Raw genomic sequence first — 118,515 nt, 5'->3', positions numbered from 1 at the left:
ATGAACTAGGATACTGCTCTTCTTGACAGTTCTGTCCCAGTCCTCTTGGTTGTTCTCTGATGTGGCCTCTTGAACAAATCCTAGAATTAGAATTTGCTCCACCCTTGAGTGGCTCCTGCTTCTCTGTGGGAAAGGTACCTGTTCCATCCTGACCCACATCCTTTGCTTTTGCCCACAGGCTGTGGTTGTGGAGTCCTGCACTTTCACACTTTCAGCTGCATCTGAAGAACACACCAATGTGAAAGGGCAAGACAAAGGACTGAAATCTGACCCAGAAGAGCCTATCACTGCCATGATTGCCCCCATTCCTTCTAGTCAGCTCTCACTTTTGAACTCCAAATGGCAGAGACTCTACAGTCTCCCTATAGCATTTTAACTTCTCTCTTCGAATCCATTTTTTATGGAACCTGCAGAACTGTCTTTTTAGAAGACGGATTAGATCACCACGCCAGTCTCCCTCAAACACTCAATAATTCCCAACCAGCTAAATTATGCCCGAATACCTGAAGCATGCCCTTTGAGATGCAGCCCTGCCCAGAGGCGAGGCACATAAGGGCTGAGGCCAGTGCTGACGAGAGTCCCAGTTATGACACTTTTTACTTCTGAGGCCTTGGGTAAATCACTTAAACCTTTCTAAGCTTCAGTTTCCTGTGATGCGAATTCTGATAAAAATAGCACCTCCTGGAGTTGCCTTCAAGATAAAAAAGGTGACGTAATCAAGCACTGACTTCATGCCTGGTACCCAACAAATGGTAGCTCTTGTTTTCTTCTACTACATCATTCAACACACAGTTGCTCATCATTTCCTCAACACAAGTTTTCGTTTTTAGTGCCCTGGAGTCGAATCCAACAGCAGAGGGAATCCCGCCTGGTCTTTTTGCGCCATCCTGTCACCTTCTGGTGCTCTATCAGACGATGCTCTGCTGCTGTTCCTAGGATTTTCAAGGCCAATTTTTTCAGAAATGTGTGGCCAGGTCCTTCTTCCTAGTCTGTCTTAGTCTAGAAGCTCCGCTGAACCCTGCCCACCATGGGTGACCCTGCTGGCATTTGAAATACCAGTGGTGTAAGTTTTAGCATCACAGCAACATCCAGCCACCACAGTGCGACAACTGACAGATGGGTGGTGTGGTCCCCTAACGAACTCCGGGAACGCCCGCGGTGTGGGAGCCTGGAATCTCAACCACTAGACCCCCAGGACAAGTAGGGCTTCAGTTTTTAGCCTCCTTCCCTTGTTTTGTTGTTCCAAATGCCTAGAATGCCCTTCCACCATATTATCTCTCAGAATCTTTGGTTCCAATCTTACTAGAGAGCCAATAAACTTAGCAGAGGGACTTGAGAACTACCTGCGTTCAAAAATCTAGTTCTGCCATTTTCTCCCTGTGTGACTTTGTTACCTAATCTTTCTGTCTGTTTCCTCATTTATAAAATGGGAATAATAATAGTGTCTACCTTATAGGGTTCTTGTAAGATTTAAACCAGTGTATATCTCTAAAGAATTTAGAACAGTGCCTGGCACAAAGTAAAAGCTAGATAAACGCTATGGACTGTTACTAGTGCTTGCTGTTTGCTATCTGTACCAGGCCGGGAGCTTCTGGAGTGGGGACCGTCTCATCTCTGAAGATAGTGCCCAGAACCAAATAAGCAGGGCAATAAATCTGAAGAAAAATTTAATGTAAGTGAAAACCGAGAAAATAAGTTTCTATGCGGACGCTGGGAGAGAGGGTGGGAAAGTTGAGAGATCCCGGAGGGCGGAGGGCTGGGACAAGTGTGCGCTGAACCGGAGCGCCAGCGGCCAATAGGCGCGGCTTCCCTTTCCCGGCCCGCGGCTGCGATCAGGTGGCGTCAGGAGGCGGGAGGAGGGCAGGAGGCGGGGGTGCGGTCGCCGCCGGGACCCAGTGTGGAGCACCAGCCTCCGAGCGCGCACCTTGCTCGCGGCTCCCCGCACCCGCGTCCCCGCCGCGCTTTCGGGTAAGTTCAGCCTCCCCGCGCGTGCCCGCCCTGCGCCGGGGAGTGCCGGCGCGCCTCGGCCAGGTCCCCGCGAGCGCAGCGCGGGCCCCGGGCAGCTGCGCGGGTGCACGGCCCGAGGGGCCTCCGCGGGCAGAGAGGCCGCCTCCCGCATTTCGGAATCGAGGAACTGAGGCCTAGGGGAGCAAAAGGGCAGAGCTCTTGAAGAGTCACCCAGCTATGGTGAGGGCGGGGCACTAGCTGACACCCAGCTCTCCGGGAGCCCCCGCCCCTTCTCTTTCCATCACAGCTAGCAACGTTGGGATCCACTTGGCCATCTTGGCCTCCTCAATCCTAAAGGTCTTGAGAACAGAAAAAGAGCAGGGAGTCGGAATGGTCCGCTGGGTCCCTGGTGTCTGGGGCGGGGTGGGGGGGGGGGCGGGTGCCGGCTCCGAGCTCGGTTCTGAGGACTTGGAACCCCACCCATCCTTGAGAGCACGTTCTCCTCTTCACGTTGGCAGCTAATTTTATTTCACTTACTTTTTTTTAAGAAATAGAGGAATAGTCAATTTAAATATTGGGCGTTGGGAGTCCGGGAAGTTCACTTTTCCTTGAAAAGACTCACCTTTTTCTTTGATTGCAACAGAGTCGCGTTCACCAGGCATGAATCATTCCCCTGGCGTTTGAGTCAACAGGAATCTGAGTACTTGCTTGCAAGTGACCATATGTAGGTGTAGGGACCTGAAATTGGCCACCCCAAGATATGTCTCTTTGGCATCAGGATTATTTGAGGCTGATTGCTTTTGATAAACTGGGACAGGGAAGGAGGCTCTGAGGAATGGAACTTGCCCTTCGTTAGGACACATTTACATTTGTAAGGTAAATCTCTATCTGTAAAAGGTGCCTCCCTCTCTGTACCACGAAGAAGAAAGGAGGTGACCTTCTCTCTAGAAACTCTTAATCAATACCAAAGGCAAGGACTTAAATCTGCATTTTATTGTGCTTCTCTGGTAACCTCCTGTAACTAACCTCCCTCCACCTCCCAACGTTCGCATTTCTTTAAGGATTAAGCATCTTTCCTTAGGCTAGGAACTGATTGCTGCGCTCACCTGTGACTGCCCAGCTCCAGACAATTGACTTGCCTCCTGCTACGACGACCACCGAGATAGCAGACCCACTACCTGCTGTGTCCATCAAGCACTGTGCCAACAGAGCAATCTTGTGACTATTGTGGGAGGGACATTTCATCATATGCGAAGCACCCTGTTTGGGGGTATATAACCACTCTGTGCACCCCACTTCTTCGGTGCCCTTTCTTCCTTCGGGAAGAAAGGCCCCGGGCCATGGTTCCTCATAAAGCTTTGTTTAATTTTCTCTTGCTATTCTGTCTCATGTGAATTTAATTCCTTCTCCAGCCAGAGGAACCCCCATTTGGGAAGAGGAAATGTCTTCCTCCCCTACATAGGAAACTGGTTCCCACTGGATCTAGGAGGTTCTGGAGACCCCTCTGGCTGCTGATAAGAAGTTACACCTCTGGAGCTAAATTCTTTCCAAGAGTTTGTGTTCTACGTGGATAGCAAGTCTCTACCCTAAGGGAGGGTTGCATTTGCAACTTTTTAAAAATCAACATCATAAAAAATGTAACTCATTAAAATGTTATTCTGTAGAGATATCTCCATTGGCTTTCATGAAGGCAGCGAACTTCAGACTGCTGAGAAAAGGAATTCAAAGATGTAAAAAAAACCAGAACCTTGTTTCCAGAGCCCTGTGGTTGTATAGAGAAATCTGTTGAGAAAAGTATAGGATATGATGTAGAAACTCTAATTCCTTTCAGAAAAGGATGTTTAAAGTTCTATTGTTAGCTCATTTGGCCTCTACTGTGGAGTAATTCTTTACTTCGTAAAACTTAAATCAGTAATAATTGTTAATAATTTACAAATTATGCTGGATCGACACATACTGAGCATCAGCTTTGATGATGTGTGGGCTGGGCACTTGGGTAAGGCAGGAGCATGGGGCTTAAATTCATACCTCTGGAGTGTCACTGCCTAGATTCAGCAGGGGGACCCTCACTTTCTTGAACATTATTGTACCTCTCTGTGCCCCAACTATTTCATATGCGGAGTTGAGATGTTATTAATGATGCCTAGCTCCCTAAATTATTGTGAGGCTTATGTTAAATCATTCATTCTAGAAGGTTTTTTTAGTACCTTTTATGCCCCAGTTAACAAACGTGATAAAAATCTCTAGCCTGGAGTCCACCTTCTAGTGCTTTTTGATACTATCTGGCACATAGTAAGAACTCAAAATGCTAGCTGATGTTATTTCTTTTAATGCCAGTGACAGCCCTTCTCTCCCCCTTTTTATGGATGAGGAAACTGAGGCTCAAAGAAATTGTGTCTATCTTTAAAAAGCAAAACCAGAGCTAGTAATACCTTGTGTCCACTGTATATGTGGAGGGATGTAGTGTTAGGCCCTGTAACTGGACAGTCCACTGCCCTAGGCTACAGAGAGCCTGAGAAAATCTGGGCTAAATATTTCCAGGGGCTAACAGTGTAATTTCCTGTTGAACTTTGCTCTGAGGCTATCGTTGAATTTTTAGAATATTTTGTTCCCAGGATGGGTGGGAGCCACTTGCATTTCTAAAGCAACCCAGGAGATACGCAAGCATGTTGAAATAATGTCTACTTAATGGAAAGTATGCCTGAGTTCCCAATCGGGGCTGCATCGAAGAATTGCCCGTTTCACCTCTGGCCCCTGACGAGGACTGGACTGAACAGGCAGTAGGCTTGGAGCTTTGTAAAATGTAAATAGAGGTCTCACAGTCAAAGACAAAGAATCAAATTGAAACCAGCTAAAATTCTGTTAGGGAGTGGGGGCAATTTCCTGTGTTTTGTTGTTTGTTCCCTATGATGGTAGTCTGTTCTGGTTAGCAGAATTCAGCAATCAACATAGTTCTACTGGGTTTTAAATGAGTCAAAAATTGGCTTTCCAGGAAACATATTTGTAAACCACTTGTGTACAGACTTTCTTCTCTCCTGTTTTGAGCCCATCACAGGTCTGGCACAGCCCTGTGCACCGAGGAGATGTATGTTTAGCAGCGGAGGGAGGGGGCTGGTATTAGAGGTTAGAGGCACATCCTTTCCCGGGACAGTTTCTCTTTGAATGTTGACTTCTCTTTTCTGGATTAAAGATTAAGTGTTGGTCTGAGATTGTTGTGTTCTGAATCACAGACTTTACCATTTGGTAATTTTTTTCTTTTTGTAGGTTAGTGTGATCTAAACTCAAGGCAAAGGTGAAAGACCATGGCATCTATCTGGGTAAGTAAAAATCAAGCCTTCATAACACAAGGACTTATCTGAGTCAAATCAAAATATCAAGAAAAACTTTTTGAAAGTTGATCAAAAAGTTCATCAGAAAAAATTGACATGCTAAAACAGCTAGAGGATGTCTAAAAATAATACAAAATAAAAATCGAAAAGTACATAGTTAAAATAGTTTGTGATGACACCAAAGCAGAGAGGTCAGTAACAGAGAATAAATTCAGTATATGATTTGGGAATTTTTTATATGATAAAGATGACATTTAACATCAGAGAAGAAAAGTTGGCTTAGTCTATAAATAATGTTAGGAAAACTTCTGGCCATTTGGGAAAAAGTGTAAATCTGTATTCCTTTTCCCTTCTTAATTAAAATAAATTTCAGGGGGCCAGCCCCGTGGCCAAGTGATTAGCTTCGCACGCTCCTCTTTGGCGAACCAGGGTTTTGCTGGTTCAGATCCTGGGCGAGGACATGACACCACTCGTCAGGCCACGTTGAGGTGGCGTCCCACATGCCACAACTAGAAGGACCCACAACTAAAATATAGAACTATATACTCAGGGGATTTGCGGAGACAAAACAGGAAAAAAAAATTTTAAAAAAAGATTGACAACAGTTATTAGCTCAGATGCCAATCTTTAAAAAAAATAAAAAATTTCAGACAAATAAAAGCTGACATGAAAGAGATGAAACATGGATGAATTTAAAAAATAATCTTGGAGTGGGGAAGGTGCTTACAGCCGTGACACAAACCAAAAGCCTTAAAGAAAAACAGTGATCTACTTAACTACATATAAATTTATAATTTATGGCAGCAAACAATACTATTAGTAGAGTCAGAAGACAACCCACAGGGGAAAAAAATTTACAGCACATCAGACCAAAGGTTTATTTCCGTAACATACAAATAACTTGAATAAATCAATAAGAATAATGAACTTGATGGAAAAATTTGAAAGGGATGTGAATAGGACATGAAAAGAATTATAAATGTCCAACAGACATATAAAAAGATGCCACACCCCACTGAGAATTAAAGAAATGTAAATAACACAATAAGAAGCCATTTTCTACTTAAGAAATTGGTAAAGATGAAAAAAATGTAGTAAGACCGGTGTTGCAGAGGATGTGTGAGGCAGGTGCTCTCATCCCCTGTTCATAGGAGAATAAACATTTTTGGATCATATTTTGGCAATATCTATCAGTGTTTAAATGCCCACCGACTTTAACCCAGTAATTCCACTTCTGGGCATTTAACGTATAAATATACTTGCATAAGGTTGAAAAAATATGGACCCAAGGACATTCATTTGTGTTAATGAAAATATACAGACAGCATAAATGGCCATCCATTGGGTGTGAAATTAGTAAATTACTTGTTTGTAACTTATAGCCATTTTTATGTGATCATTAAGAAGAATGGGGATAAAGTGGATCAGCTCTGTATGTACTGACATAAGAATATGTCCAAAGATGTATTAATCAATGAAAAAAATCAGGTTACAGAGTAGAATGTACTGAGTATTTAAAAGAAAGAAAAAAGAAAAGAAAAATATATACATAAAGACTGTATTACATGAAAACTTTCTGGAAAGGTGGAACTGGGAGCAAGGGCACTTTTATTTTTCAATGCATCGCCTTCTATGCTCTGATTTTTTTTTTAAATAATGAACATATATTATATTCCACTTCTGGGTAAATACCCAAAGGAATTGAAAGCAGGATCTCGAAGAGATACTTGCACTCCCATGTTCATAGCAGCATTATTCACAATAGCCAAGAGGTGGAAGCAACCCACATGTCCATGGACAGATGAAGGGATAAACAAAATGTGGTCTCTAGATACAAGGGAATATTGTTCAATCTTAGAAAGGAAGGAAATTCTGACATATATCACAACATAGATGAACCTTGAGGATATTATGCTCAGTCATATAAGCCAGTAATAAAAGAGAAAATACTACGTGGTTCCATTTATATGAGGTATTTAAAGTAGTCAGATTTGTAAAGACAGGAAATAGAATTGCAGTTGCCAGGGGCTGGGGCTGGGGCTGGGGACGGGGGTGGGGGAGGCGGATTTGTTGCTTAATTGGATGTAGAGTTTCAGTTCTGCAGGATGAAAAAGTTCTGCAGATCTGTTTCACAACAGTGTGGATATTACCACTACTTAACTGTACACTTAAAAATGGTTAATGTGGTAAATTTTGTTACGCTTTTTTAACCACAATTTAAAAAACCCTCCGATTTCTGTAAATATTCTTACCACTAAGTTTTATCTGTTCTCTTTTTCCCTCTTACACACAAAAGCACATACACAGGCAAACACAAGTGAGTGATCAAATCCGTGCTTCTCTACAAAACTGTAAATCAGTTTGTGGTTGCCAGTGTGTGATGAGTTTATGGAGTGATGAGAGAGACGTCAGCAATTTCAGTACATTACCCTTGAAGATGAAAGAAGAGCTGGTTTCCTAGGTGTGTATGTTCTAGCGAGGAAGGAGCGTTGCAACCTGGAGCTGTTTCAGATGACAAGCGATCTATGCTGCTTTGCTATTTCCTTTGTTTGGACATTTTGAATGTTTCTGTTCTGGCAGGTGTTATATACTCGGAAAAGGGCCTGTGATCTTATCAGTTTGTACTCTTTGGACTCAGGGTCCCTTGTCCTATTTTGCCTTTAGGCCCATAGCAAGCTCTCAGGCAACCCACAACTTAGAATGTCTTGGAACATGACGTTTTATTGAGGAACCATAGCAGTATCTTTCCGTAGTGCCTTCTACCATGCTGACACTCTCATGCAAATATTCTGAGCTTTTCCTTCTTGGTCAAGTCCTAACTTAACTTTTACAGAATAATAATATATACAGTTACTATTTGTTTGAACCCTCAAGTTAGTATTTTTTTTATTGAGGTCATAATAGTTTATAACATTGTGTACGTTATTCTTAGTGAGTCACCGGGTATATACCCCTTTACCCCTTATGTCCACCCCCCAATCCCCATCCCCTCTGGTAACCAGGAATCTGTTCTCTTTGTCCATGTGTTTATCTTCCACATATGAGTGAAATCATGTGGTGTTTGTCTTTGTCTGGCTTATTTTGCTTAACATATACCCTCAAGGTCCATCCACGTTGTTTCAAATGGGGTGATTTTGTCTTTTTTATGGCTGAGTAGTATTCATAGAATACTACATATACATAGAATATATATATATGTATATGTGTGTATATATATATATACACACACACCATATCTTCTTTATCCATTCATCAGTCCTTGGGCCCTTGGGTTGCTTCCATGTCTTGGCTATTGTGAATAATGCTGCAGTGAACATAGGGGTGCATAAGTTTCTGTGAATTGTTGATTTCAATTTCTTGGGATAAATACTCAGTAGTGGCATAGCTGGGTCATATGGTATTTCTACTTTTAATTTTTTAATAAATCTCCATACTGTTTTCCATAGTGGCTCCACCAGTTTGCATTCCCACCAGCAGTGTATGAACGTTCCCTTTCTCCACAACCTTGCCAACACTTGTTATTTTTTGTCTTGGTAATTATAGCCACTCTAATGGGTGTAAGGTGATAGCTCATTGTAGTTTTGATTTGCGTTTCCCTAATGATAAGTGATGTGAATATCTTTTCATGTGCCTATTGGCCGTCTGTATATCTTCTTTGGAAAAATGTCTGTTCATATCCTCTGCCCATTTTTTGATCGGGTTGTTTGTTTTTTTTTTGTTGTTGAGTTGTGTGAGTTCTTTATATATTTTGGAGATTAACCCCTTGTCAGATATATGATTTGAAAATATTTTCTCCTAGTTGCTGTGTTGTCTTTTCATTTTGTTCCTGGTTTCCTTTGCCTCGCAGAAGCTCTTTAGTCTGATGAAGTCTCATTTGTTTATTTTTTGTTTCATTTCCCTTGCCCGAGTAGACATGGTTTTCAAAAAGATGTTTCTAAGGCCACTGTGAAAGAATGTGCTGCCTATATTTTCTTCTAGGAATTTTATGGTTTCATCTCTTACCTTCAAGACTTTAATCCATTTTGAGTTAATTTTTGTGTATGGTGAAAGATAAAGGTCTATTTTTATTCTTTTGCATATGGCTGTCCAGTTTTCCCAACCCCATTTATTGAAGAGACTTTCCTTTCTCCATTGTATGTTCTTGACTCATTTGTTGAAGATTAACTGTCTGTAGATGTGGGGTTTTATTTCTGGGCTTTCACTTCTGTTCCATTCATCTGTGTGCCCGTTTTTGTACCAGTACCATGTTGTTTTGATTACTATAGCTTTGTAGTATATTTTGAAGTCAGGAATTGTGGTGCCTCCAGCTTTGTTCTTTTTTCTCAGGATTGCTTTAGCCATTCGGGATCTTTTGTTGCCCCATATGAATTTTAGGATTCTTTGTTCTATTTCCATGAAGAATGTCATTGGGATTCTGATTGGGATTGCATTGAATCTGTAGATTGCTTTGGGTAGTATGGACATTTTAACTATGTTTATTCTTCTGATCCATGTGCATGGAATATCTTTCCATTTCTTTATGTCATCATCGATTTCTTTCAGTAATGTCTTATAGTTTTCATTGTATAGGTTGTTTACCTCCTTGGTTAAATTTATTCCTAGATATTTTATTCTTTTTGTTGCGATTGTAAATGGGATTATATTCTTGAGTTCTCTTTCTGTTAGTTTATTATTAGAAATGCAAATGATTTTTGTAAGTTGATTTTGTACCCTGTTGCTTTGCTGTAGTTGTTGATTATTTTTAATAGTTTTCTGATGTATTCTTTAGGGTTTTCTGTATATAGAATCATGTCATCTGCAAACAGCGAGAGTTTCACTTCTTCCTTGCCAATTTAGATACCTTTTATTTCTTTTTCTTGCTTGGTTGCTCTGGCCAAAGCCTCCAGTACTATGTTGAATAAGAGTGGTGAGAGTAGGCACCCTCGTCTTGTTCCTGTTCTCAGAGGGATGGCTTCCAATTTTTCCCTGTTAAGTATGATGTTGGCTGTGAGTTTGTCATATATGGCCTTTATAATGTTGAGGTATTTTCCTTCTATTTGCATTTATTGAGAGTCTTTATCATAAATGGATGTTGGATCTTGTCAAATGCCTTCTCTGCATCTATTGAGATGATCATGTGGTTTCTATTCTGCATTTTGTTAATGTGTATCACATTGATTGATTTGCGGATGTCGAACCATCCCTGTATTCCTGGTATAAATCCCACTTGATCATAGTATAGGGTCCTTTCAATGTATTACTGTATTCTGTTTGCCAATATTTTGTTGAAGATTTTTGCATCTGTGTTCATCAGCAATATTAGCCTGTAATTTTCCTTCTTTGTGTTGTCCTTGTCTAGCTTTAGGATTAGAGTGATGTTGGCCTCATGGAATACTTCCTAACTCATTCTATACAATTAAAGCTATAAGACACTACTGAAAGGAATCAGCTTTTATCTGGGAAAGTTCTTATTTCTCCATTGTATCTGAAGGATAGTATCCAAGGCTGAATAGAATATTCTTGGCTGAAAGTTTGGTTTTTCAGGATTTTGAATATATCTTTCCCCTCTCTCCTAGCCTGTAAGGTTTCTGCTGAGAGTCCAACCACAGTGACAGTGCTCCTTTTTATAACTCTAATTGGTTACAAAGTAGGCTTTTGAATATGACCTTGAGCAAATTACTTAGTCTCTTGCCACCTCAGTTACCTCATCTGCAAAATGAGTATAGTAATAGTACCTACATCATTAGTGCTTGTAACCAATAAACCAGTTCATGTAAAATGCATTAAAAGTACCTGGCATGTATTGAGCACTCAGTAAATGTTAGTTGTAATCACTATCATTTCAATATATTAGTTTGTTTCTAAAGACATATTCCTTGCTAATTAATATCCCTGCAACTGTTTTAGTAAAGGATCTTCTGCCTTTTTCCTGGGCCTGATTTTATTATAAATCAACAGCATCCCCCTCCCCATTGGAATGATTCTCTCTGAGTCACCTGAAACAGATGGGTATCTGCAAAAAGATTCTTTCTGACCACTCTTACTTTCAATATTTTCTTGTGTGTATGTATACACAAGCTGTTTTAGGTTCACAGCACAATTGAGGTTGGTATAGGTTCCCATATACCCCCTGCCCTGACACATGTGTAGCCTCTTTCATTATCAACATCCCTCACCAGAGTGGTACATTTGTTACATTTGATGAACCTACATTGACACATCATAATCACTTATATTTATATATATTTTGGATACTTATATATATTTAAAGATGTATAATGCTCTGTTCCCACTCAAGTGGGTATACTGCAATACAATTCCACAGGTTTAAGGGCTCAGCCCTCGTTTCAGACTCCAGCTGCAAGGGTCAGAGCCACCTGCTCTTCTGACCAATGGGCTATAAATTTGGGAGTTTCCGTGACCCTCTCAGGTTCAGTAATTCTCTAGAACAACTCACAGAATTCACTGAAGGTGCTGTATTTACAGTTACAGTTTTATTATAAAGCCTACACATAGTGCAAGCTCTGGAAGAGCCCTGGACGCAGAGCTAACATGCCCTCTCCACATGGAGTCAGAGTGCTTTGCCCTTCCTGCACATCAGTGTGTTCACCAGTCACGGAGCTCCTCTGAACCTCAGTGTCTAGAGTTGTTACTGGGGTTTCATTACACAGGCATGATTGATTACATCACTGGCCACATGACTGAACTCAGTCTCCAGTCCTGTTCCCCTCCCAAAGTGCCAACCCTCCATCATGTTGCTGGTCTTCTTAGTGATCAGTCCTGATCCTACAGCTAAGGAGGGGCCCACCATGAGTCACCTTATTTGCGTAATAAAGACACACCTATCACTCAGAAAATTCCTACAGTTTTTGAAGCTCTGTGCCTGGAACCCAGAAGAAAGACCAGATATACTGTTTATTATACCACACATATATAACTCACATCAAGCCTGTATAGTTTCTAAAACATCATATTCCTTTATTTTTTACCAAGATGGTATCAACACTATGGCACTGGTTATCTTATGCTGATCAGAAGCTCTGAGTGGAAGTTCCATCTTTAATAACAAGTAACACTGGGGAAAATGAGTTAATGTTTTGTAATAAATTCAGATTGACAGGCAGAGTCACTCAAAATGTGGGGTCCATGGAGAAGAAATAATGAAAGGGATTCTTGATGGTGGAAAGGTTGGAGAAGGGCTTATGTAGGGTGGAAACTTCCCAGTAGGAAAAGCTAATACATGATAATGTGTTTATGGTGAGAATTAGAGAGCACAGCTTCCCTTCCCCACCTGACCCTTCCTCTCTTTCCTGGGGTGCAGTTTGACACATGAAGACACAGCATTCCCATTTGTGCTGTGTCACCCAGAAGAATGACACCAGTCATAGGTCTGTCAAGAAAGGTGCAATGTGCTAATGTGAGAGAGAATTTGGGAAAGATGTGCCTTTCAAATGTCGTCCCATGGATAACACTAGCCCTGGGCATTTGGATGCTATTTGTCCTGGGTATGGGAGTTTGTGAGAGCCCTGTCAAGTGTCATATTTCTTGCTTTGGTGAGGACATCCCATTAGTGTATTTATGCTTCCTGACCATGCAAATTTAAAACACACATGGGGAGAATGCCTGTTTAACATGCATGTGGATGTGCTGACGTTTTCTCTGGTTTCTCTCCTGTCCACTGCATCTCAGGGCTAGAAGATCTGGCTTCATAACTATTTTCATTGAAATGGAGTATTCACATCCCAAGCAGAACAGGCATCACGTCCGATTAAGTTCTGTTCAACAAGACTGCCACTTCCTGTCTGGTGTGTGTTTTAAACCATGTTCCCTGAAGCTTCTTTAGGTAAATATTGGCACTTAGTTACACAAATGGTCCTCTGCAGGAAGTTACAGAAAAACAGGTTAGACCTGGATTCTAAATCAAAACATTAGAGCTTTGTTTCAGGACAAAGCCTGGAAAGAAATACTGTGTAATCTGAGTGAAAAGAGAATGGCTTCCTGGGAATGAATGGAATGAGCATTACAGAGCAGCTCTTTGCCACTTCCTGACTCAAGTTCAACCACAAAGGAAGCAGAGACCCTCTTTCTTAATTAATTAGAATAAAAACTACAACTTGCCAGTCTAATGAATAGCCATTTAAGAAGCCTGGTAAATCAGAAGCCAAGAGGAAGAGAAAAAGTTTTAGATGGAGAGCAAGGAATGTGAAGGGGAAAATATATGACTTGATTCTCTTGAAAGTGTATTTTTTGTTGGATGCAAAGCAGTTAGAAAAAATAAGTATTCTAAAGTATGAGCAATAAGATTAGTGCAGAGGTCTCAACGTGAATTAAAAGAGAATAAATCAGAAGAGCAGAAAATTCTCAAGTCTGCCTCTTCTTCCTTTATCAGATCTTTGCTCCTTTCGTTTTCACCTATTTGTGTTTGATTAAATACCTCACCAGGTTCTGGAGGTGTGCTGAAATGGGAGTAGTGGCAGCCCCATGTGAACAGGATTTACAAAAGGTGAAGAATGCATTTGTCAGATTTTTGAGATATGGTGTAGAGCTCTGAAAAGCCTGGTAGTGGCATTTGAGAATTATCAAAGAAGGCAAGACCCAGAACCAGAAAGCATTTTTATCCACTTATTCAACAAATATTTACTAAGCATCTCTTATGTGCCAGATACTGTTTTAGGCTCCGGGGATACAGCAGAGAAAGAGAAATAAAAAAGCATGGACCTTACATGCCTCCAATTTTGTTAGGAAAGACAGCTAGTAAACAAAGAAATAAATGTATCATATAGAAAGCCAGTTTTAAGTACTCTGGAGAAAAGCGGAGATAGACAATGAGAGTGATGGGCAGTGTTATTTTCTGCTCAGCTTGTGAGCAGAAGTCAACCTGGAGGGAGGCATACGCTGGGAGAAAAGCTTGGGGAAGACCATCCAGGCAGAGGAAACAGCAGGTGTGAAGCTCTAGGGCAGAAGGGCTAGGTATACTTGAAGAGCAATGAGAAACTCCCATGAAGTGATAGGAGGGGGACAAGGAGATTGGGGGAAGCATTACAGTTCTCTTTGTTGTGACTTCAGGATCCTCCAAGGGCCACAAAGAATCCTGATAGTCCCAATAGCCTTTGCATGAACTATTCAAGGAGTTTTCATTATCTAGGTTTATTTTACATCAGGAAGCATTCTTAAGTTTGTAGCAACTTATTGTTAGGATTGTCACTTCCCAAGCATACTCATACAAAACCCATAAAATAATGCATTTTGCCTTTGTGTCATGTGGGTGTTAATGATGTTGGCCGTCAATGCCCCCATCTTCCTCTATTTTATATGTGAAACACCTGCCACAGCATGGCTTGATGAGTGGTGTGTGGATCTGCACCCAGGATCCAAATCAGTGAAGCCCAGACCGCTGGAGCGGAGTGCGCAAACTTAACCGCTATGCCACCAGGCTGGCCCCTGGAACTAGCCTTGAAGAACCTGGAATAGCCCACGATGCTGAAAGTGGTCACTGAAATATTCCTAACATCTCCCAAATCTCCCAGGATACAATAGTCACTTTGATTTCTGAACTATTGATATTTGAAGGAATCAACTTCATCAGGCAGCCCATTATCTGGTGAAGACTTTGGAGACATTCCACACCTTGGGACGTCATTGTCTTGTTTCCATCTGCTTCTGGAAACTCATTCACAGTTATTTCTTAACCTCCTATCTGGAGACTAAACTCTGGGCTAGAAGCTGGTTATATGTAGTGAGTAAAACAAAAGGTCTCTGCCCTCTGGAACTTTATTTTAGAGGAGGTAGAGTCACAGGTATAAACAGTGAGAGATATTACCGAATGCTGAGTGCCCTAAAGGGGTAAATGTTGCTGAGATGGAGACTAACAACAGAGGACTCACTCGGATCAAGTGGCCAGGACAGGCCTGTCAGAGAAGATGATCTTTAAGCAGAGGACTGAAGGTCTAAAAACATTCCAGATAGAGAGAACAGCATGAACAAAGGCACTAAGATGAGAAAGAATTCAACATATATCAGCCCGACTCAGAGAACCAAAGTCTGATGGGCAAAAGGGAGAGTGGCTTCAGGTGAGGGTGACAAGGGAGGTTGGGTCAAACCGTACAGGGCCGTTGTGACCAATGCAAGGAGTTTGGTCTTTATTCAATGTCCACTGGGAGGTCAGAGAAGGATGTTCAGTAGAAATGCCTTGAGCTGATTTATGATTTAGATCTTTCACAGATCCCTTGGCTGTTATGTGGGAAATGGTTGGAGGTAGACAGTAGAGGGAAGAGAGGAGGGAAACTACTGCATATGTCCACATCCAGGGGATCAATGATGGTAACTTGGCTGACAGCAGGGGTAAAGAAGATGGGGAGAAGGGCACATGAGATTATATTTTTGAGATTGTCTCAACAGGCTTTGCTGATGGATTGGATTTGGAGGGAAAGAGAGATAAAGGAGTCAAAGGAGACTCCCAGGTTTCTGGTGGTTGGTGGTGCCATTTAGAGGGAGGGGGCAGATTGAGGAAGAAGAGCAAGTTGGGGATGAGCCCAGAGACTGGAGTCGGATTATGTGGGTTCAAATCCTGGCTGTGCCGTAGACAAGTTGTGTGACCTTGGGCAAGGCTGTGCCTCTCTGTGCCTCAGTCTTCTCCCCCATAAAATAGGGGTCATTGTGTACCAACCTCATAGAGTGGTTGTGTAGATATATGTAAAGCACAAGTAGGCACCATATAAGTGTTACATGGGGGAAGAAATCAGCTTGGGAGGAAATAATGAGTTCATATGTAAGATACAAAAACAGATACATCAAGTAGACATTGAATATACTAGACCAATGTTCAAAATAGAAGTCTGGGCTGGAGATATAAATGTGGGAGTTGTCTGCATACAGCAGAAGGAGTGGAGGAAATAACCTACAGCAGGATTAGAAGGAAAGAAAAGAAAAGGAGACTTTCCATTTAAGAAGTACCTACTGTGTAGAGGTCAGGCAAAGGGGAGGAGCCAACAAAGAAGAATAAATGTAAGGGGGGTTGGGGTAGCAGGAAGAATCCCCAGGGATGAGGCCCGGGAGCCAAAAGAGGGCAGGAGTATAGCTGGGTTAGACATGAGTGACACATGCTTCTGAGGGGTCAGGGTTCCTCCTTATCATAATCTGTGTTTCATGAAGAAAACAGCACAAATTGCTTGTTTGTCCCTTTCTTCCCCAATTTCTGAATCACATGCATCTTTCTGCTGCAGCCCAACAACCTTCTCTGTTACCACCTTCCAAAGCACTTTCTCTGACACTCACTTGATGAAATCACTGTATTTAAAAAAGAAAAACTGGCAAGTACAGCTATTTTCTCATATGAGTGAGCACAAGAAATGCAAGCATCTCCTTTGGACCTTTTGGACGCATTGCAAATAAAGCCATTGTGTCAGCCTCCCCTTTATCAGGCATCCCTGAGGTGGCCAATCCCTGCTTTCCCCACCCTCTGCTTCTCTTTGCTGCCCTGGGCTGAAAAAGCATGCCTGCTGTGGGGATGGGGAGCCTTCTGTTTGCCCAGTGATCACTGCTAGCCTGTGGGAGGAGACAACGCCCCTAGTATTTGCCCTGCGCCCCTAGTATTTGCCCTGCGGGACCAGAGTGGTCACCAATCCTCTTCTCTGGCATCTGACCTGCTGTATGAGTTTCCTGGGGCTGCTGTAACAAAGAAGCACAAACCAGGTGGTTTAAAACAAGATAAATTTATTCTTTCACAGTTCTGGAGGCTAGAAGTCCAAAATAAAGATGTTGGCAGGGCCATTCCCCCCTGAAACCTGGAGGAGAGTCCTTCCTTGCCTCTAGTGGTTGACGGGCAACCTTTGGTGTTCCTTGGCTTGCAGCTGCACAACTCCAAGCTCTGCCTTCATCATCACGTCACTTTCTCCCTGTATGTCTCTGGATTCACCTGGCTGTCTTCTAAAGACAACAGTTGTTACCACCCAAGAGAGGTTGTCTGCCCGCTGCAAGACGTACCAGTAGTTCAGAGGCAAGGTGGTAGGAGAGAAAGGACTTTATTACAGCTTGCTAGCAAGGGGGTAGATGGCCAACTAATGTCTGAAAGAACCGTCTTACAGAACAAAGACTAGAGGCCAGGTATATAGGGGGCTGGTCTCTGGGTGGGGGAAACATCTGGTCTCCGGGTGGGGGCAGACATCAGGTCTCTGTTCCTCATAGTCCTTTGTTTTACTGGATATGCATTAAAGACTGAACCATCACCGCATACCCTGATCTTTCAGTTGTCATTGATGATGGCTATCAGCATAGACCCTCTGCCTGTGGGTCAATCACATTCCTAAAGAAACTCAAAAGAACAAACTTATCAACTTATAGGAGCTGGGAGGGGCCATAAAATCTACAGAGCATGTCTGGGTTAGTTAATCAGAGGTCATTCAAAGTTACAATATGGGTTCTGTTCTACAATATGGCTTCCCTCATGTCAATCTTGTGTTCAGCAGGTTATCACACTCATACTGGAGTAGGTATGACATCGTCTTAACTAATTGTACATGCGATAACTTTATATCCAAATAAGGTCACATTCTGAAGTACTGTGGGTTAGGACTTCAGCATAACTTTTTTTGAAGGGACACAATTCAACCCATAACACTTGCCTCTTTTGACCATATTTCATTTCAGGGCCTTTTATGGTAAGCCCTCTTTGGTTTTGAAAACCATGTTTTGCTTGAAAAATTGAGCTAGGAGTCTTGCATTTTCCAAGTTTTGATTGCTTTATTTTTTTTAGTCTTCTCCATTTTTCCTTTTATCATAAACCTTCATGACCCAGCAGACTGTTTTGACATTGAGCGGAGAGATCATTTCTCTCTGGCTCTTTGAGAGTTCCTGAGTCCTGGAGGTTTATATGAGGCTTTGCTTTGAAAGCTTAATTTTTGGAGACTGCCTTGACGGGACTTGACGAAGAGACGAGTGATTTGGCTTTGCTTCACCTTCCAAATGTACCTGCAGCAGCTGCTATTCTTGCTCTGGAGCATTTGGATTTAAATGTGTTTCTTGTCAACAAGATTGGCACCTTGTGTTTTTCCTCTTTCATTCATTCTTCTGAATAAATGTTTAACTTCTTGCAAACCCCGTACACTTTGCATGAAAAAATAGGTACAACTGACTTTTCTCGAGTCAAGGACAGACTGGCCTCTCTCAGGGGTAATAGCAGGCAGCTCCCTAGGCCCAGCTTGGCCACACCACTGGCTTCAGGGCGTCCTGTGCTATGACTGACCTCCACAGGATAGTTTTAGAAGATCAGGGAAAATGATGTTGACATGAAGAAGCTGGTTCAAATGAGATGCAGCCTAGCCTAGTAATTAGGAGCAAAGACTGATGAGATTGCCCACTTGCTGGTTTTGTGAATTTGGGCAAGTTGCTTAAGCATCAGTTTCATCATCATCTGTGAAGAGAATGTACTACATATGCCTTAGAAGTTTGCTGTGAGGCTTAAATGAACTAATGCAGGAAACATGCTTAGCATAGCTCTTGGCACAGTAAATAGCAGCAATTGTTACTGAAGGAAAGAGCTCCTGTTATTTCCCCCTTTATTTAGACATTCCTTGCTTTAATTTATTTTCCAACTGGTTTCAGTATCATTTTACCTTTGGGAGCATCTGAAGGTCAAGTTTGAGAACAAAGAAAGCAACTAAATGTGTTTAAGGGATGTGGATGGAAATCTGATCAAACATTTTTTTGAAAAGAAAAAAAAAGACTGCCAAGTATTCATGCGATGTCCTCTGCTAGCACTGACACTTTGTTAGGGTCATAGGGTTAGTGGAAATAAACCAAGTCAAGTATTGATTAGTAACTTAAATGTCAGGGAATTAAGCCTGCAGTGAAGCAGGCGATGCAAGCAGTTTAGTTTGGCTGTAAAAATGCCAACATTCCTGAAACAATGAGCTCATCATCAAATTCTTCTTCCACACCCATCAAAGAATCTATGACTTGTTTGTTCATTTTTTGTTTTGGTTTTCTGGACAGCTAAGAATGGGCAGCTAAGTGGTTCTCAAACTTTAACATGCATTAGAATCATGTGGAGGGCTTGTTAAATAAAACAGAGACCCTGAGTTGTTGATTCAGTAAGCCAGGGCTAGGGCCTGAGAATTTGCATTGCTAATAAGTTCCCTGGTGATGCTGATGCTGCTGATTCAGGAACCACACTTTGAGAACCACTAATATGGAATCCCTGAGGCATTATGGTGTGGTATAGAGCACAGGGCATTTTAGTCACAAAGAAGGGGTTTCAAATTCTGGAGCTGTCTGTAGTAGCAGAGTTATGTTAAGCAAATAATCTCTCCGAGATCAAGTTTCTTCCATTTTTAAACAAAAATAATAAAATCCACCTTGTTAAGTTCCTTGTAAGCGTTAAAAAAGATGTCTGTAGGGGCTGGCCCCGTGGCCGAGTGGTTAAGTTCGCGCACTCCGCTGCAGGCGGCCCAGTGTTTCGTTAGTTCGAATCCTGGGCGCGGACATGGCACTGCTCATCAGACCACGCTGAGGCAGCGTCCCACATGCCACAACTAGAAGGATCCACAACGAAGAATATACAACTATGTACTGGGGGGCTTTGGGGAGAAAAAGGAAAAAATAAAATCTTAAAAAATAATAATAATAAAAGATGTCTGTAAATAAGTGAACGTTGTTCACTGCCTGGCATTGTTAGTTTAAAAGATTCTATTTATTTATTTTACTCTAAGAATTTTTTCTTTTTGGTAAATTGTGTAAATATTTCTGAATGTTCTGGGCAACCAAGTCTATCTAATGGATAATACTGCTCACTTAAGTAAGTGAAACAATTTGAAAGATTTCACTAAGGTTTCACTTCAGATTTCCTGTGCCACTTTTCAAGTTGGGGGTGTGTGTGTGTGTGTGTGTGTGTGTGTGTAGTTTTTTTCTTTTAATTAAACGAGTTTTCCTCTCCATTAAACTCTTACTAGGTAGCAAGTTGCGTAATGGATTTGGAATTTCACCCTTCTCTAATTTTGCAGATTGGAATTTCAGCATATTTTGATGTGTAGGTGGTAGAGGGCAGTGAAAAAGTCACAGCTAGATTGGAAACCCTGGGTTTTCATAATTCACGAACTGTTAGAAGCTGACAATTTTTGTCTTCTTGTATTCAGAAGCAACCTTGTAAATATCTGGGATGTAAATGCCACAGAATCACCTGGAGAGCTTCTTAAACGTGTAGCGTCTACCTTAACATCTCATTTCTAAAGAGTATGATTCAGTATGTCTACGGCAGGGCCTGGGCACATGCATTTTAGAGAATCACCCAAGTGGTACAGTGGTACATTTCAAGAAAGACTAGGAAGGGGCCTGAATGGTCATGACTGCATTCAAATTCAGATTCTGTCGCTTAACTAGCTACGAGGCCTTGAGCAAATCCTCCAACCTTCTTACATCTTGGTGTCCTGCATGTGAAATGTGTCACTGTTACTCATTCATCAGGGCTGTCATGCAGGTTACAGTTAACATATATAAAGTACCCAGCACAGTGCTGGGCATGAAGCACTCAAATGCTCTCAGATTGTGGTGGTTCCTCTAACATGCCACACATGGAAGGCGGACACCTAAGCTAGACGCTAAAGGTCACAGATGGATAGAACTGAAATGAAGCCAGTTGGCTCTGAATCCATAAAATATTTATTAAACCTTGGACAAAGAGAATTCTCCAAAGATTATGTTGAAGTGACTGATGTCTTACAGGTGCCTTTAGATCAGGCACATTCACATCTAGTTTCTAATTCATTATAATTACTTTAGAATCAAAACTCTTTATTTTGGATGCTTTAAGATTAAATGATGTTTGATTGTACTGAAACAATTTGTTCAATCTAATCTATTGAATCAATGGACTATCATTTTTTTACTGTCCCAGAACATTAATTTTCCATTCACTTTAATGCGACAAGATAATGCCTTTGCATGAAAGTGTTGAACACTTTAGGAGAGTCTAAAAGAAGCCATAGTAACACAAGATAATGGAGCCAATATTATTCAGTAACAGGATAGTAAAATCAGTTTAGAAAGAAAACATTATTATTGTAAAGACAGACTCATTCAGAGAGTTAGGAAATAGCATATACTGTAAGTACATGTTTACTTGAATTTTTCTCAACATCTTTGTGGCTATTCTATAGTATCTTAAGCAATTTTCAGATATTTTCTTCTTTCTGTAGGATGGTCCTTCCCAGCTTCCTGTTATGTTCTAATTTGTGTGTTTAAAATTAGTATCATGGCATTTTTCATTTCCACACTATTCCTGAAGATTTATGTCATTGAAGCCTTCAGAAGGGAATTTAACCAGCCACAATTGCACATCCATTAAACAAAGCTTAAGACCAGACAGTCCTAATGGGGTTTTCATTTATGGATCCTTTAGTGTAGGGTTCCCCAAGGACAAGAGTAACATTAATTAAAACATCTTGAGTCTGTAAACCACAATTACTGCTGTGTGAGATGCAGTGAAGAGCTTTGGATTCTCACTTGACAACAAAGAGAATGTAGGAAATTCTCTCCTCTTGCTTTCATGCAGATGCCACTTTAAGGTAAATGTTTTTCAGAGTGACCAGGATTAATGCAGTTCATTGCTCTAGAGAACGAATGTTTTGTATTTCTGATTTGTTACACAAGAGGGAAAAACAAGAGACCTTGTTATATATGTGGTAGTTGTCATATTTCCTGCATGTCTAGGGATGGACTATTCTCTTGAACCACTCCTGAAGTGATAGGAAGGTGTGCAAAGTATGGGTTTGTTCTGTGGTTCCAATATGCATATGGGAACATGCATATGTAGGATAAACAAAGATATCATTTTGAGCGAGTAGAACTTTCAAATATTTCCTTCTAGGTTGGACACCGGGGGACAGTGAGAGATTATCCAGGCTTCAACCCATCAGTGGATGCTGAAGTGATTCGTAAGGCAATCAGAGGAATTGGTGAGTAATCCTTTATGATTCCTTTCTTAACGTTGAAGCAAATCAGGAAAATTACAATCTAAAAGTACACAGCGGGGTCGGCCCTGTGGCCAAGTGGTTAACTTCAGCACATTCCTTTTCGGCAGCCTGGGTTCAGTTCCTGGGCACAGACCTACACCACTCGTTGGCAGCCATGCTGTGGTGGCAACCCACATACAAAATAGAGGAAGATTGGCACAGATGTTAGCTCAGGGCAAATCCTCTTCAAGCAAAAAAAGTGGAAGATTGGCATAGATGTTAGCTCAGGGCAAATCTTCCTCAGCAAAATAAAATAAAAGTGCTAGGTTCAGTTTGCCCAATTTGGCTTACTCAATTAGAGAAATTGTAAGGGACTTTTAAAAATTGTGAAATAGTGAGGAAGGGTATAGGGAACTCAGTTTTATTAAATCTTAATATTAGCCATGTTAACTTAATATGAAACACTACCATCACCATCACTACTACCAACAATAATAATAGTCATAATAATAAATCATTGTATGTATGGTCCATATCAGTTCTTCCTGGATCTCATTCCCATCCCATTCCCTAGAAATAAATACCATCGTAAATTAAAGTTTATTCCTATGAAACTTTTGATTCTGTAACTACATCTGTATGACATATTGTTTTGCATGGTCTTAAACAGTATAAAATGGAATCATACTGTGTACATTCTTCTGCAACTTGTTTTTATCCCTTAACATTATGTTTTTGAGATTTATCCATGTTGATATGTTTAGCTCTGGTTCATTAATTTTAACTGCACAGTAGGCTATTGAATTACTGTATCATCAAATGGGAATATTGATGGAACATAAAATTGCCTACAATTATTTTCTGCTGCAATGTAAAAATGCTGCACTGAATATTCCTGCTTAAGTCTCCTTGTGCACCTTTCCAAGCATTTCTCTAGAATGTAACAATTGGAATCTCTAGGTTGAAGGGGATGTTTACCTTCAAATTAACTAGAAATATTGCCAAACTAGCATTCCTTATATATTGCTCCATATTCTCATCAATCCTTGCTACGGTCGTACTATTCAGTTTTTCCAGTTGAGTGGGTCTAAGATTGTGTCTTGCTCTGTTTTCATTTCCTCCCTTTTCCCTATCCCCTATTACTGATACAGTTAAGCGTCCTTTCTTGTTTATTTACTTCCTCTTCCATCAATTAGTTCTTCATATCTTTTGTCCATTTTTCAGTTGACTTGTCTTCTTCATGACTGACAAGATTTTTTTTCTATGTGTTGGAAATTTATTTATGTGAATAAATGAGTTATATATGAATTATTAATATAAATTAACATATTTATATTAATAAAATTCTAGAGCTTCAGGCAGGTCAAATTGATGCAACAGAAAGACAACAAATATGAAAAAAAGTTATCAGAATGGCTCAGAGAAAAACACAAGTACAGTCTTCAATTAACTGTCAATACAGTATATTCTGTGCTGCCTTAGGCACTTTAGGGGACAATTTTTAAACAGAAATTGCAATGTTCCTTCACTTGATGGTAGTGGTGATTTTTCAGAACATACAATGTTTTTACATAAGTGATTATATTTAAACCAGCAAAATATAAATTCATTGTCAGCCTCCAGCGTGACATATGATACTTAACCACCTCTCCTGCCACCTCTTCAGAGCATCCTCTGGACTGTAACTTTCTCTACATTGCTTAACTGTTCAATATGCTCTCATCTGCAATTCATCATCCAGAAATTCATGTTGGTGATTCCCCCTTCTATTTACTTCACAGAATTGTGTTTATGACATGCTCTTCTTTCCTTTAACTATTTTTGTCTTGTGTCTCTCAAGGGATGGGAATCAAAGCCGTGAGTAAATCCTTCCCAATTCAATTCAGTGTCTTTGCACTCTGGCATACATCCTCGCTGCTGCTGGCCAGTATGTATGGAACTGTCTACAGGATGGTTTTACGACCACCAACATCTCCTTTTTGAATAGCATCTACACAAATTTGAGAAGACAAGCTTTTTGTTCCATAGAACCACTTATGTTCTTCTCCTGGTGGGCTCTGGGGACATCTTGGTGAGAGGAGGATCCTCTCCTGAGACTGAGACATTGGTGGGGGCCGCTGTTCTGAGCTGGCCCAGGCGTGCTGACACGGACACCGGTGGGGGCCACCGAGGTGTGCCCCCCAGGCGGTCAGCCCAGGGGTCTCAATTTTTTTTAATAAATTCTGGATACAAAACTTTTTTTTTTAATTACAAGCCATCAAAATATTTTCTTCTGGTTGGTGGTTTTCTTTTAACATTGATTATAGTAATTTTTTTGCGAAGAAGTTTTAGATTTTAGTGAAATCAGGTTTACCAATTTTTTTTTTATGATTTATACTTATTATGTCTTTTCTATAATGAGCTCATAAAGATATTCTCTTGTGGGGCCTATCCCCTGGCCTAGTGGTTAAACTTCCACGTGCTCCACTTAGGCAGCTTCAGTTCACAGATTTGGATCCCAGGTGTGGACCTACTCCCGCTCATCAGCCATGTTGTGGAGGCATCCCACATACAAAATAGAGGAAGATTGGCATGGATGTTAGCTCAGGGCTAATCTTCCTCAAGCAGAAAAAAGAGGAGGATTGGCAACAGATGTTAGTTCAGGGTGAATCTTCCTCATAAAAACACACACACACACACACAAAAGAAAGATATTCTCCTGTGTTTTCTCCCCCAAGTTTTGCACTCTGATTTTTCACATTGAGATCTTTAATCTGCGTGGGATTAATGTTTGTGCATGGTATTTAAAAATATCTAATTTTATTTTATCTCATGTGGCTGGTTAGTAGTCCCAGCACAATTTATCGAAGAATTCACCCTTTCTGCACTGATTTGTTATGTCACCTCTGTCTTATAAGTTGCCCTGTTTTTCTGCTCTCTGCTACATTCCATTGGCCTCTCCTTTTCTCAATACTACATTGTCATAATTGCTATTATAATTTTATAATGACACAGTGTCTAGTAGGACAAGAGCTTTTCTTGACTCTTTGCTTCTGCTGTGATTTTAGGGTCAGTTTGTCAAGTTCCATGAAATATACTATTAGGGTTTTATATCAGTGTAATATTATCTTGTTTCTGCCTGTTTGGGGTTTTTTTCCCCTCCATTTTTAAATGAAAGTTATTTCTTCATTTATCTCTTTGATTTCTCCATGTATACTTAGCGTACACTGTTCACTTGAGTACACTGTTCCATGAGGTTAATGTCAAATTGAATGAATTAATGGTCTTTAAATTCTATTGCTTGTCTTTGTTAACATTGTGTTTCTTCAGGAATTTTTGCATTTTGGTTTACAGGCGCACTTTGAGAAGGAAGTTTTTGTTTGTGAGCCCCACTCCTGCCATGTTGTCAGCCCAGAGCCAGGTGTCATAATGGTATTTGCATTAGAGATGCGTCAGATCCAGTCTCTGAACCACGAGGCAGCTTAGTTTAGTTCCTGGTCTTGAGCATGTGCACAAATAGATGAGAAACTGCCTAGCATACAAACTGCATGTAACTGCAGGTAGTTATGTCTGGAGTCTAGGGCCATGGGGTATAGAGATGCAGAGAATGGGCAGAACATTAGAACAGAGACATGAGGCAGGAGCTAGATCTTAATGAGGTGGTATATGAGCTAAGGGGCTTAAATGTCATCGTAAAAGTTACAGAGAGCCATTAGGATTTCAACCAAGAGATTGACATGATCACATTGCATTTTAAAAGTATTTACTTAGACTGTAATATACACTATGAATTATAGGGGAGGTTAAGTTAGGAAGCTTTTGAAGTTTCTATGTAAAAAATGATGAGGGCTCAGTGGCAGAGGGCATGCAGAGAAGGTAAATTCAAGAGATGCAGATAGTTGTTAAAATATAAGGAGTAAGGAAAAGAAAGGAGTATAGGATGACTCCCAGGGTTTTTGCTTTGATGACTATATCCATGGTGGTATCGCTGATGAGGGAACATAGAATGAAAGACAAGTTAGAGAGGAGCTAGAATGAGTTCAACCTGGAGCATGCTGCGTTTGAGATACTTGTGCAGTTGGAGGTGTCTAGTCGTGCAACAACACAGATGCCATTACAGGTGCAAGTGATAACCAGACTCACAGGGCACAACTGGGCTGTAATTGAATTCTGTGTTTACTTAACTATGTAGAAGAATGAATACAAGATCAGACATCACAGTGGGGCAACATCTTTCGTTGGGAGGCCTAGCAGCTAACCAAGTACACAGATTCTTTTGCCCCATCAATGATATAGACTATGTACCATTGCCACAGGCATGTGTAGCCAAGGTGTGTAGGGTTGATCTATACCCAGAGAAGTTGAGCCGTGAGTTCCACTTGATCTTATATACCATTCTAGTCATGCAGGCCCAAGGTGTGCAAGCCGACTCACAGCTCCCCAACCCAGGTATAGTTCTCTACTGCAAAGGAGGCTGACACAACCTCCCACATTATCTTAATACTATAATAACCAAGGAAATAGTGACCTTGAGGTTATTCTCAGGCAGGCCAGCATCAGCCCTTTACTTACAACAGGTGGTTAAGTATATGGGTCTGGAATGCCTAAGAGACATATGGACCAAAGAGAATACATGTTTTGGAGTCAGAGATCTGGGTTCAAGACACTAAGGGTTAGTATCTTCATCTTTAGGACAGCTTAATCAGGGCCCCTGTGCATATTCACTATGACTGAATAAAAGTTGCCTTACATGGCAGGTTCTCAATACATGTCGGCTCCTTTTTTTCTAGAGGATAAAAGATTTTGATATCAAGTGTGGAGATTAGAAAAGGATAAAAGGTGACAAGACAATAACTGAACCTCATGAGGTGAGAAAACCTAGTTCAAACGCAATGCATTCCTTTTGCTACTTCTCCTGTCATATACAGATAGGAATATTTTGGCAATGATTGTTTTCTTCCCTCAAAACTATCCAAAGAAAGTTAATTTTTTTCCCCAAACCTAAGCAAATGAAGAAATGAAGATTTCAACCTGGTGAGAACCTGGAAATTAAAAATTAAGATGCCTTCCTCTCTACATTTGTTTCAGACTATTAATCATTTTTTCTTTTGTTCATGATACATATTAAGCATCTTTGGGTTGAGAATGAGTAAAATTATTTTTGTTTCCTTTAGGAACCGACGAGAAAACACTCATCAGCGTTCTGACTGAGCGGTCGAACGCACAGCGGCAGCTGATTGTTAAGGAATATCAGGCGGCCTATGGAAAGGTACGATTTGATTAACGTAACAGGCACTAAAGTGCTAACCACTAATGGACCAGCCATGCTCCCAGGTGATTGCGCCCACAAATCTTCTGCTTCAAGCCAAGTAGAGGAAGTGCCCTGTGCATCCGGTCAACAGCCTGCAATATAAGTCTTGGTTTTGCCCTTAACGGGCTGAATGGCCTTGGGCATGTTATTGGATCTTTCTGGGCCTCAATTTCTTCACCTCTTGCTGCCTTAGATCACTGGTTCTAAACCAGCAGTGATTTTGCTCCCTAGGGGACACTTGGCAATGTCTTGAGACATTTTGATTATCACAAGTGGTGGGAGAGAGAAAGATACTTCGGGCAACTGGTGGGTAGAGGTCGGGAATGCTGCTAAACTCCTACAATGCACAAGACAGTTCCCACAACAAAGAATTATCTGAGCAATTATTTGATAAGCCCCATCTTAGATGATCTTTAACTTCTCTCTCGATTTTAAAATGTTTATGTAATTATAGGTTTAATTCATTAAGCAAATGAAAACTTCCTAATCACCTGAAACTGACTATACAAAGACAAGTTAGCCTTGGTCTTTGCCGCACAGTTTATTTGTTCACCGCGTATTGTTGAGTACCGCTCTGTGTCAGGGAGTATCCTAGACGTTAGAGACACGCTGGTATAAAAAGCAGATCCTCTCTTCTTCATGGAGGTAATATTCTACTAGAAAAGGAATAAATAAGTAAATAAAATAAATTCAGATATTGGTAAGTGCTGTGAAAAAATTACAGTGGGATGGTATGATAGAGACCCACTGGTGAATGGCACTTTTAGATCAGATGGTGAAGAAATGTCAGTGAGGGGTTGTTACTTTACTGTCAACTAAGACTAAACAATACTAAGGATTCTCCTCTGCTTGACCTGGCGGAAGAGCATTTCAGCCAGAAGGTGCAGCAAATGCAAAAGCCCTGAGGCAGAAGCAAGCTAGTAATATTTAAGAAACAGAAAGAGTTCCAATATGGCAGGAATGTAGAGAGTAAAGGGGAACGGAGGAAAGAGATGAGGTTAGAGACAGGTTTAGAACATGCTGGGCCTTGGGCTCTTGGTACAGAGTTTAGATTTTATTCTAAAAACAATAGGGAATCATTGGAGGTTTATAAGCTAGGTGAATAATCTAATCTAATATATATATATATATTTGTTTTTTATTTGAGGAAGATTAGCTCTGAGCTAATGCCTGTACCTACCTTCCTCTATTTTATATGTGGGACACCTGCCACAGCATGGCTTGATGAGCGGTGCGTAGGTCTGCACCCGGGATGCGAACCAGCGAACCCTGGACCACTGAAGTGAAGCACGCAAACTTAACCTCTGCACCACCAGACCAGCCTTCTAATTTATATTTTTAAAAGATTATTTTAGCAACTGTGGCTAAGAAACTGTGGAGGGGAAAGAGTGGAAACAGAGACCAGTCAGACTATTGGGTCCAGGTGAGAATTGAGAGTGTCTAGTAACCATCCAAAGATAGCTCAGGCATCACCCCGCGATGGCCAAGCCCTCAGGCTCCATTACGACACACTTCTCTCTGTGTTCCCTCTATCAGATACTTAACATATTATATTGAAATTTTATCTTTGAATATTTTTATTTTTCCTATTAGGACATAATGTCCTAAGGGTAAGGATTGTGTCTAACTCACCTTTAAGTGCCTAGCACAGAGCAGGTGCCAAGTAAACATTTGTCAAATTAAATGAATTGCCAGGCTTCTAGGCAAGGCAACATGCACATGTATAGGGGGCATGAATGATCTCCTGGCCTTTCAGGATTTCCAAAATCTGGAATAAGGTGGAGGGTGGAGGTGGAGGGTAACAACCATTTCTCCCAATGTGATAGAATGAGAACAGGTGAAGTAAGATTCAGTTGGAAAGTCTTGGGTTGAGGACAGATGGTAGTGGAATTTAGCATTTAGAGAGGAAACACCTGTAGCAATTACACAGCACTAGTGACACTTGGCTCCATCTCATTTGTTTCAGCAGGAGCATAACCCCGCTGGGCCCCCCAGCGGCATGGTAGATGTTGGTCTATGTTCACATTGTCATAGGAGTCTGGGAGGCTGCCAGCCTCTCTTTCAGAGCTGAAAATAATCAAGAGCAGGGAAAATAATTATTCAATAACATTTCTTTGAATGCTGAAAATAGAAACCATGGGACCTGCCCTCAAGCAGGGGAGGTGGACTGTGCTTATGTAATGTGTGAAAACAGTGCCAAAGGCCAGTAACAATAAGTAAGGTCCACCCAATTGCCACATTCAGGGTTCCCCCTGCTGTTGTTGCCAGAACACTGCTTGTGACGCCTCCTAGTCTTACCAGAGGCAAATGACCAACCACTACCTTCCCTTCCCTTTTCTCTCCAGAGCTCTCTGGCAGTCACTGAGAAGTAAGGCAGGAAAAGAACACCTGCCAGTGAAGCTGGGTGTGAATTATAGGGGCTCCACCTCCTCTTCCCTCACCCCAACCGAAGCACTGAGAGCATCAAGGCCCCAGGAAAAGGATGTTAATACTCAGTTCCTGTCTATGGCACTTGTGTAACCCCCTCCATTGGTTTTCCTTCAGAAAACCTTCTATAAAACAGAACATTTTGGAAGCAATCAAAAATGCATATTCATATCCATAGAAATATTCTCACTGTTTCTGTTTGTTCCCTGTGGATGGACGTGTTTTCATTTGAATCGATACATATGTTCATCTTTCACTAGGTGGCTTTAGAGAACGAGAAAGGAAAAATATTTCACATTTTCTTTTGGGGTGTTTTATTTTAGGCACTGAAAGATGACTTGAAGGGTGATCTCTCTGGCAACTTTGAGTATCTCATGGTGGCCCTCGTGACTCCCCCGGCTGTGTTTGATGCGAAGCAGCTGAAGAAATCCATGAAGGTATGAGCCCAAGATAAGTCATGTCTGCCCAGGATTTGACTACATCATCAAAAATAGTGACTTTCTTCCAGGGCACACTTGAGATATGGGTGTAAATATGATAGATTTGGATGGCATTTTGATTCTGTGTTCTCCAGTCGTTAGAACAACGCTGAAATGGGGAGCACTTGTGGAACCTTGAGCCCACATGTTCCTAGGCTGAAAGGATATTGTCATAGCCTAATTTTGCTTGTTTAATTTTTGACCTGAGCTATCAAATTCTCTATTTTGTGTGGCGCAGTGGTTAAGTTTGCACATTGCACTTCTAGGCAGCCTGGGGTTCGCCTGTTCGGATCCCAGGTATGGACATGGCACCGCTTGGCAAAAGCCGTGTTGTGGTGGGTGTCCCATATATAAAGCAGAGGAAGATGGGTACGGATGTTAGCTCAGGGCCAGTCTTCCTCAGCAAAAAGAGGAGGATTGGCAGTAGTTAGCTCAGGGCTAATCTTCCTCAAGAAAAAAAAAATTCTCTATTTTGTTGTCGCTGAACGTAAATAGCACCATCATCAACCCCATTGCTTAGGCCAAAACTAGTATTATCTTTGATCCCTCACTTTCCCTTCCTCTTCAGTGTTCCCAAATCTATCTGCAAGTCCATTAGCTCTACTCCAAAATCTTTCAAAAATGTGTGCACGTCCCTCAGAATCCATTGCTACCGTTCTAGTTCAACCACCATCATCTCTTGACTGGACTGAAATCCATTCACCACAGAATAGCCAAAATGATTTCTATAAAGTTGTTTTTAGAATCAGATTATACTGTTCACCTGCATAAATCTTCAATGACTTTGAATACTTAAAATCCAATCTCCTTACCATGGGCTTCATCACCCAATACATTCTGGCTCCTGTCTATCTCTGTGACTTTTTTTTTTTTTTTTGAGGAAGATCAGCCCTAAGCTAACATCTGCTGCCAATCCTCTTTTTTGCTGAGGAAGACTGGCCCTGAGCTAACATCCGTGCCCATCTTCCTCTACTTGTGAGATGCCTACCACAGCATGGGTTGCCAAGTGGTGTCATGTCTGCACCCGGGATCTGAACCAGCAAATCCCAGGCCGCTGAAGCAGAATGTGCGCACTTAACCGCTGCGCCACCAGGCTGGCCCCTATCTCTGTGACTTTTTAAAATTCTATCTATATCAGTCAGGATTCCCCAGAGAAGCAGAACCAGTAAACAGGAGATATATACTAAGAGATTTATTGCAAAAAATTGGTTACATGGTTATGGGGCTGCCTAGGCAAATCCAAAATCTGTAGGCAGGCTGTCAGGAAGTGCAGGCTGGAACTCTTGGCATGAGCTGAAAATGCTGCCCACATGTGGAATTTCTCCTTCAGAGATGCCTCAGCTCTGCTTTCAAGGCCACCCAGAATATCTAGAATAATCTCCCTTACTTAAAGTCATTTGATAATGGACTTTAATTATATCTACAAAATACCTTCACAGCAACACCTAGATTAGTGTTTGATTGAATAACTGAGAACTGTAACCTGGCCAAATTGACACATAAGACTGACTATCACACCCTCTCCTCCCCCCTTCTCCCATCTCAATTCAATGATGTAGTTATACTGGCTTTCTCTCTGCTCCTGGAACATTCTAAGCTTATTCCTATCTTGAGGTCTTTATGTACATGATGTTCCTTCCACCTCGCATGCTTTTCCTCCAAATATTTTCTATTAATTCACTCAGTTTTATTTTCTTAATTGCACCTGTTACTGTCTAAAATTATCTTGTGTTTTTTGTCCACTTGTTTATTATTTTTTCCATCCAATTAAAAGACAAACTTCCATCCTAGCAGGAAACCTCATCAGTCTTAGTCTGCATCTTCTGTTCCTAGAGAAAATACTGGAATGAAGTAGGTGCTCAACATATTTGTTGATTGGGAGGGGGGAAAGGAAGGAATGTGCGTCTTGAGGCATAAGCCAAATTCTGCCTTTCCGTAAGGGGTATGAGTTATTTTCTTTTCTGTGGCAGAGATGTGGGCACCCAAGAAGCAGATGGCAAGATGAAATTAGATGTCCAAGAGATTTATTGGGAGAAATGCTTGTAAAGGCTAAAGAGGACACAGAGTAGGGTAGGTGGAGTGAACCTTCAGATTGCAATGCTGATCTGACACCTGTGAAAGGAGAGAGGGAAGGAAGTATGCTCAGATAGGAAGAGCCTCGGTGTATAGTGCAGCTCTGAGAAAGCCTTGGTAGGCTGACGGGAGCCCCTGAGCAAATATTCCCCTTTGGAGGAGTCCTACCTTGGGCAGAAATGGTCCAGCTCCAGTACTCCTTCCATGCTCAGTCGTTGGCTGACAGCAGCCTGGAGAGGGCATGACCTCAGTGTGAACTGTGTGGCAGATCCAGTTGGAGGCTATCAACCAACTACATTCTTTGCAGCAGATTCTCTTGAAATAAAATCTGAGCCTTGCATTTCAACAGCTGCCACATGGGGGACAATTGAGTGGGTGTAACGGTAAGGATTTGATTCACCAGCAAGGATTAGAAAAATTTCTCTCTTACACAAAAGAAATCCAAAGTAAGCAGTCCAGAGCTGGGTGTCGTGGTACTACCATTATCAGAGACTCAGGCTCCTTCAATCTTGAGACTTTGACATCTTCAGCCTATAGATTCCACTTCTAGGCTGAAGATGGCAGCTCAAGATCCAGCCGTTATGTCTTCCTCCCAGTCAGCTAAAAAGAGTAAGGGACAAAGAAAGATTCATCTCCTGTCTTTAAGGATTCTCAAAAATTGTACATAATACTTCACATATAGTCCATCAATCAAAATTTAGTTGCAAGGATAAACCTAACTCTAAGAGTAGCTGAGAAATACTGTCTTTATTTGGGTAGCTACTTGTTAAATTAAAAATTGGGTGTTCTATTACTAAGCAAGGAACATGAAAGAGATATTGAGTCTGCTTAATTTTGCTGTGAACCTAAAACTTCTCTGAAAAATGAAGAATAAGGGCTGGCCCGTGGTATAGTGGTCAAGTTTGGCATGCTCCATTTCAGTGGCCTGGGTTCACCAGTTTGGATCCCAGGTGTGGACTTACACCACTTGTCAGCCATGCTGTGGCAGTGACCTACGTACAAAGTGGAGGAAGATTGGCACAGATGTTAGCTCAGGGCCAATCTTCCTCAGCAAAAATAAATAAATAAATAAAGTCTATTTTTAAATAAATAAGTAATTTTAAAAGGAGAGATATTGGGGGCAACTAGGAATCTCTGCTACAGAGGGATAAAATTCAGTCACTGTTCATATGCTGTATTGGCCTCATTTGATCAAGTCCTAGTGTAAATGGCTTCTCATGGAGTCACAATGTGATTCAGTGACCTCACTCTTAACCAAGGCTCAGGGGTAACTAGTCACTGAACCAACTGGACCCTTGACACACATTATTGAGGCTTTAAAAATCTCAATATGAAGAGGATGATACCTACTGACCAACCCAGTGCACTGGTGCAAAGAGGAACTCATTCAAAAGAATTACAGAGCCCTTCCTAAATGGTGTGTTGGAGTGCTCTTCTCATCTTGATTGACATAGGCTTTCCCTTTCTACTTTTTCTTCCTAGAATTATTCAGTTGATTTTTAAACTAGAGTCAGAAATTTTCTTGAAAATTTTGGTGTCAGTTAACTCCAGATGATTCATATTAAGTAGATACTAAAATATATGGAAAATTAGAAAACTACATTAAAAGTTGCATAAGACCTTACGGTGATTTACTCAAAACTGCTTTTTTCATCTGTCTAAAATAGGACCTTAAGACTTAAATGCATGAAATTAAGTTTGTTAAGTGTTCTGAAAATAGATTTCCTTTTTCTTTTTTAGGGCACTGGAACAAATGAGAATGCATTGATTGAAATCTTAACCACCAGGACAAGCAGGCAGATGAAGGAGATCTCACAGGCCTACTACACAGGTGATCTTATTTTCTGCTTACCTTTATGACTGTTCACACATAAATGAGCAGTGTTGCTTTTCCCAGAAACCCACCCATCTCTTCTTCACAAGGCATTTTGAGAAAGCAAGACATGAAAAGGAGGATACATTTAAAATGGGCTGAGGTCTGTGGATTTTCAGAGAAAATCTGAATATGATCTGAGCTAGAAACTGCTGCATAACAGTGGCATGAACGCTTTGCAGGCATAACACATTACAGCTGTAGTGGATTTTACTCTTGGTAGTCACTACTTAATTCAATCAACTATTTTCATCAATGTAAGAGATTCAAATCATTGTATATTAATATGATATGTTAAAAAGTACTTAGATGTGCCATATGATTTTTGGTGTGTGAAATTAGATGAGCCATTTAGAGAATGTGTTGAGCATGTGGATTAATTAGCGAAAGTCCTAATAGTCTGTTAGCTGTGTAAAAATTTGAAAGCCCTTGCAGTGCAATTCTGACACTAACTACTCAGGGTTAGTGTGACTTCACAAGTTGGAGCACAGTCCCCATAGGACTAACCTCACTTTATACACCAGCCCCAAGCTCAGATATTCCCAGAATACGTGCACTTCTAACCAAATGACTACAAATTCAGGAGTTCGGAGTACTCCCTCAGGTTTAATAGCTCACTAGAATGACTCACAGAACTCAGGAAAGCACTATACTTACAATTATAGTTTTATTATAAAGAATACAAATCAGAACTGGTCAAATGAAGAGATGCATGGGGAGAAGTCTGGGAGGGTCCCAAATGCAAAGCTTCCATGTCCTTGGGATGCATTGCCCTCCCAGCACATCAGTGTATGATTACCACTAGGGAAGTATTGGAGTTTCATTACATAGGCATGATTGATTGATCCCTGGCCCCGTGATTGAACTCCATCTCCAGTCAGTGCCCCCCTCTCCCTGGAGGTCAGGCTGATATCATGTGGCTTGAAGCCCCACCCCTCTAATCACATGATTGGTCTTTTTGGTGTGACCAGCCCCCATCCTGAGTCATCTTGTTAGAATAAACGCAGATGTGATTCACGAGACCTGCCATGAATAACAACGACATTATTTGGGAAATTCCAAGGATTTAGTTAGGGGTGACCTGCTAGGAACCAGGGACAAGATCAGCCAATTCTTTATTATATTATACAACAACCTTCTCCAAGTCCCTTAAGGTGGACGTGGTTTCTATGATTGTATATCAGGGAGGTTCTGCAGTGGGAGAAGTCCAAAGAAGGGATATACTGGCCCCTAGCTGGGTATTAGAGAGGGTACTTTGAGAAAGTCTCATTAGAAGGTAAATATCTCAATGATAGGTAAGTGACTATTTTATTGTTGACGTACTGGTCAGGGTCTAGTCAACAAAACAGAAGCATACTAGGTATTTTAACAGAGAGAATGTAATGTAGAGAATGGCTGACACACCTTTTGGAGGACTGAAAAGTCAAAAAGGAAACACAGGGGTAGCACAGAGGTCTAACCTCCAGGGCTGGGACAAAGGAAAGAGGTTGGGGTTTTCAGAAAGTAGCTCAGAGGAGGGGCACCCCGCTGGCTGGTGTTGGTACCTCAGGAGCTCAGAGGAGATGCTTAAGGACCTCAAGTTGAGATCTCTAGGAAATGGCTCCTTCTGACTGGAGCTGGTACCTCCATGGGGTGCAAAGTGACTTGTTTTAGAAACCTGGAGCCAGCTCCTGCTGTCAGGATGAAAGCCCTTCACTGAGTTGACACTTGTATAGCAAGCATATAGCCTGTCCTTCTTTCCTCCTCCTCTACCAATCTCCCTTTACCCCTCCCCCGCCCCGCTACGATTGGTGGAACCTAACAGGGAGTTGGGGGGGGGCAAAGGGGGTTCAAAAGACAAATGTAATTTGCAGAGTTCCAATCTCAGTTCCACAAAGCAGGGTGTAGAAGGGTAAATTTCGAGCAGATCGGGTAATTGCTTAAGAATGGCACAAATGGGTACGTTGCAGATGTTTAAAATATTTGGTTCCCTCAGTTCAATAAGATTTACATAGAAAAAATCATCAGAGCTGGGGCCTCTATCCAGAGGTGTACTTCCTGGTGTTTCTTGGAAGACTTACCACTCTATGAGTAGACCTGCCGTGATGGCTCCCTGGAGTCCAGCTTTTAGGTACAAACCACCCTAGGTTGTAAGCTCTATGAAGGTGGGGATTTTTGTCTGTTTTGTTCACTACTGTATCTCCAGTCCCCAGAACAGGGGGAAATGAATTCAAATATTTATTAAACGAATATCCTCAAGATTGAGATTGGATTTGTAGGGGAGGAAGACAAATCCTCTACCCTCTGGGTCCTTCTGGCTGAGCTATGAATTAAATTGACATGAGACAGAATAACAGGAGAAAATCAAACAAAGCTTTATAACATGTATACGTGGGAGAAACCCAGGAAAACTGAGTAACTCGGCCATCTGGCCAAAGCTGCCAGCTTAAATATCTTCAGCTAAAGCCCAGGAGGATATTGGAGGTAGCAGTTTGGGATTTCAGAGGCAAGGAAGACAATTTACATGGAGATGGGAATGCAAATGTTATTAAACAAGTTTTGCTGGGCCAAGAATGGGTTTGTTGGTGTCTTTCTATCATACCTATTTTACATTATCCTATAGCTGTCTTATGATACTAGCTCCTTCCTGGAACAGGCCTTCTGTGTTCAGTTCTTTTAGGCAGTTTGAGGGAAGGTCAAGTGTTCTTCCTGAGTCTTCTGAGCCTTTATCGTCTTCAGCTCAAAATAATCCACATACCAGAGTGGTGCATCTTGGGGAGACCTGCCTTGAACCCCATCAGGGTTTTAAGAGCCAAGTGAAAATTCTAGCATTTGGGACTGTTGTTTTGTGAATATGACGTGTGATAATAGTTCAAAGTTAGTAGATGCTTGATTTCTGTGTGAGTTAAGCTGTCGAAGGCTACAAGGAATGGGACTGCATCTAGGTTACCTTGGTTAACAGGGATTAATAACATGCAGAAGAAAAAGAAGGAAAGTGCCTCAGTCATGTATAGCTCAGCTTCCCAGAGATTCAGGACACAGCAGTCACTAGGGACTCTGCTATCATGTCACTCCATCAGTGTCAGGAATGCCTTGCTCCCTGTGCTGATGTTTCTGTGACAGCAACTCTTCCCTCCCCCTCTTTACTTCTGCTTTTCTTGACACCACCAAGTAACTTCTCTTCCTTTTCCACGTGTTTCTCTCCTCATGGCTTATATTTGCTCTTGGTTTCTGGCTATTCTTGGCTTCTGTTTTGTGCCTTCTTTCTGGGGGTCTTTCCACTTCTTTGTTACTCTGTTATCTTATCTCTTTTTTGTACAGCTCACTTTCTAAGAGAGAAGGCTCAATGGACTCAGGAAGGCACTGTCTACTAGAGAGCATTATTCTGGGCAAAGTTCTCTCACCAGATTGCCTCTTAGGCTTCTGGCTGCCTTTGGTCAGATGCCAACCCTGTTGCAGTCAGCTGTAGCAAGGGTGATAGTGTCACATAATGTGAAATGGTGGCCCACGTGTAAGAAATCCATCAAAGGAGGCTGTGAACTCGGCCCTCAGAAAGGGACCTGACGTCTTGTTTGGCTCATCCAGTACAATGACACAGTAGAGTCTAAATAAATACAGAGCTAAATTCTGGGCTTTTTGCAGTATTCTAATGGCAATGGTGTATGAGAGAACAGTGAATCAGGGATCAAGAACTCTAGGTTCTGGTTCGGGCTCCTGCACTATTAAAACACCCCATTTGTTTTTCTATCGTCTGTTGTGCCTCAAAATACGTGAAGTAGTTGTGAACCTGCATTGAGGTAATTTTCATTTTTTTAGTCTAATTTCTGGCAAAATATCTGGGGGAAAAGGGAGACATGGGGAAACAGCATGAGATGACTATAAAGTCTCATCCAGATAATTCTAAAATTATAAAATACTTCCCCAAATTCTAACAAATGAGAGCTTTATTCTTTGGCTTGATATTTTTTCATTACAATTTTTTTCTAATTAGAGTGAAGGATAGATGTAATAATATCATGGCTGTTAGGTAAAATGATGCCTATTAAATGTGATTATTACTTAGATAATTTATATTTATAGTGGATTTTGTTTATTTGAATTGCTTTGGGAAATTATGGATTTCATAAAAAGAGACTTAGTAAAATCATGCTGGAAGAGTTTCTGTCTCAACACAGTTCTTGCTCTTAGATAATCTCATATCACTTTCTATAATTGTCTTTTATTGATTTAAAAGGACAAGCTTTCATATGACTAATTTGTAGAATTCTTGATAATGATGCAGGCAGAGTTCACATCCAGGTATATAGTGGCTCCAAGAGAATCGCTACTCCATGGATGGAGCAGGACAGAGATTTAAAAATCAATGGACACTGCACATCACAGGCTATGCAAAAGGAGCTACAGCTAGTCAGTAGTACAATGTGTGAACACACAGTTGGCATTTGTTATGGGAAAACAGTATGCTTTAGGGTAACCTTCTTACTTTTGAGATATATCAGATAATCCAGTCTAGTTGTCTGCATTAAGATTAGGAATAGGGTCAATAAGACAGAAAAATAACGGGCTAAAATAAGATAAAAGTGTATTTCTCTCAATGGTAGAAGAAGTCTGGAGATAGGCAATTCTAAGACTGCCATGATAGCTCCTCAAAACTTTCAGGAACCCAGGATGCTTCCTGCTTACTTTTATGCCACCACTAAGATGTAGTCCTTATCTTCATAGCCCAAGATAGCTGCCCGAGCTCGAGGCGTCAATCTACATACCAGGCTGTAGGATGGAGGAAGGGACTAAGATGGGCGTGAGCCATCCCTTAGGGAGATTGCCCAGCAATGTGACATATGTCTGCCTACATTTTATAGCCACAAACTTAGTCATGGAGCTGTACCTAGCTAAGAGGAGAGCTGAGAATGCAGTTGTTAAGCTGTGTGCATCATGTCTTGTTCAAGGTCAGAGTTCTGTTACTACGGAAAAAGGAGATAATAGAAATTGGAAGGCAAACTAGCACTTGCCCACCCTCTGTTTCCCACTATGCATTCCTTAGTGCCATTGTCAGATGAAAGGCATGGTAATTTGATCCAGAATATTCCTGTGCATCTACCATGACACACACAACAATACAAGAAGAATGCATCCATCTCAGAAGAGCACCAGGGAGTTAAAAAAAGAGGCAAGATTTGTTTTATCAGATACTCTTTCCTTACCAGTGTTGACATTTAAGCTTTTCTCTGTTTTATAATGATATTTTTCAGTTTGTGAAGGCTTAATTTCATTCTTACTTGGTTTCAGTATATAAGAAGAGTCTTGGAGATGACATTAGTTCTGAAACATCTGGTGACTTTCGGAAAGCTCTGTTGACTCTGGCAGATGTAAGATTTTATTTTTTATTTTTTAACTCCCCAATAAGCTGCATGCTCAATGATAATTTTTAAGGAGTTTAGAAATAACTAAACTGAGACAATGAGATTGCAATTTCCCTCACAAAATGATTTGTTCTTTTTACACTGCATTGCCACCGAGCAGTATAATGTTTAACCACAATCATAAAAGCATAATATAATGATGTAACCAAAAAAATCTTGCTTTGGTCAGTGTATGGATTAAAAAGTATTTTGATCAGCTTTCACAATATAGTAGAAAGTGTTCTGATAATTCATCTGGCTTAAAATAATTGTTTGTTCGTTTCCATTATAAACGTCTCCATTTGTAAGAGTGTGTTTATTTTTTTCTGGACTCCAAAGAATATATATTTCTTTTTTTTTAGGATTGGCACCTGAGCTAACAACTGTTGCCAATCTTCTTTTTTTTTTTTCCTGCTTTTTTCTCCCCAAGTCCCCCCAGTACATAGTTGTATATTTTAGTTGTGGGTCCTTCTAGTTGTGGCATGTGGGATGCCGCCTCAGCATGGGCTGATGAGCGGTGCCATGTCCGCACCCAGGATCCAAACCACCGAAACCCTGGGCTGCCAAAGCGGAGCTCTTGAATTTAACCACTGAGCCATGGGGCCCGCCCCTATATATTTCTTTTGTTACTATTTAAATTAAGGAGGAAGCACGATACAGAAGAATGATCTTCAAAGATGGGTAATCAGTCTCAGGATTAAAAATGACTTGCTGCAACTTCATCTTTGCCACTTTTGGAAGAGTTGCTAAACCATTCATCACCAGGTGACCAAATGGGCCACACCTAGCTGTGTCTTTTCAGGAGGCTCATGACTTTATAGTAAAGGCGGTAAGGTCCAGGATGTGATATAATCACCGATTGTGTGAGAGAGGAAGTGATTTAAGCCATGTCTCACTGGCCTCTTTCAGCTGAATCATACACCTCTTGATGGGTGAGAAAATCCCAACAATAGTTTCTCGGGAGGGTTGAAACAGTCCTTCTCGGAGTGAGGCATTACGCCACTAGGAAACAATTTATCCTAATTGTGGTTTCTGTTGTTTTAATGGTGAAAACCTTATGAGGATTGAACCTGCAAGCCCAGATTTATGAGGCGTTGCTGCAAACATACACTCCCAGAGGTTTCTTTTCATAAGTGCACATCTGAGGGTGCACATGCGCACACAGCCCACAGGAGGCAGTGGAGAGTAGGGCACGTGGAAGGTTTTAGAAACAAACAGACCTGGACTCAGGCTCCTCTGCTACGTATCAGCTTTATGTATTTGGACAAGTTACTTTAAACCTTAAAGCCTTTGTTTTCACATCTGTAAAATTAAAATAATAATAGTACTGACCTCATAGGGTGTTGTGAAGATTAAGAGAAAGAGAGTATGTGAAGTACTTAGCACACAGAAAGTGATCAAAGTATGGTGGTAGTGGCTTATGATTATTAATACCAATGATAATCAGCATTTTTATTATTGGAGCAGAGTGAAGGATGAAATAGATCAAGAGGAAGGCAAACTAACAGCAGAGTGGCTGTGGCACTGGAAAAAAAAACAAAAGAAATCATGCAAAACTCAAACAGGCATACAAGGACTTAATGTTTGAAAATAGGAACAAAGGCATTTAAAAAATATTACAGTCAAATGTTTCATTCACCTGTAATTTTCAAAGTGATTCAGGCAGTCCTCTTTTCTCCCCATCTCCCATCTTTCTATAATGTGCTGAAGTGTTTATGCACGAGCACAAACTCGCAAATAGCCACAGAGCCTTCAACATTAGAGCTGCTGGTGAACTTTGAGGTTTTTGTTTTTTAAGAGGCTTTATTTTTTAGAGCAGTTTTAGATTTCCAGAAAAATGGAGCAGAAAGTACAGAGGTTCCCTATGCCCCTCTTCCCACCCCCTCACAGTTTCCCCTATTATTAACATGTTGCATTAGCATGGGACATTTGTTGTACTTGATGAATGAATACTGATACATTATTATTAACTAAAGTCCACAGTGTACACTAGGGTTCACTCCTTGTGTTAGACATTTTGTGGGTTTTGACAAATGTGTGGTGTCATGTTTCTACCATTACTGTATCATATGGAATAGTTTTGCTCCCCTAAAAATCCTGTGCTCCAACTATTCATCCCTCTGGACCCCTGGCAACCACTGGTCTTTTTACTGTCCCCATAGTTTTGCCTTTTCCAGAATGTCGTATAGTTGGAATCATACAATATGTAGACTTTTCAGACTGACTTCCTACACTTAGCAATATGCATAAAAACTTTTATAAACATTCATGTGCAGTTTTTTGTGTGGACATCGTTTTCAACTCATTTGGGTAAATATCAAGGAGCACCATTGCTGGATTGTACAGTAGAAGTATGTTTGGTTTCTAAGAAATGGCCGAACTGACTTTCAAAGTGGCTGTGCCATTTTGTATTCCCACCAGCAAGGAATGAGCATTCCTGTTGCTCCAAATCCTTGTCAGTGTTTTGGATTTTCTGTTGTGATAAGTGTGTGTGGTATCTTATTGTTTTAACTCTCGATTCCCTAATGACATTATGCCAAGCGTCTTTTCGTGTGCTTTCTTGCCAACTGTATATCTGATGTCTGTTTAGCTTTCTTACCCATTTTTTAATTGGGTTCTTTGTTATTTTATTTTTAGCGTTGAAAGTTCTGTATATATTTTGAATACAAGTCTTTATCAGATATATGTTTGCAAATATTTTCTCCCAATTTGTGGCTTGTCTTTTCATTCCCTTAAGATCTTTGAGTTTTCTGGGGTGGAAACTGAGGCTCAGAAAATTGTGTGATTTGCTACAAATTTCATGGCTAGCCCAGTGGCAGAGCCGGAACGAGAGCCCTGTGTGCCTGATTCCTCTGTGCCACATCGCCTCCAGTGGAGAAAAACCCCTAAGATGCCCTGCTGGTTGGAATACCAAGAGTTAGAATCTTCTGTCTTTGAGAGGATTGCTCTTGTTTTTGTTTTCCCTGTTTAGGGCAGAAGAGATGAAAGTCTGAAAGTGGATGAGCATCTGGCCAAAAAGGATGCCCAGGTTGGTAACAGAGCAAAGAAAACATCTCCTTTAACTGTTTCCCCCTTGACTGCCTTTTCATTTCTGTGGCACCAGCTGGGGCTGTCCTCTCCTGTCAGATCTGAAGGAGAAGCCTGAAGGCTGGAGATGACCCAACCCCCAGCTTTCTGCCTTCCCCAGTGGTGATGGTTACTCCCCTGCTCCTGCCACCCCCAACTCTCAGATTTCTAGTCTGCTAAAGTGAGAGACTGGAATAATAGCTTGTCTCCCTGACCTCTAAAATAAAGTGAACCTCCCACTCTTCTCATTCCATCCCCTTCCTCCCTTGTCCAATAGATTCTCTATAATGCTGGTGAGAACAGATGGGGCACCGATGAAGACAAATTCACTGAGATCCTGTGTTTAAGAAGCTTTCCTCAACTGAAACTAAGTATGGACTCACATTATGCTCCTTTTTGCTTTGTGTTGTTTTTGCAAATATTTTGGGGTTTAATATACAAAGTTCTGGAAAATGAAGTTAAAACTTGCAAAGGCTGTTTCATTTTTAGGTATAAACATTTCAGGAAGCAGCATGGGGAAGCTGTGTTCCAACTCAAGGCAGAGCGACCCTCCTCTTTTCTTTTCCCCTAGAGGCTGAGTATATTACCTAGTAAGGAACAGGGAGTGGATGGAGGAGGGATGGCAGGGAGAAGAAAAGGAGCAGCCCTCTAGTGTGAGAGCAGAGAGGAGTGTTCCTGTGGGATGGAGGAGGCTGCAGTCATTGCGTCCACCCTATTTCTTCCCTAGTTAGCCACTTTCCAGGACCACCAGCCATTGGGGGTGAGTGTCTCTTAATGCATTAATATGGAATAAAATTCAACTCTTTCTGACATGAAGATAAATGGCTGAGGCAGCTCTTTTTGTCAGACCAACTATTGCCTGGAACTGCTAAGCACTTACTCCCTTACTCAGGCATCTCCCTTAGCCATTCTGGAAGCAACAGCGTCGAGGAGCCCAGAACTCCATTCACTGTGAACATCTGATTGTGGCTTCTGGGTGCTGGTCCAGAGAACAACCACAGTGCATGACTAAGCTTATGCTGAGTTCATGGAAAAATGAGGAAGCATAAGGATATTACTCTTTTTAATTCTGAGATTGCCCTTCTTTAATTTTGGCATTAAAATTTTATTTATTTTATAAAATAAGGGTAATAGTATATGATAATTACTTTATTAATGTCTTTATTTGAAAATGAAAAACCAAACAATCCTAGATCTCTCTCCAAAATTTCTTTTTTCAAAATTTACTTGGCAAAAATTTACTTGGCTTAGAAAATATGCCTGCATACTCGGTGACATATGTACAGGTTTTGCCTTTAGGCAAATACTGATCAAGAAATTCAAGTGCCTTCTGGTAAGTGTGGAGTAGGCCATGCGGCCTCAGAGAGTGATTTATTCAGCACAAAAAGCTTCATAATTAAGGTTTCTTGAGCAGATAAAATCTATTTGATTAATGACCACTCTATTATTTCCCACATGCTATAATTTAAAAATAGCCCATCTTACTAAATTATTTAGCATTTAACCTTTCAGGCTATTTTAGACGCTAATGACCTGGGAAGAGGGATGGGTGGTGAAGAGAGGAGAGAGAGAGATCATTGAATAAAACGGTCTATGAAGTTCAGGTTTTAGGGTAGATGATTTTCTTAAAAAAAAAACTTCGGTGCTCAAATTTTGATGGTTTAAAGGAGGAGTTTTTGAGCTTGCCACTTAACAGTTTGATTTGCTGCATATCATATCAAAAACTGGAATATATTCAAGTGTGGTCACCTGGGATGCTTCAAATTTTTTTGTGGTCTGCATTTTAGCATTTGATGAATACAGAAATATTAGCAAGAAGGACATTGTGGACAGCATAAAAGGAGAATTATCTGGGCATTTTGAAGACTTACTGCTGGCCATAGGTAAGCCCTTGAGTGTTTACAAACTGAGTTACTTTGCACTTGTTTTAAATCAATGTCGAAGTTAGTGCCTTTCATGTAAGAATCCTGACTGATCCATCTTTAAGTTCCCCGCAGCCCCAGCACAATCCATGGTATACACAATATGCTCAACAAATATTTTTAAATGGATGCATAAAAAAGTTGTCTTTTTAGGTCTTTAATTTAGATTGTAAACTCCTTGAAAGATGAAAATATTACATTTCTACTAGCATTTTTATTAAGCCTTGTTGAAAACTGAGACCCAAGCCAATTTGGTAATTCACCATTTTTAGTTATTTTTGGAAGATGTCAGCGGCCTCCCAAAGTTGGGCCCAGGTCAGAACTATGGGTTTCCTCCTTGGCCGTGCCAGCAGGGAGTATGTCAAAAAGAAAGTCAGTCAAAGACTGAATCCATTCCCAGAGAGACATTAACAAGCAGACAAAAACATTGTTACGCAAACTGATCCATCTTCTCAATGAAGGCTCAGCTGTCTATCCTGTCAGGCACCTGGAGAACTCCTTGCAAGAAAGATGCGCTCAAATGAATGAGACACTATTCAAAGACAGGCTTCAGTGACCCTTCTAATCAGAGTCAGTCAACAAAATCTATTAAGTGCTTGTACACACAGAGGATTGTTTGGAATCCTAAGCCACTCTAGTCTACTGTGGTTATTGGGCTTGCTACAGCCTTCGTCTCCATTAATGCCACGGTAGGAGTACGTCTGCTCCACACATCTTGTCATTTTATCAATGAGAAATCATTTCTAACATCCATCATCATAATTAATAGCTCCTCTGGTGAGATAAAGATAGCCGATGTCTAAGGGTAGCCTCCTCTGGAGTGAGGCTCTGATTCATCTTTCAAATGTTAATTACCACTTCTGGAGGTGTACTCCCAATTAGGACCCTTCAAATTGTACTTTTAAACACTTATCTGGCACTTTCCATGTGCTTGGCACTGTGCTAAACTCTTTACAAATATCAATTTATTTCAGCCTCATACCAATCCCATGGATTAGGGACTATTAGTGCCCCCTTGGCAGAGATGGTAAACCTGAGGCACAAAGAGGTGAAGTTCCTTCCCCAGGTTATCCAGGGAATATGAGATAGAGCTGGGATTCTGACCCAGGCAGTGGACTCCACAGTCTGTGATGTTAATCAACCACTCTGATGTGCTGCAGTGTAGACATAGACTGGAACATGCGTATATCACATGATGTATGCTGAAATATTTTGGAGTAAATACAGAACACACAGCAGGGAGCAAGCACTCGCTAAGTTCCAGGCCCCATTCTCAGGGCGTCCCCACATATGTTGTTTCACTTAACTTCTGATCCTCTCTTCAACGCCAAGAATAGGGTTCTTTATCCAAATGCTGCTCAAAAAAAAAAATACTGTTGACTCTGAACTGCTGAAAGAGAGGCCAAGAAAGAAAAAAAACCCTTCTTCTTCAGTTAAAAAAATGGAATAGAGATGAATCTCCATAATTAGTTCTGAGAATGTTCCAGTGGCAATGATATAACCAGTTAATTTTTTTTCCATTTCATATTGTTAATTTTTACATCAGTTTTGCTGCTTGTTACTTTGCCTGCTGTAATATTTAGAAAACTTTATTGAGATGTACGAACTCTCACTCATTGAGCTAAGAAGCATTCTTGGAAATACACGTTGAATTATGCACTAAATTTGAGCTATAATGTACATTATTTTATTAAGTAAAAGAAAGACCTTATAATTCAACTAATTTAAAGTTCAAGATACATCACACTTTCATTTTCTATCTCAGCCAGTAGAATACATTGGAATACATCACAGTTTTTTTTTTTTATATCTTTACTGAGATATAACTCATGTACCATAAAATTCACTCAAAGTGTGCAATTCAGTGCTTTTTAGTGTATTCACGGAGTTGTGCAACCATCACTGCAAACTAAGTTTAGGATATTTTCATCAGCCTCAGAAGAAACCCTGTACTCAATGGCAGTCACCCCGCCACCCCTGGTAACCAGTATTCTACTTTCTGTGTCGATAGATCTGCCTATTCTGGATATCTCATAGGCAAGGAATCTAATACAGTACGTCAACACACAGTTTTTGACATGAAAAACCATCTGAGCTGTACCATCTTAGACATGCATAATAGGAACACTGCTAGTTGCCAAATCTGGACTTAGATAAGGAGAGAGGCTTTATTCAAAAGACTATGTCAATAGGGAGAACACTTTGATCTCAGAAACATGCAAGAATCTCAAAATCAGAGAGAAAAGGCTTTTCTTTTATAGGGAGGGGTAAGCAGACTTGGCAGAAACTTTTAAGGGGAAGTTGGACAACCACGGGGGCATGATCATTGGGGTATGAGAGGAAACATGTCTCGTCATGTCAAGTGATTCTTGGGATAAGCTGATAAGGGCGCATGTTCTGCATTTTAGTGCTTGCTCAGGCTGGGGGCAAGCCAGAGTTCAAGGACCTGGGGGAAGGAGAGAGGCCTGACTAAAGTTTGGTCAAGGCAACACAGAGGGTAAAAAATGGGCAACTTTCATGGACTCCCTGAGTTTCCCTACTTAGAATGTCGGGTGCTACTGAAAGTTTCCTTACCACTACACATACCACCACTTCCCCAAATTTTCAGAGGTGAAGAACAAACTTGGTGGTTAAGAACATAAAGCAGAGGACAAGCTAAAGGATTATGAAAAGAAAGCATTCTATAAGGATTTAGTTTAGGGAAAGAGAGATGATTGAAAAGCCTAATGGATTCAAGTAGGCATAATAACTTTTGATTAAATTATTAAGACTTGTGTAATATGCATTTGAGAAAAAGTAGATGGTACCAATTCAGATGGTTGGTTTCTTCTCAGACAACTTCACATCTAACAGTTTTTGTGTTTGTCCCACATTCCATGTTTGAGTTTCTAGTACATTTCTCCTCCTATTTCCCTCACGTCACTTAACACAAACCAAAGGCCTTTTCGCTTTCCTTAAGAGAGCCTGTAAGCCACTATGAGAAAACCACGTATTCTTGTTCTGATCTCCAAAATTCATTATAAAATTCACTCACTTTTGGTCAGATTCCTACCTATAGATCACATTTAAGATTATAAAAGTAATTGTGTTGCAATAAATAGGTTTAGTCTCTACAGACTTTTCTATTCCTGGCTATTTTCACTTTATTTAAAGGATAATTAATTTAAAAGAAAATTTTTTTTTAAACTCATGTTTTTGCCAATTTCCTTTTTCTTGTTTTATTTCTGCTTTACTTGTTATTTCAAAATAAAGAGTTGAAAGATTGAAGTATTTTTTTTGGTGACTGAATTTAGATCGCAGGTACTGGTTCTAACTTAATTACTCTAACCAGCCTATAAATTCTAATCCAGTCACTTAAGAGAAAATCTTTCCATTGGAAAATTTGGTTTTAAGTTGAACTCCGGTGCCCCTTCTACTTAATGAGTTATTTGGAGCAACATCTCTGCAGCCTCTAGACCCAAGCTACTCATCAGCAGTGGAAGATGTTAGAACAGTGCGATAGTACACCCTAGGGAGCCATCAATGTAAGAGTAGGTGTTGGTGTGTCTGGGATCTGGAGATGAGTCAGCTTCTGTGGGAGTTTCTTTGGCAGGTAATTTTATTTTCCCCACGGCTACAGATAATTACTGGGCTACGGTTCTGTACAAATATAACCGATATAAGGCTTTGAAATTCAGGTTAAATATCCATTCTTTCATTCTGAATAAAAGCTAGTAGTGGGGAGGGGTAGAGTGGTATAGCTGGCCAAAGAATTTGTTTTAAAAGACATATTACTGTAGATTAACTCAATTTCTATTAAATGAAACTGAACATTACTCTGCTTTTTATAACAGTTCACTGTGCAAGGAACATGCCTGCCTTTTTAGCTGGAAGACTGCATCAAGCTCTGAAGGTTGGTTTGGAAATATCATACACATTCTCAGCTTCCCCAAGGAGAGTGTAAACATTGCTTAATATTGATGGATTTTCATATTTCTTTTCCACTTTGATGAGTTCTCTATTGTAGCTAATTTGCCTACTAATTTGTCTGATAGGTTGATAATGATCATCATGGTCATTATAGAGATAGGTACAGTGAAGTGTTGACTAAATTATTTCCCCCACTTCACGGTAAGAATAGGCAGTAGAACCTGTTTTAGAATACGAAACCTTAAACTTGACCCATTAGGTTCTGTGGCCTCTCAAGCTGCCTTACTTAAAATAAACGAAGCTGAGTCACCAGCCTTTCATGATATAGAAACCCCGTGTTTTCTTGTCTCTTGTCACTGCTAGATGGTGTGCTGCGTGAGTACAGCAGTTTTTCTTGCTCTTTATCTTCAGACTCTCACAATGGGCCTGGCACACAGAAGATGCTTACTTCAGTTTCTTTACTGCACATTTCCTATAGAAGTCCACATGCTCCTTCACAGTTATGTCCAAAATAAACATATTTCCCTCGCCTCACCTTCCACCCCACACTGTTCCCTGTCCTGTGTTCAGTCACCTTGGTGGACAGCCCCAACAGGAACTAACCTTGAACTGTGAAGTTGTACCATTCCTCCCCATCCTCATTCACTGTGCCTCAGCCACCTTAGCCTCCTTTGTGTTCCTTGACGATGCTAAGTCTCTTCCCACATCCAAGTCTTTGCATTTGTGGTCCTCTCTGCCTGGAATGCACCTGTCCCACATCAACCTATGGCTGGCTCCTTCTCATCAAATGTCATTCCCTGGAAGAGGTCTTTGACTGCATAGGTCCATTGGCTCCCTTTCCGTCACACTCCATTCTGTAGTTCTTATGACTGTTTACTTAAACAATTTGTTAATTTTCTTTACTGTCCATCTCCATCCATTAGAATGTAAACTCTGTGAGGATAGACATATAATATGTGTTGTTCACTACCATGTGCACAGTCTGTGGAACAATGCCTGGCATAGAGTAGGTGCTCAATAAGCATTTGTTGAATGAATGAATAAATGAAGTGTCCATATCCACCTAACTACTCAAGTAGAAATTTTGCATTTCTCTCTCTCCTTCATTCCCCTCAAATGATATATCAAGTTTTGGCAGTCTACCTTTACACCAGCTTCTAAATTTACCCATTTTCTTCATCCCTACTGCCATTATTCTAGGTCAGGTCATCATTGTCTCTTTTTGGTTACACAGCCACCTCCAGATTGTCCCAAAGCTTCTAGTCTTATCCTGTTATCTTCATCCCACTCTTGCCCTGCAATCCATTCTTTCTACTGCTGCCAAAGGGACCTTCTGAAACTACAAGTTCCATCTGATTTCAATAGTCAACTGTTTAACAGATTGCGATAGTTCTCCACACTTGGGAGAAAGTCAGAAATTCATTTCACGGTTTGCAAGATCTGGCCGTTCCAGATCCATTACTTGCTGTTCCTCCTCATTATTTATGTATCTTTGAATGCGGCATTCTTACTTGCCCTAAACCTTCACACATGCTGTTTCTTCTGTGGGAACATTTTTTTCCTCTCTCTATGAACCCCACCCCTTCTTTCTCTGGCTGATTATTTAGGCCCAGCTTAAATACCACTTTCTGGGACAAACCTTTCCTAATCCTTGATCTTGTTTTTTTGTTAAGATTTTATTTCTTTTTCCTTTTTCTCCCCAAACCCCCCTGGTACATAGTTGTATATTTTTAGTTGTGGGTCCTTCTAGTTGTGGCATGTGGGATGCCACCTCAGCATGGCCTGAAGAGTGGTGCCGTGTCCGTGCCCAGGATCCGAACCGGCAAAATCCTGGGCTGTCGCAGCAGAGTGCACAAACTTAACCACTCGGCCATGGGGCCACTGTCATCCTTGATCTATTTTAGGCCTCCCAACATATTCTCTCATAGTACCCAATAGTTCCCATATGTCAGATTATATTCTAATGGCTTATTTTCTTGCCTGTGTCCTTTACAAAATTGAAAGCTTAACAAGGGTATCTCATCTCTGTTTTCAGCATTTGGCATGGTGATGGCACAGAGTAAGAAGTGCTCAATAAATATTTCTCGAATAAATGAATGATGAAGTTTGATGATAAATGAGTGAAGAAGAGTCACTGTGGTTGAATATCTTGTGCACCATTATCTATTTCCTATAAACATAGATCTGTATTTTTTGTGACAATTGAGATTTGCATTGTGGACACTTGTATTTCTTAACAGGGTGCTGGAACTGATGAGTTTACTCTGAACCGAATAATGGTTTCCAGGTCAGAAATTGACCTTTTGGACATTCGAGCAGAGTTTAAGAAGCATTATGGCTATTCCTTATATTCAGCAATTAAAGTAAGTCTCTTTTTAAAAATAGCAGAACACATTTTGCTTTTCTCTACCCGTCGTCTTTCCCTTGTTGTCCTTGAAACATGGTGATATATGACAGATTTCTTTCCCCTTGTCAATGTGTAAATGTGTTTTCTGAGTTTAAAATAGTAATAACAAAATGTCCCTTAAAGATAGTGATTATTTTTCAGCTCTAAAATCCCAGGCGCATAATAGACACTCAACATTTTTCTTTAGGTTTAGTGGCCGCTAATTTTTCTTCTTTTGTGAATTGCATTTGCAAGTTGTTTATGTATTTTTCATATTACAGTATGTTACTTATTTCAGTTTTTCTTTATGACAGTAGAAGGAAAGAAGAATACATATTTTAATTTTCCTTTTTGTTTCACTCAAGATAGCATGGAGTTCTTTTCATTTCAATATATAGGAAGCTTTCTCATTCTTTTTAACAGCTGCATATCATTCCATTATTTGTGTGTTTATACCCACCACATCAACAAATGTTTTCGGTTTCTCACTGTTACAAACAATGCTGCAATATACATACACAATTTCATAAGGTACAAGTGTATCTGAGGGATAAATTCTCATAAGTAGGTAGGATTGCTGAGACAGATGTAAATACATTTGTAATTTTGGTAAATATTACCAATTGACTTCCATTTGCACATCAATCAGTCAACTAGACTCATTCACCAAATTCTTCTTTTTTTCCCTCCCCCCCCCCCCCCGCATCTTTTGTTTTTGCGCTAAACCTTTGCAGAAAGAGATGCATGCCTAAGTTGGCATTGGAAAGTTATTCAGAAAGGCACCTCTCGGATTGTGCCTGGGACTTAGCACAGATTTCATCAACTGCTCACACTCAATGCAGTTTGAATCGATCCTGACACATTACAATGGTTTCAATCAACAGAGGCAGATTCAATAACGTTAATCATATTGTACTTACTAAGGCAGAAAAGTAGGCTCATACATTGTATAAAGATTGCCAGTAACAAGGTTGAAACACCAAGAGGGCCTTTGGTTCACCCTCAGCAAACCAGAAAATTAAATTAACCAGTCGCTCTCCCTCCCTCAGTGGTCTTGGTGATTGAGGCTTATTGTATTAGGAAACATTTAAACTATGTGTATCTTTATAGAAAAGAAAAATCCATTGCTTAAGAGTTCAGTTTGTAATTTAAAATTATATTAGGTTTCTTCATTTCTTCCACCTAACGTACATGATTAAGTAACCTCATTACATTTTCCATACTGATGAATGGGATCTTTTCGATGGTTACATTTCTGTGATGCAGGAGCTAGAGTTCTGTTTTGTGTATCATCCCAGCCTTTGGTTCTGTCTTCCTCTTCTTTCCTATGGTTTAGACATTTCTCTGCTCATTAACACCTTTTTGGAGAAGGAGAGGAAGAAGGTGGGTGAAAAACAAATGTGTATCTCATTACTTAATAATAAGATATTAATAGAAAATTTGGATGAAATTATACTTTTTGGTAGATTTCCTTGATCAATAAATTAAGTGCTTATTAATAAATAGCACAATTCCAGGTTCTTCAGGGGAAAACATAGTAGCCACCCTCAATTAATTCATAATCTGTATGGAGACTTGAGATGAACATAAATAAAACAATTAGGAGATAATAATATGAAACAACAAACAATACTAGATTGTGGGATACAAAGAATAGTAATATAAGAATTGCAAGTCAAAGAAGTTTGGGATTAGATAGGGAATATTTCTTAAGGAAAAGGTGTTGAGCCTGCCTTTCAGGTTAATAAGCATGTGTTGAGTGTCTCCTGTGGGCCAGGTGCTATGCTGGTCAGCAGAGTCTCAAAGGAGACATATATGTATGGTAAGAAGTATGAGGGAAAGAAGTAATAAGACACTTGAGTAGGGAGTCTACCTTGGGGAATATTGAAAAATAAAATCTGAGTGGCAAGATGAATTCACTTGAAAGGGAGCTTGGAGGGGCCAGCCCGGTGGTGCAGCAGTTAAGTTCACACGTTTCGCCTTGGTGGCCTGAAGTTCGCCGGTTCATATCACAGGTGCGGACATGGCACCGCTTGGCACGCCATGCTGTGGTAGGCATCCCACATATAAAGTAGAGGAAGATGGGCATGGATGTTAGCTCAGGGCCAGTCTTCCTCAGCAAAAAGAGGAGGATTGGCAGCAGTTAGCTCAGGGCTAATCTTCCTCAAAAAAAAAAAAAAAAGGGAAAAAAAAAGAGAGCTTGGAGATTACGGAAGTTGCATTTCATTAATTCAATTAAAAACATTTCCTGAATGCGTATTATGTGCCAGCCTCAGGGTTACAATTATAAGCAAAGAAAAAAAGGTTTCCTGTCCTTATAGAATTACAAATAAATGTAAAATTACAACTATATTATGTATAATAATGTACATATATGTACAATGTAAAGGAAAGAGATTTTGTGTTATAAGATTATATAATAGGAGGATTTGGCCTATAGTAAAGGCTTAGACATTTGGATTACAAGGCATTAACAAGACAAAGGTCGTGGGGGTTGGGTGAGAGTCAGTAGAGTATTCTAACAAACATACTTGCAAATGTGAAGACCTCCTGGTGGAAGAAACATAATGACAAATGAGATTGGAAGGACCGGATCACACAGGACAATGATTAAGGATTTTGTCTTTAGCTTAAGAACAATGGAAGACCGTGGAAAGATTTTAAGTACAGTGTCATGGTCAGAAGTACATTTTGAAAAGATCCCTATGACTGTGGAGAATGAATTGGACATAAGGTAGGGTGATGAGCTATTATATTAGTCATATTAGAGTAGGTATGACCGTAATGCCAAGTAGCAGTGCAAAGCTTCTGGTAATGCAAAGAGAGGAAAGAGCAAGGGCTCAAAAGATCTGGAGGAGTTCAAACTTAAGGGACTTGGAGTGACATCTTGGTGTGAGGAGTAAGGGAAAGAAGGTATCAAGGATGATTCCTAGGTTTCTAACTTGGGAAACAGATAGTGGTGCCATTCCCTAAAAGAGGATCAGGTTTTAGGTGGGTTTTTTTTTTCTTCTTTGGGAATGGAGGAGAAAGTTCATGAGTTTGGTTTGCGTGTGTTGAGTTTGGGATGTCTTTGAAACATATACGTGGAGATGTTGAGTCAGTAGCTCAGGGTATGAAATATATTTTTAGAGTCAGTTATGTTAGGGAATTCTTGGATGTGGATGAAAATCCTCCAGGGAGAAAATATAGATTGAGAAGAGAAGAAAGCTTAAAATTGAGATTTAAGCACTAGTAACAATTAATGTAGGGATAACAGAAGATAGGCCTGCAGAGAAGACAAAGGTGGAGATGCCAGGGAGGAAGGAACAAAAGCCAGAACTACTTAGGGGATAAGTAAGGGCTACTTGCTTAATGGATGTGGTGGTCATTGGACTTGATTTACAAAACAATAAGAATTAACACCTTGGAGAATACAGATTGAAGATCTAGAGTCCAGGAAACTAGTGACAACAGATGAGAGCCTAGAGTAGATTTGTTGTGGTCAGAATGGAAAAAGGAATAACTTTTTAAAAAAATGCAAAAAAATAATTGGCAGGACAGATTAAATGTAGACAGTAAAAGATGCAATCAAAGTTGGGAGAAGAGAGCACCACTGGTACTATTGTTAAAAACAGGCCAACAAAAACATTCAGTTAGTTTCTTATGAACAATTAATGTGACCTAATTAGGAAGGCATGAATTATGTTCAAAGGTTTTGAAAATATATTAACTTTTTTGTGATAATGAAATTTATAAAATGCTATATAAATAGAATAGCTAAGGCATAAGGGTACAGAAAAGGACAAACATCTGTTTAGTGTCTGTAGTTGTTCAGAATTTTACGCATAGCTCTGTGTTAAGCTAGTTGGGTGTGTTTTGTCAACTGACTGATAGAACTCTTGGTCATTGTTTACAGCTTTGATCAGCCGTGGCTAGAGGGAGCTCTTTTTCTAAAAAGCTAGAGCATTGTTGACTTGTCGGCAGTTTGAGAGATTATTACATGTGACCGAGCAAGACTTAGGAAAACCAATAGGGGAAGAAATGAAATCTCTATAAAACAGAAGAGTATATATTAAAGCCTATTGTGTCTTTTTATGAAAATAATGCTTAGCCTCTTCTCTAAACGACCCTTTTTCATTGCCTCCTTTAGATTCCCTCTTACTCTAATATTTATCCCAATGTGAAACTTAAGTGATAAGAAGTACTCACTGCTTGAGTTGCCTTGAATAAAATAAGAATAACACGAGGATTTTAGGCAATCTAGGTTAAAAGCCAAATTTTACCTTCAATGCTATGCAACAGTTTGACCTCTTTTGCACAGGAAACATGGCATCTTTTTACTTTAACCCTCAATCTCACATGATATCATTTCTGAACCAAGATCTTTTTTGGCAAGCCTAGGCAAAAGGAACTGAGAAACAGACTTTTTGGGGATGTAGTTCATTTCACTTTCTTAAGTCAGGCAGTATAGTAGGATGTTAAGAGGCCAGGCTATCTGAGTTTGAATCCTGTCTCTTATTCTCTATATGATTTGGGGCATGTTTCCTAACCTCTGTTTTTCACCTTATACTTACCTGTTAAATGGAGAGACTCATGGTACCTACTGCATAGAATTATTATAAGTATAAAAGTAGTTAACCTTAGAATAGCAAGTGTTTGATAAATATTAGTTATTATTAAAGCTTTAGTTTTGTTAACCTAAAAATAAAGAGCCAAAATGAGAGCAAAAGAGGCCCTTATTTTGGGATCAAAGAACTGTAGATTCAGATAGAAACCCAAAGAGTGTCCTGGTAGGGAGTAAAAATCAGGGATTTTTAAAAGCAAAGAGGGGAGGTTCGCGTTACAAAGAACGTTAATTGGGGTTGTCAGCAGAAAGCTAATCTTGGCTAAACATAATTGATTTAATGCTAGCTAGAGGGAGGCAAAAGTCCATCACTGTGACGAGTTGCAGTGTTCTCAGAATATTTGTCTTCACTCAGTTCAAAAGTTCATATTCTGCCCAATGAGGACATACATAAGACCCATTTCCTTAACGGCCCCCCGGCTCCATTTTAAAGTCCTTCGATGTGTAAGTGACTCCATTCTGTTTCACATTTTCCTCCTTTTGATTGTGATCTTTCTCTGAGAGCATCACTGATGAACCGTAGATTTGTTTAGTCGCACATCGCTGGGATGGACCTGTCCCAGAAAGTCATTTCCCACGTTAGGGGGAACGTGGGTTTTTTTTTTTTTCCTTTTCCAAGGGTGATTCCAAGGAGTCAGTGTCATAAGGGTTAGGCCACATTTGAGCAACAAGGAGGTGGTTAGGAAATGACTCTTAGGCAGTTTTCTTGCCCTGGAATTTCATCCAGTTACCTGAAGTTTCAGGTACAAGCCTTATCTATCATTTCACTACACTGAGTGACTCTCATCTTGGTGTTTGTAGCAGTTCTAGAGCAGGTCTCAGTGAGTAGTAGCATAAGAAGTTTAAATACAAGAACACATAGCAAAATTCCAATAGTAATCATAAACAATACTTAAGTCCTGATCTTTTCCAAGCACCTATACCTGAAGGAGGCCAGCTGAAAACATCAATAGGGAACCAGGTGTCATTAGAAGACGTTGGACCAGAGAAAGTCTGTGCTATTTTTAATTTTTCCAAATCCTAACTCACCTTCACCAGAAGAGTTGATCCAGGTACAGCAGGAGGAGTGGGCTGTGGCACAGTTGCTAGGCTCTTCTGCAAGGAGACAGTCGAGTGCCATTCGATTATCGAATACAACTCTCAGTAGGGAATCCAGGGATTGTTGTGTTGAGCCAAGGCTTGAGTTGTAGAATTTGTCAGTTTAGCCATGGTTAGGGATAAAATTTTTTTATGAGCAAGTCATCATGAACAGCAACAATCCAAGGGACAAAGCCTTTGGCAATGCTAATCAATGGAGAATAGATGGGGTGTAAAAAGGGGGTTGCCAGTTGTCACCTAGACCTATGAGATTGTGGATGGGTTTTTTTCTTTAATAAGAACTTGAAATGGAATATTATGGTATCCTAAAAGGCATAATTTCGTCCAGTTACCTGGAGTTTCGGGTACAAGCCTTATCTATCATTTTAGTCCGTTGGTGATGCTAATCTTGGTGTTTGTGGAAGTTTTAGAGCAGATCTGAGTGAGTAGTAGTGTAAGAGGTGTAAATACAAGTACACATAGCAAAATTCCAATAGTAATCCACTAGTATGGCATATGTCTCGCTATATACTAGCCGTCTCAACATTCGTAAGCCCATGGTTCCCTGTAGTAATCATGCACAAAGGTGTACCCAAAAGGGACACAGAGTCTGCAGTTCCTTCTAGTTCTGTAGCACTGTCAGTGGTCAGGAGGACTTGGTAAGATCTTTTCCATTGGGGCTCAAGGGCTGTCTTCCTCTGATGATGCTTCCAGAATACCCAGGCACCAGGTTGTAGACTGTCACCCACAGAATCCTTTAAATTGGAATCCGTAAGCTTCTTTAACCTATTAATGATAGGTTTGAGCATAAGACATTGGAGATTTATAGTAGCTGGTCAAACAAGCATAAGACCGCAAGGGATCAGCAGAAGGTTGTACACCAGTAGACACTTATCTGCTCGTGACTGTCTCATGTGGAATTAGTTTATGTTTTTCAAAGAGGTACTGCAAACAGTCGGTGAGACCAAAGACAATACCTTAGGACAGGAGAGTCCAGGCTACAGGTATATAACAAACCTCTAAGACAATTAACAAGACTAGAATTTAATATCTGCAGAGGTGCAAACATAATTTTTCTTTCTACAATTACCGTCAGTTTTTACAGAAGATAGTCACAGTAAAACTAATTTGTTTATATTAAAAACTTGGCCTGATTATTCATATAAGTGAAAATAAGAATATTCACTGAGAATTTCTGAATTCTGGAGGGATCAAGAAGGTAGAAAAGTAAATATTTCATCTTTGTTCACAAAGGTATGTCTTACCAAATTGTTGATAGTTTAAGAGAAAAGATTTCTTTAAATCTGGAAAAACAAAACATTAGAGCATTCTCCTCAGTTCATGTAGTCCCATGTAATTTAATATTTCTTCTGCTTGAATCCAGTTTTTCCATTAGTTTCTCGACTTTACCTGAGGATTGAAGGTGATAGGAGCGGTGATAACAGAAGTTTGAAAGGTTTTCGTTAAGGCTCATATGATTAGCCCAGTGAAGCAGGTGCCTTGATTACTGGAGACTGTGGAAGGTATTCTCCAAGTGGGAAACACATTTTCTAGCAGTTTCTTTGCCACTGTGAGGGCATCAGCATTGTGGCAAGGGAACTGTTTAACCCAATCAGAGAACATATATATAATAACAAGAATGTATTAATAAAGCATACTAAGTAACAGTTGAGTGAAATCTTGCTGCAGGTGCTCGAAAGACACAGAGGGAGGAGCTGTGAGGCCTCTGAGGATGGAAATAGCTTCTCTTAATGCACTATGGTGGTGAAGGAATGTAAAAAAATGAAAAATGGGGTTTGCCAGGGAGCCAGGAAGAGCCAAGTGGCCATCTTAGGTTACCCAGAGCCTCAACTGTTTAATTTACAGCTGTTTGCCCATCTTAATTTTTCTGATTCAGGAGCAGACTGTTGCCATGTTACAAGGACATCAGGATAGCAAAAGTCTGGCAATGAGGGGCTATTCTTTGCAGAGGCAGAATGGACTTTATTCACGTATGCCAATCTTTGTAAATTCTGCTGTTGCTGCTTTTACATGAAAATCAGCTCAGGCGTCCTTCTGATATTAGGTTCAGTCCCTTTAGTGTGAGCCTCAATTTTGATAACAGATAACATTTTATACCAGGACATAATTAGATTTCCAGGAATTTCACAGAATTTCTGGAACTCTTATAGCATATAAAGACATAACATAAAGAAGGCTTAATGTTATTTCTTATTTGACATTGCTTTCCATGTGAGTTAACATATCAGATAAGCCTAATTAGTTTAATATCCCTCTTTCTATAAGGAGAAAGAATAAATTTTTTGAGATGTTTCAGAGATCCTCTGAAAAATCCCAAAGTTAGCTGGAGGTCAAAAAACCAAAACCAAAAACAATTCATTTAGAATCTGATTTGGGGAAGTTTGTCAAAAATATCAAAGGAGGGTTTAAAATATTTGCCTAAATAGGATCACTGATCATTATGAAACTTAATATTCAATTATCTATTTAACCAAAGTGCCAAAAAGATTTCAAAGACAAATATAGAAGGTTACATAGCTGCAAAACCTATCTCTTTTTAGTAGAAAAGATTCACCTTTTAACCTAAAGCACAGGAAATTATTCTGATAAAACATAAAGTCCCTGCCTTTTAGGCAAATTACTCAAAAATAAAGAACAACCTTTTGTAATCTCTTTATCAAGAGCAGACTAAAAGCCTAAGAAACCTTGTCTTTATAACAGAGAGAAAATTAAATTCTCATTTGCACCAGCTCACTTCTGATACTAAAACTAATTTGCTTGATTAAATTCATTCCAATCTTAGCCAACTCGACCATGCACAGAACTCTTTTCTCAAGAGTTCCTCTTCCACAAGCCTTCTATAACTTTCTTTTTTACTTTCAGAATTTGTTCTTTCTTCTTTCCGACAACCAATTTTACTTTAGGACAGGTTTACTTTCTGAACAAGAAAATCTCTATTCCTTATACCTTCTTTTAATGAAAACATGTATTTTCTCATAGCATACATTTTTTAATGTGCCACAAGACATGTTCATTAATAGACCCAAACGCCTTTTCCTTTTTCTGTAATAAGAAGCCAAAAATAGATAAACCTATGTTTAGTAATTAATATCTTACTATTTTGTCTTATCTGGAAATGATCTAGATAGTCAAGGAATTTCTCCCCATTTAATTTTTTTCAAGATTTTATTTTTCCTTTTTCTCCCCAAAGCCCCCCAGTACATAGTTGCATATTTTTAGTTGTGGGTCCTTCTTGTTGTGGCTTGTGGGGTGCCACCTCAGCATGGCTTGATGAGCGGTGCCATGTCCATGCCCAGGATCCAAACTGGCAAAACCCTGGGCTGCCAAAGGGGAGCACGCAAACTCAACCACTTGGCCATGGGGCCAGCCCCCTCACCATTTGATTTAACTCAGTAAAACTCTAAAATTTCAAGTTACCAAAAGGTTTTGCAGTTATTTTTAAGTACACATACCATAAAACATAATTATTGCATCTAAAAGTTCTTACTGCATTAACATCTGTGTAATTCATTTGTTAACAATCATACTTAGATTATTCAATTAGATTTTTTGAAACATTAAAGCAATTAGCTATCATCTTATTTTTTTGCTGACAAATTTTTTAACAGAGATAACATGAGTTTATTTGATTAATAACCAAGATATAATAAAAGTTGCATGTTTGCATTATATCCACTGTTGATGACTCTGAAGACATGCCTATTTTAATTAAACCAACAAACTTAAACAAGCTTTTATTTACCAAAGGTTATTTAATTCATGTTAACTTGGAAAACATTTGAGTTAGTTTCTGTGATACTTAGATATAATTTATATAAGCATTTACTTCAAATTAAATAGAGCCCTTTACTAACAAATTTTGATAATACATTCCAGAGGTAGAAAAATATCACACATATATAACATATATACATATATATAGACAGACACAGAGATCTTATAGCTTTTATTTTAAAAATTTTAGCCATGAATCAGGTATAATACAAATCTCACTAATTTATAAATAATTGTGTCTCTGACAGATGGAACAAGTTAAGATTACATGCTTAAAAGGTTTTTGTTCTTGTTGTTAATATTTGTGGAGAAGACTTTTAAGATTTATATTTGCTTTAGACAAGAAGGCTATCAATTTGATTTTAGGTGAAAGCAGCCTGCATTTAAAATAAAACATTTTTCCGTTTCTTTTCCCCGGAGGGATTTACTGATTGAGCTAACCAGGTTTATCTCCTGGGGTGTTTACGTTCTAACATGGTGAAATTTACAACTTCAAAAGACAAAAAGAAAAAAATGCAAGTTTTTTTCCTAGAAGTTTCAGGGTAATTGCAATTTAAAATTTTCCTTCAGTCTTAGGAATTCGGGACAGTCTAAATAAGAGTTCTCAGGGAGGTTACAAGCCTTTTAAGACAAATAGGGGAGGTTTTAGGATTGGTGAAAGGGAGTGGGGGGATCTGAACTGCCTGAACGAGTTGCATTTTCAGTTTTGCAAAGATTTGTAAGATAAGGACATTTGCTCTCAACTCCTCAGGAATTTTGAGTTGTAACCTAAAGGACATCAGAGATTGATTTACCCATCTAATTGCATTATCCTAAATTTGCTTTTCTCTCTCTGGGTACAAGGTTTTATTTTAATTTAGGGAAAAAGGCCTGTAAAAATTCCTATCAGGCTCTGAATATCAGCTTTTAATCTGGCCAATTTTTGACCATAGAGCTACTAAAAATCCTTGTAAATACCTTGTCAGTTTTCAGTCAGGACAAGTGTAAATATTTCTGGCAGTATTAAGCAATATCATTAATTCTAATTTTAGTTTCTCCTAGGCTGTTTCAGGGAATAACGTAGCAGTTTACTAGGAAAACCCTCAGAGTCTCATCAACTCTGAGAAAGACCCGTGAAGGAGCCCTCTTGCAAGAACAGATACAGAACAGGTGTCTCTAAGGCCATTAACTTGGTGGACTTTTGTTTATAGTTGTGTAGTCTTTTAGGTACATCTTATAGCTTTAATTTTTCATTAGCTTTTTGCAACAAAACTTTCAATGAAGCTATTTTAGAATTTTGAAGTGTTTGCTTTTAAGTGCATTTTTAAATGGTCTTGTCAAATTAGAACATTCCTTCTATTGGTGATTGTAATTTTAAATCATCCTTAGTAATTTTGGTCCTTTGAGATAAAAATTTACAAGAGAAGGGGCCATAGTTCTTAAACATAAAACAGCTGTAGTTCTCAAGGGAGAAACCTCTTCCAAAACTTTAAAAAATAAAAGTTCCATGTTAAAGAAAAGCATGCAAACAAGAATGACAATAGGGAAATCCCTCAATTTAGAGTATTCACTGACCCAAGAAAAACTCCTGCTGAGGGAATCTTTTCCTATCGCAATGGTCACCAAGTCGGCACTGAGACAGTCATCTCCTGGGCAGTGCCCCCCAACCCCCAAACAAAGGCATTGACCTTGACCAAATGGTGGGAAGTCAGAACCTGAGAGGATGCATGATGAGTAGAGTCAGCGATCCATCAAAACGGTGAACCCAAGGCAGCTTGTGTAGGTAACATACCTGGTTCCAGAAGGTGCTGGTCCATGATGGTAAGATCACTGTAGATCCCACTTCTGACACCATGCATGTTAACCTAATAATAAAGAGCCAAAATGAGAGGCAGAGAGGCTTTTATCTTGGGATCACAGAATTGCTGTTGAGGGAGCACAGATTCAGGTAGAAACCCAAATAGTGTCCCACTGGGAAGTAAAAGAAGTCGGGGCTTTTAAAGACAAGAAGGGAGGTTTGCATTACAAAGAATGTTAATTGGGATTGGCAGCAGAAAGCTAGTCTTGGCTAAACCTAATTCATTGCTAAGGCTAGCTAGAGGGAGGCAAAAGTCCCATCACTATGACTAGTTGCAGCATTCGCAGAATGTGTCTTGACTCAGTTCGAAAGTTCGTGTTCTGCCCGATGAGGACATACATAAGACCCATTTCCTTAATGCCTTCCCAGCTCCATTTTAAAGCCCTTAGACGTAAGTGACTCCATTTTGTTTCACATGTCACAATTTTTAAAAGTTTTGTTAGAAAATTAATATTATGTAATATTATATAAATGATGCAATCTTATTTTTTTTACCCAAGTTGAAATTTAATTGCAATATATCATGAAGAATTCAAACATTATATATTGTAAAGAAGATGCTAGGCTGGAACATAATTACACTCAGATGTGGAATGAATGATGGAAGTATAAGTGCATTTTACTAAATGGTACAGGTCATGAGTCTCACATCCCAGTAAATCCCCTAGTGCTGTGGGATTTGATTCATTTATGGTTCCCTCATTACTTATCCTATTCTCCGTCTGTCCTCTTCTTTGCAGTCGGATACTTCTGGAAACTATGAAATCACACTCTTAAAGATCTGTGGAGGAGATGACTGAGTCAAGAACATAATCTCCAAAGATCGACTTCTGCCATGGTGGCCTTTTCCAACAGCTCTGCTTACAACTTACAATATTTAAAAGTACGAGCAAGTGTAAACAGCAACCTGTTTTCCTAACTGAAATTTTCATTGTTCCATAACAACAACAGAAACAAAGTGATTTACAGCATCTAATTCATAATGTAATCATTTATAAATGAAATTTTAAAATGGCATTAAGGATCTGCTAATCCTATCCGAATTATATTTCTGCTTAGGAAGTGAGAATCTTTATATCTTTCTAAAACATTAAATATAAAAGCAGGGTAATATAAGTTGTTGTCTTTGTTAAAGGTAATTTATCTGTTTTTAGTGTCTACCAACGTTGTTTGATACTTGGTGCCAACAACTAATGATATTTTTAAACACATTTTTGTTATAAAAGCTTTAGCTGCTTCAATTTATCTATTACCTTGTTAAGCACATTCATCTTTAAGAAAGGAATAAAAATAAAGACATATGTAATCCTGGCCTGCCCTTTCTAGTTGTGATCAAGCTATAGGGGTGGCAATGCACAGTGAGTTATTTTAGCCCTCAGAAAACATCTGCTGAACTATTAACCTAACCACTTCCCGTCTATATGGCAAGCGTGAATTGTGGTTATTTAATGCTAAATATTACTTTCCCAGAATGGGTATTCAGAATCAAGTCTCTAAGGTTTCCTCTTCCTCTAAAATAAATTTGTAAAACTATGCATTTAAAAAAATCCTTCATGTTATCTTTGAAAGGTACCTAATAAGAAATATCTCGACTAATATGAAATATATAAGGTGAAAAATTCCAGTTGGAGTTATTAGTCTGGACTAGAATAGAAATGATCGTACTGCAGTAGTGATGTATGAACCCAGAGCTTTTAATCAATACATTGTTCTAGTGAACACTTCTCAGAACTTTCAGAAAGATAGAGAAGTTATTTCTTGTTCTGGGGTTTCCTAAATGCTTACGGGGATAAAACTCGAGGATTTAGAGTCCAACACACCTGGTTTTGACTTCGTGTCCTACCATTTACTAGTTCTGTGACCCGGGCAACTAATAAATCCTGCTAAACCAAAGTTTCTCATCTGTAGAATGGTGATAATTACAGCACCTGTCTTTCTGATAGGTTGTTTTTAAAGATTAAGTAAGATAATGCCTGTGAAGCACTTAGCCCTGTGCCTGGACATAGTAAGTGTTCAGTTACCATGTTATCATTATTGTTACCAAGGAACACCAAAATGGTCATGGCAGCATTGTAGCTATTTGTGAACAGACTTCAGTTTACCAAGCCCTGTGCTAAGTAAATGTTGTATACACCAAGGGGACTAAGACTCATTTCCTTTTGCCAGGGAGCTCAAAATCTGCTCAGGGAGAGAGACACATGACAGATAAACACTACACAGTATGTACTACATGCATTCAGGGAAATGACATTGTATGAGACAGAAATGGTATGGAGGCAAGATCGGGAATTCAGCCTACTGAAGGTCACAAACTTCACCACTAAAATAGAAGAAGAAAGGTTCTCCAGACAGGTAAGAACGCTTGCAAAGTCCCAGAGTTATGAAGTAGCATGGTGTACACACAGCTCTACCCAAAGTTTAGCGTGGTGAAGGCTTAAGGTACAAAGAGAGGTGACCAGGGATAGGTGGAGGCCAGCTTATGAAGTCTCATATACCAAGCTAAAGAGTTCACAAGCAAAGGAAAGTCCTAGAAGGAGCATTCCAGGAGGATTTCTTTTCTTTTCTTTTCTGCTTTTTCTCCCCAAAGCCCCCCAATACATAGTTGTATATTTTAGTTGTGGGTTCTTCTAGTTGTGGCATGTGGGACGCCACCTCAGCATGGCTTGATGAGCAGTACCGTGTCTGCGCCCAGGATCCGAATCAGTCAAACCCTGGGCTGCCGGAGCAGAGCATGAGAACTTAACCACTCGGCCACGGGGCCGGCCCCCAGGAGGATTTCAATCAGGGGAGCGATGTGGTCAAATTTTTGATCAAGGAGGAAGAATGTATGAGAGGAAAGCTAGAGACTGGGAGCCCACTTGGCAAGTTAGTTCTATAATCAATACTAAAATGCCAGCCTGAACTAATAGAATGGCAAGGTTTAGGAGATAAAATTATAGAACACGGTAATCAACATAGTCATGTGTCAAGTATGCCCCCACGATTTTGGCTTTAGTGATCCAGTGAATGAGTGTATCACAAGCAGTAAATCATTGCTAATACTCATTGAGTGTTTACTGTGTACCAGGCACTATGTTAAACAGTGTAGTGTATGTTAATTCACTAATCCTAAAGGAGCTTTACAATGTAGGTACTAACTCACAGAGACAGAAATGGAAGCTTAGAGAAATTAAGTAACTTGCCCACCAGAATAGCCAGCATTTGAACCCAAGCAGCCCAAGTCCAGTGTTCAGGCTCTTAATCACTATTTTGCCTTAGAATTTATCCCATCCCAGGGCCGATGTAAGCCTTTGAATGCAGGGATTTTTGTTGCATTCATCGCTTGTACCCTAGTGCTTGGAACATGCTTGGCACATAAGAGGCACTTAATAAATCTTTGTTGAATGAATGAAGTTCTTTTTCCTCTGTGCATTTGAGCTGTCTAAGTGAATTTGGGGTGGCTATTTAACCATTTGTAAGTATATCAGCTTCTGGGAAAAGAAACTAGTATCATTGCACTGTGGGCAGCCTTGGAGAAAAGTTCAGAAATTTTACCCACATAGAGAGTCCTTTTTCCAAACTACCCATCACCATGGAGAGAAATATTTTGTGAGCTGGCCGGGTCACTGGGACTTGTGGAGAAGCAAACAGTTCAAATGCATATAGATTCTCCTTTACTTAACATCAAACTAAACTCCTGAGATGGCGTTACGAGATATTAACCTTGGCCACCTGCTTCAAAGTCATGGAGAAGGAGTCTCTATCCTCCTTGGATTTTGACATTATGTTCTCTTTTCTCCTGGAACAATAATTTCTTCCACTAGAGCTCTCCCACACAATTTTTTTGTCTTTCCTTCCTTCCTTCCTCCCTTCTCTTTTTTTCTTTCCATTGTTCTTCCTCTCATTCATTCTTCTCTTTCTTTCCTTATTTCTATAACCTAATGAGTGCTTTTGAAACCACCTTCCAACATAAATACTAAGACTTTGACGATAATCTACCACAACCATGTGGTCTTCCCCTCCCGTCCTCCCTGCCTCGCCCCACCCAGTGTGACCACCATCCCAGATTCCACATTCATTGTCCCTTTGCTTTCTTTCCTTTTTTTTTCTCCTGAGGAAGATTAGCCCTGAGCTAACATCCGTGCCAGTCTTCGTCCACGTTATATGTGGATCGCTGACACAGTATGACTGACAGTGGTGTAGGTCTGCACCTGGGATCCAAACCTGTGAAACTGGGCCACCAAAGTGGAGCATGCCAAACTTAACCACTATGCCACAGAGCCGGTCCCTACTTTCTTTTTATAGCGTTTTTCATTTAATTTTTTTCCTTTATTTAAATGAGTCTTATGCTGTATGTAATCTCTGGAATTTATTTTTTCACTTAGTATTATTTTGCTAACTGATATCCAGATCATTGCATATTAGGTATTTTATTTTTATTGGCTGCTATATATCATTCCATTGTGTAAATCATAAATACAAGTTCTAGGAGACAACCAAATTGAAGGAAGCAGGGGAAGCATAGTTTTATCTGGCTCCCTCTCCCTTGAGCTTCTTTGAAGTTATGGTGCCCACTGTGGCCACAGCAGTAGCCGTCATCTCCAATCAGTAAGGGGCAGAGTGTAATGGCAAAAACGCAAAACTAGGAAGAACCTGGGCTTTTCTCTTGCTTTCCCAGGGATTCACTGGGTAATCTTATAGAAAGGGGCATCCTCTAAACCATTGTAAATGTCAATGAATATGTTCTATGTTTCTAAATTCCTAACCCAGTTCTCTGGTTAGGTACCAGTAAATTCACAGTAGGTACACAATACACAAATTCACAGTACACAAGTCCACAAATTGTGTATGACTTGTGTACACGGTACATAAATTCATAGTCGATACACAATAAATTTTAATGATAATGATTTGTACAGCAGGGTCATACATCTTTCCTGCAAGTTGTACCAGGTTGTTGCAAGAAGCCCAGGAAATAATGATTAGAAAACTACAGAATGTCATTCAAATGTGATTTAGAGTTATAGAATTGATGTGTGTATGAACGGAGGACTTACTATGTGCCAAGTACTATGCTAGATATTTTATGTCTCTTTTGCTCTCAGAGATGTTATACCATTTAACTGTCTTAAGCACTTTGTGGAACAAATCGTGGTTATATGTATCAATATTATACCCATTGTACAGATGAAGAAAATGAGGTTCAGAGAAGTTAGGTTACTAGCCCAAGGATACACGGTGGGGAAACCAAAGTTTGGGATCCAAGTCACTTGGTATCTGTGCATGAATGAGTATAAGGAAGGTGAGAACGCAAAGGGAGTGGTGATCACTTGAGAGGACCCTGTAAAGAGAAAGGAACATGGGGATAATAAAAACACTCCAAGGAAATCTCCCCCCTCCAACCGTTCTGCTCTTATCCTTCTTGCCTCCTATATGCTGGACCAGCTAGGAGCTGCTGAAAGTGTATTTCTGATGATTCTGGTGGAGCACGGCTAGCTCAGGATGGAGTGTGGTGGTTAGTGATTCTTCCAAAGAACTACAGCACTCATCTCAATGCCATACCAGAATGAGAGGGGCAGTACATGACACGGGGCAGTGCAGTGGTTAAGAGCATGGGCCCTGGGGTCATGCTGTCCAGATCTGTGACTAGGCAAGTTACTTTACCTTGCTAAGTCACGTGTTCCTCACCTTTAAAATGGGGACAATAATAGTTTCTATCTCATAAAGCTATTTTGATAATTAAATGAGAAAACATTGAAAAGGTGTTCAGCATAGTGCATAGCATATAATAAGCCCTCAATAAATGTTCGCCTACCTCATGTTGTTATTACAGTGTATGGTCCAAGGGCCATGTTTTTTTATTGCCTCCAATTTCCACAAGGTGGCAGATTGAGTTCAAAGTGGACCCCATGGCTCTGTGTCCCGAAGACAAAACCTGCTTTAATTGCTTCAGAATAACTGGGCCAAATATGAGCTGTTCAGAAACATCTTCATTAGATTATCTATAGAAGGTTTGTTATGGCCCAGGCATCTTATTGTTGCTGTAAAATCCTTCTTAATGGAACATATGGGTCATTTAATTTAATCCCCTGGTTTCTCCCGATTCCCAGGACCATCTGCATTTGTGTGAAATGTGTATTAACTCCTCCGTGGATCACCCGCCTAAGTGGGTACATTCAAGTCATCTCATTAAGCACTAAATTTAGTCCCTGAAGACTGTGACGGAGGAGAAAATTAGCCAGCTGGAAAGAGTCCTGGACTCTGATTGGGGAACTGCAGAAGGCAGGAGATTTGTACACCTCGTTCTAGAGTGATAGGATGTTTGGTCTGTTCATTAGAAGCTGCGAAAATGACAAATGAAGATACTGAGTAGGAGGAGCTGGAGAGCCTACTGGTAAGGGCAGATTGAAGGAAGTGTTTAAATAGTATAATTCAGACTGTTCTTCTCTGTATCCTCTCCTTTTTCCATTTCCCTAATTTTGTGTCATATTGATAACCTCCAATTTCTACAATTTTACTTTGTCTTTAAAGCATTGGTTTTAGGGTCAGATCAAATTGGGTCCAAATCCTGGCTCCACAACCTATTATAGCAGCATTTCTGGCAGGAAGGATTTGACAATCCTTATAATTCAATTCTTTACTTGATAACAGCAGCACCTACCTTACAGAGTTGTTGTGAGGATCAAATGAAAGAAAGCATGTGAAGAGTTTAATTCAATCAGAAGTAGTTACTAGTAATTGCATTGGCATAGTCTTGCCCAGCAAATAGCAAACAGTAGGAGTTCAGTAAGCAGTAGTAGAATAAATAAATGATACTTATTAGTCCTACACAGTGATAGAAACTCTAAAACTGGCCTTGAAAGTCTTCAAGGAAAATGCTCACTGAAATCAGTGTTATCTTGTCAAACCTTTCCTCCAACAATGGGAGTCAAATGTATGCACTTCAGTGGGTAGGGGTGCAGGATCTGAAGACAGGTTCCCCAGGCTTATTTCCTGCCCACCAGTTGATAACTGTGTGACATGTGAGTGAGCAACTCACTTAACCTGTCTGTGCATTAGTTTCCTTTTCTGTGAAGCCAGAGGGCAATAGCATTTATCCTTCACATTCAGATAGGCGTGAGGTTTCAGTAAGTCGGTTTAGGTAAAGCACTTGCACAGGACCTGCATCCTTTAAGTGCTCAATAAACATTAGCTGTTGTTCTCTGACCTGCTGTGGAAGACTTACAAATGCTTATGCTTGAATCACTTGGGGGATTTTTGGTTTTAAAGCAAACTCTTCTAGTTTGTAATTAGGAAAGAAGATAAAGCAGACCTCTTGGCCATTTCCTGTCTATGAAACCTTGTATTTTATGAACCACGGAAAGTACCCCAGATTTCTTTCAACCCCAGCAAACTGACAAACTCAGATCTTTCCCACCCACTCTCTGTGTCTCCCATGGGACTATGCAAGTGAAGCAAGTATTAGTCGCTTTGTGCTTATGCCATTTTACTAATGCTGTATTTCTTCCATTTTCAACAAACTCAGCTCTCTGCCATTTTCATCTACCAGAGGGTCAGCCCTGCTCTGAGACCAGAGCTTGCCTGTTTCAGTGGATTTTACAAAGTCAAAAGTGGGAGAGAGGAGAATTTCAAGTGAGAAGGAGAGTTACAGAGTAGGAGTAGCATTGAATGGCTGCTGCAGTGAACTGTAAAAAGAAATCCCAGACCCCCAAACCCGGGACACCGAAACAGCCCGTTCAGCCGTATGTGTTTTAAAATAGAACCACGCGTTAGAGAAAACGGGCCGTCAAAACCTACATGAGTCCTCTTTCCACACGAGTTTTGTGGAACTGGGTTGGCAATAAATAATGGCCCAGGGCGACTTGCAGAGCTCTGAGCTCGCCCTGCAGTAACAGTTGATACGATATCAACCACCAGGCAAAAGAGAACTTTGAAAAAGGACATTGAGATCAAATCAGCTCCTACACAAAGGAGCATGCCACAGTGGGGCAGAAGGTGGGTGGAACAAAGGTCCCTGGTGGGAAGTGGGTGAGAATGAGCCAAGTTCACACCTCCCTTTAGAGAAATGCGCAAGCCAGGGCATAACTGGCCTATATTGGTGCTCCTGGCCATGCTCCTCACATGGGGTTTAGAGATTACTAATGCATAAAATTTAAACTTCTTGTTTTGTTTTATGTTAGAGAGCAAGCTCTGCAAAGAAAAACCCAGATCATGCACTGAAAATTCTATTTAAACAGGTCCTAACTGATGTCTTCATGCAAAGTATCTTCCTTGGTTGCTCCTTCAAACATTTATTGCATGGTAACCATGGTCCAGGAACTATGCTAGTGGCTGGGGTAATAAAGATGAATAGCCCTCTACATTTCCTGACTTCAAGGAGTTGATAATCTGGACAATAAGGAAGGAGGAGTAAAGATAGATACCTGGCTAATCAACAAAGGCAGCATGGTGGTGGTGATGGTGGTAGTGGTGGTGGTGGTGGTGGTGACGGTGGTGGTGGTGGTGACGGTGGTGGTGGTGATGGTGGTGGTGGTGACGGTGGTGGTGGTGATGGTGGTGGTGGTGGTGGTGGTGGTGGTGACGGTGGTGGTGGTGATGGTGGTGGTGGAGGTAGTGGTAGTGGTGGCAGTGGTGGATGGGTTTAGGGGTCAGGCAGACCTGGTTACCCCACTTCACAGCTGTTTGACTTCAGACAAGATTCTCACACTGTTGTTCCCTGCTTTCTAGAGCTAACAAATATTTGAAAAAACTGCTGATTATTAGAGGGATAATTCATGACTTTTGTTAAAATCATATAGGACAGTGCTTATTAGTCTGAAGCCAATCTAGTATAATTAATATAGTAATAATTAAACCAACCACCTAGGATTACACAAATTAAATGAATCAATGCAAGTAAGTGCTTAGAATAGCCCAGCATACAGGAAGCGCTATGTAAGTGCTACCAATTTTTATTAACTGTACTAAAGTGTGATATGCTATGTAACAATGCTATTAAAAATACTATGGACTACTTACTACTCACCATTAAAATTTATAGATATAGATAGATAGACATACAAAAAAAGATGCTCATGATATTTTGCTAAATAGAAAAAAAAGCATGTTGAGGAAATAGTAAAAAAAAAAAACCAGAAAGAGTGGAAGACCATACATGACAATGGTAACTGTTTATCTCTGAGTGGTAGGATTATAGATGACTCATTTTCTTCTTTTTTCTAAGTTGTGTTTTGTAAGTTTTTAACAATTTATTGGTTTAATAACTTAAAAACATTTTTATATGAAGTATAAGAAAGTTTGGTTATTAAAAGTTGCCTAGAGCTCAAACGAAGGCTTGATAAGATGTCAGGGAAGAATTCACTGGGAATGGAAACTTTGAGCTGGGTATTAAAGATTTTTTTTTTCCTTTTTCTCCCCAAAGCCCCCCAGTACATAGTTGTATATTCTTAGTTCTGGTCCTTCTAGTCGTGGCATGTGGGATGCTGCCTCTGCATGGCTCAGTGAGTGGTGCCATGTCTGCCCCCAGGATCTGAACCAGTGAAACACTGGGCCACTGCAGCGGAGCGCACAAACTTAACCACTCGGCCACGGGACCGGCCCCATGAGCTAGGTATTAAAGGAATTAATTGTCAGGATTTTGAAGGCATAAAGGTTGGTACAGAGATGAGAACAAGCTCCCAAGAACTGCCTAGGTTATGTATTATTTCATTATATTGGAAAATCATGCAGCAGACAGTGCAAGGGATAAGTGGGCCATTAAGCCTCAGTGAAGAGGCCTTCTCTGGGCACTGAGTATCAAGAGTCCATCCTGAATTTTCACTTGTTTTCCCGTTTCTGAGGTATCTAGTGGAAAGTTTGGCCTCTCTCTCTCTCCCTCACTCTCAGTCTCACTCTCTTTTTCTCTCTGATTTCGGAAGTATTATCTTTGGATCTTGTCTGTTGAAGATAGCTAGAGACCAGTTTAAGTCTCGGTTTTGATGGAACCCACAGAATAGATGCTAATTATGTTGCGTATTTTCCAGATACTGTCTGGTAATATGAGAGCCATGTAGACCTCCCCATTATGGATTAGGGCCAGTGTAAGATCCATCTTGTGTACACTCAAAGCTGAGTCTTTCCCAGGAAGTGGGTGGTACAGAATGACTTCAACTGGGAATGGTCCTACTTTTCTGACTCTTCCTGTGCCTCACTTCCAACCTCAGGACTTTTGAAGTACTGCAATGTTCAGGCAGGGCCACCCAGCCCAGGGTCCCTAACGGTTGTTCACTTCTTCTGTGTACCAGCCCACACCTTAGCTTTCTATCACTGTAAGGTTAAACTCAACAGCAATGACTGGAGAATGTCTCTAATTCATCCAGATGTGTTTCTGGAGAGAAAAATTGGTGACAGGGAGAAAAGCAGCTTCCTTCCTTTCTCTACCTCCTGTCTCTTCCTATGCCCTCAGCTTTAATTTCCGGCTGACTTTAGCAATGTTGATGAGACAAGAAGACTTCGCACTGTTTGGTCTACTTTTAATTATTTCAATATGGAGACCTTCCCTGGCCACCAGACAGCAAATTGTTCATTCTTGATTTTCTCCTCACTCTTTCTTCTGGGTTTTGGCATGTTGTTTTTCTGGGTCAGGTACAGCCAGAAACTTCTTGGGAAGTCCAAGGTTTCCCAGAGTTTATAATCCACCCAAAGAAAGCCCCTATGGGGAAATTCCCCAGATCTTTCTCTGGTTTCTCCTCTGAGGACTCTGTGGTTGTCCTGCTTCTCCTGGGCTGCTGTTAGCTTCTTTGGTGTGATGGTCCTGACTTCTTTCTTCAGGAAAAACAGTCTCCCTGACCATTCCCTTCCTAGGTATTAACGAAAGACTCTTGGCTTTGGAGTCACACTCCGGGTTCAAATACCACCTACCTCCTGTGTAACTTTGGGCAAATTACTTGGTGATGCTGATCCACCATTTCTTCTGTTTCTAAGATGGGAGTAGTGAAATAAGTCAGACAGCAAAAGACAAATGTTGTATGATCTCACTTATATGTAGAATCTAAGAAAAAACTAACTCATGCATACAGGGAACAGATCGGTGGTTGCTAGAGGTTGGGGGTGGAGATTGGGCGAAATCGAAGAAGATAGTCAAAAGGTACAAACTTACAGTTGTAAGATAAGTAAGTTCTGGGGATGTAATGTACAGCTTGGTGACTATAGTTAGCAATCCTTTATCGTATATTTGAAAGTTGCTAACAGAGTAGACCTTAAAAGTTCACATCACAAGAAAAAAAAGTGTAACTGTGTGGTGATGGATGTTAACTAGACATTGTGACGATCATTTCACAATATATACAAATATCAAAGCATTATGTTGCACACCTGAAAATAACACAATGTTATAGATCAGTTATATCTCAACTGAAAAAAAAGATGAGAGTAATATTTTATCTAACTGATAGTGCCAGGAAGGCCCCGAGGAAGGAATGATTAGATCTGTTATGGAAGATAAGAAGAATTAAATGTGGTAACAAAAGTTACCTAACAAAAAGCACCTAAGACAACATCTTAAATAGAGTGATAATTGGATATTACTTACACCTTTCCCTGATTTCCCATTCTCTTTTGTTATACCACGCACATGCATAAGATCTTTTGGTTTCAAAGCTTTTACTATTAATACTTATAGGGAAACCAACAAAGGACTGAATGTACTGTGTAATAACCAAGGGGAACTTCCACAGCTTAACACCACCACCACATTCTTGACTCCCTTGCAGAGAGGGAAGATTCGGCTTCTCTTGGACTTTGGCTTTAAGACCTCACATTCTCTTCTCAGCAAACAGACCTGAAGACCCAGTAGGTGTTGGTTGCGCAGGTCCCTTCAGGTGTCCCCATGTTTCAATAATAGGCACCGTTTTCTTAACATTCATGATGAGCGATTTGTACACATTATTTCATTTTAACCTCACAACAACTCCATGAGGCAGGTCACATTACCCCCACAACTGAGGTTAGGGAAACTTAAAAAGGTTAAGCGCCACCCTAGATCATACAACTGGCTTGTTCTGGAGCCACAATACAAACTGAGATGTCTATGGCTCCAAAATCCATGTGTTCGGTTCTCTCACTATGGGGCCTTGATGCTACAGTAGCAAAAGTTGCAAAACTCTTTACTTTAGGGACCAGTTTTCCAAGGGGAGAAGAGTCTAGAAACTTGGATGTCTCACAGACCCTCTTGCTTCAGGCCCCTAGCAACTTCCCAATACATGCCTGGCATCTAACAGTTGTAAATATTGAAGTGAAAATACGTCCCTTTACAGATCCATAATATAAAATCATCTAGCATGGGACAAAAGCCGCCTCGATACAGAAAGCAGTGATGGTAGCTTTAAACCTGATAAAGTTGGTCAGCAGGCTCTCAGACCACAAGTTAACAGTTATTGCGTCTCTTCTGCTTGCTGAGCACTGTGCTATCAAAAGCTGAGAACTCTAGAATGTGCCGAGGCAGGGCACAGGAGAAAGGGCAGAGTCGGAACACTGAATAAACTTTTCACCAAGACTTACATAATTTCCCTGGTTTCGTGCTTCCTATAGTTTTCCAGCCGGAAGTATGCGACTTTTTAGTCTTTGTTTCCCCATCACTGAGGACTTGGCACCTTCTAAAGGTCATGTCACTGGTGGGTGCAGTTTAGAGTCGAAGTGATTGCAGTCATACAGGCAAACATCCAGAGCAGGGCCGGGACCTGAGCTGTGGCAGAATCCACTGCCTCTGGAGTGGGAGCGGAACAGGAGTCGAGAGGAAACCCAATGAAGATCAGGATGATCATGCAGAGCTCTGGAGGAGAAGCAATAGAGGTGCCTTTTGTTCCTGAAAGCCAATGGCAGAGATGTCTTTAAGAAGGCAGTGGTGAATGAATAACACATATCGATGGCCTACTGTGCGCTCAGCACAGTGCTGCATGCTTTATAGAGCCCCTTAGGTACAGTGAAGCTAGAAAGACCTCATTTATCCTAACTCTTCTACCAAGTAGCTTTGAGAAATTGGGGAAATCATTCAATCTCTCTGAGTGTTTATGTGATCTGTAAAATTGGAGTAATATCTGTATTGTCCATTGAGCCCATCAATGTGAATTGAAGACATACTATATGCTACTCATTATTTGAAAAGCTGGATACACATGGGTAAATTAAAATAAATCAGTATCTTATAAGATAGATAAGTTTTGGGGATGTAATATACAGCATGGTAACTGTAGTTAAGAATGCTGTATTGTATATTTGAAAGTTGCTAAGAGAGTAAATCTTAAAAGTTCTCATCACAAGAAAAATGTTTGTAAGTATGTGAGGCAATGGATGTTAACTAAACTTACTGTGGTAATTATTTCATAATATATACATATATCAAATCACTATATTGTACACCTTAAACTGATATAATATGGCAGTTATCTCAATATCTCAACTTATCTCAAGAAAGATGGAAAAAAATTTTTTAAGTAAATAAAATAAATTAGAGTCTATTTTCATGGAACTCACAGTCTATGAATACAGGCGAATATAATAAACTATATGAAATGCTTGGGATTTAGCAGTTATTATTTCTTTCTTTCTTTCTTTTTGGTGAGGAAGTTTCACCCTGAGCTAACATCCATTGACAATTTTCCTCTTTTCTTTTTTGCTTGAGGAAGATTAGCCCTGAGCTAACATCTGTGCCGATCTTCCTCTATTTTCTGTATGTGGGATGCTGCCACACCATGGCTGATGAGTGGAATAGATCTATGCCTGGGATCCAAACCTGCGAACCCAGGCCACTGAAGTGGAGTGCGTAGAACTTTAACCACTCAGCCACGGAGCCAGCCCCTATTATTTCATTTAATTCTCACAACAATCCTACGAAGAGTTGCTCTTTTCACATCAATGTCATCTACTGTGTTAAATGTTTGAAATAAATCTAGGCAGATCCAGACTGAGAAAAAATATACTGAGTACTAGATTCATCTTAATTGCAAAAGTTAAGTGGCCATAATTAGGTGATAGTTCCATATAATTAAAGTCAGTTTGAGAATGTGGTATATTTCATATTCAAAATTAGACCATGTCTTTCATTGATTCATGCCCTCTGTCAGTGAATATTTGTGGTCCATCATTGCATTCTTAGCATCTAGCCCAGTGTCTGGTTCCTATTAGGTAACTTATACATAATTGTTGAATAGAATTGAGCACTTATTACATTACAATACAAATTACCACGCAATGATTATTCTGAAAATTGCATTATATCTGATCTTTGTTCTTAGAAATTATTTTAGGGCCTCTGGATGAAAACAGTACAATTCTGGCCTAGAAAGCTTTAGAAAGCCGTGTCAATAGAAATGGAGGCAGGGAAGAGTGGTGGAAACCAGTCTTAGATGAAGAGTGTTCCCCATGACTCCCCTCTCAGATGGGACAGCTCTGACTCATGACCTACACTGCCTCCCAGAGACACCCCCAACCCCCGCCCTGCCCCACAGTGAGAAGGAGCCCCGATTTCCAGCAATAATAAACTGCTCATAACACACCCTGTATTGGCTTCCTTCCCTGTTCTGCAGTCACCTTCCAGTGCCTCCTGGGATCCATGGGTCCTTGTTTTAGGGTCTGTTTCTGGGAGAACCCATCCTAAAATAGGAAGGATTATTTTCAGCATCATGGTAAAGTAGGAGGTGTAACTATATATGTAACTTTGTGAGCTTCCTGGGTGGAGGAGTTGAGGGTAGAAATAATCTAGAATGGTGAATTCTCTGTGTTGGTGTACCAGGGAGCTGCCAAGAGATTTCAAGGGAAATGGAGAGGCAGGAGCCATGGTGCAGCAAAAGGTACATATTACTGGGTAGGAAAGGAACCGTATCTTCAGAGTTCTGCATTTTCCTCCAAAAATACGCAGTCACTTGGAAACATGAGAGAAGAAAATGAATGAGAGAGGAGGACGAGGAACAGGAGCATTAAGAAGAGGAGGAAAAGCTCCCATCTAATTATTGTCTACCAAGTTATTGCTACTCGCTACTACTACTTTACATTTATTTCCATGAGTTCTTTGCAAGTCAAGTCTAGGATGTGGGGACACACAGGAGTCAATGATTCTACCAAGCAAGATAGGAAGCAGTGAAGACAAAGAGAATTAGTGAATGAAATAGCATAGACTGTGTGAAGCAGGATAGATGCCGGAGATGCTGGAGATGGACTTAACGGGGTGGGGTGCAGGAGACGGCAGGCTGTGGCTGCAAATGGGATCATAAATCTCAGAAACAGATCTGTGCAAACCCTGAGTGTAACTCCACTAAGGTGGGCCACAGACGTGGTGGGGGTCTTTTGCCTAGGAAATGTGTATCGGGTCAAAGAATCTGAAAAGTTAACATAGATTTTGAAGTCCCTAAAAATGATGTCAAGGGACAGGGTATTGGTGAAGGGACATGATTCAGCTGGAAGAGTCTCTGGAAGTGAGAACAGATCCTGCGAGTCACAGTGGTGAGGATGGTACAGGCTTCACCAGAACAGCAGATGCGAGTGGGTGAGGGTAGTGAGAGGGTGAGAAAGCACACTGGAGAGAGGAACGAAAACTGGCACTCCACCTCACCCTCTGATTTGAGGAAGTGAGAGAAGATGAGGCCTTCATGCTAAGAACCATTGGGAAAACAGTGATTTCACAGGAGAGCGTGTTTCAGGCCAGAAGAAGGAAGAAAGAGGTAAAAAATGGATTTATGTTCATGGGAACTGTAATGATTAATTTTATGTGACCACTTGGCTAGGCCACAGCACTCAGATATTTGGTCAAATGTTATTCTATGTGTTTCTGTGAAAGTATTTTTTAGATGAGATTAACATTTAAATCAGCAGACTTTGAGTAAAGCAGAGCACACTCCATAATGCAGGTGGGCCTCATCCAATCAACTGAAGGCCTTGACAGAGAAAGACGCCCCTCCCCTGAAGAAGGGGAATTCTGCCAGCAGGCTGTCCTTGAACTTGAACTGCAACGTCAACTCTCCCCTGGGTCTCCAGCCTGCCGGCCTACCCTGCAGACCATGGACTTGCCTGTCACCACAATGACATAAACCAATTCCTTAGATCAATCTCTCTCTAGAAAGATAGGTAGATAGATGGAGATGACAGGTAGATAGGGATGTAAAGATGGAGATAGAGATATATACACTAGATCTATATATCTAGATACACACTAACACATACACATACTCACACACCCTAATTGGTTCTGCTTCTCTGGAGAACCCTGACTAATACAGGGACTTAGGGACTTTCCCCACAGTGGAATGGGAATTCCAAAGATTGCAGTGAAAGATGAAATGGTAAAAGAGTGAGGGAGAACAGAAATGGGGTGAGAAGGGCAGGCCTGACTGAATTGGGAATTTGAGGATAAGGAAAAGATTTGAAGAATTCATGAGAATAATGATATAAACCCTTGTTCCATCAATTACATTTAATTGCAGAAAATGGAAATCATTCTGGTTATTTAATCCAGTTTGGATTTAACATAGTGAGTTGCGTGCTTACAAAACCTTAGGAAAAGCTGGGTTTCCAGAAATGATGCCTAGAACAACACAGCAAACCAACCTTCCCAAGAGCTGCTCCCTTGCCACAATCAGGAAGATGGGAGCTCAGAGGCTGCCTCTAGAAATGTTGACTTCATTGCTTTAGCTGCAATCCAGGGAACTGAACACCATCGGGCCAACTTATCCAACAGGTACAGTAGGGACAGTGCCTAGCGCTTGCAAAACTTTTAAGAGCTTATAAAAATATTTTAATTTCTTTTAACATCAGAAGAAAAAAATGAACTTTTAGGCTGAATTAAATCTCTTACTCTATAATAATAATAATACATTCATCTTTATCCCAATGCAGTCCTAGAATATAATTTTTTATTTTTTTTTAATGGAAGAAGGGGCCCATCAAGGCAAGAGTGCTTAGGGCTAGTGGAAGTAATAATGTGGCCCTGAAAGCCATTGCTGCTGCCACCTTTGTACCTGCCTTGTGCCCTCTGTGAAACTAGCAACTGGACTCTGGAATGTGCTGCAGAAAAGGCATGTTGGACCACAGAGACAGTGAGAGAAGCAGAAAGCCTTACTTTCGCCTGCCTAACTGATGTGAGTGCGATGACTTCATATCCCAAACTCCAGCTCCATGGTTTTTAGATATGCAGTCTCTGCAGTACCAGAACACACACATGAAGGAGGTTAGAATGGATGTTGAGTGCCTGTCCCACCGTGCTTATCTTAGTTAGCAGGCAGACAATGGGGGGAAAGGAAGGACAGAGGATCCTGATATAAAATAAGTCAAACTTTGCTGAAAATGAAGGAAATGCTGTTTTATTCTCCAAGGAACAACTTGTGTTGCTGGCCGGTAATGATGACAACTCTCAGGTTCTGATCCCACCCACATCCAAACAGATATTACAATTAGACTGAACAGTATATTTCCCCCTACCCAACTTTAGCAGCAAAGGATCCACAAATAAGGGAATAGAGACAATTCATATTCAAGTAAACAGCAGAGACCAGCTTCTTGTGCTATTTTTCCTTCCCTCTGATTTCATCTTCTCCCACTCTTCCCTTTGCTCACTGTGCTCCAGCAACCCAGGATTTCTTGCTGCTCGTAAAACATGTCAAACATACTTCCACCTAAGAGCCTTTGGACTTGCTATTCCTAAGTGGGAAATAACCTGACTTACTCTCTCACCTCCTTTAGGTCTCTCTTCAAATGCCATCTTCTCCAGGGACACTGTATATGGAAGGGCAGCCTCGAGCACTCCTTATCTCTCACTCTGCTCTGCTTTCCAACACAGCACTTATCACCTTCTGACCCACTCCATTTTACATATTCATTTGATTATAATGTATCTTCGCCTGTAGAAAATAAGCTGTAGGAGGACAAGGACTTTGATTTGTTCGCTGCTGTATCTCAGCACCTGTAGTAGTGCCTGGTGCTTATTAAGTGCTCTAAAGTATTTGTGAGTAAATGAATGAATGAATGAGTGAGTGAATGAATGAAGAATATTGACGCTAAAGCTCTCCTTTTCTCGCAGCTCAAGTTGTTTTAGCTACCGTGATCATCTTCAAAGTTCTTTGAGATACATAAACATTTTGTGTTTAGAGCACGTACAGAACTGAAACTGAGAAGAGTTACCTCAGCAAGTGCTCTGTTTTAGTAATCCAGATTCACAGCCAGATGCTTCCTTTGTAGTTATTCAATACTTCATTTCAGACATGAGGAGAGGCCCAAATAGAAATGACTTGCTGAGGACCAGACAGGGCCAAAGTTTAGGTCCCCTAACTCTGAGTCCAGAGTATTTTCTGCTGTAAACCATGTGACTTCCATTCTTTTAGTCTTCCTATTTTTGTGTATATTCTAGGAATATTTAAGGAAAAAATGATGAACATGGCAATCCTCCCTTTTATTTTTGTTATGCTTAGAAAATGATGTCGTTCTATGTCTTTGGTCACACGTGTGTTAAGTATTACTGTCACGAGTTATGCCGCTTCACATGTGAAAGAGATTGGTTTATGTCTGTTCTTTGGTCACTTGTCCCCTTTCAAAAGCTGTGATCCTTTGAGAAGCACCAGCACAACCTCACAACTTGATATGTCAATTCTTATAAGTACTGATGACAAAAAAGTTTTACCGAATCATTGTCATTCACTATGTTCCTATCATCTATTGGAAGGATGACGTCCAATTCGGGAACGTTAGCTTCCTGGGAGGTTGAAACATTCATCATTTTGCAAATGAAATCAATTGCTGGATTCATTAACCAGGGCACAGACTAAATTCATCTTGTCCTGGGAGATATCAAACGCTTTGAAATTTTAGAAGAAAGTCTAAAAACATCTTGTGCTGAAACCATTATTGCCAACGAAATGGTTCTGTATACTGGATTCTTCTGACCTGAAAAGAATTCCTATAGAATTTCTCTCTGTTCTTATTTCTGCAGGGCTGGCAATCAGAAAAGGGAGTCATTAGTTAGGCTTAACTTTTGGACAGGTATATTATGTGCAAATAGACGGTACCTGGAAATTCTATTCTAAGATTGGAAAGGCTTGCAGCAGGTTATTTCCAGGACAGATTTGCAATAACATTTGACAGAAAAGAGAAGGATGTGGGTCTAGACAGCTAGAGGGAATTTCAGCTGCGTTAAGGCCATCTAGAGCATCAGACTTTACTGGGGGAAATTCTGGAAGGCCTGTCAGCTGGCAAGGGAAGAGATCAGCAATAAGGATTAAGTCTGTCCTAGAGGGAAGAGAAGATGCCCTCTCATCACTAACCTGAAAGAGAATGGCACCAAATAAAGCATTTCAGACAAAGAGTGTGCAACTAAATCCTGGTGAAATGACTTCTCAGTTTTTTGTTTCTTTTGTAGCCAATCCTATTGTTATATACAATGCAGTTTGCAGGAAATTAGCTGTAACTCCACTCCTTTCTCTTCCTCCCAAGAAAGAGTATGGGAATGCGATCAAGTGAGAGTATATTATTATAGGATATTTTAGTTAAGAGCTTTCTGGGTAATAAAGACAGAAAATTCTACTCAAACTGACTTACTCAAGAGAAGGAATTTATTGGATTGTGTAGCTTAGAATCCAGGGAGAGTGTGGGCTTTAGACACAGCTGGATTCAGGGTGTAAAATGTATCATTAGGGTATGGTTTTTCTTCATCTCTCAGCGCTACCCTCCACTGATTAGTTTCAGCCTCAGGTTCCAAATGGGAGCAAATGACTGCAGAAGTTCCAGCATCAATTGTCTCAGGTTCAAGCCCATTGAGAAAGAGTGTCCACCCCTATCCAGAAGCCTTAGCAAAGATTTTTATTGAATCTTAAAGGCTGTTATGGGCCATGTGTCATCCCTTAAGTAAATCTACAGCCCGGAGAATGCTAGGCTGTCATAGGACAGAGTATCTCTGGGTTGGGGATGGAAATATCACCAGAACCATTGAGATTGAGAATGGGGATGTAGTAAGTCACTAACTAAAAATCAAGGAGTGTTATAAAGATTGCTGAAAACTCAAATAATCAGAAATATTCACAAAATAGGGAAAATCTATAAATAGGGAAAATATTTTATTTGTGAGATAAAAGAAAAAGTATGTATTGTCATCTATCTCCAGAGCCCAGCAAAGGGCTCCTAAAACCCTTGTAATTCCCTAAGCGATAAGAGTACTAGGAGCATCTTTTGTTATAATGTTTGATCTTTGATTCTGGTTCCTGACACCATAGCTCCTAAATTCCTTGGAATTTCCTGGGTGATAAGAGTGTCTTTTATTCTAATGAGGTGACTATGAGTAGAGTCCTGGATGATTCCTGGATAGGGGAGTCATGAAAAAGACCAAGCCATGATTAGAAACTTGGAATTTTCAGCCCCACCCCCATCCTCCAGAGAGAAGAGAGGGGCTGGCAATGGAGTTAATTATTGATCATGCCTACATGAGGACTTCCACAACAATCTCAATAGTTGCAGGTTCAGAGAGCTTCCCAGTTGGCAAACACATCCACACCAGGAGGATGACACACTTCAGCTCCAAAGGAGACAGGAGCCCTTGTGCTCAGGACCCTCCCAGACCTCTCCCTATGTATCTCTTAATCTAGTTGTTCATCTGTATCCTTTCTCATATCCTTTAATAAACTAGTAAACACAAATGTTTCCCTGAGTTCTGTGAGCCACTCTAGCAAATTAATCAAACTCAAGTAGGGTGTTGTGAGAACCTCTGATTTGAGTCATGATAGCAGTACTCTCTGTGTGACAATACACAGAGTGTTGCCAACCAGGAAACTCATTTAACCCTCAACGTCCAGAGTTTTTATTGGGGCTTGATCACCTAAACATGATTGATTGCCCACATGGCTTGTCTCAGCCTGCAGCCCTTCCAGAGGTTAACTGATAGCACACGACTCAAAGTCTCCACCCTAAGTCACATTGTTGATGTGGCTCCAAGCCTCCAGTCTAACGCACATTGTTACTATCTGGCTGGCCTATGCTCCTCAGGCAAACAGAGACATTCTTATAAAGCATGATATTCCAAGGGCCTCCCAGAAGCCAAAGGCAAAGGCTAGACATTTCTTTGGGTAAGGTTAATTCTTCACTACACAAATAGACATCTCTGACAGTGGATATCTTGCCTCCATGATGACAGTCTGTGTTAGAAAGGAATCAAATCAAAGACAAGTGGAGCTAAAAGATGAAGCAACAGAGTAATAAGGTCATAATTTGAATTTCTGGAATCAGCAATGCCTCAAGTTAGCTGGACATTAGGCTCCTTACTTACATGAGCTACTATATTCTCTTTTTTCCTTAAGTTTATTTGAGTTAGTTTTTGCTCTTGCAATTAGAGAGGTTCTGAGGTAGGAAAAAACTTGAAGATTTCAAAGATTTGAATGAAAAGCTGGAATATAATGAGAAAGGGCAAGTGATGCTCAATAAGGCTAAAGACATAGACAGGGGCAAGATCATATAAAAGTCTGTATGCTTTACTAAGAATTAGAGAATTAATCCTAAGTAGAGTGGGAATCTTCTGGAGGATTTTAAGAGGAAAGTGACATTATCTGGTTTATATTTTTAAGCATACATCTGGAGAATGGAAGGGGTTGTGAGGAAGAGTGGACATGAAGAAGAGTATCTACATTTGAGAAAAATTAGGATGTAAAATTGACAGAATGTGATGACTAATTGGCTACAAATGGTGAGAAAGAAGGCTATGTCAAAAATTACCCTCAGATATCTGACATGAGCCACTGGGTGGATGGAAATACCATTTATAGATATGGGAAAATGGAGGGGTAGGGGTTGAAGATTAATTTTCGAAATGATAAATTTGAAATGCCTGTGAGTCATTCACTTAAGAGATTTGTTTCAAGGAATCAACAGAAGAAAAGATGCCATGAAGGAGAGTGTGGTGGACTGTGTTAAATCCTGAGAGTTACGATGAGAACCCTAAAATGTCTGCTGGATTTGGAAACATGGCAGTTGTTGAGGACTTCGGCAAGAGCAGCTTTATTGGAGTGGTGGCAAAGGAACCACATGGATTAGGGTAGAGAGTGAATGGGAAGCAAGCAATTAAGACTGTGCATGGACAACTTGCCTGATAAGATTGTCTATGAAAGGAGGTAATGAGAAAATTGAGCAGGAATGTGGAGTCAGAGGAGGGTTGTTATTGTTTTTTTAACTGTTTTTTAAATTGAGGCAACAGTGGTTTATAACATTATGTAAATTTCCGGTGTACATCATTATATTTTGACTTCTGTATACATTACATGTTGTTCACTACCCAAAGTCTAGTTTTCATTCATCACCATACAAATATGCCCCTTTGCCCCTTTCACCCTCTCCCTACTCCCCTTCCCCTCTGGTAACCACCAATCTGTTCTCTGTATCTACGTGTCTGTTGTTTTATCTTCCATATATGAGTGAAATCATACAGTATTTGTCTTTCTCTGTCTGACTTATTTCGCTTAGTATAATACCATCAAAGTCCATCTATATCATTGCAAATGTCAAGATTTCATCTTTTTTATGGCTGAGTAGTATTCCATTGTATGTATACACAACATCTTCCCTATCTATTTATCTGTCAATGGACACTTATGTTGTGTCCAAGTCTTGACTATTGTAAATAATGCTGCAATGAAGACAGGGGTGCATATATCTTTTTGAATTAATGCTTTCATGTTCTTTGTATAAATATCCAGAAGTGGAATAGCTGGATCAGGAAGGTTTTTTTTGTTTTTGTTTTTTTAAGATTGGCACCTGAGCTAACAACTGTTGCCAATCTTCTTTTTTTTTTTTTTCTCCTGCTTTTTCTCCCAAATCCCCCCAGTACATACTTGTATATTTTAGTTGTGGGTCCTTCTAGTTGTGGCATGTGGGACACCACCTCAACATGGCTTGATGAGTGGTGCCATGTCCATGCCCAGGATCCAAACCAGTGAAACCCCAGACCGCTGAAGCTAAGTGTGCAAACTTAGCCAGTGGCCACGGGGCTGGCCCCCAGGAAGGTTTTTTTAAAAGTGGAAGATGCTTGGTCATGTCTGAAAGCAGATAGATAGATTCCAGCAGAGAGAAATGTGGAAGATGTAGATGAAAGAAAAATAATGTGCTAATTAGGGCAATGATAACTGCTACAACAAAAGAACCCTGCAATATATAAATAGGTCAAACACACACAATAGAAATTTGTTTCTCACTCACATAAAGGTGTCACAAAAGTTCTTAATGGCAGGTGGGTCTCTCCAACTGAAGATTCAGAGACTCAGGCATCAGCCATCTTGTGGATCGCTCATCTTTAATATGTCGGTTCCAACCTTGCTGTACCCCTTGTACCAAGTGAGTGGAAGGGAAAAGAAGCATTCCTGCTTTTTAAGATACTAGGTCAAGAAGTGACTCATGTCACTTCTAATCACATTATATTGACAAGAACTAGTTGCATGGCCTCATCTAAAGGCAAGAGAAGTTGGGGAACATAGCCTTGGCTGGGCAGCCACTTTCTAGCAACAACTATAAACTACGGCAGATAGAAACCTGAATTTAGGAGCACAATCATTTCTGCTGCAGATAATAACCAATTAAATACATTCTCTGAGACAGCAGAATGGAACAGGATCCAGAATATATGTGGAAGAATTTGCCTTTGACAGGAGGAGGGACAAATCCTCCGTGGTAAGGGAAGGAAGAAGAAAATGGGGGCTTGTATTTTTATCACCAAGCACTCGCAGCAAGTGCCAATTAGAGGAATAGAGTAAGTAATAGGAGTTGAAGCCTGGCTGTGCCCAAATTTGGAGCCCCAGCCTATCATCCAGAATTTGGCTAAGGAATAAGGACTGCCGGTCACCTACTTCAGCAAGAATTTTTACTAATAGGATAAAATCAATAAGACGACATAGCCAGGATCAGCCATGCCTGAAGAAAATTAAGATTAATTCCTTTGGGGGCTGGTCCACACTATTTCTGGCCTCTGTCGTGATATCCTAAAAGAAAAACTCAGAGAGAATGAGGTTTTGTCTCAGAATGAAATCATCTTAAAGCAGAGCCAAAGGTTTTACCCTCCGTTGAATATAATAGCATAAAAAACAAACCAAAACCTTGCGAAAAGTAACCTGGGGGGAGGAGGCCAAAAGATGAACAATAACTTGCTCTCAACCCCATAGAAGTCCAGGGAAAGCTGATCAGGGGCTGGGGCAGGTTAGCCAGTGTCGATACCACAACTGGAGGTGAAGTCAGCAGCACAAATTCAAAAAGCCTTGCTGTACTAAGCTTCACGGTCTTGGCTTTCAGACAAGAAAGAGAACTTGTGACCGAAAAGGACACTCCAGAAAGAATTTCAATGAAGCGCAACTTGAGCAAAAACAATAAGTTGCCCAGATTGCTTGGATCATGGACAGAGGGCCTGGCATGTGGAATGAATGTCATCAGCTGAGAACACAGCCTTGATTGGTAGCTATGGAGCCTGCTGCCCACGTGGTCCCCTCGGGCTGGCTTCCTGGTGAATACTATTTAGTGAGTGCCAATCCACTCCCCTCTGTTTGCTGTTTTTTCCTCCCTCCAAAGGATTCCCACAGAAATCCTTCCCGCCCTAGACACTGCGATAAATATTCTTTACTAAGATGTCGTCATAGTTTGGCTTTATAAAAAATTTTCCCTTGGGATGCAGAGCAACATTGATGGTATGAATGTAAAATGGTTCGACGCTTTGGACAATTGTTTGGCAGTTTCTTATAATGATAAACGACACAACAGTTACATTCCTAGGTATTTACCAAAGGGCAATGAAAGCATATGTTCACACAAAGGCCTTATTCACGGTGGCCAAAAGCTAGAAGTAACCTAAATGTCTACCAACAGGAGAACGGAGAACCAAATTGTGGTATATCCATACAATGGAAAACTATCTGGCAATAGAAAGAAACAGACTACTGATAAATGCAATGACATAGATGAATCTCAAAGATATTATGTTGAGTGAAAACAGTCAGACACACATACAAAATCACACAGTATGCCTCTGGGGTGGTAAAAATGTTTCATATCTTGTTTTGGTTAGTGGTTGTATAAAGTTGTCAGAACCCAGCTCACTGAACATCTAAGATCAATGCTGTTTATTGAATATAAATTACACCTCAATAAAAATAAATAATCTTCCTACATGAAAGGCTGTTAACATGCCCTTTGCATATTCTCAGAGTTCAGGTGCTTGAAAATAGGATTCCTGCCCCATCTCATATCTTAGAATGGCTTATGAGGTCAATCCCGGAGGAACTCAAAGCAAACAACAACAGAGGTAAAGAACAAACTGTAGGAAACTGGGTAAGTGCTGGGGCCCAGCCAAGTGGCACTGTGGTAAACTCTGCTAGCTGTTTTTGCCAATAACAGACACCTCTTCTGGAGTGGCCTGGAAGGAGGTTAGCGCTGATTCCAGCTGGCTCCTGGGGTTTGCACAGAATTTAGCAGGAGTCGACCCCTATAGTCTTTCCCGTAGCCATCCTTAACTGATCCCTGCAGAGAACACTCCCTTCCCTGAATTGCTATTGTATTCTTAGCTGTACCGTACAACACAGCGTTTACTTTATATTTAACACATTACTTATCAGGCAGACATATGGTGGAATGGTTAAAAGCATGGTCTTTGTAATCAGAGAACTGAGCTCAAATTATATCTCTGTCACTTACTGTCTAAATTTGGAGAGTGCACTCAACCTCTCTAAGGTTCACTAACCTTTTGCACTAGACAGGGGTTTTCCAAGAGGGAAAGATTGAAAAGGGATGTACTCTACTTGCCAAACTTACCAATCAGTTTCACTCTCCTGGGTGGAGTGAGCAGTGTGTGGGGGAGACCAGGGCTATTGTGCTAATAGAAAGTAAACATCAAGAGTGGGGACAAAGCATTCTCCCTCTAGCAATTTGTATGCAATTTCACCATTTTCAAAGCTCTTTCACCTATGTTACCTACTGTGAAGCAGGTACTATCATCCATACTTTACAAATAAGGAAAATGAGGTTCAAAATCATTGTTTGTACCAACATAAAGCTGAAAATAAGCAGCTACACCTTCTGTAAGTAAACAAAGTCTTTTTAATAATTTGTATTAATGTCTAATATGGGCAAATATTTTAATTTTTTTATTGAAGAATTAAATATGTAAAGAAAAATGCACAAGCAGTAAATATACATTTTGATATTTTATAAATTGTACATACTCATGTAGTCATCACCCAAATTACGAAACTGAACACTCCCAGCCCCTCCAAAGACACCAGCCCCACTCCCAGCCTTGTGCCCACGTAGGTCAATAGCCCACCCCTCAAGAATAACTATATCTCAACTTCTGCTATAGATTGAATGTTAGTGCCCCCCTCCAAATTCATGTGTTGAAATCTAGTCACCAGTGTGATGGTATTTGGAAGTGGGGCCTTTAGAGGTGATTGGAATTAATGCCCTTTTAAAGGAGACCCCAGAGAGATCCCTTGCCCCTTCCGTCATATGAGGACACAGCAAGAAGATGGCTATCTATGAACCAGGAAGTGGGCTCTTATCAGATACCAAGTCTGCTGGCACCTTGATCTTGGACTTCCCAGCCCCCAGAACTGTGAGAAATAAATGTTTGTTGTTTATAAGTCACCAGTCTATGGCAGTCTGTTATAGCAGCCAGAATGGACTAAGACAACTTCTAACACTGAAATTAGTTTTGCCTGTTTTTGAGTTGTGTATAAATGGAATCATATGGAATCACACAGTAGGCACTCTTTTGTGTCCATTGTTTTTGCTCAGTTTTGTGAGTTTCATCCATGTTGTTGTGAGTCCTTCATTCTTGTTATGTAGTCTTCCCCCTGGAGGACGTACCACAATGTATCTGTCCATTTTCAGTGAGTGGGCGTTTGGGTAGTTCCCAGTTGGGGGCTTTCATAGCTAGCACTACTATTGGCATGAGTGTCTTTTGGTGACCAAATACATGCACTTCTGTCTGGTCAACACCTAGGAGTAGAGTTGTGCATATGTTCAGCTTAAGTACATGTTATCAAACAGTTCTCCAAAGGATTTGCACCAATTTGCACTCCTACAGCAGCAGTGCCTTTTGTCCAATATTTGTTACTACCCATCTTTTTCATTTTAGCCATTCTGGTGGGGCTGGGGCACATTTTGTCTTTATTTTGATTTCAGTATCAATCGTTGGCAGCTTTTTTTTTCTGACTGCAGCTTGAATTTCATTTCCTTTCACACAGTGGCTGAGACACTTTCGTTCCAGTTTCTTCTTTTTACTTAAAATTGTCCTTCCTACAGGAAATTCTGGTAACTTCTTTCTTGTCTTCTCCAGCTCATCGTTTCTTTGTTTTCTTTCTCTGATTGTTGTTTTCCACCACTGGTACACGTACTTCACATCTACCCTTCAGAGCACTCCTCAAGGTGACTCCTACAACATGCATCAGAGCTCTCAGCCATGTGGGTCATGACCTGTATGGATTCTTAGGGGCCTTGGGTTTGAATTTTCTCTCCTTTCTACTCTAGTCTTGGTTACATCCATCCTGGGACTAGTTCCAGTCCCATTTCTTCACCAGGCCATGCCCTAAAAACTCTCAGATATCAAGAATAGTTAAGATTTATTGAGAGTTTACAGTGTGCCAGAAACTTCACAACACTCCTACACCCTACACAAAAATCCTATACTAAACAGGTGAGGAAACAGGGGAGGAACAGGCAGCTTCAGCGAATTTCCCCAGTTCAAACCATTAGTCACTGACAGAGCCAGGATTCAAACACAGCAAGTCGAACTCTAGAGCACATGGTGTTAGGACTTGGGTGAATTTGGTGAGGTTGTACTGAACCAAAGTGGGTTTGCCTCCTGACGAGCTAAATCACTCTCCACCAGAAGCAGTTGTCTCATAAAGTAAAGTACATTTGCAGCAAATAGGAGACCATGCAGAATCATTTCCAAAGTCATGGCATCCTCAAACAAAGGGGAGCAGGGACCTTTTGTTTTGGATGATGAATAAATATTCAAAAGGGAGAGGTGGGTATTGGCTTACACAGGATCAGATGGAAAACATGCTTCCGCATACACTGCAGGTTATGGTAATAAGGCCTAAGCTCTTCCTGGAGACATCATAGCATTAAAAATAAGGCATAGGTCATAGGCGTGGCTCTTGTGGTGAGGCTTGGTCTGGTTCAGGGTGGTTGGTGATTGCATCTCCTTAACATAACAAAAGGAAAAAAAATTTGGAAAAACGGTTAAATGCTTCCAAACCCACCCTGGAGTTCCTTGGGGCAATTAATTGTGACAAAGTCACAAATTCCCACAGCACCTATTGTCTGTTCCACTCATCTGGCAGTTATATTTGACAAATAAAAATGGCAAGCAATAGGATATATTGGAGAATATAAGGAAGCCATTTGGTATAAACCTAATTCGGCCTGACCTTGTCTTTCCAAAAGGGCCTGACTGTGGCTGTTGAGCATGCATTGTATATCTGCTTTAGATATTCCCGATGGCAAGAACAAAGGCCCTTGAGATAAAGGTGCAACTTCCCTCCCCCTCCCAATGTTGGCATCTCCTTAAGGATTAAGCATCTTTCCTTAGGATAGAAACTGATTGCTGTGCTCACCTGTGACCGCCCAGCTCGAGACAATAGACTTGCCTCCTGCTATGCCCTCTGAGATAGCAGACCCACTACCTGCTGCGTCCATCAAGCGCTGTGCTGACAGGGCAATCTTGTGACTATTGTGGGAGGGACGTTTCGATCATATGTGAAATCTCCTGTTTGGGGGTATATAACCACTCTGTATACCTCACTTCTTTGGTGCCCTTTCTTCCTTTGGGAAGAAAGGCCCCGGGCCATGGTCCTCAGATTTCAGCTCAGAATAAACTTGCCCAAATTTTCATTTATAGATTGGTTATGGATTATCTTCGTCGACATATTTAAACTCTTGTATTGTTGGTCATCTTTTTATCTCCATCACTATGATTTTGAATTTTTAAGGTCTTCTTTCTAATTTTGTAGGGCATTTAAAGAGTGGAAATATTGACTGAAAAGAAAATTAAAGTAAAATCTTAAAACTTATATGTGAGAAATACCACCACACAGTGAAAAGACGGATGCGAAACCAGGAGATGAGTGGAATATGTGACAAAGATTAATATCCTTACTACATAAAACCCTTTTACAAATCCATAAGGAGGAAGGTAAGCAACCTATTAGTTAAATAATTTTTTTTTTTTTAAGATTTTATTATTTCCTTTTTCTCCCCAACACCCCCCGGTACATAGTTGTATATTCTTCGTTGTGGATTCTCCTAGTTGTGGCATGTGGGACGCTGCCTCAGCGTGGTTTGATGAGCAGTGCCATGTCCGCGCCCAGGATTCAAACCACTGAAACACTGGGCCGCCTGCAGCGGAGCGCGCGAACTTAACCACTCGGCCACGGGGCCAGCCCCAAGTTAAATAATTTTTTTAAAGGGTAACAAGAGGAAAGTAAGAAATTCACACGAGTGGAAATGGCTAATTCACAAAAAGTTTTACTTCAACGGTAATCATATGAATGAAAATTAAAATGATATTTTACTTTCTTTATACTTTCCTATATTATTTGTTATTTATTTTGCAAGGAGTAGGTGTTAACTTTATCCTTTTGAAAGAAAGTTATCTCTATTTTGGGAAAACAGAAGAGTGTATATCACACATTGTTTGAGGCAGTACCAGAGTCTGAAACTCACTGGAGTCTAATGAGGTTAAACAGTTTGAGGGCAAAGAGCTACATTTCTAAGAAACCATTTATCACTCACTCAATTGTTTTTATATACTCAATTTTCTGACACAGTGTTTCCGGTGTAAATTAGTCATGTCTGGACTCTGTCATGAGGACCTGGCAAACCTTGCCTCCTTTCCTCCCCGTTTTGTCCTGAGGCTACGGCATGGCTCCACAAATCAGACTTCTCAGCTGACCTGCAGTATTACCTTTCCCACCCAGGTTCCAGCCAGCCAGGGCTCATTTTTGACCAGCCAGATGCCCCAGCCCTTAAATTGACCTATTAAAAATCTGTGTTACTTGATGATACATGCATCTTCTTGGCAGAAATCTCATCTGTTACCTCAGACTCCAGCCCAACTCCTTTTTGCTCCTCTCCCGTCTTCTCTACTTTCAGCCATGAATTTACCTATCCTTCATATGGGCATCTTAATAAATAATGCTGTCTATAATTTATTGAGTGTTTGCTTCATGCCAGGAATTTACATATGCCTCTATTTTAACAACAACAATACTTCGAGTTACATATAATCTCTCTTTTACAGATGAAAAAACAAGGGCCACCAAAAAGAACACAGCCAGGATTCAAAGGCACATCTCTCTGACTTTCTTCCAACTCAGGGTCCTTCTCCCTTCAGCTTTGCTTTGGCCAGGAGGAGGCCCTGACTTGTTCTCTGCTAAGGGCTGGATTGCTACCACCCCCAGGTGACCTGCTCTGTCTCCTGATAGCGCCCAAGCAAGCCTTTAACAGTTGCCTCGGGTCGTTATCTGCATAGACACTTGTATGATCAGACATGCCCACCAGTCTCTTCCTGAATATTTATTCTCCACACCTCTGAATCCAGTGCAGCCCAACTCAGAGCCCCCTCTGACCTGTCTGCAGGAACCGGCAGCGTCAGATCTCTTCCAAGTTTGAGTGGGAAGATGCTTTGTGTCTCTCTTGATTGAATGACTTGGCCCTACCAGGGTATATTTGTGTTTTAAAAGAAGAATGTATCTATCCAAGTAAACCTCTAATGCAAGTAATTCTCTAAACAGGAAGAACTTCAGAACAGGGTGTAGGAGGTAGTAGCAGTTAATCCATTTTACAGAAGAGGAAGCTGAGTCTCAGAATGTGTTTGGCGTGGACAAAAGTAAACTGCAAAATGTGAAAATGAAGTTCTTCCTTCTAATCGTTGACTCCAAAGTTCGCCTCCTTTCTGCTCCCTCCCGGTGCCCATCTTCGTCAGCCACCAAGCTAGTCCTAAAGCTCTCCTTCCCCAGAACCTCAAGCTCCTGGAAGTCACTTCCTCAGGGTGTCCTGGAGAGGGGCTGGGACAGGGCTGTCCTCCTCTCCGTCAACATGTTACTCCATTCATTACAGTGAGCGTTGTCGTTGATAAGACCACTCACTCCTTTACAACATTTTATGTGTCATTATTATTTCATGAGATAAAATGCTCAGCTTTTGATTGCCAGTCTCTCCCAATTTTCCACCAAGGATATGCTCCCTATAGACTTTCAAGTTCCCTAAAGCTTTTTAATTCCTGCATCCCCTCAATGTGTCATGGCATACAGAATGCTGGGTCCTGGGGCGAGAAAGAAGATCCCCTCACTCCATAGAACTAGGGGGTTGATTTTACGAAATGATTTGCTTCAAATTCACTGAACTCTCCTTGACTGCCAAACTTACTATCTCTCTACCTCAAGGCTCACAGTGAGCCTGCGTTCTTGCGACTCTTTCAGACAGTTGATTGTTTATCATAACAAACTGTGCTGCACTGGTGAGTTGGCTTCACTTGATGCCCCAGATGTGCACACTTCCTTTGCTTTCTGACAATGGCAGCCCTCTCTACAGCTCGCATTGTCCAAGGGCATAGAGCCAAACCACTGCTGCCACCTTTTGCTTCCTGTCATCATCCGACAGAGCATTATTTGGCTTCCATGCTCCATGCCTTCTGCCCCTGGGCTCCTCGGTTGTCACGGTGCCCACATTTAGCACACTGCCTCATGCGGGGAGTGCCACATACTAGTGTCCACTCACTGCTTCAGTTGCTGTCCTGAGATCCAGCTTCCTTAGGGACACGTAGAGGGAGTAGGTGCACAGACCCAAAGGGCAGAGGTCATGACTTAATCAGTTAATCACGTAACACCTAGAACAGTCTCTAGTACATGGTAGGAGCTCATCAAATATTTGTTGAATGAAAGAATGATGGATTAGAACACTAAAGTGACTTGCCTAAGCTACTAGACAAGAATCCTGGCTCCCTAAGTCCCAGATCAGTGCTCGTTTCAACTCTACCACCCTAGGTTTACCTCAGCCTTCTGCCAGAAAGAAAAATAAGATGAATAAGAGTAAGGGAAGGAGGAGAGAACATAGAAGAGAAAACACAATAAGTAAAATTTGGGGTTGAATTTATAGGTGGCATAGCAGCAAGACCAAGGCTGGTATTTCCCCTGGTCCGAGGTGGTCTGCTCCAAAGCAGGTAAATTGTATTTATGAATAAATGGTACCATTGCCCAAATTCTCACACCTAGAGCAGACCTGGAAAAACACTTGACTCCAGGCATAGTGAAAGTAGCTCAGAATACATACTTATAAAATTTACATGTGGCCATTTACCACTTAGCCCACCTCCAGTTGTCAAGTTTTTTAATATCTAATTTTAAAAATAAACATGATCTTCCCAACTCTTCCCAGCAAGGTAAATGTCTCCTAAGAATGTGTTACTGGTGTTGCTGTTACTTTAAATGTCTTAAGAGAATCAAGCATATTAGATATTGATTAGTTATTTTTATTTAATTAGTATCGGTCAAATAACGCTCAGAAATTCCAGTCAGAAATTTCTTCTCACAATATGACTTACATGTGTATTTTTTTCACAAGGTGCAGATTAAGGAAGAGTAGAGAAGAAAAAGTATCTTAAGAGGAAATCTTTTTCCTTGAGCTGTACTGTTAACCAAGACTGAAGACTCGAAGCAGAGAAATGGAGTCATTAAAAAGTGATGACAATGCAAGATTTAGGCATGCTACCACAGAGTCCAACAAAATGGTTTTGGAAATTATCTTTTTTTTATTTTTTTTGAGGAAGATTATCCCTGAGCTAAGTACTGCCAAACTTCCTCTTTTTGCTGAGGAAGACTGGCTCTGAGCTAACATCCATGCCCATCTTTCTCTACTTTATATGTGGGACGCCTACCACAGCATGGCTTTTGCCAAGCAGTGCCATGTCCACACCCGGCATCTGAACCGGTGAACCCTGGGCCACCGAGAAGCGGAACGTGCAAACTTAACCGCTGCACCACCAGGCCAGCCCCATGGAAATTATCTTTAATTCTTTTACTTAATGGGGAAAATTTTTACAGAAAGCTATAAAGAGATAAATATTACCTGTAATCCTATCACCAGAAAATAGCTATATTAATGTTTTAGTATATAGTTATTCAACTTTACCAAAATAAGTGTATTCCTAAGAAATGTCAAATTATCGAAAAATATAAAGAAACAGGTAACACTGATTGAAGCTGGGGAGAGGTGACTGGGCAGTAGGAGTGGGAGAAAAATTCTTCACTGTATAAATACTATTATGTACGTTTTAGGTTTTGTCCTTTATGAAGGTGCCACCTATCAAATAAATCAAATGTGGGCCTGGCCCGGTGGCACAGTGGTTGAGTTTGGCACGCTCCACTTCAGCAGCCAGGGATTCATAGGTTTGGATCCTAGGCGCAGACCTATACCACTCATCAAGCCATGCTGTGGCGGCATCCCACATACGAAAAAATAGAGGAAGATGGGCACAGATGTTAGCTCAGGACCACTATTCTTCAAGCAAAAAGAGGAAGATTGACAACAGGTGTTCGCTCAGGGCCAATCTTTCTCACCAAAAAAACAAAAAAAAATTTAAATTTAAAACCAAGATTAAAAACATATTTTAATGAGAACAGAGAAGTTTTAGACTCACAGTAGAATGAAGTTTTTTCCCCACCATAATTTCAGTAACAAATGTGTTTTCAGGGGCCAGCCCAATGGTGCAGTGGTTAACTTCGCATGTTCCACCTCAGTGGCCCAGGGTTTGCCAGTTCGGATCCTGGGTGTAAACATGGCAATGCTTGGCAAGCCATGCTGTGGCAGGCGTCCCACATATAGAGGAAGATGGGCACAGATGTTAGCTCAGGGCCAGTCTTCCTCAGCAAAAAGAGGAGGATTGGCAGCAGGCATTAGCTCAGGGCTAATCCTCCTCAAAAAAATAAAAAATAAGAAATAAATTTAAAAAATGTGTTTTCATAACCATAATTGTATTTGGTTATTGCCAGGTTAAAAAAAATGGTGGATCAAAGACTACAAAAACAGAAACTCTTCCTTCCTTGCCCTTTTCTCCACATATTCAGTACCCTCTCATTTCCTGTCCCTTCTGCCGTGCAGTTCTGCTTGCAGCACAGTCTCTCACAGCCAGCGTAATCAGCAGCTTTTTTCTATTCTGATGATGCTAATTCTCGATTAGTTCTAGTTGTGACTGAGTGGCTCATATAAATTATGTTTCATAATAGCTAATTGTGCTATATCCAATTCTTGTTATGGACACTTTAACTATATGAGAAATTAATGCCTGTGTAATTTTCCAAAAGCTTTTTCTAGGTATATGTACTCGTATTTTAGATAGAAGTTATCTTTTGTTTTGTTTCGTTTTTACAAAAAAATTGAATCATAATAAATATACTACTTTAGACATTTTTTTACCCAACAATGCATTCCCAAACTCCTCCACGATAAACGTAGATCTATATTATCATTTTAATTCATCATATTCCACTTGATTGTTCTGCAATAAAAGTTTAATCTCTTGTGCATGAGTATTTTTTTTTAAGTTAACACTTCAAGAAATTGCTTTTCTTCCTTAAAGAGGGCCTTGCTAGTCTTTTTCAGTGTCTTTACAATGTTAGTAGATGAAGTGTTAAAATAAATGTAATTGCAATATCATTTAAAGACAGATACTAAGGCCAGTGAAGGCTGAGATTCCTACAGGCCATAGCAACCCTAGGAGACAGTGCCTTTGCTGGGGCTATGACAAGCCCAGGAGTAATTGAGATCCACCCAAGGTTTCAGGTCCACCCAAGGAAGGCAGTTGTGCATGACTTAGCATTCTCAGATCTTACTCTAAATCAAATCCTTTCCTTAGATTAGGATTCAATGTCATTCCATTCAAGCATTGTATTTAATAAGTGCCAGGTATTGTGCTAAGGAAGAGGGATGCAAACCAAACCAGGACACTCTAACTGTCCAGGACACTTAGAGTCTAGTAGAGAAAGACACACACAGAAGGTTCACTTAGATAAGCGTGATACAAGGAAGACTTGTAAGTAAAACCAAATAAACAAAAGTGTTATAAGAAGCACAGAAGAGGAACAGATTAGGTTAGGCTGGGGAAGGTATCATTAGAGATGCTTCCAGAAGAGTATCTGGGGTTGCAACCAGGAGAAGAGAGAGGAAGAGCTCTAGGGAGTAACAGGAGTCTAGGCTGTTGACAGACCGGATTGCAGCTGCTCAGAGCTGTAAAGCCTTTCCCCTGTTCTCACTCTGTCTTTTTGAGTTCTCTTCCTGAAGCTGCTGTGTTTGTGGGCACACCCAGAGGATCTTCAGACTTTGCAAACCGGTTGTGCAGATACTGGCATTTCCATAAGAAGCAAAATGCTGAGTAACATGAAGTCAGTCTGTTGCTTGCCAAGAGCTGGGAGGCCTGGGTGGTTTCCCAATCTTAAAAAGGTTGAAAGATGTTTAAGCCAGCCTCCCAGGGAAAAACCTGGGTGGGTTTACCAATACAGAAAATGCTAGGTACTAATCCAATTTGCGTAGGTGCACCACCTGTGATTATTATTGGTCATTCGAAATCAGATGGACTAACTTTAGCTCTCAATTATTTTGCCTTTTTTACATGACAGACTAACATATCACTAACGGCTTACCTTTGTGAAGGTTTCATGTACTGTAGAACAGAGATAATTTTCAGTCAGTCCTAGGTCAAAGAGGAAAAGTTGAAGAGATTTAAACAGGAAATGATTCTGCTAGAGAGAATTCAGGAGTAGAAGTGAATAAACAATCCAGGCACAAGTGATGAGTTCTAGGTGTCCTGGAAACAAGAGGGCCCATTGCCAGCTCACTGGGTGAAATCCCAGTCTGCTGAAAGGTTCCATGTGCCAAGGGGATCACTCCTGTATCCACCAGGCCAGTGTCACAAGGTTTTCACCAGCTCAGCTCTCATTCATCATCCTGAGGCCTGTTGCCCAATCATGCATGCTTAACCACTCGTTCTAGGAATAGGCTGCCGAATATTCGCAAGGCCTCATAGAGCCCACAACCAAAATGAACAGAGGAATCTGCAGCCAGACAGAGTGACCCAAGGAGGATAGGGGCCAACTTGAGGAATTTCTTATTTTAATCTTTGCTTAAAATTCTCAATCAAAATTTTAAAATATGATTATAAAAATAATTTCTGTCCCAATGAAAAATTTGGAAAAACAGAAGTATATCACAGAAAAAAACACAAGCCCAACACTCACAAATATTGGGTGTATTTGTTTTCATTGTGTGTTCTCTAAATGTATAATACAGGGTTTTCTGTTAATTTGTATCTAACATTATACTATAGTCATTTCCAATGTTACTAAGCATTGTTGTGAGCAGTGCTTTTAATGGCTATATAATATTTCACCCTACGGACATATGACAATGTTTTTAACCATTCCCCTTCTTAGAGCACTTTCAGATTTTTTCTAGTTTTAAAAAAAATTATTATCAATAACACTGTGATGAATACCTGTACATATAAATATTTTACCACAATTAATTTCCTTAGGATTCATGTCAAAAAGTAGAATTATTGAGCCAGAGTACTAATTTTTTAAAGGTATGAATGGATAAACCACGCTGTGTGAGCAATATATTGTGAAGTCTGAATGCTGAACGATTCTCTCTGAATCACTCTGGCTGAGTCAGGGAGTCCATGCCCTTACTCAGTAGGCTCATTTTGTCCATTTCACCTGTAGGTCCTGGAGCTTCCTCCCGCCGTACCCCAGGCCCCAATCCAGCCAGTGCTCTCCCAAAGCTGATCATCTTTTTCCTTTGAAGGATTGTAAAACTGTTGAGCTCAATGGTTCCCTCTTCTTCTCTCAGACACCCTACAGCAAAATGATTTGAAGGAGCCAGTCCTCTGAGCCATGAGACTAACTTCTCTATGTACCTCTCTTATCCACCTGCCTGCCTCTACACACATGTATATTTGTCTTCTCATCTTTAAATATCATGTATAGGCTAACACCCAAATTTACATCTCCACCCTAGATTTCTCCCCTTTACTCTGACTTGATATCCAGTTGCCTACATAAAATCTCTATTTGGATGTCTAATAATCATCTCAAACTTAGTATGGCTAATACCAAACTGCTCGGGGGCAGGCCCGGTGGTGCAGTGGTTAAGTTCGCACGTTCTGCTTCTCGGCGGCCGAGGGTTCGCCAGTTCCGATCCCGGGTGCAGACATGGCACTGCTTGGCACGCCATGCTGTGGTAGGCATCCCACATAGAAAGCAGAGGAAGATGGCCACGGATGTAGCCAGGGCCAGGCTTCCTCAGCAAAAAAGAGGAGGACTGGCAGTAGTTAGCTCAGGGCTAACCTTCCTCAAAAAAAAAAAACAAAACCCAAACTGCTGATCTTTCCCAAACCTGTTCTTCCTGTCGTCTTCTGTGCATAAGTTAATGGCAACACCATCTTTTATTTTTCTCATGCCAAAAAACTTGGAGTCCTTTTTGACTCCTCTCTGTCTCTCATGCCCCACATCCAATTCATCAGCAAATATTTGCATCATTTCTCACTAGATTATTGCAATAATCTCTTTACTGGTCTCACTGCCTTTCAGCCTATTTCTCAACACGCCAGTCAGAATGGTCCTATTAAAACATAAGTCAGATCACATGACCTCTCTGCTCAAGCCCACCAAAGGCTTCCGTTTCACTTAGAGTAAAAGACAAGTCCTTATAATGGCCATACACAATCTGCCCTCTCTCTGCTTCCTTACCCATCTCGCTTTATGTCCTACTATTTTCTCATCTGTTGTCTGTGCTATAGCCACACTGGCCTTCTTGCTGTTCTGTGAACATTACAGGTACTTTCCTGCCTCATGGCCTATGTGCTTCCCAGGCCTTCTACACTCCCCCCAGATTTCTGCATGGCTCACTCCCTACCTCCTTCAGGTCTTTACTGGTTCATCTTCTTATATAACTTTTCCTGACCATTATATTTTAATTGCAAGCTTTTTTTTTTAAGATTGGCACCTGAGCTAACAACTGTTGCCAATCTTTTTTTTAATTGCTTTTTCCCTCCAAATCCCTCCAGTACATAGTTGTATATTTTAGTGGTGGGTCCTTCTAGTTGTGGCATGTGGGATGCCACCTCAACATGGCCTGATGAGCAGTGCCATGTCCATGCCCAGGATCCAAACCGGTGAAACCCTGGGCTGCCGAAGCAGAGCGCACAAACTTAACCACTCGGCCACAAGGCCAGCCCCTAATTGCAAACTCTTGTCCCAACACTCTATATCTCCATTTCTGCTTTATTTTTCCCTATCATTCTTATCACTCATCAATAGACCATGTTTATTTGTTTTATTGTCTGTCTCCTCCCCACTAACAGAGAGGACTTCTATTGTTTTGTTCATTACTGTGTCCTCAGCACCTCAAGCCCTGGCACATGTTCGTACCTCAAACATAGTTGCTGAATAAAGTGAAAGCAAATTATGAAAAGCATAGGTGAGGACTTCTGGGTCAAGATCATGAGAAAGTGATAGGCACCAAAATGTTTCCACTTAATATTCTGATTCTTATTGCAAAATTGGGGCCAAAAGCACACAAAAGAACCAGAATTATTGCAGATCAAGCTAACCAGGCCAAGTGTCTTCTGGATATTCTTAGGTATTTTTGTAAATTCTACATATTATGGGACTTTTTAGACTTCTGTACACAAAAGCAAATTAGAAGGTTTTGCTAAAGTTATATTGGATTTCTCAGTGTTTCTACTTAGTCATGGAATGTAGCAAGGGTTTCTGAAAATGGAGCCAGTATCAAAAGGGGAAGGAATATAATCTAACCTGGAATTGAGCGGCTTCTAAACTGCTAGGCACCTTGAAATATCTCATCTAAACCTTCAACAACTGTGAGAGTCAAGGAGTATTATTCTAATCGTAAATATGTCAAAATTGACATGCAGAGAGAATAATTTCTCCAAAGTCACACAGGTAGTAAGTGACAGGCTTAGAAATTCTTCTCATTAACTCCTTGACTAACATAGGACTTAGAATTTATAGCTGATATCTGGACTAAATAGCTGACTTAGAAATCATCTAATATTTCTGTCTCAATTATCCGCAAAACAATGTACGTTCACTTTAGACACATACCTTGGAGTGAATCAGGGTGATCATTTCAAGTCTTTCCGGCTCTTGTTATTTCTCAGTTCTTTCAGAAGGAAAACTGTGTTCTAAATGTTTGAGTCCACTCCAGCTTTTGTATTTCCTAGTTCAAATCTTTAAACCCTCAAGTTAAACCACCACCACCACCACCACAATACAACGCCTCCTGGAACATTTTTCCAACTGAAACAAATATTCTAGTTGTGTAAAGGCATCGGGCAAAGCTAGAAATGGAACTCCTTGTTAGTTATTCATGTGAAGGACTTTGTTTAAAGGAATCCTACGTTGCCAGCACAGTCACTTGTCTGGGACAATTGCTGTTGGCACAGCATTAATATGTGAAGATTGGGAGAGCGGCCAGCAAAAGCAAATTCTGTGGTGTATGCAACGTTGTTCTGGGGCATCAGTTGAAGTCCACCTTTGACGACCATCTGAACACAGCCTTTCACTGACAGTACACCCAAATGGACAACTCAGCAAATTAGAGAATGAATTTCTAGGGAGAGGCAAGATAACATAATGGGGAAAAAATTAGAATATGGGTGACGAAACCCTAATTTTAATTCCAGTGTTGTGACACTGATACCTCCCTTAACTTCCTCAGGTCTCATTTTCCTTATGCACACACTTACGCAGTTGCCCACCCAGGGGTCCAACAAGTGTTATTAAATGCCATCTTGTGGGGCCAGGTGGCGCAGCAGTTAAGTGCACACGTTCTGCTTTGGCTGCCCGGGGTTCTTCGGTTCAAATCCCGGGTGCAGACACGGCACCGCTTGACAAGCCATGCTGTGGTAGGTGTCCCATCTATAAAGTAGAGGAAGATGGGCACGGATGTTAGCTCAGGGCCAGCCTTCCTCAGCAAAAAGAGGAGAATTTGCGGCAGATGTTAGCTCAGGGCTAATCTTCCTCAAAAAAAAAAAAAAAAATCAACTTGTTTTCGAGGCATTGGGTCAGATGAAGTGAGCATTTCATGATTCTGCTTTCTCTATATTAAGGATAATAAGAGTCTCATCTACCTCAAAGCAACGTAATGAAGAGGAAAATCCAGTTACTACATTGGCAAAAAAGGAAATAATTATGCTTGTCTTGCTTACTTCATGGATCTATTATGAGAATCATATGAAATAATTATGTGGGTATACTTTATGAAGTTAAAGCATTACATAAATATGTATGAAAGGAGATACTTTGACTAAGATGAAACTTATACCATTTCTAGATATTAGTGAGAGTGAGAAAGAGCCGGAAACGAATGAGGTCTAGAGTCATTTTCCTTTCTTATTTTTTTACAAATGAGACTTCCCAAACTAAAAATAGAAGTTAATTTAAATAATTATCTTCATAGTTTTTCTAAGAAAACACAAAGATTATAACCAAGTCTGAGGTTCAAACTATACTCCTGTATTATACTGGCTACCAGTAGTTTTAGGTGTTCAAGCTCTAAAATTCAATATTAGGACCAGGGTGGGTGGGGGGTTTATTGCTAACATATCAGTTAGGATTAGATTTGGCTGCACATAAAAGAAAAATGTTGGTGCAGCCACTATGGGAAACAGTATGGAGTCTCCTCAAAAAATTAAAAATAGAGCTACCTATGATCTAGCAATTCCACTTCTGGGTATTTATCCAAAGAAAATGAAAACACTAATTTGAAAAGATATATACACCCTCATGTTCAATGAAGCATTATTTACAATAACCACGATATGGAAACAACCTGAGTGTCCACTGATGGATGAATGGATAAAGAAGATGTGGTCTATATATATATGCAATGGAATACTACTCAGCCATAAAAAAGAATGAAATCTTGGCATTTACAACAACATGGATGGACCCTGAGAGTATTATCCTAAGTGAAATAAGTGAGACAGAGAAAGACAAATACCATATGATTTCACTTATATGTGGAATCTAAAAAACAAAACAAACAAATAATCAAAACTGAGCAAACTCATAGACACAGAGAACAGATTGGTGGTTGCCAGAGGGGAGGAGGTTGGGATGTCGGAAAAATGTATGAAGGAGATCAAGAAGTAAAAACTTCCAGTTAGAAAATAAAGAGGTCCTGGGGATGTAATGTACATCATGGTGACTATAGTCAATAATACTGTGTTGCATATTTGAAAGTTACTAAGAGAGTGGATTTTGAAAGTTCTCATCACAAGAAAAAAATGTTGTAACTTTGTATGGTGACAGATGGTAACTAGACTTATTGTGGTGATCACTTCACAATGTATACAAATATTGAATCACTAGATTGTGCACTTGAAACTAATATAATGTTATATGTCAATTAAACTTCAATTAAAAAAAATTTTTTTAATGTAAACTACCAGTGCCTAAAGCAAGCCAGAATTTTTGAAGTCTTTTTTTCTCAGATAAAAGTCGGGAGGGAGAAAATCTAAGCTACGACCATTGCAGGATGTCATCAGTGACTTGGGCTATCTTTTTTCTCTGTTATCCTAACATGTGGCTTTTACTATTAAGGGCGTCTCAGGGCTGTTAAAGCCCCAGTTATCACATCTGCATTGTAGGCCAGAAAAAGAAGGAAAAGCAGAAAGGACCCCCCCCCCCCCACCAAGCGGAGGTGAATCCCTTTAAGCAGCCTGTCTGGACTTTCCAGCTAGGAATTATACACTCATGTTTTTCACAGAAAATAGTCACTCGGCCACACTTAGCCACAAGAGAGACTGGGAAATATAGTTTTTGTCTTGAGAGCCTGTGCCCTGCTAAAAATCGGGGTTCTGTTGAAAAGGAAGGGGAGAATGAATGTTAGGGTAGGCAACTAGCACTCTTCCACACAAAATATCAAGAAGATAAGTTAATGGATAGAATTTCCTCAATTTTAAGTTTTCCTCCATAAGTGTTTCATATTCCTTTGGTTTTAATATTACCATTCTCTTATAATAGTACACAGTAGTATCTGGGTCAATACAAAATTATATGCTTGGTTTTTTTTATAATTTAGGTATTTGTATTTCATTTTATTCTGCAAAAAGTGATTTTTAGACGTTTCATCACATGAATATATTTGAGTCCCATTAATCCAAATCAAAGAAAATCTTAGAAGTCTAGGCTAGAATGGAGTAAGCTGCCAGCTTCCCAGTGCTCCAACAGCCTTAGCCCAGGAGCGTTTACTAAAAGGCATATTGACTTGGACATCAGCATAAAACAAGGCATCCTTGAGTTTTTTCAACACAGAAGAATGCCCTCACACTGTGGCCACAACATGTGCATCTTTCAACATCTTTCCTCAGATTCCTAGCAATGAAATTGTGCACAAGCGAAATCCCCTCGGTGTTTCGTGTTGATCTTATCCACATGGGTATTTGTGAGCCTTTCTGTTCATTTAGAATTTGCCTTCTTAAGATCTTAAATAACTCTGAGCAACAGTGCCTGAGGGGCTCACTTTCTAACCCAAGGAGCATGGCAAACCAACTGGGTTATGAAAGAGCGAGGGAGCATCCAAAATTGTCCTGATGTTTGGGGAAGTATCCTCTGCATGCCACAATACTGGGATGGCAGCCAAATGAGAAACATAAGCTCCAGACTCCAAAGCAAAGTTTTTATTTCTTTAAAAACAGCCATCACTAAGTGACATAAGCTTAAATTCAGTCCAATTTGGGCCTTGCTGGCAATAGTATAATTCAGGAATGAAATAAGGTTTGGGGAAATTTGAAAAATCTGATACATTATGTGACCTTGGAGAAATCATTTAACCACACCAAATCATTATTTTACGGATAATATTAATAGTTACATTAGATTATTAGCACAGTAATCCCCCCAAAGCATTGTGATACTATAAAATAAATACAAGAAAAATAACTACTGGTCGTCCTCCACTTGGTCAAAGGATGTTGTCACTGACTTGCTCAGATACTTTTAGCAAGACTCTTAGTTGGGAGCCAGTCAGTAGGTTCCTCCCTGTAATGAGGGAACTGAGCTCTAGAATCTGGAATATCCAAGCTGCCTCTATTGTTCTGCCATTCCAGGCCTGATTCTCTCTAGGCCCCTTTATCCTTCCTTGGTTTGCCCCTTAATTCTGGGCATTTTGCTGCCCATTGTATCTCTCTCTAAAGGCTGGCAAAGGAAAATAACAGCAATTCTGGTAAATAGAGCAAATATAAATGGAAATGAGCTAGAGGTAGCTTGTTATGTCCCGTAGATACATGTTCAGTAGAATATCATATATTGATCAAATGGCACACCATAACTGATCAAATGGGAGGCAAGATGGAACGGTGGCTAGAACATAGGCTCTGGAATCAAGAGGGGGAAATTCATGTCTCGAGACTATTCTATACTGGCCATTGACTCTTAACAAATTATGCAACCTCAGAGACTTCATCTAGAAGCTGAGGGTGGTAATAGTACATGCTTTCTAAGATGCGAGAATTAAATATTATCCATATTATGGGCAAGGTACTAAATGTTACCTATTACTATTAACCAACACAATTATAAGATATCTCTGTATATCAGCAACGACAGAATTCCCCTAAATTTGAAAGTCCCTTTATTTCAAGCAATATTTGATTCAATGCAAATTTAGGACAAAAAAAAGTTCCCTAGAATGACTACAATAGGACAAAGCCTGTCTCCAGGTCATTTCAACAGGAAAATTGAGACTTCATTATCTATTTGTAAATGCATTATTTAATCCATAGTTTGCTCTGAGTCCCTCACCACTTTTATTCCGTCCTTTTCCGGTGTCTTTAACAGCTCTGTGGCTTTGAGACTCCGCTCTCTTCCCTACTGACGGTTCGGTTTCATCAGCACTCCTGTTTCCTGTTTTGTCCCTGTCTAGGCTGCTTGTTTTGCACCTCTAACTCCTTCCCCTTCCTCTTCAGAGGACATTATCATTTCCAGGAAGGATGGGCAATGCCACTAGCTTCTCTCGCTGCAGATTTTCCTCCTCTTTCTTTTTTTAACCTCCTTTGAAGCTTCCTAAGCTTCCTGTAATGACTATGTCTCTGTTTCAGCTATTTCAGTATTTCTGTGGCTTTTGATTTTGATCTGGATTCACATCTTCTAGCTGAAACCATCTCAAACAAGTAGATTGAGGTTTTTGCTGGAAGGTAATTTGAATTTGTTTACATGGCCACCAACTCCCAATTTAGATGTCATGAGATTTCTGAAGTGGAGGAGTGACCTCCCCACATTACCTTTCTCTTATTATCATGGGGCTGCCTTATTAGCAGGGATGGGCCGTTTTGATAATGAGTCAACCTTGTTTCTTATGATTCTAAGTAATTACTGTTGAATCAGGAGAATTAGGAAAGCCTTTCATTCCAGGAGAACGGATGAAGAGTTACCTAAAGTCAGCCATAGACTTGGCCACATCTGCATGATCTGATATACCTACATCAGTAAGAACAATCACACACACGTACACATGTGCACACATGCATACATGTTACACGCACATACACAAAAGTTCATGATTATTCCGTTGTGTCTTCTGGCATCTTTGCTGCGAGGAATCTACAAATACAAACCGAATATGAACAAAATAACTCAGTTGCCATAGCGGATGACAGATGACCCCTTCTGCTTCTTTTCTTTTTCTTCTTTGCTTTTTCTTTTCTTTTGGTCACCATGTTTAGGTGAACAGCAAAAAAGCCCCGATTATTTCTCACTCTGTTCTCAAATTATCGGGCTCTGAGGTGTGCACTCATTCATTCAACAAATAGGCACTGAGCACCCACTGGGCTCCAGGCGTTCACAATGCAGCTGCGCACACAGCAGACCGGATCCCTGCTGTCCAGGATTCAGGACGGCGATCATGTTCCAGGATCAGACTGTCTGCTCATCTGACAAAAGCCCAACGTGGTTCAAGATTCCAGGAGGAGAACGCTGAGGCAAGAGCAGCGACAGAGTTTATCACATGCCCCACCACGTGGTTTCCTAACAGGCCAAATGTAACAGACTGGGTATTGCTCACTCTTCCTTCCTGTTTCTGTCGCTCAGAACTTACAGTGACATTTCAGGAGCTAGACATTTCGTTTCCTACCAAGCTAAGACTTTTGCTATGTTTCTTATTATTCTCGTCAAAGGAGAGGGTCATTGCCTTACCTAAAAATATTTCTGCCCTGCTGCCTGACAACCTGAGTAGAAATCTTATCTTTCCTTGATCCTCTCCAGGAGGCAATAGAGTTCCTCAGAGGGATGTTCTCTTGCTCTGTAATATCACTATTTGACTGAGATATTTACTAGAAAATGCCACCCGTTAAAAGCCACCACTAAGTTCTTAATTGAATCCCTACATTATTCTTTATATCCTTTTGACTTATATGATTAAAAAAAAGTAAGCTGGGGGCTGGCCCCGTGGCCGAGTGGTTAAGTTCGCGCGCTCCGCTGCAGGCGGCCCAGTGTTTCGTTGGTTCGGATCCTGGGCACGGACACGGCACTGCTCATCAAGCCACGCTGAGGCAGCGTCCCACATACCACAACTAGAAGGACCCACAACGAAGAATATACAACTATGTACCGGGGGGCTTTGGGGAGAAAAAGGAAAAAATAAAATCTTAAAAAAAAAAAAAAAGTAAGCTGGGTATTTGCTATTCATGTCTTCCATTTGTTTGTGTGTGATTAGATTTTGTAGTATACCTACAGATATAAAGCACTTTGCAAGTCTTTTTAATATTATCTGGTTAGTGTGGAGTGGGGATGTAGGAGTAAATGTATTTGGCTTTTGTTTATAGGTAGTTGTGAGTATTTCTAAAGATCCACTATTTCTTAAGATCTCTCACTGTTCTTGTTTTCAACTAACAGAAATTGGAAAATAAAGATTGTGGGAGTATAAAATGAATGCTTGCAATGTTTGTCATTTTTAAAACTCTATTTCTGTGGCTCTTGACTTTTCCTAAGATGACTTCACCTAAAAGCTAGGGCCAAGCCAGAGCCCTTGTTGTAAACAAGTGACAAGGGACACGATAGCTCATAATGAATGCAATCTGGGCTGTCTGTGGCATATTGTGTGGATAAAAAGTAAAAAGCTGAGTTTGAATACAAAGGAAATGAATAAAGCCTCTTGCCACTAAGAGAATTAGGGGAAGACCATTGAAAGGCAGAATCATTCTGTGCAGCTGGACCTGTACCCTCCCCGAGACTGGTAACAATGCCATGTGGTTAGGAAGACTGGCTCTTACCCAAGTGGCTCGTATTCAGTTCTCCATTTGGGCAAGAGTTTGAAAGAGGTAGAGATAGCAGTTAAGAGACTGCCTAGGTTCAAACTTCTGGCTCTGCCTCTTATTTGCTATGTGCTTTCTTAATGACCTGAGCACTGAATAATAGTACCTGCCTCGTGGGGTTGTTATGAGGTTTAAATGAGATAATTAGTGTAAGGCATACTGCTTAGCTAGCACATAGTAATAATGTGAGATATGATGATGACGATGATGTTAGGTGTCCAGGGAGACACCAAACTGAACACATCTGGAATGACTCGGTAGGTTATTGGAAGTCAAGAGTCAGAAATGTGAACCAGGTAACAAGCTTCAGAAAGTGGTTAGAGAACTGATGGGGTAAGTCAGAGTTTTTAAGAAGGATACAGGACAATGCTTATCAAACCAGGGGGAGTAAAGATGCTCTTTTGTCTCCTGTGGAACAAAGCACATCACTTGGTCCGAATCCAACTACACAAGGACGTAGACCTCGGTAGAAAAGACAGTGAACCCAACTAGTGTGGTTAGGGTCAGACGGGCAAAGCTTTTTTGGTTTTCTGTTTGTTTATCTGATTTGGAATATTCCTAATGAGGAATTTTATGGTTTTCACTCTTTTAATACCTGACTTCTGTGTAATGAAAGGAAAAATATCACTCTAGTAATCCTCTATAAAGCCATACACATACATAATTAAACAAGGAGGCCCAGTGTAGGATGATAGGAATGACAGATCTCATCCTGTCAAAGCACGAAAATAATAAATTCTCTTTTAAACATATTACAGTTATATAAGCTATAAAATACATTGTTGTAAAATGAGGCATCTATTTGAAAATCCCACTACATATAGTTTGTATAATTACCAAACTGGTAATTGAAAAACATAAAGTTTCCAAGAATCAAGAAATAATTGTTGAGCACCTATGGTGTGCAAGGTATTATTACATAATGACAGAATCACACTATTCTGTTGCTTTATGCATAGATTTGCATTGCTTTGTCCATATCTAACTAATTTCTTCAACCTTCACGAAAAATAATAATCCAGAATCTGGTATTGAGAATATGATAGCATGTATTCATAAATTCACAGCATTTTAAAGCTGGAAGTACTCTTAAAAGAGAAAATCAGTGCGTTAGGCTTTCTTCAAAATGCTGGTTAATGCCCTAAGGAGCTTTTGAAATTTTAAAATACTATTATTAAAACATCTTATGAAAGAAATCAAATATATCAACTGGCTGACTGAATCCCCACCTATTATAAGAATTTATTCATCTTAGCAATGTCAATTCTAGGAAGCACAGAATAGAAATTCAGATAACATAAGTGATTGATTCAAGGTGAATGGCATGAATCATTCATTAGAATGAGATGACAATCAGCAGAGCATCCAAAGAAATAAGGCCTAGCATTTGACCTGGTTGATTATTTCTGTTCCCAGCTGAAAAATATTTTCTGAATTCTGCCCAGCTCCTCTTGAGGTAGACAACTGATAAAACAGAAAGAAGTGGTGATGTGCTTTTGTTCGGTACAGGCTCATGGGGAAAGTCCTATAATATTTTCAGCTGGTTGCTATGGAGGCAGCCAGCAGCGAGCTCAGCTAATAAATTTGGGCTGACATTGTTGTAGGACGGTTCTACACCAGCAATTAATAGACAACTGAGCGTTGGAATTGAGCAGCAGAGGAAAAGTAAGGCAGGAGGACAATAGCAGAGTTTGCCAAATAGAAAAATCACAAAGTGCACACGAGAAAGGCATGTTTTTCCAATTTCACAAGGTATTTACAAACAATGATGAACGAAATATGCACGTTACGCTCCCATCGGCCCTACCAGAAGTGGCTATCCCAGCGAGAGCAATTTACGTGCAATTGTAGCCAGGGCACAAGGGGAAGCCGGTTAAACTATTTGAGGATTTAGCTGAGCTTTGAAATAACTTTGAAAACCCATGTTCCAGGCTCATTGGATTTCTAGAGTTGTCAGGTCCCCACTGTAGAACTTAGGAAAATAATCAGAAGTTCAACTGGAAAGAGTTAAAGAACTAGCTGCCTTCATTTTGTTTAAATGGACAATGAAGCAACAATGACAGTCATCGTAGGCTATTCTCTTCTCTGGCTCTGGACAGAACTTTTTTTTCCTGTTCAGAGTTTCCTGCTTGGTGTTTGTCTAAGCAGGGAGGAAAGCCATCGTTCAAACTCTGCAACAACAGATTGCAAGCTAAGGCTTTTCTACACTTTGTTTAATTTTCCTGAAATGTCCTTTTTTTTCAGAAATGATTTATTGTTGATCCAGCATGCTTTTCTTCTTACTCACCACTCCCCTGGGGACGTAGTTCAAACACCACTTAGCTGTAATTCTCCTGGGGGGGGGGAAGTGGCGGATGGTGGCAACGAAACCAAAGCCCAGATTTGAGCAACTGTGGGCTATTTACTTTGTGCTAGTCTTTCATAAAGGGAACCCTCAAAACACCATGGCCATTCAGCAAACAGTGTGCATTTCATCTAAGCCTGGCTGGCTTTGTGCTTGCCTTTCTTCAGGCTAGAATGATCCTAACCAGCAATGTCTTTGTGTCATGATGCAGAAAGTTGGCAAGTACACAGGAGGATAATGCTGAAGTATAACTTCTGAGTGGGGGAGGGACCCAGAGAGAGAAGTAAAGCTCTGCACAATGGCTGGTGGTTCTCTCTCATGATGTTTGTTCCAACAGAGGTCAATCATTGTGCATTGTCTCTGCGGGAGTGAATACAGCATATTATTTTTGGGTAAAAATTGAGATTTCTTTGGGTGGTAAAGTATATGGAAAATAGAAGCTCTCTGTACTTGATTTCTTTGCTTTTATTTAAATGCCTCCAAAAGCATTCTTTTTTGTTTTTCTAAGATTTTATTTTCCCTTTTTCTCCCCAAACCCCCCGGTACATAGTTGTGTATTTTTAGTTCTGCGTTCTCCTAGTTATGGCATGTGGGATGCCGCCTCAGCACGGCTTGACAAGCGGTGCCATGTCCACGCCCAGGGTTTGAACCAGCGAAACCCTGGGCCGCTGAAGCAGAGCACGTGAACTTAACCACTCAGCCACTGGGCCGGCCCCCAAAAGCATTCTTATCTGAGAAGCCAAATGACATAATAGGTCTCTAAAGATGAAACTGTTTTAATAATAGAAATGTTTACTATTAAATCCACTAGAACTACCAGGATATGTTACCGAAGTTTTTAAAAATTCTTGTATGTAGTTAACTTTGTTTGTTGCCTACTCAACAAAATATCTACCCCTTCTTCCTAAAAGAACTTCAGCTGTGCTTTCCTCTCATCTAGCCATGTGCCCAAAGGAGGTTGATCCTACCTCTAGAGAGAAGTCTGATTGGTCGGGGTAATGCCATCCGTCTGTCAGTCATCTATTCAGAAATGGGCATGTGATTCCATTCTGGCCAATAGGATGTAAGCAGAAGTTTACTGGAGGATTCTGGGAAGTTGTCACTTGTCATTCAGAGAACCACAGGAATCCAGCCTTTTTCTCCTTGCATGGGAAGGAGTCCCAGTTGCTCTTACAGTCATCCTATATCCACAAGAGGAACAAAATTGAGGCCAAAGCTGTAGATAGTCCTTATGACATCATCAAGCCAGTGAATCAGTCAATAAATATTTTTGTTGTTTAAGCCATTCAAGCCAAGCTTATGTTACTGCCAACTGAAGTCATCCTTTTTACATAGAGTGATTCTATCTGCAAAGCCTCATCCTATGTATCTCTTAGGTTTTGGTTTTTCCTCTTCTTTCCCTCTCTTTTTCACATTTGAGCCCCAACCTTTGCTCTGACTCACATTATCCCACTCTGCCACTCCCTGTCTTGCTCTCCTTGCCTCTTCTCTCTGTTCCTCTCCCTTTTGCCCTTCTTCCCACCAGTGGTACCCATAGATATACCTTAATCTCCTTCGTCACAGCTAGGATCAAAGAGTAGGACCACCACTAGGTATAACCCTAGTTTAGGTGGAGTTTTGCTCCTTTATCCTCCTTGTACTTTGGCTATCAACACCTCCCAACTCTCAGCAATTCCCTCCACTGCTCCACCACATGTAATAAAAAAATCTGTGTGCTCTGAGACATGCACGCACAAACTATATTTTCATCGAAATGTCTTTTGGAGATAATGCCTTAACCCAGTGGCTTTCAAATCTTTTTTTCACTACAACCTATATTAAATATCCACACTCAGGATACACATAGCATACACATAAAACACTGAAACAAAAGTTTCATGAAATATCCTTACCTTTACTACCTGTGATGCATTCTGACATTTTCTATTCTATTCTATTTCATTTTAAGAAATTGTGTGTCTCTGCTCACTAAATAGATTTCATGGATGGGTTGGGACCACCACAAATACCGCCCAACCCACAGCAGAAACTCTGATGAGAAATGTGATGATCTTACAAAGGAAGTTTTTGACAGTAGTTAAAGTCTTACTTAAACTTGACTAAAATGGCAGCCAACACGAACTGGAAGGGATTCTGTCTGTGTGGGTATATGTACTATTTTTTTTTTTGAGGAAGATTAGCCCTGAGCTAACTGCTGCCAATCCTCCTCTTTTTGCTCAGGAAGACTGTCCCTGAGCTAACATCCATGTCCATCTTCCTCTACTTTATATGTGGGACGCCTACCACAGCATGGAGTGCCAAGCAGTCCCATGTCGGCACCTGTGATCCGCACCTGGGATCCGAACCGGCAAACCCTGGGCCACTGAATCGGAACATGTGCACTTAACCGCTGCATCACCGGGCCGGCCCACTATTTTTTTTCTAAAAAAGCAAAGAATGAGTGAGACTTGGTGTATAAATGCTGAGGTTATACAACTGATATGGTCCTGGTAATTTTGGGAGATTCTTCTGAAATGACCAATGTGTTTAATAAACACCATTGTTTTCTGAAAGGCAGAGATTTTTTGGGAAGCTTTTGGTGTTCCAGAGTCAATTTATTGATGGCATTTTTACCTTTAACATTTTAGGGCCTATTAAATACATCTGCTTGATCATTCATTTGGTGGCCTGGCTACTTCTTTAAGAGCTGGGAATTTCATAATGCAGATTATCTGTAAGCGCCATTTTTATGCTATTGGATTATGGCCAAAATGTGTTGGTTTTCCTGTTGATAACTAGCCGTTATCAGCTGTAACCACTCTTACAGCCTGTACCATGCAAAGGCCCCATGTATCAAGTCCATAGAACGCCTGAGGATCACATAGTATCTAGGAAAGCCCTAGATAAACTGTAAGGTACTATGTAAATACAAAATATGATTATTATGAACTTTTAAAAGTAAGAAACTCTTTTCGCCTAAGAAGTCACTCATGAATTTTGATATTTCTATTAATGGTACTGAGTCCTATGAATTTTTTTCCACAACTCTAATTAAAACACACACACACACTTGATTTTTAAGCTTATATTCAATACAATGCAGGCGGGTTGCTTATCCACAAGCCTTACATACTTACAGGATATATTAGGAAACAGCTTTTCTTCTATATGTAGCTATGTTTTTAATGAGACACATCCAGAACTATTAAATGATGTAGCAGTAGTAGTTCAGGCAAAGTTGTGGAGACAGAAAGACTCCAAATGCACTTTTACCTCTCACTAAGTCTGTGAACGTGGGTGAGTTTCTCAATCTCCTAAAGTCTGATAGTTCTCATCTGTAAAATGGTGATAAAATAATTCACTTCACAAGGATGTTGGAGGAATGAATTTATCTCTCCTCATCAAATTAATTTCGTGATTCACCAATGGATCACGCCCGCCAAAAACACAGCCTTACCTACAACATAAACTCGGATATTAAGAAACATGGACACACGACAAATTTGCAGTATGTGTGCGTGTAAAACACTCAGCACAGTGATGATACCTAGCAAAAGCTCAATAAATGATAGCTACTAACAAAAATAACTGAGGATAATCATGAAGTTTTTCTCTCATAGCTCCTTCCCTGTGAAGAAGTACAGAATCTTGGACACAGTGCTTCTTGCTTTCTGTGTAGTGTTGGGGGTTCTCTCCGCTGCTGCCCGAATCTCACCCATGTGCACACCTAGAGATGCGTCATGGGCCATGGTGCTTAAACGGTGGAATAACACTGCAACGCACATTTCTAAATCCCTGAGGGGTGTGTATGTGTGTGTGTGTGTGTGGGCGTGTGTCAGGAGGGACAGGGTGCTGGTCTTTTTCTTCTTGCTAAACGAACTTCCTTCAAAATAAATATACTGAAAAGTAACGACAGGAAATTTCACAAACTCAAAAGAAGATGTCAGGAAGTACAGGATGCGAGGTTGTTTTCATTTCCTTCAGTGTTTTTCTTATTAATCATATATATTTATAACTTTAAAAAGCAAAAAGTTCACTGTTCTTTTTCCTTAAGATCCAGTTTATAAAATAAAAAAAGCTGTGACAGAAAAAGAACCAATTTAGTACTTTCTGTATTATAAACAGCAGTTAAGTCTCTGATCCTGCATTATCGGACATCCGAATGGGACTTGTCACACGCACTCTCATTCATTTATAAAACTGTTACCTTCTCAGCCCCTTCATGCCAATGTGGAAGGGCTATAAATGCAAAGTAGCCTGGGGGCTCACCCAGTGGCATAGTGGTTAAGTTGGCAGGCTCCGCTTCGGTAGCCCAGAGTTCACAGGTTCAGATCCTGGGAGCGGACCTAACACCACTTGTCACGCCACGCTGTGACGGCATCCTACATAAAACAGAGGAAGATTGGAACAGATGTTAGTTCAAGGCCAGTCTTCTTCACAAAAAAAAAGCAAATTAGCTTGAAGTAGAGACTGATAAGGAAACTTTTTAAAAAAATTCCGATAACTATTTCTTTCCCAGAGCACAACTTTCAAACACAGGGGCCTAGACAAATAATAAAAACTCAAAACTGAAAACCCACTTCTCCCTTTAAGATTCAAGGCTCCAGGAATATCAGTACTTTCAATGTCTGAGCAGTCATGGGAGGATGAGCATTCTGTGTTTTTCCATATGCACAGGAAAATGAGCATGTTGCCTGCAGATTTTTCTACATGAAATGGGGATCTGCATCCTGTGGTGGTTACTGAGTCGCACGTTTCCTCTCAGACTTGAAACACAATTTATCTACAAACAAATTTCTAGAGTTTTTATTTGGCCAGAAGCCAAAATTTAAAAAAATTGTTTTGCAGTTTTTTGCTTTGCTGAACAGATAGATATAAAGGTTGTGAGTGGGTTTGTCTTTATTACTATACTATACTTGACTTATTAACACCTTGTGACTCAAAGAATAAAGTGCAGTCTATCTTTTTAAAATTTGTGATCTAATTCAAATGGTTCAAAAGGTCATAATTTGGCTCCATCCAGAGACTTTAGATTTGAGAAGCAGGAAGTTGCTTGATATTAAAAGCAGCTTTTCCTCTACTTCTTAATAAAACTCCCTATGAGAGTATATGGAGGACATATGTTTTCATCTGCCCAGGATCACTTGCTCTGGGAAAACACCGCTCCCCACTTCCACATGGTTTTAGAGGAACTGCCAATCACTGTATCCCACCCCCACACAGGACACAGGTCTGGCCAATTCTAAAATTCTCTTTTCCTGAAATTAAGAAACTGATGTAGAGACAGATATGCTTTCTTTCCCCTGGGATGCCAAACTAGGGCAGAGATCCCAGAGCTACCAGCTGCCATCTTCACCACGTGTGGAGGAGGTAGAGGAGTCCAGCTGCAGAAGGAGAGTATGACAGAGACAGAGGAACAAGAGGAGGAGGAGGAAAGGGGGAATAGGAAGATGAGGGAGGGGAGAGAAAAGGAAAAGGAGAAGGGGGAGAAAGAAAAGAAGAAATTTAATCTAACCTCACTGGAGCTATGATTGAAGCCAGCTGATTCCTGAACTTCCCAGATGCTCCAGTCAACAAATTTCCTCTTCTGTTCAAGCTAGTTTAAATGAGGAGTCTGCAACTGAGACAGTCCTACCTAACACAGTGGCTGATGTTTGTTCATTCATTCATTCAACAGTTGTTTATTGCGTGCCTACTACATGCCAGGCGCTAAATGGGTATAGAGTGGGGGAGGGGAGCACATGGTCCTTACCTTCATAAGGCTTATACCCTGGTTGGGGAAATAAACATTATATACACACACACACATATTCAATTTGAATATATATATTTAATTTTTCATCTTAGGGAGGAAAGGTGTAGAGTACAGAGGAATGGCATTAGAGGAGAATGAGATAGAGAAGTCTATAGTGTCATTAGAATGTCGATGCAAAATAACCAATAGTCCATTCTATGGCTAAGAAAGACAAAGTGAGTTTTACTTGAGCAAGGGTAAGGATTATAACCCAAGAAGGCTGTTTCCACAAAGGAAGTAAAGCATTCCAGAGAAGTATGCTTTTCAGTACTCTTATACCTTTTTAGAACAAAGAACATGCATTAAACACGCCCAGGATACATGAAATACATGCCAGGATATTCATCAAAGTTTCAAGGAAGTATTCAGTTGCAAATCAGCAGGTCAACATGACCCTGCTGTCAGGAAAGGAACTGATAGAGCCTTACTGATACTGGTAGGAGGAGAAGAATTCATTCTTTACTTTAATGGTTAAAGCAGATGTACAACGTCTGTTTGATAGGCCTTAAGTCAGGGCTCTTTAGTGCAAGCTGAATCTCTTTTGAGCCAGAGTAGTTACTCCAACATGCGAAAATCTCTTGTCAAGAATAATACTTATAGAAAATGGAGTGCATGGATTATGGTTTGGGAGTGCCAAGGAGGTGGCATGGTGGAAACAGAGAAAACTTCATTCAAAGTCAGGAGACCAGGAGACTCGTCCTAGCTCCATGAAAAACCACGAGAGCTTTCCTCATCAGCAAAGAGGTAATAACTGTCTCTGTTTCTCAAGGCTATAATGAAATTCAAATGAGAAAATACGGCTGATGGGCAATTGAAAAGAAGAGTGTGGGGTGAAATCTGACCAGTGCATGATAGGAGGAACAACAGGACAACCTGGTGCACCTGGCAGGAAGCCTGGACCTTGTCTCCTGGTCAGGGAGGTGTGGAAGAGGCCAGAGCAGGAAAAAAGGGGTCCTCTAATGGTCACTGAGAGGGGTATTTGCATAAACAAAGGACACACAACACGATCTTTATTTACTTATTTATTCTATCCTTTCATGTGTTGAAGGGTACATTTTAGTGAATAATGTCCAATCTTCATTGTTCAACAATATTCTGAGGAAACAAGTCTCAAAATGTTTAACATGATAATAGTTTTTCAAAACCACTTAAGGTATTTTCACTTTTCATTTTCCGCTTGGCTTTTGTGCCCTCCTTACAAGACATTTTAGGTCATTTTTGAAAGAAATGCGAAAAACAAAAGAGCAAAGAAGGAGGCACCACCGTTTCTCTAACTCTTGAGTTGACTTTTAAAAATTCAATTATAAAAATAATACCCTAGTATTGTGAAAAATGCATGTAGTCCAGAAGGGCATAAAGTGACAGTTCCTGTCCCATCCACCCCTACTCTCCTTGCCCAGAGGTAACTAATCTTTACAGCTTACTCTGAATCCTTCCACAATTTTCTTTATCTACATAGTCAGCTGAGTCTAGAAAGTTGAGTAGCAGTCTCTTGGCAGTCAACAAAAGGAAGGTTATTTCTACCAGTGGAGGAACAAGAAGAGTGTGCACAGTCATGGGTATGGTTGAGTTTCCGTCCACATGTATACATTTCTCTTCTAAATTGAGTATAATTTGGCCTGAGATTGCATTAGTCATCAGGCAAAATTTTCCATTATATTGATTTGAGTCACTTTCTTTCCCCTTCCATGGGTCAAAACAAGAATCCTAGGATTGTGTCGGGCGAGGAAAATGGGGTGG

The 118,515-nt window shown here is 40.4% G+C and overlaps 1 protein-coding gene and 2 long non-coding RNA genes across 3 annotated transcripts; 2 read left to right on the top strand and 1 right to left on the bottom strand.

Annotated features, from left to right (window-relative positions):
* The first annotated feature begins 1,724 nt into the window (after window positions 1-1,724).
* On the top strand, window positions 1,725-63,624 carry ANXA3 (annexin A3). Its single transcript, XM_001492000.6, has 13 exons — window positions 1,725-1,968; window positions 5,212-5,264; window positions 22,114-22,201; window positions 27,352-27,446; window positions 30,239-30,352; window positions 34,208-34,298; window positions 39,606-39,685; window positions 42,690-42,746; window positions 43,062-43,155; window positions 44,572-44,667; window positions 48,540-48,598; window positions 50,856-50,978; window positions 63,054-63,624. The coding sequence occupies exons 2-13, from the start codon at window positions 5,250-5,252 to the stop codon at window positions 63,111-63,113; spliced, it is 972 nt and encodes a 323-aa protein (XP_001492050.2). The 5' UTR covers window positions 1,725-1,968; window positions 5,212-5,249; the 3' UTR covers window positions 63,114-63,624.
* A 22,941-nt stretch (window positions 63,625-86,565) lies between these two features.
* Window positions 86,566-95,111, top strand: LOC138923454 (uncharacterized). The gene is made up of 3 exons (XR_011437069.1): window positions 86,566-86,787; window positions 91,281-91,462; window positions 92,570-95,111. It is a non-coding gene; the product is annotated as an uncharacterized lncRNA (long non-coding RNA).
* Window positions 88,337-101,626, bottom strand: LOC138923455 (uncharacterized). Its single transcript, XR_011437070.1, has 3 exons — window positions 101,448-101,626; window positions 97,965-98,014; window positions 88,337-90,472 (listed from the first exon to the last, which is right to left on the bottom strand). It is a non-coding gene; the product is annotated as an uncharacterized lncRNA (long non-coding RNA).
* Between the last annotated feature and the right edge of the window lie 16,889 nt (window positions 101,627-118,515).

Source organism: Equus caballus, chromosome 3 (assembly GCF_041296265.1).
Source record: "Equus caballus isolate H_3958 breed thoroughbred chromosome 3, TB-T2T, whole genome shotgun sequence".
NCBI lineage: Eukaryota > Metazoa > Chordata > Mammalia > Perissodactyla > Equidae > Equus > Equus caballus.
This window is presented reverse-complemented; position numbering and strand designations above follow the sequence as displayed.

Excerpts from the sequence above, each read along its gene's own strand:
- ANXA3 (XM_001492000.6), top strand. Across the intron at positions 48,599-50,855 it reads GACTGCATCAAGCTCTGAAG|GGTGCTGGAACTGATGAGTT; the intron begins GTTGGTTTGGAA and ends ATTTCTTAACAG. Across the intron at positions 50,979-63,053 it reads CCTTATATTCAGCAATTAAA|TCGGATACTTCTGGAAACTA; the intron begins GTAAGTCTCTTT and ends TCTTCTTTGCAG.